The following is a 139,616-nucleotide window of genomic DNA, read 5'->3' as shown; positions in this document are numbered from 1 at the left end:
GTTGCAACATTATACTATTATTCTGTTATCTTTCTTCTGTATATTAGTCATAAAAATCAGATGAAAAAAATTAATAAGTAACTTGGGAGGGAAAATCTTCCAAATGGAATATCAGCAAATTTAACTTTGTTCTATTTCTTTCTCTCTTTCTTAGGATTCTTCTTGCAGTTCTCCATGACATCACAGTCAGCTGGAAATTATATCCTTGGTGTTTTAAATACAAGAGAAATGGAAATAAATATGAGAGAAAAATCCCTTATAAGCATGACAAAGTTAATAGAAAGCAAAAGTTACAACAACAAGGTATTTTCCAAAGAAAAGAGGCTAAGGAGAAGGGGAAGAAGTCATGCATTATCGCTGTGCAGCAAAATATAATGTGATCTCTGTACAGGGCATAGAGAAACTAATAGAGGCTACTCACGGAAAACGAGATTGAATATGACATTGTGTTCATAAGGAAGAATTGTTTGATATTCTTCATGATATGCATCTCAGTATTGGACATGGTGGGTGGACATGCATGTTCAAGGAGCTGCAAGAAAAATATGGGAATGTCACCAAAGAAGTCATTGTCTTACATGTGACTCTCTGTAAACAGTGCCATCAGAAGAACCCTGTACCCTAGAGAGGCCTTGAACTCAAGCCCATGACTTTCAAGGACATTGAAATACTTGGCATGCAGTCAAATTCAAGTTTATTTTATACTACCAGGACCACTTAACCAAGTTTATTATTTGATGGTCATTAAAAGCCAAATAGGTCCATAAGGTGGTCAGTGTTCTATTGGATATTTTCATGATTCTTGGTAAACCCAGCATATTGGAATCTGACAGTGGCATAGAGTTCACAAACCAGGTTGTTAATGAGCTCAGTGAGGTATGGTCATACCTAAAGATCGTCTCTGGTAAGTACCACCCTGGCCAAGATCAGGGCTACCTGGAGCAAGCACGCCATGATGTCAAGAACATGCTAAGTGCCTGGGTGTAAAGTAACTACTCGTATCACTGGGCCAAGGACTTGCACTTCATGCAGATGATGAGAAATCAGGCCTTTGATGTTTCCTTTCAACAAAGTTCTTATAAGGCAATGTTTGGTTGTAAAGCCAAACTTGGACTGTATTCCTCACACCCCAGGAAATTGGCCATTTTACAAACAGAGGAAGAGCCAGAAATTGCTGAAGAAGAGCTACAAAACAACCTTTGGCTAAGCCAGGAAGAAAGGGTTGAGATTGGAGCAGAGAGATCTGATATGGATAAAGACATTCATCCCACTCCTCCCAAAGCTACTGAGCCCAGCACCTCACAAGGCCCCAGGTCTCTTCTGCTGGTGAACAGGCACCTGCTTCAGGGACACTCATGGTGTCTCTGGGCCTCATACAGTCATTTGAGAACTATTGCCAAAGGCCCAGGGGAAAGGAATGAAGGCTGCACTCTCAGGTCAAGTTGCCCATGGTAGTCCTTGATCAAAGGGAAAAAGCGAATCATGTCTGTGATGTAAGGCCATAAACTTGGTGCCTTATAACAACAAATTTATTCTCTCACAGAAGCTCAAAATCAAGGTGTCAGCAGGGTTGATTTCCTTCTGGAGGCTCTGAGGGAGAATCTATTTCATGCCTTTCTCCCATGACAGCTGGCAATTCTTGACATTCCTAGGCTTATAGTATAAGTCCAGTTTCTACCTCGTCTTCATGAGGATCTTCACATGACCTTCTTCCCTCTTGCTGTGTGTGTTCTCCTTGTCTGTCTCTTATAAGGACACCAAGTCCATGTCATTGGATTTAGGGCCTACCCTAATTGAGGATAATCTCATCTTGAGAATCTTACCTAATTACCTCTGCTAAGGCCCTTTTTTCAAGTAAGGTCACGTTCATTCACAGGTACTTTGGGTTCAGACTTGAACATATCTTTTGGGGAGACAGTCTACCCACTTCAGTCAGTGGAAGAGTATGTTGGCCTGTAGAGCATGAACTGATGGGGGTCTGAAATAGGTAGAGCTAGTGGACTGCCCTACATATATCTAGTACATATTCCTTCCCCTGCTTATTCCTGCTCCTCAGACGCATTCCCCAAAGGATGGGGGCATCAGAGGAAAAGATGTAGGCGGACAAGTTTTGAGAAGAAAAGAGATTGAGGCCCTGGCCAGTGTGGCTTGGTTGGAGCATCGTCCCATGCACCGAAGGGTCATGGGTTCTATTCCCAGTCAGGGCACATGCCCAGGTTGCAGGTTCAATCCCCAGTCGGGGTACACATGGGAGACAACCGATCGATGTTTTTCACATCAATGTTTCTCTCTCCCTCTTCCTTCCTCTTGCTGGGGAATCAATGAAAAATACATCCTCGGTGAAGATTTTAAGAAAAGAGAAAGAGATTGATCCACAATGGCCTCACCAACTGAGCTCTATTTCCTGCGTCGAGAGAAATTGTATATGCCATTCCTGCTCTCAGGCATTGTGTGACCTGCCTAAAATTTAAAAAGTAGGTCAGAATTAAAATATGGCTGGAATTTGGTCTGAGTCTATCCACTGTCTATGCGTCAAGCATAGAAAAGCATGTTGTATTCCTGGAAAGGATCAGTGCATTCCAGGAAGTGACAAATAGCCAGGGAAACCACAAAGGACTCTGAAGCAAAATGCAAAAGCTGGCCTGTGGTCACTGCTACAACCAGAGAACAATAGAGCAAGGGCCAGTCTGAGTCATGGTTCAGAGTAAGTATAACCGACCCAGCCAAAGGGAACAGTAATGCCCAGGCTCCATGTATTGCTATAATCCCAAGGCCTAAAAGAAAGCCTTGCCCATTGGAGGTGTTCCGTAAAGATTTGTTGATGAGTAAATGATTCTGCAGAGAGGAGCAGACGGGAAGAGAAGGGGCCTGCAGTCCTTCATTTTCTCATATATCTTTCTGCATATCCCAGAGTCATCTTTTTTTAAAATATATTTTATTGATTTTTTACAGAAAGGAAGGGAGAGGGAGAGAGAGTTAGAAACATCAATCAGCTGCCTCCTGCACACCCCCTACTGGTGATGTGCCCACAACCAAGGTACATGCCCTTGACCGGAATCAAACCTGGGACCCTTGAGTCCGCAGGCCGGCGCTCTATCCACTGAGTCAAACCAGTTAGGGCTCCCAGAGTCATCTTAAAAAACATCCTAAAAATTTTTTTTTGCCTCTTCCCTGTGCCTAACTCAGGGTTGGAGAGACAGTAAGATAATGTATGACAAGAGGCTTTATCTGTAAACACTGAAGTTCTACCATGTGAATTGTCCTTGGTGCAAGCAAATCCTATCTTCCATTGAGAGTTGGAGTCTTCTGTCCATTTCCATTACACGATGTTAAGTTGGGTATCCAGGGAGACTACATTACTAGAAAGGAGATGACATCACTTTCCAGCTTGTTTTGGAGGAACAGAATCTTGCTTTATCTTTGGCAGCACCTTACTTTGTATTTCTCCTTTGTCACTCAGCCTACCAGGCTCTGGGAGGCCCAACTTGACGGATGCAACCATCCCTTCCCCCATGCTGACCTACTATCTCCTGGCTGCTGGACAAGGCAGGAACAAAAGCATCAACTCCTGTGGGTGAGAGGTGAAATGAGGTACAATACCACTGTCTCCCAAGGGGCGGCTACAAATAACCTTGGTTTCCGGAGCTGCTGCATCACTCTTCCTCTCTGGCTTCTTCATGGCAGTGGAAGAGAGTTGGAGTTGAATCCCTGAATCCATTCCTGCCTCACTCTTCGTTATCACATTGCAGCATCTGGAACAGAGGTTGCCAAGTGGTGCGTCACTGGCTGCCTTCAGCATGCAAATATATTTTGTCCAGGTAATTTTTTAAATTTAAAAAATGAATTGACAGCCCTTCCAAAACTGTAGATTTCATATAAAACTCTAATGTCTAGTAACTCTTGAAAACTTGAAAGGTCTGGTCACATTAGGCCCACATTTCTGCATGGTAACCCCAGAAGGCAGCCCATGCTTGCATTCTTTAGTTGGCCACTCAAAATATATGCATGTGTGTTTCTGTGGCCCATTGCTAAACAAAGGGCCTCAGGCATTGTGTGACCTGCCTAAAATTTAAAAAGTAGGTCAGAATTAAAATATGGCTGAAATTTAGTCTGAGTCTATCCACTGTCTATGCCTCAAGCATAGAAAAGCATGTTATGCCCTAACTGGTTTGGCTCAGTGGATAGAGCATTGGACTGTGGACTGAAAGGTCCCAGGTTCGATTCCGGTCAAGGGCATGTACCTTGGTTGCGGGCACATCCCAGTAGGAGGTGTGCAGGAGGCAGCTGATTGATGTTTCTCTCCCATCGATGTTTATAACTCTCTATCCCTCTTCCTTCCTCTCTGTAAAAAATAAATAAAAAATATTTTTAAAAAGAAAAAGAAAAGCATGTTGTATTCCTGGAAAGGATCAGTGCATTCCAAAATGTGAGTTACTTAATTTTTAAAAAGACCATTTACAAATACTGAAAAGAGCAATCAATAGAAAACAAGCAAAGAAGAAGAATAAATGGGTAAGTTATGTGTAGCTGTGGTGTGGGGGAACATATGTAATACTTCCAAGCAAGTGAAGTCAGAATATGAATAAAGGCCAGAAACAGACCCAAATATCTTTAGGAATTTATGATAAAAGTGGCATTTCCCATCAGTGGTGGGGGATGTATTCAGTTAATGATGCTGGATCAATTAGCTATCCAGCTGGAAAAAAATGAAGTCTGATCCCTAAACTTAAAAAATAAAAATGTAAAAATATTGGGGAAAAAATAGATTTTTGTGATCTTGAAAGTAATAACATGAAATTCAAAAGCCAAAAAATAAAAGGTTAGTATACTTAGTTACATAAAAGTTTAAAATATCTATTGAACATAATACCTCTAAAAATGTGAAAGGTAAATGACAGATTGGGAGAAAATATTTGCAACATTTAAAACGTGAGGTACTTAATTTTAAAAAAAGACCACTTACAAACAATGAAAAGAGCAATCAATAGAAAACAAGCAAAGAAGAAGAAGAAATGGGTAAGTTATGCTTTAGTGTTGTGATCATGTGTAGCCGTGGTGTGGTAGAAGAGCATTGGACTTGTAATCAGATCAGGGCTATCAATTTAAATGAAACACTCAAATTTTTTGAGAGTTTTATTTTTTCTATCGTGTGTGTGGGAGAAGAGAAAAGTACCCAGTAATCTGTTTTGATTTAGCAAGTCTTGCTTATCAGTAAGGAGATATTGTAATTGCTATATTATTTTCAGGGCAGCTGTATTAATTTCCTAGGGCTGCCAAAACAAACTGGGTGGTTTAAGCAACAGAAATTTATTGTCTCACAGTCCTGGAGGCCAGAGGCCTGAGCTCCAGGTGTGTGTCAGTAGGCTTGGTTCCTTCTGGGGGCTGTGAAGGAGAATATGTTTTATGCCTGTCTCCTAGCCTCTGATAGCCTCAGGTGCTGCTTGGCTTGTAGATGACATTCTCTGTGTCTTCACAGTGTCTTCCCGCTGTGCATGTCTGTCCTGTTTCCTAATGTCCCCTTCCCCAAAGGACCCCATCTTATTGGATTAGAGCCCACCTCCTTTTAACTTAATCATCTACAAAGGCCGGTGTTTATTGTTGGTTTGTTTTTAAAGGTCATATTCACAGGTACTAGGAGTTAAAACTTCAACACTTTTTTTTTTTTTTTTTTTTTTTTTACTTCAACACTTTGGGGAGCAACATTGTTCAACTCATAGCAGCGGCTAATCAGAATGACATTTTTTTAAAGAGGTAATTTTTATGAGGCATGGCAACAATTTTAAGGTCTTAGAAGACTTACACAGTCCCTCTGGTCAAATAACATTTGCAAGGGCAGGTTTATTTTAAGAGAAAATAGAAGACAGTAGTACCAGAAGAAAGCATATAAATCTCCATTTTGCACAAGAGAAGCAAGTTGATACTTTTTTGCTTTGTTAATCTTCATCCGAGGATATTTTTCCATTGATTCTTAGAGAAAGTGGAAGGGGGAGGGGGAGAGACAGAGCGAAACATCAATGTGAGAGAGGGACATTGATTGGTTGCCTTCCACATGAGCACTGACCAGAGCTGGGGCTGGAACCTGCAACCGAGGTACATGCCTTTGACTAGAATCGAACCCAGGACCCTTCAGTCTGCAGGCCAATGCTCTATCCACTGAGCCAAACCAGCTAGAGCATACTCTTTTTTTCTTTTCTTTTTTAATGTTTTTATTGATTTCAGAAAGAGGAAGGGAGTGAGAAATAGAAACATTGATGAGAGAGAAACATCAATTGCCTGCCTCCTGCACGTCCCCTACAGGGAATCAAGCCCACAACCCGTACATGTGCCCTGAAGGGAATCTAACTGTGACCTGGTACACTGGAAGACACTCAACCAACTGAGCCATACCTGCAGGGCATAAGTTGATATTATCGGGGCGAGGGGGGGAACACCTTGTCCAACTAAATTATTTGGCTTAGTTTTATGATACAAAAAGATGTCACCTTCCACATCTGCAGGAGATGAGGAATGTTGCCATATCTTTCTGAGACTCCTTTTGTTAATTTATGAAGACTTGTATTTTTTTTTTAAGGCTAACGCTGGAATTCTGTTATGATGCCCATGGAATTCAGCTTTACTAGGAAAAATAAATGGAGAGGAGGCTAAATAAGATTTTACTTCAGTGAAGTGAGGATCCTATAGGATTTTTCTTCCATGGAGTTCAAGCTCTGCCGCTGCCTATAAACTAGATACGTAACCTTAATTCCCCTGCACTCCAAGCTCGTCTGTGAGATGGGATGCTAATAATCCAAACTTCACAGAGCTGTGGGGAGATTTCTTAGAGAGGATGTGGGCATGGGGGGAGAGGCACTTTTCCCTCCAGTTCAGGGAGCTTTCACAGAGTTTAGTTTCTACCAAGAATGACCAGCCACACTAGGGCCAGCCCTTTCTTCCAGAAAACAGAGCTGGCAGCACAGTAGCCAAACTGGAAAAGTCTGATCTGGGTCCATGCTGGCCTGGGTCCACCATCCTGGCTTCTGCCATTGGCACCGTACTCACTGCAGTGCCCTCGGGCCACAGCCACTCTGCCTGTCCCCCTGCACAGCCCGTCCCCCTGCACAGCCCGTCCCCCTGCACAGCCTGTTCCCCTGCACAGCCTGTCCCCCTGCACAGCCCGTCCCCCTGCACAGCCCGTCCCCCTGCACAGCCCGTTCCCCTGCACAGCCCGTTCCCCTGCACAGCCTGTCCCCCTGCACAGCCTGTGCCCCTGCACAGCCTGTCCCCCTGCACAGCCCGTCCCCCTGCACAGCCCGTCCCCCTGCACAGCCCGTGCCCCTGCACAGCCCGTGCCCCTGCACAGCCTGTCCCCCTGCACAGCCTGTCCACCTGCACAGCCTGTCCCCCTGCACAGCCTGTCCCCCTGCACAGCCTGTGCCCCTGCACAGCCTGTCCCCCTGCACAGCCTGTCCCCTGCACAGCCTGTTCCCCTGCACAGCCTGTCCCCCTGCACAGCCTGTGCCCCTGCACAGCCTGTGCCCCTGCACAGCCTGTCCCCCTGCACAGCCTGTCCACCTGCACAGCCTGTCCCCCTGCACAGCCTGTCTCCCTGCACAGCCTGTCCCCCTGCACAGCCTGTGCCCCTGCACAGCCACATTCCAGCCCTGGAGGTGTCAGGCTGAGTGCACTGTTGCAGTTCTCCATCTGGGGGTGGAGTTCAGGAAAGCAGTGGAAAGAACTACTTCAAACACATTCCTGCTTTAAAAAAAAAAAATGTGGTATGAATATAGCATAACGACCACCCTCAACAGTTTTTTGGTTTTTCTTTTTAAATATATTTTATTGATTTTTTACAGAGAAGAAGGGAGAGGGATAGAGAGTTAGAAACATCGATGAGAGAGAAACATCGATCAGCTGCCTCCTGCACACCTCCTACTGGGGATGTGCCCGCAACCAAGGTACATGCCCTTGACCAGAATCGAACCTGGGACCTTTCAGTCCGCAGGCTGATGCTCTGTCCACTGAGCCAAACCGGTTAGGGCCTCAACAATTTTTTTTTAATATGTTTTTATTTTAGAGGAAGGGAGAGAGAGAGAAATATCGATAATGAGAGAACTATCGTTCGGCTGCCTCCAGCAGGCTCCCTACTGGGGATCGATCCCACAACCTGGGCCTGTGCCCCGACCAGGAATCAAACTGTGACCTCCTGGTTCTTGGGTCGATGCTCAACCACTGAGCCATACCAGCAGGGCTTAACAATTTTTAAGTGTGCAATACAATATCCTTAACTACTAGCAAAACGTTGTACAGTAGAGCTCTAGAATTTAAACATCTTGCATAACTGAAACTTTATACCCATTGAATTGCAGCTCCTTGTTTTGTTCCCGGCGAGATGACCGGACCTCGGTTCTTGTCTTCTTGAAGGAAATATTTAAATCAAGAGACAAAGTGCAGCAAAGTAAGAAAGAATTTATTGGCCACAGCAAAAAACACTCTCAGGACCGTGAAACAAGGAAGGGCATAGAAGAAGCAATAGGAGAGTCTAAGCTGGGCTGCTTGGGCTCACTGAGAAGTCAGAGAAAAGGGGGCCTTGGAGACAGGGTCAGGGGGTTAGCCTGGAATGAGCTGCCGCTGCCCATTGCTCCCCTGGTTGTAAATCTCTTGGAGTCCCTTAGAGGAAAGAAGGGGGGAAGGGAATGGCTCAGTCATGCTCCCCTGGGAGAGAGCTCATGCTGGGTCCTTTGTGTTGAGGGTATTTCTCTCTCTCTGGCAGGTGAGAGTCTTAGAGGAGGTCTCGGGAGGATCGCAATAGAGTATTGATTAGCTTTCCAGGTGTGCTCTTTCAGGGTCCTGGTCTCCACTGATTGGCAGAGTGTCATTAGTCAATGCAGCTGGTCCTGAGGCAGCTACAGCATCACTTGTCTGGTTTTACTGCTTTTCTAGGCCTGGAGCGGAATGAAATACAACTGAGACCTAGATGTTATCTTTAGAGAGGGAAACGTCATGGAGCTAAGCCGCATAATCAGCCGTGTGAAAGGTCAGGGGGTCCAAACTGCATGACCAGCAATATGTGGGGGAGGAAGGGTTACCGTGGGGGCTAGGTTCTTGTTTTCCTGGTGTTGCCCCTTGCTAGATATCCAGGGCTTCCTGCCCTGGTGAGTTTCTGTACCTGGCCCATCATCTTGCTCTGCTCATGTCTGTCTCACTGCCTATAATAAGTTCCCTTCCCCCAGCATCTGGCAACCAGCATTCTACTCTCTGCTTCTATGTGTTTGACTATTTTAGGTACCTCATATAAGTGGAATTGTGCAGTAACTTGTCCTAAAGTGAGTGACTGGCTTATTTCATTTAACAAAATGTCTTCAAGGTTCATCCAAATGGCAGGATTTCCTTTTTTAAGGCTGAATAATATTCCATTATCTCTCTATATAAAAGCCTAAGCAACTGTCCGATCGTTCAACCATCCGATCAGTAGCTATGACATGCAATGACCACCAGGGGGCAGACGCTCAATGCAGGAGCTGCCGAGCTGCAGGGACTTGGCAGCTGCGGTTCTCGCACCCAGAACCAGAGAGGAGGGATCCCAATTCCGGGGTGCGTCATCTGAGAACCGCCCTCTTGCAATCTGGGACCCCTCAGGGGATGTTGGAGAGCCGGTTTAGGCCCAATCCCCACAGGCCAGGCTAAGGGACCCCACCTGCCGGAGGGTCCCTGCTCGCTCCACAGACAAGATTCAAGCCCCAGCGACGCCCCAGGTGCAGCCGGCCTGGGAGGGACTGCGGAGGTTGGCTCCAGGGCATGTCCAGCCCCTCTCGCCCACTCCTGCCCCACCCACCACCACCTAATTAATTTCCTTTTAATGTGCACGAATCCGTGCACTGGGCCTCTAGTATGTATATAATACTTATCATTCATCCTTCAATGGACACTTAGGTTGTTTCCACATCTTGGCAATTGTGAATAATGCTGTAGGATATGCAAATATATTTCTAGATCCTGATTTCAATTTTTTGGGGTAAATATACAGAAGTAGGATTCCTGGATTATATAGTATTTCCATTTTTAATATTTTGAGGAACCTCCAGGCTGTTTTTAATTGCAGCTGCATCCCACCAACAGTATACCAGACTTCCAATTTCTCCACATCCTGGCCAACACTGTTATCTTTGTTTGTTCATTTGTTTTTGATAATACTATTCCTAACAAGTGTGAGGTGATATCTCATTGTGCTTTAATTTGCATTTCCCTGATGACTAGTAATGTTGAGAAATGTCCAAGTCCTTTGTCCATTTTTAAGTGGTCTGTTTGTTTTGCTATTGAGTTGAAGAAGTTCTTTATATATTTTGGATATTAACCCCTTGCCAGCTATATGGTTTGTAAATATTTTTCCCCATTCCATAGGTTGCTTTTTCTCTCTGTTTCCTTTTCTGTGAAGAAACTTTTTAGTTTGATGTAGTCCCACTTGTCTGTTTTTACTTTTGTTATCTGTGCTTTTGGTGTCATACACCAGAAATCATTGCCAATGTCATGAAGCTATTTTCCTCTGTTTTCTTCTAGGAGTTTTGTTGTTCCAGGTCTTACATCGTAAATGTTTAATCCTTCACTTCTGCTATTAACAGAGAAAAATAAATAAATTTATTTTCTAGCAGGGCATTCCACCCCATACGTAAAAGTGTTTTAAAAACAAACCGTAGATACAGACAATAGGGTGGTGAAGGCCTGGGGTGGGGGGTGGGGGTGGGCTAGAAGGGGCCAATGGGGTAAAGGAGGGACATATGTAATACTTTCAACAATAAAGATTTAATTAAAAAAAAAACAACTACCAACGGCCCTGCTGGTGTGGCTCAGTGGTTGTGTGTCCACCCAAGAACCTATAAATTTTGGTTCAATTCCCGGTCAGGGCACATGCCTGGGTTTTAGCTCTATCCCCAGAAGGGGGCATGCAAGAGGCAGCCAAGAGATGATTCTCCCCCATCACTGATGATTTTATCTCTCCCTCTCCCTTTCTTTCTCTCTAAAATAAATAAATAAATAAATAAATAAATAAATAAATAAATAAATAAATAAAAACTAACCGGTTTGGCTCAGTGGATAGAGTGATGGCCTGCAGACTGAATGGTCCCAGTTTCCATTCCCAGTAGGGGGTGTGCAGGAGGCAGCTGATCGATGTTTCTCTCTCATCAATGTTTCTAACTCTCTATCCCTCTCCCTGTCTGTAAAAAAAAAAAAAAAAAAATCAATAAAATATTTTAAAAATAAAATAAAAATAAAAACTACAAAGGGCTACACAAATGCTAGGTGGTACATTCTATGTACTGCTCTCTGAAAGGTCACCTGTGCACCCCATTTGCTAAACCCAATAGCCTTTTCTCAGTCCTAATCCACCTTGACTTATTTGTGATGTTAAATGCACTTCAACCCCCACCTCACCTTCTTTCTGGTTTCCATGAAACTGAACTTTAGGGTTTTCTTCTACTTATGGTCACTCATTCCTTCCTCTCTCACTGCGACTCTCTCCTCCCTCCATTGAGATACTGTTTTCAAAGAAAACATGTTTTTTCCCCCTCTTTCTCATCATTGACTATTTCTTTTAGTCTATTTCAACTGAAAGACTTTTTTGTTAAAAACTCCCTTACCACCAAAACCGGTTTGGCTCAGTGGATAGAGTGTTGGCCTGCAGACTCAAGGGTCCCAGGTTTGATTCCGGTCAAGGGCATGTACCTTGGTTGCGGGCACATCCCCAGTAGGGGGTGTGCAAGAGGCAGCTGATCGATGTTTTAAACTCTCTATCCCTCTCTTCCTCTCTGTGAAAAATCAATAAAATATATTTCAAAAACAAACAAAAAAAACTCCCTTACTTCTCTCCCAAGCTCCAGCCTTCTATTTATGGACTTCTCAGTGTCAATAATTACCCCAAACATACTGTTGAAAGGTAAACTGAAGCAGTACATTAAAGTTTTTAAAGAATTTATTTGAGGAAACATTGCTTTAGATTGGCAGAGCCAAACTGAAAGTGGTTAGGAGCACTCCACTGGCAGGAGCTAGGGGCAAGGTTTTATAGAGAAGCTGTGGAAGCAAAGCAAATAAATTATTTGATTGGAGCCCCAGCCGGTTATGCTCAGTGGAGAGTGTCGGCCTGTGGACTGAAGGGTCCCGGGTTTTGTTGTACCTCCAGTTGCAGGCTCAGTCCGCCCAGCCGTGGTCGGGGCGTGTGCAGGAGGCAACCAATTGATGTGTCTCTCTCACATCGGTGATTCTCTCTGTCTCTCCCTCTCCTTTCCACTCTAAAAATCAATGAGAAAATATCCTCAGGTGAGGATTAACACCCAAAAAAAATTATTTGCTTGGCAAGGCTAGTTAGCTATTTATGATTGGTTGTTCTTAAGTTTTACTTTCTCAGGTTCCAGTTCATTGACTTTGGCTTAGCTTGGGTTTGCTTATGTAATCTACCAAGGCATCAGGGCCACCTCAGTCTAATGGCCTGCTTGTTCAAATACGTTAACAATACCCTTACTTCTGTGTTTCCTAATCCTGTGCCACCTTGGATGGCAGAAACCTCAGTCAGAAACCTCAGAAACCCAGAAACCTCAGTCATCTTCCATGCCTCATTCTCCCTCACTGCCCATAGCCGATCACTTTCTAAATCACACCATCTCTACCAGTGACAGATTATATTTTTCAGACATGGATATGCCCTATATCTATACCACACGTTCTAGAACCTCATCAAGAGGTGCTTGTCCAATAGGGTCCAGAAGAAGTAATGATATTTATCTCCTGAGCCTAAATCATAAATATACCACCTCGCAGTCTTAGAATGCGCACTCTGGGGAGACCCAGCCACCATGCTATGAGGAAGCCCCCAGAGCGTGTGAAGAAGCCCACTTGGAGAGGAACCAAGGCCCCCAGGCCCCTGTAAGCTGTTAGCCAACAGCTAGAACCCACTTGCCAATCATGTTCGAGGACCCGCCAGCCCCCAGTTGATTTCCCCAGATGATGCTGTATGTGAGAGAAGTTAGCTTGACACGCAGGCAGGGCAGAGGTCCGGGAGTGGGGAGGGAGAGCGGGGGGGGGGACAAAGACAGGTGGAACATAAGCAGGAGCAGACGTGGCAGTTTGAGCAAGCCTAATCACAGGAACCAACCGAGCAGAAATAATGTTTCTGGACTCCAAGCGGGAGGCATGGGAAACCAAGGGCGGGCCTGACACAATAGGGTGTACTGACACTCAGACACAGAGAAAGTTCAGTGTAAGAACAGAGAAAGAACACACAGAAACGGAAAGTTCAGGTCCATTGCCGGGCAAAAACAATTGAGGGAATCAACCAGGTGACGACACGGGTAGATACAGAAGCAGGCTTGTAGCAAATATGTACCCCTGGACTACAAGGCTTCAACGGGCAGCCCATTATTGGGCTCCCCTCCCCGTGAGGAGAGTCTGAATCTGCTTGTAATAAATTTCCCACACTTTTGCTTAAATCTTCTGGTCCACAAAGCTCATTCTTCGGCGTCGAGAGACACGACCCCGGGAAAAACCCTCAGCTCATCGTTCTGGTTATCATATGGACTAGAGATAAGCCCTGGCCAAACTGCAGATTCATGTGAAAAATAAATGAATGTTGTTTTAAGGTACTAAGTTTGGGGTGATTTGTTATGCAGCAGTAGATAACTGGTACACTGACTCAGAAATGTCTCTTAAATCGATTATATTTCTTAATTCGCCCAGGTCAGGCCCTTGTCACCTTGTTTAACTGCCTATGAATCTTTTGGAAGTAAAACTCTGCTCAAACTAATAGTTAACACTATTGACTGCTGATTTATTTACAGTGCTAGGTGCTTTAAATTCATTATGCCATTTAATCCCTACAACTCTACTAAGTCATTTGAAGCTGAAGAAATGAATTTAAATAGATGAAGTAACTTAAGGACTTAATTTACCTTTTTTATAGAGGAGGAAATGATGGTCAGAAAGGTTACTAACTAGCCCCAGATTAAAATCTAAATCTCTCTAAATTCAAGGTCAGTGCTTGTAACCACCTTTTCTGCCATGAATTTCCAGTGACTCCCATTGCTCACAGTATAATGACTTAAACCTGACTCCAACCTGATATCCAGCTGGGACACAATTTGGTCCCAACTACCTTTGCAACTTTGGTATTGTGGCCTCAGGTCTAGGCACATGAAATTTTCGATTCCACTTGTTTTCTGTGGGTGGTAGAAAGAAACTCAGGCTATCAGTTAATCTAGGCCCTGCCATAGTCACTTATGCCTTTCAAGACTTGGTTTCCTTTTCAAAAAACTAGAGGCCCAGTGCACGAAATTCGTGCATGGGCGGGGAGGGTCCCCTCAGCCCAGCCTGCACTATCTCCAATCCAGGATACCTCTCACAATCCTGGACCGCTGGCTCCTAACCGCTCACCTGCCTGCCTGCCTGACCGCCCCTTACTGCCCCCCTTGCCGGCCTGGTCACCCCTAACTGCCCCCCTGCCAGCATGGTGGCCCCAGGCAGCCTGCTGCTCGGTCATTTGGTCGCCCCTCACAAACCCCCCTGCCAGCCTGGTCACCCCACCTGGCCTGTTTGCCCCACACAGCCTGTTCGGTCATCCGGTTGTGACGGTCGCTTAGGCTTTTATATAGATAGATGAGAGACAATTGAACCAACCCATATGAAAATTCTCTTCCAGCAATAACTGTGTAGCATGGAAACTGTCCTCTTGTGCTTTTGTTTTTCCTGCCTCTCCTGGAACCCCAGTGCCAGAGCTCCCCATCAGGACTCATGTCCCCTCTTCCAGGAAGGTGAGAGACAATGGGAGACTCACAGATCCATGCTTTAGTAAATGTCCTCCATGGATCACTTCATCAGAACTAGTTTTATGTTGTGGAATAGAATCTGCTTCTCTGCAGCTCTAAGAGAAGGAACATTTTCCTCTGACGTTTCTGAGATTCTGTTCCCAGTGGGGTTTTGAGGCTAAGCATTGGAATGCCCTTAGTTAGCATTGAGGGAGGAGGAGGAGGAGGCACCTGAGAAGCTAAGATTTACACTCTTGTTTTCCAAAATTCGTTGCATGCTTTCTGGGCATTGGTGCAACAGACCATTAAGTCGTGATATGCTAAGTGCCTGGGCCAATTTCCTGAACCTTTTCAGATTCAGTGGCTTTGGGTTGTATTCCCCCCCCCCTTTTTTTTTTATTATTGAATTTAAAGAGGGAGGAAGGGAGAGGGAGAGGGAGAGGGAGAGAACCATCATTCAGTTGCCTCCCATGCTCAGCCCAACCAGGGATTGAACCTGCAACCTGTGTATGTGCCATGACTGGAAATTGAACCCGAGACCTTTTGGTGTAAGGGACAACGCTCCAACTGACTGAGCCACCCTGGTCAAAGCTGGGTTGTAAAATTGAAAGGTCCGGAGCGGGCTTGGGTCACGCACCTATGACATGAGGCCATAATGTATCAAAATAGATTTTATTTCCGACACCTGGGTGCAGGTGGGCTGAGACCGAGAAAGGCATCAGCGAAGAGAGCAGGGAGAAAGAGGTTTTTATTAATCCTTGCTGGCTGCAAGCCGCTCTGCTGACATAAGGGTCAGGTCCGTCCTTGGTTCCTCCCATGCCAGGTGTCTTCTGGTTATCTGAGCTATGCTGTGCTCAAGGCTGCAAGCTTTCTGCAAGATAGCTGCTAAGCACAATAAGTCTTTCTCTGCCCCATTTTATTCTCTTTAACCCTTTCAAAAATTTTAAGGCAGAAGCTTTCGGGGGGTGTTTTAAAATATGTGATTTACACATCTTTCCGTTTATTTTGTGGAAGTTTTACAGAAATTGATTTGAAACCTGAGATACTTTTAAATAGAAAAGAGCAAGAGCCCTCCCAGGACGCTGTTGTTCAAAAAGTTAACTCATGGCAGAATAGTTTCCCCCTGGAATCGTCTTCTGAATTTTGTCCAGAATTCTATTCCTGTGAATTTATTGAAACTTGGTTTCTTTTTCAGTTCCTGGTTCCTCTTCATTATTGTTATTTTGTTGCTAATCTTTGTTTACCCAGGTTTGGACATTTTCACCCCAGAATTAATAACCCCAGATGGTCTGCTCTACTGTGTGTTCCAAGCAAACAAAGGAGACAGGAAATATGAACTTCCTGAGCAAACTGGCTTCTGTTTTAACACGAGACTGCTTTTTAGAAGGTTGTTTATGTCTACTTTTCTTATTTCTAATCGATTAAAGATTTATTTTTACAGTTTGGATATATTTAGATTTTACCTTTTTTTCCATTTAAAATTTGGTCCTGATATGATTTGATTTTCACTTCCCCAAGTCGCCTTTGTAGAATCTATTGTTCTATTTAATTTGAGCTGCTAAGTCCTTTCTGTTGGCTAGCTCCTTGCTCAGAGTAACTTCTCCACACATGGAACTTTGGCCTAAGATTTCTTTTCACTTTTAGGCACTTCCCTTGACATTACCATGTGAGTGATTAGCAGATGAGCCCTGGTGAGCCTTTCTTCTTTGGATTTGCTAACTTCAGTGAGTCCTTCAGTGACCAGATGTTTGTTTCTCTCCTCCCCTCCACTCCACCCCAGGACTGAGTGTGCTGTTCTTTGAAGGACATCACCTCTCTTTATGCCTTTCTCCTGGGAAATGGCTCCCTTAAAAATAGGAACCAGTAAGATCTTGCCTGAACACGTAACCAGATCACCAGTAATCACCCAACTGCTTTCCAGTCCTGAAACACTGCCTCTCTGCTTGAAATGAGGTGGAGCAAGTCCAAACAGTTAGCACTGAGGTGGGGGGAGGAGGCCCCTGAGAAGCCCCAGGTAGGATCTGTATGGGGAAGAGAGGCTCCTTCCTGAGATGTCTATTGTCAGTCTTGACTTTTCCTCTCCCATCTCTCCTCACCACCACCCCCCACTTCCCTAGCCTATACTGTCATTCATTCATTCATTCATTCATTCATTCAACATTTATAAACACCACCAATGTGCCAGGCATGGTGCTGGTTATTGGGAGTATCAACAAGTAAAATGCTGAAATAGGGCCCAAAGCCAAGACTTCTAAGTCTGTAGAGGGGTGCTCAGTGAGAACTCCACACAGGTCACTCAAACTGAGTTTTGAAGGGTTGTTTGCAGTTCACTGGTGATAACGATGTGGTCGATTATAACAAATAGTGCCAGATGTGGATGGTGGCGTTGGCTGTGTGTGCATGTAGTGGGGTGGGGGTGGGGGTACGTGCAACCTCTGTACTTCGTGCTCAATTTTGCTGTGAGCCTAAAACTGCTTTGGGTTTGACAAATGTAAAATGACATGTATCCATATAGAATAGTTTCGATGCCCTAAAAACCCCCTGTGCTCCACCTGTTCATCCCTCCCTCCCTACTCCCAAATGCCTGGCAACCACTGATCTTTCCACTGTCGCCATAGTTTTGCCTTCTCCAGAACGTTATCTGTTTGGAATGATAGAGTATGTAGCCTTTTCAGACTGGCTTCTTTCACTTAGCAATTTGCATTTAATGTTACTCCACATCTTTTTGAAGCTTGTGATAGTTAATTTCTTTTTTTTTTTATCTTCATCTGAGGATATGTTTTTATTGACTTTTTTTTTTTTCTTAGAGAGAGAAACATCAATGTGAGAGAGAAACATGGATCAGTTAGTTGCCTCCCGTATGTGCCCTGACCAGGAATCGAACCACAACCACTGAGCCAGGCTGGCTGGGCTCTTCCCATTCTCTTGAGGGACTAGTTTTACTCACCCTATTTATATTCCTCTGTTTCAGTGCTGGCTGCTAACCTTGCCTACAGCCAGAGACTACATCGTAACCAGCAGCCCCAGGGGCAGGAGAGGAGCTTTCTTAAGAGAAAAGTTAATTTACTCTGGTGCTGTGAGAATCAGCATGCTGACCAGTGAGTCAGTTTAGAAAACTGTAATAAAACTAAAACTGAAGCCTAACTGGTTTGGCTCAGTGGATAGAGCATTGGCCTGTGGACTGAAGGGTCCCAGGTTTGATTCCGGTCAAGGGCATGTACCTTGGTTGCCAGCACATCCCCAGTAGGGGGTGTGTAGGAGGCAGCTGATTGATGTTTCTAACTCTCTATCCCTCTCCCTTCCTCTCTGTTAAAAAAAAAAAAAATCAATAAAGTATATTTTTTAAAAAAAACCTAAAACTGAAGAGTGTTCTTTAAGACATTAGGTCAAAGTTATGAAGATTATAAATCCCAAGTTATATTGAAGAAAAGGGGTGCAAATGTCAAATGTATACTGATTTTTAGAGAGAAAGAAGGGAGGGAGAGAAACACTGATCTGATATTTATGCATTCATTGGTTGCTTCTTGTATGTGCCCTGACTAGGGATCAACCTTAGCATATTAGGATGACACTCTGTGCCTGATATTACAGTCTTTCCATTTCTTTTCTGTCAAGTTTATTTATAAGTTTCTTTAATTATTCACACTTCATAGTCCTAGTGGGTTTGGCTCAGTGGATAGAGTGTCAATCTGTGGACTGAAGGATCCTGGATCCGATTCTGGTCAAGGTTACATACCTCGGTTACAGGCTTTATCTGGGCACGTACAGGAGGCAACCAATCGATGTGTCTCTCTCACATCGATGTTTCTATGTTTCTCCCCCTCTCTTCCACTCTCTCTAAAAATCAATGGAAAAAATATCCTCAGGTGAGGATTAACACACAAAAAAATTATTTCTTATAAAATATTACCAGGTTCTTCAAGCCTTGCTGATTGTCATTCAAACCAAGGTCTGGCCGAAACCGGTTTGGCTCAGTGGATGGAGCGTCGGCCTGCAGACTCAAGGGTCCCTGGTTTGATTCCGGTCAAGGGCATGTACCTTGGTTGCGGGCACATCCCCGGTGGGGGTTGTGCAGGAGGCAGCTGATCGATGTTTCTCTCTCATCGATGTTTCTGGCTCTCTATCCCTCTCTCTTCCTCTCTGTAAGAAAATCAATAAAAAATATTTTTTTTTAAAAAAAGGTCTGTAAATCCCAGCTGTGCCAGTATTGGAGTTGTCTTTGTAAGACAACAACTTCAAGTCTTTCTCTTTTCCCTTTGGGGAATTCCCAAAGGAATTGTGTCAATCCGGATACTCTCAGTTATGCTAAGGTAATAAAGGACCCCAAAATCATAATAGCTTGTAACAGTGAGGCCAAGCTCTCACCTACACTACATGTCTTAGTTTGCTTGGGCTACCATAACAAATGTCCATAGACTGGATAGCTTAAACAACATAAATTTATTGTCTCACAATTCTGAAGGCTAGAAATCCAGGGTCACAGTGCCAGCCGATTAGGTTTTTGGTGAGAGTTGGCTTGCCGACAGCCACCTTCTCCCTGTGTCCTCACAGGGCTTTTCCTTGGCGCATGTGCATAGAGAGAATTAGTTCTCAGGTGTCTCTTCTTACAAGGACACTAACCCTTTTGGATCAGGGCCCCACTCTTATGACCTCGTTTAACCTTAATTACTTCCCAAAAGCCCCATCTCTAAATATAGCCACACAACAAGTAGGGCTTTAACATATGAATTGGTGGGTAGGTGTGTGTGGGGGGGTGTACTCAGGCCATAGCACTACGTGGTCAGCTATGGGCTCCATGTCTCCCATTCTGGCACCAGGGTGACAGGACAGCCACTATCTTGAATGCTGCCAGTAACTGTGGCAGAGGGAATACACTCTCTAGAGAAAGCATGTCAAACTCGTGGCCTACAGGCTGCATGCAGCCCACAATGAATATTTTTAAAAAATATATTGTTATTGATTTCAGAAAGGAAGGGTGAGGGAGAGAGAGATAGAAACATCAATGATGAGAGATAATCATTGACTGGGTGCCTCCTGCACACCCCCTACTGGGGATCAAGCCTGCAACCCAGGCATGTGCCTTTGACCAGAATCGAACCTGGGACCTTTCAGTCTGCAGGCAGACGCCCTATACATTGAGCCAAACCAGCTAGGGCCACAATGAATATTTTTGCGGCCCAGCCAATATAACGGTATGTCAGAAACATTTTAATAAAAATTTCATAACTTAATTTTTACAATATCCTGTTATACATCATTATTAATAATGAACTACAACGTTCGCTAATGACTGATTGCTATCATTGTGTTGCATTCCCTTATGCGCCTTACTCGAAGCGCACCATTTCTCTCCACTAATACCAGCAGCAAATATTTTAGCAGCCGATGGCCACGTCATTAGTCTTGGACTGACTTGTTTGGTATGCACAACAGGAAATATTTCGCTTTCGGAGAACAAGAAAAATAGGTTTATTTGCATTATGCTTATTAATTTGTGCAGTTATTCAGTGTCTGGTAAGTTAATATTCAAGAAAAAATATTAATCTTTATTAAAATGTTCTATTATGTTATGTTAATAACAGCCCTTTGTAGTCAGCATGTCTCTATCGAAATCAAGTGATAGTAAAAATAAATGAAAAATTGCTGATGAATGTCAAAATTTCCCAAGAAAAGTGGGAATTGGAGTATTTTTGCTGTGAAGTAAAAAATAAAATAATCTGCTTGATATGTAATAATGCTATTAGTGTACCAAAGTTATACAACATTAATCGTCACTATGAACAACATAAATCAAAATATGATAATTACGAGGGATTAATGAGACAAGAAAAGTTGAAAGAGCTCGAGTTGGGACTGAATAAACAACAGTTCATGGTTACTAAAGTATCTCAAGAAAGTGAAGCGGCGGTGCATGCAAGCTACATCTTGTCCGAGTTGATAGCTAAACACTCCAAACCTTTTACTGAAGGTGGTTTCATCAAGGAATGTCTCATTAAAGCTGCAGAAATTGTTAGTCCTGGAAATGGGAAGTCTTTTCAAACAATCTCTTTGTCTCGAAATATAGTTGCGGAAAGAGTTACTAATTTGGCTGCCAATTTAAGTTTTTAAGAAAAATTCAGATCAAAGCAAAATCATCTAGTTTCAAAGCTTTTTCCATTGCCTGTGATGAATGGACATTGGAGGCGTAGCTCAGTTAGCTGTATTTCTTCGCGCTTACGACACGGATTTCAACATTTTTAAGAAATTGTTGGAACTAGTACCGATGCATAACACTAGTACAGGACAAGATATATTTAATTGTGTTTTTAAACTTCTGCAAATATACAATCTACCTCTCTCAAAATTAACTTCTGTAGCTACAGATGGAGCTCCTTCGATGACGGGAAACAATGTTTTCGTGGAATTACTGCAAAAAAAAAAAAAAGTGAAATTTATAACGGACCCAAGATTCATCATACGCATTGCATTATACGTCAAGAAGTATTATGCGTGAAGGTAATAAACATGGACAGTGTGTTGACATCTATCAAAAAAATTATCAATTTCCTAAGATCTCGAAGTTTAAATCAGCGACAGTTCTCTGCTTTCTTAAGTGAATTAGACAGCGAATATTCCAGCTTGTCCTACTATACTGAGGTATGTTGGCTATCCTGCTCCAAGGTTCTTAAACAATTCTGGGACTTGAAAGAAGAAATATGTCAGTTCTTAATAACTAAAAATCAAGACTCAAGCCTGTTTTTTGACACAATATGGTTGCAAGATTTATCCTTCATGGTTGATATAACAAAACACTTATATGTTTTTTTTAAAATATATTTTATTGCTTTTTTTACAGCGAGGAAGGGAGAAGGATAGAGAGTTAGAAACATCCATGAGAGAGAAACATTGATCAGCTGCCTCCTGTACACCTCCTACTGGGGATGTGCCCGCAACTAAGGTACATGCCCTTGACCAGAATTGAACCCAGGACCCCCCAGTCCACAGGCCGACACTCTATCCACTGAGCCAAACCGGCTAGGGCATTGTGTGTTTTGTTATAACTTAAAACTGCAAGGAAGAGATCAGATTATTATAAACATGTGTAACCAAGTCAAAGCATTCAAATATAAGCTAGTTCTTTGGGAAAAGCAGTTGAAAAATGAAGATTTAACGCACTTTCCGGCATGCAACATGAACAAATCAAGTTTAGGTGAAACTGCATGGTATCAAAAATACACAGAAGAAAATTTAAGCCTTAGAACTGAATTTGAAACAAGGTTGCAGATTTTAAATTTTTGGAAGACAAGTTTTCTTCGATTTTTCAATAAATATAGAATCAGTACCTAATCAAATGCAAATGGAGGTAATTGAGATCCAGTGCGATTCAGATTTGAAGGCAAAATTCAGTGAAGTTGGCGTGCCTGAATTTTACAAATATTTACCTGCCAGGTTTGAAAATACTCAAAAATTCGCATATGAAATTATTTCCATGTTTGAAGTAGTTATCGGTGTGAGCAGTTATTTACAATTATGAAAGGAAATAAGTCTCCTGTCAGATCCAGAATTACTGACATTCACCTTGGGTCAGTTTTGAAAGTAATCACTGCGAACAAGATTTCCCCCGATGTAGGAAAGATAGTAGCAGAGAAGAGATGCCAATTGTCAGGAAGAAAACATTAATTTTATCATTGCTCTTGTTCTTTTTTTATACTATACTTTCAAAATAAACATATGTTTCTATGAAAATTGAAGCTTTTGTTTTGTTGCAGCCCACATAAACTTAAACCTTGTTTATTTGGCCCGTGTTAGCCTTTGCGTTTGGCATGCTTGCTCTAGAGCAGTGGTCGGCAAACTGCGACTCGTGAGCCACAGGCAGCTCGCGAGCCGCGGTTTGCTGCTCTGTTGACTAATGAGTTTGCCGACCACTGCTCTAGAGGATTTTACACTGGCAATTAAATGCTCTGGTCCAGAAGAGGAAGTATGTCTCACAATTCATTGGCCAGAACTAGTCACATGACTCTACCCGAACACAAGGGAGTCAGAAGGTGAAATCTTAGCATATTCCCAGAAGGCAGAAAGCTAAAAAGATTTGGTGAACAGCATTCACGACTACAATATGAAACTAAATGGCTACTACTGAATCTATCAGACTCTGGCTTAAAATTACACATATGAGATTTATACACCAATGTTCATAACAGCATTATTCACAATAACCAAAAGATGGAAACAACCCAAGTGTACATCAACTGCTGAATGAACAAGCAAAATGTGGCCTATACATACAATTGAATATTTTCAGCCTTAAGAAAAATTAAATTCTGATACATACTACAACGTGGATGAACCTTGATGATGTTATGCCAAGTGAAATAAGCAGACACAAAAGGACAGATATTGTATGATTCCACACTGGAATTCTCTAATAAAAATTTTAAAGCAGCCATCATAAATGTGCTGCAATGAGCAATTACAAACATGATTGAAACAAATGACAAAAAAATAGAAAGTCTCAGCAAAGAAATAGAAGATATATAGAACCACTAAATGGGAATTTTAGAACTGAAAAATACAATAACTGAAATAAAAAAAAACTCAAAGGCCCTGGCCGAGTTGGTTAGAGCATCATCCCCATGTGCCAAGATTGCAGGTTCGATCCCCCAAATTCTAGCAGGAAGTAGGCTGAGAAAACTACACAGTGCAAAAAACGGGCTGCCTTTCATAGAAAAGAGTGATTTAGAAAGTAAAACCAAAAGCATAGCAGGCAGAGCCATAGAGGGTGTACAGATTGTCAGTAAACGCATGAGATTACATCTTGAAGAAATGCATTAGGAAAATGCAAATCAAAACCACAGGGATAGAGGACTTCACGTTTATTAAGAAATATTGAATCAATAACATGTACAATAATGTGTGGCAAGGATGTAGAGAAATTGGAATCTTCTGTCATTACTAATGGGAGTGTAAAATGGTACAGTTGCTTTGAAAAACATTCTGGCAGTTCAGCCAGAAGTTAAACATAGAGTTACCATGTGAGTCAGTAATTCCACTCCTAGTTATATATACCCTAAAGAACTGAAAACTTTTGTATGAAAACTTGTTCATAGCAACATTATTCAGAATAGCCAAAAGGTGGAAACAACCAAAATGTCCATCGATTTACAAATAGATAAATAAAATATGGCATACCCATAAATGTAATATTATTCAGCCATAAGAAAGGAAATGGAGCCTAACCGGTTTGGCTCAGTGGATAGAGGATCAGTCTGTGGACTGAAAGGTCCCAGGTTCGATTCCGGTGGTGGTGATGGTTGCACAACATTGTAAATATACCCAAGTCACTGAACTGTATGCTTTAAAAATGGTAAATTTTATGGTATGTTAATTATATCTTTTTTTAAAAATATATTTTATTGATTTTTTACAGAGAGGAAGGGAGAGGGATAGAGAGAAACATTGATCAGCTGCCTCTTGCACACCTCCTACTGGGGATGTGCCCGCAACCAAGGTACATGCCCTTGACCGGAATCGAACCCGGGACCTTTCAGTCCACAGGCTGACGCTCTATCCACTGAGCCAAACCGGTTTCGGCTATATCTTTTTTTTTTTTTAAATAAATTTTTATTGATTTCAGAGAGGGAGAGGGAGAGAGAGAGAGAAACGTCAATGATGAGAGAGAATCATTGATTGGCTATCTCTGCATGTACCACACTGGGGGATCAAGCCTGCAACCTGGGCATGTGGCCTTGACTGGAATCGAACCCAAGACCCTTGAGTCCGCAGGCCGATGCTCTATGCACTGAGCCAAACCAGCTAGGGCTAATTATATCTTTTTTAAAAAGATCCATGGAGACACTCCTGGACAGAAATCAGACTGAGTTCTAATGAAGGAAATTTCAACATTTTCCCAGCTGGATTTGAGAATTGCTATGGACCCGTGACTCTTGTGTGCCTCTCAATTCCCTTTTTCTTTCTTTTCTTTTTTTTTTTTTTTTAAATATTTGTATTGATTTCAGAAAGGAAAGGAGGTGGTAAAGTTGATTGTGGTGTCAGTGGTGAAAGTGGAGGTGGAGGGGATGGAGGAGGTGGGGGTGGTGGTAGAAATGGAGGTGGTGATGGTGATGGTAGAGGTAGAATTGAGGTTGGTGCTGGTGTTATCTAGGCAGAGTGCTCGTGAGTTCTAGTCATTTGAGCTGGACAGAGGGTTGGACTGCTGTCCAGGGCACATGATACAACTCCCTATAGTGCTCTCACTGTTTAACCCGCCTCTTTCCAAATGCCATTTGCTCTTGAATTCTTCACTGTGAATAATTATGCCAATGAATTCATAAGTGATATCTCTCTCCTGATCATTCCCCCTATCTCTTAACTAACAAATTTTGAGATGGGGGTAAAAAAGTTTAAAGAAGCTTAACTCTTGAGAGGTATTTGCCCGTGTACATCGTGCTGCGGGAGAGGCTGGGCGGGTTTGGGGACCAAAGGCTGCCAAAAGGCTCCTAGGTAGAAAGAATTCGGAAACAAACTTGTTCTTTCTCTCTTCCTCTCCTTCTTCAGCAACTGCCAGAGATGATGAGTAAAAGACGAACAATTTATTCCACATTACCCAAACTGCAGGTAAAGCGGGAACAAAGAAGAGGCGTGCAAAGCTGGTCCAAAATCCTTGCTTTCTAATGATTTGCAGTGAGGAGGGTTGTGGGAAAGAAGGAGGAGGGTGATTCAGATGAAAGGACAGAGCTAGGTGCCAGGAGTTGAGAAAAGCTTACAGAGATTCCTTGCCTTGTTCAGATCCCGGGCTTCTTCCCAGTTGACAGAGATGTTTAAGACCCTATGATCAGAGAACCTGACCTGCTGCTGCCGTAGGATATGATGCTAGAGGTACTGCTGATAATCAGATTCCAGAATTTGTTATTGTTGAAGTAGCAGAGGAACGCTGGGAAAAGACAAGGGGATGGGGGAGAGGAGAGTCAGAGAGTGGAAGGAAAGTGGCAAGCAAGGTGAGCCCAAAAGGAAGTCCCTAAGAACCTGTCCCTGTGATGGTCAGCCACCTCTCCACACTTCCTCTGCCCTGACCCACACCCATGTCCCCTCCTTCCCAGGGCTCCCCCCCCCCCCCCAGGACACTCACCACAGAAGAGATATATGATAAACACCACCCAACCAATAAAATAGCTCCACCCGATGTGGATTGAAAAATTCTCCTTCACCTCGAAGAGCCAGATATCAATCGGAAACAACAGGAGGCTGGAGAAAAGTAAGGCAACTAGGAGACAGGAAGCAGAAAGGTCATTGCCGCCCACGTATCCCACAGGGACTCTTCCTCATCTGCTGTGCTGTAGCCACAAACCACGACTCCCATTAGTGCTCACAGAGTACAAGGCCCCAGAGGTTCCTGGGAATCGACCCCTCACTTCCACCTCTCTAGTGACCAGGAAATGATGGAAATCAATTTTCAGTCAACCACCACCAGTTCTACCTGTTCTGTTTTTCCACCGCCCACAAAGCCCCTACCCACCTGCTACAGAAAGGAAGAGGGAGAAGTGCCTGGGGAGATGGGCTTAGGAGACACTAAGGCTCTTTCCCAGGGCAAAGGGGCACCTTCACAGAAGCTTATGATACACCCAATCCAGCCAAAGAAGGGCACTCTCTGAAGACCAGGGATGTATGGCAGGTACAACCAGACGGTATAGAGGAAGCCCAGCGCCAGGGACAGGCTGAAGGTGATCTTGGCCACTCCAAAGAACGGGTGATCTGTCCACACATCCAAATTGTCTGGGAAAAAGGAGAAAACAGGATAAACTAAGGATTCACAAAAAGACAAAATATAATCAAAAGAGCAAATATGAGAAAATGTTCAGGCCCGTTAATAACCAAAGAAATGCACATTTGAGATAACAGTGCAATAGCACTTATTAAATAGGCAACAGTATTTAAAAATATATATTTTATTGATTTTTTATGGAAGGGAGAGGGAGAGAGAGTTAGAAACATCAATCAGCTGCCTCCTGCACACGTCCTACTGGGGATGTGCCCGTAACCAAGGTACATGTCCTTGACCGGAATCACACCTGGGACCCTTCCGTCCACAGGCCGAAGCTCTATCCACTGAACCAAACCGGTGAGGGCCAGGCAACAGTTTTTGATGGAGATTGTTTGATAATCCTAACCATAAAAAAATCAAATACCTCAATAGAAAAAATAGGCAGAAAACTTGAACTGCAATTATCAAAGAAGAAAGTCCAATAAACATATGAAGCTCAACACAAAGAAATGCAAATTAATGGTGATTGTTGCTGATAAGCCTCACCCAAGGCTATTTTTTTCCACTGATTTTTTTTTTTTTTTTTAAGAGTGAGTGGAAGGAAGGGAGGGAGAGAGAGAAACATAGACTCATCAATTGATTGCCTCCTGCACTCACCCCTACCTGGGTCAGGGATCAAACCTGCAACCCAGGTACATACTCTTGACCAGGAATCAAACCTGTAACCATTCTGTGGGCGGGCCATTGCTCTAACCACGGAGCACACCAGCCAGGGCAAAATGTGATTTTAAAAATCTATTAAATTAGAAAAGATCAAAACAAAAGTGATGATATCTAGTGTAGGAAAGGATTTAGAAGAAAGAAGTACTATTACATACTATTAGTAGGCAGCATTGCTAGTAAGTGATGTGGCATAAAATAAAATAAAAACCCTAAATTGTTAAGCCCTTTGACCCAGAATGTTTCTTTTCGGAATTTACATTAAGGAAATCATCCAAGATCGCACTATAAAGTATATATAGAGATCTTCTTTGCAGAGATATTTATATGTACAAGAGATTTGTTAAATAAATTAAAGTGTACCCACACATTGGATTATTATATGTTCATTAAACATGATGAGATGGCCCTAGCCGGTTTGGCTCAGTGGAAAGTGTCAGCCTGAGACTGAAGGGTTCTGGGTTGGATTCCTGTCAAGGGCATATACCTCAGTTGCAGGCTCTATCTCACGGCCCTGGTTGGGGAGTGTGCAAAGATAAGCAATCAATGTGTCTCTCTCACATTGATGTTTCTGTCTCTCCCTCCCTCCCTTCCATTCTCTCTAAAAATCAATGGGAAAAAAATCCTCAGGTGATGATTAACAAACAAAATGATGATAAGACAGCTGATTGTCTCTGAATAGTGTTTCTAGGAAGAAAGGAGAAACAGGAGGCTCACTTCACTATATAATCTCCTGTATGTTTTGAATTTTCACTCTGTTTATATGCTACCTAATCAGATAAATTGTAAACATAGGTGATGCTATAGAATAATTATTTAATGATATAAGTAAATGCTCACAACTGAAAAGTGGAGTTTGCAACACAGGGTCTGTAGAATGATTACAGTTTTTAAAAATAATATACATTTATTAAAATAAAAATAATACATATGAAACCTATATAATTTTATTAACTAATGTTGACCCAATAAATAGAATAAAAAGTAAAATAAAACAAAAATATATATATTTATCTGTATTTATTTTATGTATATATACACACAAAAGACTGGAATTACATCCATTGTAATGTCATTGTGATTATATCTGTGTGGGGAATTTTAGGTGATTCTTATTTTATTTTTTAAACTTTCTGTATTTCCCCCAATAACTATGCAATTTTTAAAAAATATATATTTTATTGATTTTTTACAGAGAGGAAGAGAGAAGGAATAGAGAGTCAGAAACATCGATGAGAGAGAAACATTGATCACCTGCCGCTTGCACACCCCTTACTGGGGATGTGCCCGCAATCAAGGTACATGCCCTTGACCGGAATTGAACCTGGGACCCTTGAGTCCGCAGGCCAACGCTCTATCCACTGAGCCAAACTGGTTTTGGCACTATGCATTTTTTTTAATTAAAAGTTACACATTTCAATTTAAATATATCTATATTTAAAGAATAGTTTATTGAAAAAAAAAGAATAGTTTATTGATTTTTAGAGAGAGAGGAAGGGAGAAAGACATAGAAACATTTATGTGAGCACAACATTAATCAACTGCCTCCTGCAGCACCCCAGGGTGATCTAGCCTAAAACCCAGGCATATGCCCTTGACCAGGAATCAAACCAGCAATGTCCAGGTACACAGGACAACACCCAATCAATTGAGCCACACCAGCCAGGGCTAAATATATATATATGTTTAAATATATATATATATATACACACACACACACATATATATATTTAAAGTTAATAGTCATTGCTGGCAAAGAAACAAGGAAACAAGCCTTCTCATAGATTATTAGTGGAAGTATAAATTGCTATCATACTTTTTGAAAACAACATGGAAAATATTATTCAGCGCCTTAAAATATTTATACTATTTGACCCAGTAAACCAACTTTGGGAAATCTATACCAAAGAATTAATATTAAACACAGAAAAATCTTTATTTTGTTGCTTCCATTTTCCTCAAGTATCAAGTTAGAAATGCATTTGCCAAGAATAAGAAAATAGTCAAGTAAGAGGTGATAAATTTATTAAGTTGAATACTATAGTTACTTATTATAAGAAAATGCTTATTATATTGCATAAAGATAAATTATAAAATAATATAAATTAAATAATAAAAAATAAAAGATATAAAATTATTTAGAAGAATAAATACATCTATGTAAGAGTCATTTAAAACGTGTTCAATTTTTTTTAAAAGCCTAGAAAAAATTGAGTGCTCAACACACTGCTACTAGTGGCTGCCTTTGAGCAGCACCAGAGAGCAAGTTGGCTGCTTACATGAGTTTTGGAGCCAGACACACCTGAGTTATAATTGTAAACATGCCATTATTAGGTTGATCCATATGAATTTGCTCTTTTTTGTAGGGGAAAAGCAGTCAAATATTGGCCATTACATGTGGTTCAACCTACTAGCTTTATGACCCTGAGCAAGGTACTTAATCTGAGTCTCAATTTTTTCATCCATAAAATAAGAATAATTGTCCCATCAGGGTTGAGGATTCAATTAACTAAATAAAATAAGTATATAATAATTAATAGCTTTTGTTTCCCCAAATGTATTGTAATAAGGGTGTATGTGTATTGCTTTCATAATGGAAGAAAATAATAGCAATGTGACTTTAAGATATGTATATATATTTTTTATTGACTTCAGAGAGGGAAAGGAGAGAGAGAGAGAGAGAGAGAGAGAGAGAGAGAGAGAGAGAGAGAGGAACAGCCATGGTGAGAGAGAATGATTGATTGGCTGCCTCCTGCATACCCTACAGTGGGGATCAAGCCAGAAACCCGGGCACGTGCCCTGACTGGGACCATGACCTGCTGGTTTGTGGGTTGACGCTCAACCACTGAGCCACACTAGCCGGGCTACATAACTTATTTTTGAAAATGTTAATGACAATGAAGAAATGGAAATGGGGAGGTCAAAGGTTCTCGTTTTCCACAAGATCTGAGAAAGGAGGTCCAAATCTGTAAGTGAGAGGACAGCATGATGTGAGATTAACAAGAACGAGGACTGAGGCACCTGCAAGAAGCCAGGAAGGAAAGGGCAGGAACACCGGATGTGGAGACCCAGAACTGGCCCAGACAAGCAAAGCCTGAGCCAAAGGCAAGAGCAGTTGCTGGGACCAGGGCCTGAGGGAGAGCGTTCTGGGGACTCCTCCCAAAACTCCGGGTATGCAAGCCTGGAGAAAGGAAATCGCACCTCGATGGGCTCTTCTCCCAGGATAATGGTGAATTCCGTGATGAATGAGTGACTCGCCCAGGCCCCTCACAACATGTTTATTGTAAGTACAGACTTGACTGCAAGCCTTATCAAAAGCAGGAACACTTTCCATTGAAGGGTCGCAAATCAGTGTGGCCAGGCTGAGGGAGGAAAAGTGATGCTTGGCAGTCTCGTACCAGAGGAGCCATCTTGTGGGCCAACTCAGTGAGGATGAGCAGGAGGAGGGGACCAGAATACCGGGGTGTAAACGGAGAGGCCAAGGCAGGCTGGAGGCCTGGAGTGGGGCTGGGGGGTGGAGGGTCTCACCTTCCTCCTCCTCTGAGTAGGAACAGGTCTGGAATATGCAGTTCTGCAGGAGCCCCAGGGACATGATTTGGGCAGAGGAGTAGATGCTCTGTCTGACGTCCTCAGGCCAGCGCTGGAAGAAGCGGATGGTGGAGAGGTACAGCCACGTCTTAGAGAAGGACATGATCAGCATCAGGGTGAAGGCAATCAGGCTGAGCACTGAGGCCAGCACCTGCGCCTTCCAGCGGGAAGTGTGTGCCACTTTCCATTTCAGGGGCAACAGAGAGTCCCGGCGGCGGTACACCGGCCTGTTTCTGTTGTTGGGGAAGATGAAGTCCCGCACCCCCTTTTCTTGTCCCGGGTTCACCTCTGGCCCATCCTCCTTTCCAACCGTCCCCTTCCTTTCCAGGTTTCTGAAGTTCATCACTTTCTCCTCCTGAACCAGGGAGCTCACCCCTAATGTCCCCTGTCCCCATCTTGAGCAGCCCCCCTCTCCCCTTCCATCCTCCACCCCATGTCGCCCCTTCCCTTCCTAGGCTCAGGTGTCCCTCGTGTTCAAAATATTTTCATCAAGCGGAGCAGTTGCCACCATAGGGCCCGGGATCTGGGAAAGAACCACCCATCCGGCAGGACAGGGCCCCTAACTGCCCTGGAATGTTCCTGGGGGTCAGTTAAATGGGGGAGGGGCCCACGGCTTCACCTCCAACTCCTCAAAACACTGCTCCTCCGGTCTCGGCTCAGACAGTGGTCGGCAAACTGCGGCTCGCGAGCCACATGCGGCTCAAGAGCTGCGGTTTGCCGCTCTGTTGACTAATGAGTTTGCCGACCACTGGCATATACTACCCTTTACCTCTTTGCACACAATATGCCACAATTGCCTAATCCTCACAGCTCCCAACTACACGGTAACATTTAGTCTAGTCCAGTGGTCCGCAAACTCATTAGTCAACAGAGCGGCAAACCTCGAGCTGCAGTTTGCCCACCACTGACCTAAGAGCAACGGTCTCTGAGGGTCTCCTTTCTCTTCCCATTTTGTCTGCCCTGACACCAACCCCAAATGCTCTCTGATGGGGCAGGAGGAGGGAGAAGTTTGTCCCCAGGAAAACATTTGGAAATGTCCTCCAGGGGTGTAATCAACCTCACTCCTTCCCCCTACCCCTCTCTCCCACTGCTCCTCACTCCCAGTCAACGGTTGCCATTCCCTCCCCTCTTCTTTCTTTTTACCTTTCTTTGCAGCCTCAGAAGGGGGAGGGTAGGATAAGGACAGGGTATGTCGGTGCCACGCAATCTGAGAAGATTTTTCTAATCTCCCTTTTAAGTTCTAGGAAAAGAAATCTGAGTCACCCATGGCGGCCCGGTTTATAGTGGCTTCCAGACCTCACGTAGCTCCTGGAATTCTCGTGAGGAGAGAGCCTTTCAAATGTGGTGTGACTTTGAATCCCGCCAGAGTTGGTTGGCTTTGTGGAGACAGTGACACATGTGGTGAAGCACACAGGCTGTATGTAGGGTGTGAATGATGGGCTTTCCTCTTAGCCTCGTGAACCTACATGAGTCAGAGCTTCTTTTTTTTCTTTATTGATTAAGGTATGACATGTGTGTCCTTATCCCCCCATTGCCCTCCCCACTCATGCCCTCACCCCCCTGGTGTCTGTGTCCATTGGTTAGGCTTATATGCATGCATACAAGTAAGTCCTTTGGTTGATCTCTCCACCTTACCTCTGCCCTCCCCTCCCCGGTCTGATCGATGCTTCTCTGTCTCTGGATCTGTTTTTGTTCATCAGTTTATGTTGTTCATTATATTCCACAAATGAGTGAGATCATGTGATATTTATCTTTCTCTGACTGGGAGTCAGAGCTTCTTTATGCCTCAGTTATCATCTGTAACACAGGACAATAATACTTGCCTCAGTCTTGGTTTGAGTGTTGAATGAGAGAATGAACAAAAAGCACTCATTGGTTCATAGTAAATTCCCAGAAGGTGGTAGTTATTGTGGTTAATTTATCATTTTAATTATTTTTGTGCTCTTTCATTAAGGAATGAAACAAAAACCCAGAGGTTTTGGGCAGACTTCCGTGCATATCAGTGGCTATAAATGATGGAGCGGAACCCCTAGTTTAAGTAAAAGGTGAGTTAATCATGAATCCTGAGGTCATGTGCATAGCGGCACCTTGGGGACGGCTGGAATCAGGAAATCATACACGGGCAGTCCACGAAAACTGTCTTGGTCTGTCATGTCGTCATGGTTGGGTGAGGTGAGGCCCCACTTCCAAGTCGCAGACTTTTTGCTGTGTCTTTACATGGGGACAGGGAGCTCTGAAGGGTCTCTTTTATAAGGGCACTAATTCCATTCATAAGGGCCCCACCCTTGTGACCTAATCACCTCTCAAAGGCTCACATCTTAATACTATAAACTTGGGGGGTAGTTTTCTAACATACGGATTTGGGGGTGCACAAACATTCAGACCATAGCACTCTGACTCTGGTCTTCCTTCTCCCTGAATATCTTGCTCTTCCTCTGCAGACCGACCTCCTCCTCTCCTCTGGTCCACGTATGAGGAATGTGGCCCTGACACCTAAGCTATCCTCCTTTGGTTGCCAGAGAGGAGACCTCTCAGTCTCGAGTCCAAACCTTCTTTGGCCCTGCCAGGAACAAGTGCCATTCCTAGAACAATCAGCCATGGTCAGGGGCACCCGGATGTGGAGGCTGACCCATGAACTACTGACAGATAGGGAGTTGGTGAACAAATTCCCTAGCTTCCCTGGCCATGGGTTGGGCTAACTCTGTTCTACACTAGGAGGGGGCAGTGATGGACGAAGCGGGTGCTGGGCTTACTGGGAATGTCATTCATATAGAGCTAGTGACCATCAGGATTGTGTTTCCTTCTTTGGCTCTGTTTTCATTTTTTCCTGGAGTTCCTAAGAGTTTCTAATCAGAATAAACGGTTCCAAGAGCAACACAAAACAACATGGAAGAATCTTGGAAATACAATGTTTCCTGAAAAACAGAACTCCCAGAAGACTATACTGTAAACATCTTTATAGAGCTCATAAACAAACACAACTAAACAAAACATTGTTTATGCATACATGCTATTATGATTGCATGCGTGTGCTTTTTTAAGCAGTGGAATGATAAACACAAAAAATAATATTGCCTATTTCTCAGGGGAAGCGGGGGAATGGGACAGGGAGGATTACATTGGCACATACACACTACTGGCAATAGGTTCCTGGTTCCTGATTTGGGTGAAAGGTACATGGTTTTCATGATATTCGAATCATTTATAACTAACATATATTTCATATAATCCTGTGAATCTATCAAATACTGTTTTTCAAAAGGTAATTAAAACAGTTCAAGAAAGGAAATGCAATCCTAGTGATTACTAGCTCTGCCTTGAAAGATATTTATAAGTCACAATACATAAACTAAACACTGTTAATTGAGTTTCAACTTTTAGAATCAACAGATGGACAAAGCACGGAAGACTTCACTATTGCTTCAGAAGTAAACATAGCTGTCATCAGCTTTGATGTTGCCCAAGTAAAAGCCTAGAAGAGGTGAAGGGAAGGTGGAAAGAGGAGAAGAGAGCTGAGGGGGAGGGTGGGGACCCGACAACAGGGTCTCTACATAAGGCTGTGTTACCTGTGCTCTGAGGGGGTGAGTGGGAGCTGAGCTCCAGGCTGCATTTTGCTTGACAAGCCATGCCCCTCTCCGTCAGAAGGCTCCACGGGCCTGAAGGAAGAGGCACCTTGTTCTCTATTTCATGAAGGCGCTGCTCCCACCACGCCATTTACCCCACATCTATTCCGAGGGGCTGTCTTTTGGCCACAAGGTGAAAGGCACAAAGGCGCCTTCCTGGCCAACTGTCTTATGAGGCTGTGTAACCAGTGAGAATTCTTTGGTTGCCAACACAAGGCCAAACTAAGTTAGGAAAAAAGGAACGTATCGGGGCAATACAGAATAAACACAGACTCAAAGAGGAAGCTGAACACCCAGGCCTAGAACTGAGCAGGAACCAGAGGAGCCTGGGCAGGTGGATGCTCTCACTGACAACCACCAGAACCACATGGACTTGGGGAGGAATAGTTTTCCAAAAGAAAGGAAGCCAAGCATTCAAAAAGTAATAACTTGCTCACACAGGTACAGAGTACAGCCAGATGGAGTGCAAGGCTAGGAGGTTTCTGGAAAGGAAACTGCACACATTCCGTCATTGAGGACAGTGGGCAGAGCTGACCTGGAGAACACGGCCTTGGGCTTACACAGCCACATCGATCACGCCTTGATGGTCCATGTGGACTTGCTTTGCTGCCTGCATGACACTCAGAAACAGTCCCACTCCAGGCCAGCTCACCCCTGTACATATCAGTGTGGCTCTCCTGGCAGCAAGTGCTGGAAACCAAGATCAACAGTAATTAATTTAAATGCGAGGTGTCTGGCAGAAGGCTGACCTGGACTCCTTTTGATATTCACAGGGTGAATATTTACCTTTTATTATCTACTGCTGGCTCAATGGCCTAAAGCAAACTCCCCCAAACCTGATAATCTTCCTATTTACTAAACATTACCATTGTTATGTCTGTTTGCGTTCCTAAAAGGCAATTGTGTATTCTAGTAAATAAAAGCAGTTGGGAAATGAGACTCAGTGGAACTTGACTACTACAGTTGAGCTTTTCCCTGGCCTCCCCCCATAATCAAATTAATATTTCTTGTGTGTCAATTTGTGCGTCAGCTCTTTCTCCAAGCCTTTGAACCCGAAAGCCACGCTGGCCATGGCTTTTCACAAGCAAGCTCCCAGGCCCCTGGCATTCTAGGACAGTGGTCGGCAAACTCATTAGTCAACAGAGCCAAATATCAACAGTACAACGATTGAAATTTCTTTTGAGAGCCGAAAACCGACTTCTGCGCATGGGCCACGAAGTTTCAATCACACTGTACGTGCGCGCCCGCACGTGGTATTTTGTGGAAGAGCCACACTCAAGGGGCCAAAGAGCCGCATGTGGCTCGCGAGCCACAGTCTGCTGACCACTGTTCTAGGATAATTCAGTGGCCAGAGTCCACACGCTGCAACGTTCCCTCTCTTTTGCACCTGTGAAAGCATGCATCCTTCTTTCGTGCGGGCCTGTTGGTGATGGTGTGTTCCACAAACTCTCAAGTGTGTGCTGATGATTTGGGTATCTCCTTACAAGGCAGATGCCTCGCCTGTAACAACGTCCCAGGTGATGCCCAGGCTGCTGGTCCGAGGCTCACACACCGAGTAGGGAAGCTGTAGAAGACCCCCACAATGTCTCATAACCCACAGGGTTTGGGCACACAGGGAAACAAACGATGGGCAGATCTACTTGTCAGTATGTGTCCTGCTGGCTTGGCTCTGCCTCTACCTCCGCGGGAAATTTCATTGCCTTTTATATACTAACTGAACAGAAGTGGGAAGAAAAACAAATTACTGCAGAAAAAATAAAAGCAAAAAGTGACTGCAAAATTAAGAATTCCTAAGCCAGCCAAAACCGGTTTGGCTCAGTGGATAGAGCGTCGGTCTGCAGACTGAAAGGTCCCAGGTTCCATTCCAGTCAAGGGCATGTGCCTTGGTTGCGGGCACATCCCCGGTGGGGGGTGTGCAGGAGGCAGCTGGTCGATGTTTCTAGCTCTCTATCCCTCTCCCTTCCTCTCTGTAAAAAATCAATAAAATATATTTTTTTAAAAAAAGAATTCCTGAGCCACCCGCTTGGGACCCCTCTCTGCTACAGAGAGCTTTGTTACTTTACCTTCTCTAATAAAACTCTGATTTTGCTAAAAATAAAAATAAGAATTTCTGCTCTGAAAAACACAGTTCAAAGGATGAAAATACAAGCCACACACTGGAAGAAAATGTTTTCAAATCACATATCTGCTACAGAAATTATCCAGACTATACTAGTATAAAGAACTCTCAAAAGACAATAAGAAAATAAACGACCCAGTTTTTAAAAGGCCAAAAGATTTGAACAGACACTTCACCAAAGAAGATATTAAAGTGGCTAATAAGCACATGAAAAGATACTAAGTACTATTAGTCATTAAGAAACACAAATTAGCCCTAGCCAGTAAAGCTCAGTGAATAGAGTGTCGGCCTGCAGACTGAAGGGTCCCAGGTTTGATTCCTGTCAAGGGCACACACACAGATTGCGGGCTCAATCCCCAATAGGGGGTATGCAGGAGACAGCCGATCAATGATTCTCTCTCATCATTGATGTTTCTATCTCTCTCTCTCCCTACCTCTCTGAAATCAATAAAAATATATTTTAAAAAAGAAAGGAAACACAGCTGAAACCGGTTTGGCTCAGTGGATAGAGCGTCGGCCTGTGGACTGAAGGGTCCCAGGTTTGATTCCAGTCAAGGGCATGTACCTTGGTTGCGGGCACATCCCCAGTGGGGGATGTGCAGGAGACAGCTGATCGATGTTTCTCTCTCATTGATGTTTCTGACTCTCTATCCCTCTCTCTTCCTCTCTGTAAAAAAATCAATAAAATATATTTTTTAAAAAAAGAAAGGAAACACAAATTAAAACCACAATGAGAAATCAGAAACATCAATTAAAAAGGATATATGCACACCTATGTTCATAGCAGCACAATTTACAATAGCTAAGATTTGGAAACAGCCTAAGTGCCCATCAGCAGATGAGTGGATTAAAAAACAGTGGTACATTTACACAATGGAATACTACACTACTGTAAAAACGAAGGAACTCTTACCATTTGCAACCATACGGATGGACCTGGAGAGCATTATGTTAAGTGAAATAAGCCAGTCGGAGAAAGATAAATACATAATCACATGATCACACTCATTTGTGGAATATAATGAACAACATAAACTGATGAACAAAAATAGATCCAGAGACATAGAAGTCCCTCAAACCTCAGAGGGAAAGCGGGGATTGGGGGGAAAGGGGGGGGGGGGCGTTAAGAGATCAACCAAAGAACTTGTGTGCATGCATATGAGCATAACGCATGGACACAGACAGTAGAAGGGTGAGGGTCTGTGCTGGGGGGCAGGAGCGGGCAGGGAGAGGTCAATGGGGGGAAAAGGAGACATATGTAATACTTTCAACAATAAAGAATTTAAATAAGGAATAAATAAAATAAATAAAACCACAATGAGATACCACTACACACCTAATAGAATGGCCAAAAAAAAAAAAGAAAGCAAAAAATTTTTTTCTGTGTTTTTACATTGTTCATGTTCGTCAACTTTTAAAAATAAGTGATTTATTATTTTTATCATTCTAAATAAAACTCACTTTTGTACCCAATTTTTAATTCATATTTTGTATTCTTTTTCTTTAGAAGAACCCCATAAAATCGGAATTCAGCCCAACCCCTTCCCACACAAGGGAGCTTCAGATTTCCCAAGGTGGATAGAGTGGGGAAAGATTTCAGAAGTGAAGGGAGGGTGCTTCCAGGGGCCTGGAGACCGGTGGGTAAGCGGACTAGTGGAAAGGAGAAAGGAGAAAAGTGGGGCAAGGAGTGAGATGCGACTCCAGGTCGACTGCGGAACAGCGTGGGCTTAAGCACTAAGGCCAGGCTGAGCTCCCAAAGACAGAAGTTCGTGCAGAGAACAATGGAAAACGTCTACCCCACCTCCGCTGCTGGGGCATTGGGATCAGCCAGCTAAACGCCGGCCCTGGACCTCGGGAAGTTCGGGGCCCCTTCGAGAGACCTGCGGGTGAGTGGGGCGCGGCGGCCGCAGTGGACTGCAGACGCAGGACTGGCGCCTCAACGTCTGACGGCTTTCTCGGTGGGGGCGGCCACCCCCAGGTCCTGCCTCGCGTGGGCCGCGAGCGCTGAGAACCAGTAGACTGAGCTCGGCCAGAAGACGTGCCAAGGCCGGGAGCTGGAAACCAGCGCCGCCAAGTAGGTCTGTGTGCACCGCGGACAGGGCCCAGGCGCGGCGGGGCGGGGCCTGGTCTGGGGGCGGGGCCAAGCCAGGAGGCGGGGCCACAAGGGGCGTCCCGGTTAGATCCACTGGGGAGTTGATTCCCTTTGCTCTCGTAGCTCTGGCCCGAGACTTTCTCGGGCCGCTGGAGGGTGGGGAGCCGCTGGTTTGGAGAGGGCGTGCTGGGGAGCAAGGTCGGGCGGCCTTCGGGGTTGGTCAGGCTGGTGGAGGGACTGTCGGAGGCGACGTACTCCGGCACCGGGTGGTTTGCCTGCCTGGTGACCTGGCCAACCCGAAAGCAGGAACCAGCAGACACCTCGGTAGCTGAAGAGAGAGGCGAGTCCTGCGAGGAAGGAGGGAGGAGAGAGAGAAGCTTTCAGGAGTGGACAGAACCAGGCTGAAGGGCCTGGGAAGGATCTCAGGAAGCAGGTGGAGGGTCTGTGCGGCTAGAAGGAGATGGCAGAGGCTAGTGAGCAGGCTGCAGGGAAAGGGGGACTCTCATCCACCTGTTGCTTGTGGTCATGATTGCAGCCCGCCTCAGCTCACCGGTAATAATGGCCACAACGATGCTGACCCAGAGCCATAGAAGGGCCAGTGCAGAGAGGTCAGTGCCCTGTCCTATCTGCATTCTCACTGAATCCCATAGATGGAGGCCACAAACATGAGGAGCAGGAGCAGGACTGGGGGATGAAGAGAGCACATACTGACAGAGAGAGAGAGAGAGAGAGAGAGAGAGAGAGAGAGAGAGAGAGAGAGAGAGAGAGAAACTCCCAATGGGGCCTGGCTTCCCCACCCTGTCCTCCCAGGCACCTCCCCCGGCCAGAGTCACACCTGTGCCTCCCTGGAGCCTATGAAAATATGACTTTCTTCCACCTCCCCAGCATGATAGAATGTGAAGGCATGGACTCCATGGAGTGATGGCAGCTTCAGGACCCACCCCCCCAAATGGGTCAATGAACCTCTCTACCACCTGGAACGTTTGTACTGACCCCTGTCACCCCCACCACCATGCCTGGAACACCAGACAGGGCAGCACTGGGAGACTTGTCCATGAACCCTCCTCCCACACCTACGCAGGAGCTGCAGAAGGTGACTCAGAGGGGCAGGAAGGGTGAGGAGGCCACAGGATGGAGAGGGTGCCGGACCAGCAGGAGTGGTACAGCTGTGTGACAGAGAGGTAGATCCCTGTGGAGGTGTGCAGGGGGTAGGGGGAGGGAATTCATGACTCGCCAAGTTACCTACAGCCCCGGTCCCACCTGTACCACCCCCATCATTCCCCACTCTGTCTTCCTTACCCCAGCCCCAGCCCTTCTCCCATCCACTTTCTCCACACTCATGGTGGTCTCGCTGCCCCACATCCACCCCTCTCCCACATAGCTGTCCTTCATGCCCCTCACCCTCTCCGACAGGTCTGCCGAATGCACACCCCTCCCAGACTGCACACACTCACTTGTCACCCCAAAATGGAAAGGGGCTCTAAGATAACAGAAACAGACAGGCCCCTTTCCTTCCTGTCTTTTCGGTCTCTTCTGGAACGTGTGGTTGTATTTTATGTGCCTTTACATCCCCAAAACAACTCTTATCGGGTCTTTGTCCTCTACTAGTAATCACCCCATTACTAGGACATCTGAAGTGGGGCATGGGGGCCTCCTCAGTGGCAGGGCTCAGGGAGGGGCTGAGGAGCTAGGAAGTACCATATATGGGTCATATGTGTAGCTTTGTGTGAGCCTCCAATATCTGTCTGTCTGTCTTTCTCTGAGTATCTCTGAGAAAGAGGGAGTTTGGTGGAGAGAGGCTCCCCAACGAGGAAATTTAAGGAGCACATGCACCTCCCCATGACCACTACCTTCATTTCCTGGACTTCAATCCCTTTGACGCCACATCTTCCCAGGGCTGCTTCCTTCTTGTCATTTGTGTCTCAGCTCAAATGTTACCTCCAGGATCTTCCCCAAAGCCCCCCTCCTCCCCCCCCACACACACACACGGAGTATTCTATATCACAGCCCTTGCTGTATTTTCTCCATAACTGCTACCTGGCTTTATCTTGCTTATTAAATTGTTCACAATTGGAAATTGTTCTTTCCACCTGGCCCCTAACCCAGAATGTAGGCTCCTTGAGGACAAGGCCCTTGTGTTTTTCATCTCTGTATCCCCAGATCTTAGAACAATGCCTGGCACATAAGAAGGCACTCAGGAAACAGGTGTAGAACTGATTGAATTAAACACAGGGATGCTTGGCTGGTCGGGAAAGACCTTTATTGCTGACTGCCCTCTTTGTCCTGCTCCCTGCATCTTCAGCCCCTGCTGGAGCCCCAGCCATACCTGGCGCTGCCCTATCTTCTCCCCAACCCTGCAGGAGCCTTCCACCCCAGCATCTGCAAATCCACCACCACCGCAGCCCTGGGTCCCTGGGCAGGGATGAGTGGGCCGACACCCTGGAGCTTGTGCCTAGTTCCCAGCAGAACTGACCTCTGCTCTGGAAGAATCCCTTTCCAGCCAGCCCCACCCACCTTATAAAGCCACATTGGGAAACCACTGCTCCTTTAAGCACACCGTCCCCCAAAGAACCTCAATACAGCTCCACCAACATTTATTGAAGGTTTCTCATATGCCAGGCACTGTGCTCGGTGAATCTCCAAAGTCATAGACATGCCAATGCCAGTGCCTTTCTCCCTCTGAGTCTGAGAGTCCCTGCGCCTCCTGTGGTCAGCGTGGCAGCTTCTGTCCTGGGCAAGTTTCTGTGCGTGAGTGAAGGGAAGGCGTGAAGGCCTAGCTCAGAGAAGGCCTTGTGCCAGGCCTGGGCCCCACTCGCCGGCAACTGTCTGCTCCACTCTGTCAGTCCCTCACCTCCTCGTGGCATCGCATGGGGGCAATTTCTCATCCAGAAGCAGACGCTCTCCATTCTCTGCCCACTGCTTGGCCCCACGTCTCTGTGAGAGGACCAGGATGAAGGCAGGAAAGCCCAGAAGCTCATCGGCTGGCCCATGATCCACAGCTTCCGTTTCTTGGGGTCCAAGGCCAAGGCTGGACGCTGATGACAGTTCAGTTGGGGGCTTTCCCAGCAAAGATTACAGACGCCAAGCCTTGGGGCAAGGAGAAGGGCCTGTGGGCTTCAGGGGCCCTCGGGCCCCAGCTACTGGCCATCTTCCGAAGTCCCCGGGGCTCCTCTGCCCGGCTGCTTGTCTGCTCCATAACATCACCCTCCAATTGTCAGGGAACTCTGGCCTCCGAGAGATCCAGATCCCAGGGCTCTCACCCCAGCTCTGGCCTCTGGCTGCCAAGCCACATCCAGCTCATTCTCCTCTGGCACTCAGACCTGTGGTCTTTCTCAGAGAGAATAATAGTTAAAATGGGGGCTGAGGGAAGAACTGGGGCAGTCAATCATCTGGGAGAAGGCAAGATCATACACATACCACACTCAGCAGATACACACACACACACACACATTCTCCAAGAAACACACTCTGGATTCTTCTAGAAGAGAAAACGTGGCTTGAGAGGACACAGAAACACCCTGAGAATGAAATCTAATACTTCTTAGATTCAAAGGGCAGGACTGGTTGTTGCTATAGAACCAAGGAGAGTCACTACTGATCTCTTGGGTCCAGATGAGCCAGCTCAGCACCCATTAGCCGCTCTGCACTAAGCCTCTGTCTCCATTGGCAACACACTCAAACCAGCCTCATTCTCCCTGTTTTCATTGGCTGCCTTGTCCTGAAGCTTGGTCCCTATTGGTTGCCACTAGAGGTAGTATTTCCACTGACAGCGAATCCAATAGATAGATGAGCTCTGTCCTCTCTGTGCCACGCTGCCAGCTGTCCTGCCAGCCTGTGCCCCCTCCCCAGCATGCATTAGGATTGGGGGGCGCTGGGGGTTCCTGAAGAGGGTCCAACAGCCTCAAGGAGCCTCTGGTGCTGGCGAAGGTGCCTCCTCCTTTCATGTTCCCCTGTGACTTCACACACCAGTTGGGCAGGGAAGGCCCCAGGAAGCCCCTTCAGCCAGCCTAGGGAAAGAGAGAAAGGGGCCCCAGTGGAGCCAGGGAAAGGGGCAGGTCAGGAGGGAAAGGAGGCACCATGGGGTCTAGGGTCTGAGGGTCCTGGCGAGAACCGGGAGCATCGGTAGAAAGGCCATTGGAGGTGGAGGTGACAATATCACCAAAGAGGGTCAGGGTCACTCCTTTGTCAAGCCCTGCAGTGGCTGCTCATCCCACTCAGAGTGGAAGCCAGAATCCCTGCAGGGATCTCCGAGGACCCACATGATCTGGTCCCTGTTATCTCTATGACCTCACCTGCTTCTCTCCCTTCTCCTCGCTCCCCCTAGCCACACATGCCTCCTAACTGTTTCCTAAACACACCAACCACAGTGCCTTCCACTGACTCCTGTCTCTGACCGGAACAGTCTTCCTCTGGATGCCACGTGCCTGAGTTCCTCAGCTCCATCCAGTCATTGCCGACACGGTGCCTCCTCCTTGAGGTCCACCTCAACGTCCCTGTTTAAACTGGTAACCCACCCAACCCGGCCACTCCTGCCCTCCTTGACTCTGCTGCACTTTTCTTTTGGCATAGACTCATCACCTTCGGGCGCACTGTATACAATTTACTTTTTATCTTGTTTATTCTTTCTTGTTTCTCCTCCCCTAGAATGCATGCTCTGCACACAGGAACATCTGTGTGCTCAGTTCACAGTGCCTAGAAGAGAGAGCGGCACCTTCCAGGTGCTTAATAAGCACTTACTGAATGAAGAAATAAAAAGAATCTCACCTTCAGGGCTCTTGTGTAGGTGCTTGGGGGGAGCCCTGGACTCCAGACTCTGTCCCTCAGTCTTGGCTGGTGTAGAAGGCTCTGAACACATATCCTGGGAACATTCTGGTGGGGGTGGGGTGACATTACAGCAGGATCAAGACTATTTTTAGCTTCTCCCCCACATTCCCCTTAAGATTCACTTTTCCTTCCCTCTCCCTCTAGGGGTTACTCACCACAGTCCTCATAGATGGTGTCTGGCGAGCAGGGAAGGGGGCCGGGGGTGGGGAAGGCTCCCAGCCAGCGCTGCATGTCTGATCTGGTGGGACAAGGGAGGGTCCCAATTGGCCCAGGAGATCCTACTGGGGGTTAGGCAGGGGCCATAGAGGAGAGAGATTGGGGAGGAGGTGGTAGGCTCTGAGAGGTCAGGTCAAGGTCCCTTTAGGAGACACAACTCACAGGGAGGAAGCTTGGAGTAGCCGTTGGGTGGGGCGGCCCTGGTGGTTGCTGAGAAGGGAGAGGCGGAAAGTAGGGGGTCCAGATGGGTCCGGAACCTGCTGGGCCTGGACCAGGGAGCGATGGGCATAGTCCAGCACCTGTAGCCGCTGCCCACTGCCCAGGGAAGAGGACATTCAGAAGGAGAGCAGAAGTCCAGCTGGGCTCCTCCTCCTCCTCACCCCTGCCTGAGCTCCCACCCTCCCTGGCACCCACCTCTTAGGCTGCGTGATGAGCAGCAGGTCACTAAAGAGCAGCAGGCAGAGGGGAGTGAAGCGGGGGCGCGAGGTGAAGAGCATGCCCCCTCTCCGGCACCCTAACTCCGTCAGCTCCCCCTGCAACTCCAGGCGCCTCGACCAGGAGACCAGGGGCAGGGCCTGGGAGGAAGCAGGGAGGAGGTTCTGGCTTCTTCATAGCACACCATGGGGAAAGGGACGGTGGGGAGTCTAGACGGGGGCTAACCTTGACTTTGTGGAAGCGCAGCCTCTGGGTGAGCCGGATCAGCTCCTCAGTCTGCTTCATGCGCCCCACCTCAGCACTGCAACGCTCAATGATCTGGGTAAGGGGAGCTCAGTCACTCACCCCTACTCCCTTCCACCCTTCCTTCTCCCTGACCCCCTCCTCACCTCCCCCGCCTCCGCATCCCCCGCAGCGCACCTTGCTGATAGCACCCAGGGCCTTCTGGGCATTCTCCTGGCGGCTGGACCCCTCCTCTGTCTGGTGGAGGATGTTCTGAAGACAAGGAGGAAGGGTGACTGGGCCCCTGCTCTGCGGCCCTGGGGTTCAGAGGGGCTGCAGCTCCGGGGCCCCTTGCCTGGCTTGGCAGAATGCTCACGGGGCTCACAGGGGTTTGGGGTTCACAGGGCTGAGGAACCAGCCTCAACAAAGCTGAGAGACCTCACCGCTCACTGTCTGCCTAACCCTGAGCAAGCCACGTTACCTCTCTGAGCCTCAGTTTCTGCATCTGTAAATTGGGGACAATACCCACCTAGCCTACCAATAGAGGATTCAGCAACGTAATATATGTAAAGTACTTAGCATACTCCTTGGCACATAGTAAGTGCTGAAAGAAGGTTGCTGTTATTTTAATAATTACTAACCACAACTATTAGTAAAAACAATAAAGCACAGTGGTTAGAGTGCCTGGAATTAAACTTTGTCTCCATCAGTGATTATCCGGATGACCTGGACAAGTTATTTAACCTCTCTGTGCCTCAGTTTCCTCATCTGTAAAGTGGATCAATCATAGTTTCTACCCTCATACAGTCATTGGTAGGTTAAGTGGGTATATAGCACTTAGAACCATGCCAAGAACAGAGCACTCAACAGCTGTTTAACTGCTATGATGACATATGATTATTTTGCCTACATTGGGGTATATTTAACTAAGGAAGACCCCAGTAAACTGGGGATATATAAAAATGCTGCTCATCTAGTTGGGAACGCTTCTCATTGACATCCCCACACTGAGGGACCTGGTTTAGGGAGAAGTTTCTATTCTGCCATAGAGTGTTTCTCAACCTTTTTTTTAAAAAAAAAAATATTGATTTCGGAGAGGGAGAGATAGAAACATCAATGATGAGAGAGAATCATTGATTGGCCTACTCCTGCACGCCCCCTACTGGGGATTGAGCCCACAACCTAGGCATGTGCTCTTGACCAGAATCGAACCTGGGACCCTTCAGTCCACAGGCCGATGCTCTATCCACTGAACCAAACCAGCTAGGGCTCAACCTTTTATTTTTTAACTCAGTATCACCCTGCTAAGGAGCCTTTTTAGAAATTTAATACCACAGATATGCTGTATATCTTTTATGTACCAGGGCCCTTTGAAGTACCACAACCATTTGAATATTTAAGATATTTTTTATCTCCCAAGGAATGAATTTTGCCTCCTTGGGCGTGATATCACCCCCACTGGGAGGTATGCAGTGAGAGGTACAGCTGAGGGGACCACCACATTCCCTCTGAGGCCCAGAGAGAGAAAGGGACTTGTCCAAGGTCAGTCAGCCAGTTCGTGGCAGAGCAAGTTGAGAACTCCTGCCTCTAGCCAGAGGTTCGTTTCCTGCACCCGGCATGCTCCCTGAGACATGTGAGTAGCTCAAGGCAGAGTTTGGTGGGTCCTGGACTGAGAGGCCCCGATTGGGTCTGATTTAGGGAAGCCCTGCGTTCATGGTTGGGGGGGTGGGGGGGGGAGATGGTGATGGCGGGGCAGGAGGCCCCGGGAGTTGGTGGGGCAGGAAAGCCCCCCCCCCCCCCCCCCCCCCTGTACCTGCAGCAGCATGCGGAGCCGCGTGATGCGCTGAAAGGGCAGCAGCAGGAAGGATGGCAGCGGGAGCCGCTCACACTTGGGGAGGCTCTGCAGCCGGCGCAGCTCCGCGGAGAAGCGCACGTTTGTGTCCCTGCGGAAGCAGCCCAGGCCGCTGGAGTGGCCTGGAGGCCCTGGTCCCCCAGCCTGCCCTGGCCTGGACCCCACCTGCACCCCGGCCTTCCCCCACAGGTGTGACCTGGCCCCTGCCCTGGAACTCACATAAGGCGGCTGTAGGTCTCCTCCTGATACTGCTGGTTGCGCACATAATCCACGTACACCGAGAAAGGGCCCACAGCGTGGGCATGCACCACGTCGCAAAGGTCGTTGATGTGGGGGGAAGAGCGTACACGGGACAGTAATGCCTCGAGAAACCTGAAGGGGTGGGGAGCAGTCAGTAACGAGGGGTGGGGGTGGGGGGGCAGAGAGCCCGGGGCCCTGGGACAGGCCGAAAGTTAAGAGGCGCTCAGTTCGCTGAGAGGGCAGGACCCCACTGACCACTCGCTGACTTCCTGGACTCTCTGCACATTGGAGAAGAGGGTGTGGTGATCCCGGGGGGTGAGCGTGTCCCGGAGAGCCTGGCTCAGCACAAAGGTGTCCGTCAGCAGCTGCAGGGAGCGCAGGTAGGAGGCCTCGGAGGTCACCACCTCAAACAGGCTCTGCGGAGGGGGGCAGGGCGGACGTGGAACCCAGTTCCCAGCCAGCCCAGGGCCCAGCCACACTCCCGCCCGGCCAGCCCCCAGGTATGCCACCTCCTGCATGCGCCTCTCCTGGGGGCTGAGCGTGTCCAGGAGGCCACTGGCTCGCACGGCCGGGAGCTCCTGCCACAGCGTGTTTCGAGGGCCAGGGAGCCGGGCGAAGGTGGGAGCTTCTCCAGGGTTTGTTGGAGAGGGACTCCCCTCCGCACTGACCCCCCACAGCTCCTCTGACAGCACGGCTGCGCGGTAGGTCTGGTACAGAGGTTCTGGAGAGCAGACAGCACATCAGGGAAGTCCAGTGCCCCAGAGCCCTTCTCCCAGCCCGATGGCCACAGCAGGGACCCCCAGGCCCAGAGGCCTCACCATCCTGCAGGGGCACCTCCCAGTTCTGCTCCTTCAGCTCCTTCAGGCCCTCATCCCTGTGGAGAGAAAAAGGGATGGAGTCTCCCAGAGCCAACCCTGCTGCACACCTCCAGGGGCGCTGTTCACATGCTAGTGTGAGGTTGAGTGCGGGAGACCCTGGTGGCTCCCCAGACCAAACCCCAGATATCTTTATGTGCCTGTTGTATGGGAGGCCCTGACTCAGCGGGCTCCATCTACTCCTGTTACCTCAACACTGTGTACCAGAGACTTCCAAGTCTTTATCTCTCCAGCCCTCTCACGTAGCAATCACCATCTGAAATGTCCTCCGCGTCTCCGTGAGACTCAGCCTGGTAAACCCAAACTCACACCTCCCCTTCACCCGCAGCTCTGTCCCTCCTGTTCTGGTTACCACATACCCATTCCCCCAAGCTAAAACCCCAGGAGAACAAACACCAGTAAATGCTTGTTGAATAAATGAATGGGCTCAGATGAACTCTGAGAGTGGTGGGGAATCTAAGGTCATTAACAAGCCCAGACGAGGTGTTTGAGGTGTTCGTGGTTGCCAAATAGACTTGCAGACAATAATTACAATAGAGGCTTAAGGTGGGGGAACTAAAATGGAGCACTTACTAGGGACCGGTTCTTCACCAATGTTATAGTCTATGAAGTAGTTGGTATGCTTACCCCCATTTCACAGATGAGGAGACTGAGACCTGGAAAGGTTAAGTGACTTACAGAAGGTCACAGATAGGGGACAGCGCTGGGATTGGAAACCAGGGCTGCTTGTCTCTAGAGCCCCAGGCCGCCTTCACTCCACCTTTGTGGAGGTGGGACTTAGCAGGACATGCAGAGTCTGCCCTCAGGTAGGAGTAAGGCGGGGAGGGTTGTTGGTACCTGCCCTCCAAGGTTGCTGGAGCATCATTCTGAGGGGCTTCATCTGGACTGTTCCCTAGAGAGAGAGCCCAGAGTGAAGAGAATAAATCCCCAGAATCCCCACCCGACTCCTGACTCCTGCCCCAGCAGAGACTGTTACCATAAAAACTACAACTCCCATCAGCCCTAGAGCTGCAGGTGGCAGAGAAACAAAACAAGCTCAGGGCCTATTGGGGGTTGTAGTTTGTTCATCTGTAGAACGCTACCTCTCCACCCCTTCCCCTCCCAGCCAAAGGACCCACTCTCCCAGGCCCTGTACCTGTTTGGTTTCCATCTTCAGAGGGCGGATGGAGATCTGGCTGTGGGGGGTCCACAGAGATGGTGGTGTCCTGCCTGACCCGAGTTGGTTTTGGGGGTTTGAGAGGTGGCAGGAGTTTGCGCTCAGCAGTGGAGCGGTAAGACGTGAGGACCACTGAGGGGTGACTGTTGCTGGGAGGGTTGGGGCGGGAGCGGGAGGTCCGCAGTGGGGAGGCTCGGCAGACGGCCTTGGGACCATCCTCATAGCCCCCCACAGGGACCCACCGGAGCTCCAGGCCAGGCCGGGCTACATGGCAGACACAGGGGCAGCAGGGAGGGCAGGCCTGGGCAGCATCTGTGGGAGACGAGGTGTCCTAAGGAAAAGACCCTTGGCCCCACGCTGCCCAGGGTCCTTCCCCTTAACCTGCCCGGCAGCTGAAACATGGTCCAGCCCCAGGCATCGACTCTTCAACACCGTCTCCCTTCAAACTCCCAGAAATATGGAAATCCAGTTTTTAAAAGGTAGCCCCTGAAAGGACCCAGCCTTAAACCACTGAAAACAAAAAAATATGAGCTGGATTGAGCCCACCCTCGCCCCATGAAATGCTTACCCGGCGCGCCATTCTCCTGGGATCCCCTTCTCCTGAGGCTGCCCCGCGGAGTCTCTCTCTCCCCATTCACATCCATGCCCCCCTGGGGAGCTGGCTCCACGGTGTGTGCAGCCTGGACCCGGTCCTCAGCCCCCCATTCGAATTTGCCAGCCAGTCTCCGCACAGTGCCTGGGGCAGAGGCAGGGCCATCCTGGGCTTGGCCCCGGGGGGCTGTGTGGGGCAGGGTCAGAGGCGTGCGGGGTGACCCGGAGGGTTTGGGTGGGGGTACTGGAGACCTGGGTGCAGGTTCTGGGGAGATGGAGCGCCGGGACACTGGGCTGGGGGTGCTGGAAGGGGAGTCTGGGGAGGCCTGAGAGTCGAGGCTGGTTTTAGAAGCTGAAGGGGGCAGAAGGGCAGGGGGCTTGAGGGAAGAGGCGGGGGGTTCCCAGAAGATGGGGGAGCACATTGGAGTTGGTGCATCATTGGAGATGCCAGAAGGTTCTTGAGGAGAAGAGCCGTTGTGGGGGGGCCCAGGGGACTGGGCAGCCCGAGGTCGAGAGGGGGGGCGCGGGCGGATGATCCGAGGGGGCTTCTGGGTAGGGGGTGTTGCTATAGGAAGAGACTGGTCTGACATCTTCCTTTGAGCTTTTCAAAGGAGTGGGGGGCTCTGCTGGAGTCATCCCCTGAGGAAGAGGGAGGGAGGAGAGAGAGAGACCCTCATTGGCACCCCCTGGCCTGCCTTGGGTAGACGAAGCTTCTAAGCAGAACTTGTTTGCCAGCAAATCAGCCTTGATTTTGGAGTCAGGAGGGAAGGCTGCTGTACTTCCTCTCCTTCCTTCTCATTTCCAGTCTTCTCTCCTCACCTCTCACCCCTCTCATTCCCGAGGTCCCTCCCAGGCAGACTTCCTTGGCCCTCCCAGCCTCCCTTTCTCTCTGGCCTTGAGCTTCTGCAGCCTCAGTCTGGATGGAGGAGACAGTGAGGCTAGGGTGGGGGTGTCCCAGTAGAGACCCAAGGCAGGGGAGGGGGTACAAGAGAAGGGGACCGGGAAGGGGAATTCAGCTTGCCAGTACAGCCACAACGCATCTGCTTGATGAATTGTGTGTGTGTCCATAGGGTGTGTGTGTGAAGGTTTGTGAGTGTAGTTTAAGTGTGGGTGTGCTGTTTCCAGTGCAATATGAAAGGGGTGTTGTGTGGCGTGTGTCGGGAGTGTACTTGTTATGTGCTTACCGGTGGTATGCAGTGGGAGAGCGGAAGGCGTGTACGGAGTGTGGGGGGAGAGGGTGCGAGGGTGAATGTGTTCCGTGCTGTCTGTGTGGGGATGTTCGCAGTGTGTGAGTGTGGGATGTTCGCAGTGTGAGTGTGGGATGTTCGCAGTGTGAGTGTGGGATGTTCGCAGTGTGAGTGTGGGATGTTCGCAGTGTGTGAGTGTGGGATGTTCGCAGTGTGTGAGTGTGGGATGTTCGCAGTGTGTGAGTGTGGGATGTTCGCAGTGTGTGAGTGTGGGATGTTCGCAGTGTGTGAGTGTGGGATGTTCGCAGTGTGTGAGTGTGGGATGTTCTCAGTGTGTGAGTGTGGGGATATTCGCAGTGTGTGAGTGTGGGATGTTCTCAGTGTGTGAGTGTGGGGATATTCGCAGTGTGTGAGTGTGGGATGTTCGCAGTGTGTGAGTGTGGGATGTTCGCAGTGTGTGAGTGTGGGATATTTGCAGTGTGTGAGTGTGGGGATGTTCGCAGTGTGTGAGTGTGGGATATTTGCAGTGTGTGAGTGTGGGGATGTTCGCAGTGTGTGAGTGTGGGATGTTTGCAGTGTGTGAGTGTGGGATATTTGCAGTGTGTGAGTGTGGGGATGTTCGCAGTGTGTGAGTGAGTGTGGGATGTTCGCAGTGTGTGAGTGTGGGGATGTTCGCAGTGTGTGAGTGTGGAATGTTCGCAGTGTGTGAGTGTGGGGATGTTCTCAGTGTGTGAGTGTGGGATGTTCGCAGTGTGTGAGTGGGGATGTTCGCAGTGTGTGAGTGTGGGATGTTCGCAGTGTGTGAGTGTGGGATGTTCGCAGTGTGTGAGTGTGGGATGTTCGCAGTGTGTGAGTGTGGGATGTTCGCAGTGTGTGAGTGTGGGATGTTCGCAGTGTGTGAGTGTGGGATGTTCGCAGTGTGTGAGTGTGGGATGTTCGCAGTGTGAGAGTGTGGGATGTTCGCAGTGTGAGTGTGGGATGTTCGCAGTGTGTGAGTGTGGGATGTTCGCAGTGTGTGAGTGTGGGATGTTCGCAGTGTGTGAGTGTGGGATGTTCGCAGTGTGAGTGTGGGATGTTCGCAGTGTGTGAGTGGGGATGTTCGCAGTGTGTGAGTGTGGGATGTTCGCAGTGTGTGAGTGTGGGATGTTCGCAGTGTGTGAGTGGGGATGTTCGCAGTGTGTGAGTGTGGGATGTTCGCAGTGTGAGTGTGGGATGTTCGCAGTGTGAGAGTGTGGGATGTTCGCAGTGTGAGTGTGGGATGTTCGCAGTGTGTGAGTGTGGGATGTTCGCAGTGTGTGAGTGTGGGATGTTCGCAGTGTGTGAGTGTGGGATGTTCGCAGTGTGAGTGTGGGATGTTCGCAGTGTGTGAGTGGGGATGTTCGCAGTGTGTGAGTGTGGGATGTTCGCAGTGTGTGAGTGTGGGATGTTCGCAGTGTGTGAGTGGGGATGTTCGCAGTGTGTGAGTGTGGGATGTTCGCAGTGTGAGTGTGGGATGTTCGCAGTGTGTGAGTGTGGGATGTTCGCAGTGTGAGTGTGGGATGTTCGCAGTGTGAGTGTGGGATGTTCGCAGTGTGAGTGTGGGATGTTCGCAGTGTGTGAGTGTGGGATGTTCGCAGTGTGTGAGTGTGGGATGTTCGCAGTGTGTGAGTGTGGGATGTTCGCAGTGTGAGTGGGGATGTTCGCAGTGTGTGAGTGTGGGATGTTCGCAGTGTGTGAGTGTGGGATGTTCGCAGTGTGTGAGTGTGGGATGTTCGCAGTGTGTGAGTGTGGGATGTTCGCAGTGTGTGAGTGGGGATGTTCGCAGTGTGTGAGTGTGGGATGTTCGCAGTGTGTGAGTGGGGATGTTCGCAGTGTGAGTGTGGGATGTTCGCAGTGTGTGTGTGTCTGCGCACAGGCACGCTCATGCTGGCGGTGGGGACGCATCACTATTTCCCTGCTCCAACTGGCCCTCCGCCCCCCATTTCCCAGTTCCTCTCTCCGGACTCTCCCTTTCCGGATTATTTTTAGTCTCCTTTTCCTGCCGTAAAGATTCCTGGAGCCTCTGACCCCAAGAGACCAGGAGGCCCCGGACATGGTCTCTCCTGCCCCATCCTCTTACCCCTGCCTGCCCCATCCCGCCATCGGGTCACAGAGAAAGGCCCCAGTGGGAGCCTGGGTCCTGCCCCACGCCTGAGGGTGGTGAGGAGACCAGACTGAAGGCAAGAGCGTGGGGACCTGGGCTCCACTTCCTCCCTCCGGGAAGGAGGCTGTAATCCTGAGAGGACTGCAGGGTCCCGGCTGGGAGACGGGGGTGACCCCCAACTCCCTTCAGGAGTCAGCTAGAGAGTCAGACCCCACCCCCACCCCCACCCCAGGCTCCAGATTGGGTTCTTGAGAAACGAGGCAGGGTGGGGGCCTGGGCTGTAGACTGTGAGTCTTGCAGCTCAATGGCCTCTGTATCCTGGCAGGAAGCCCCTTATCAAAATGACCCAGGCAGTGGCCTCGCTGGCTGGCCAGCTCCTCCCCAGCTTTGCCCCCCTCGGGGATCCCGCCCCTTCTCAGGTACCTTTGTTTACTGTTTACTTCCTTTCCCACCCCCCACACAGCCTCTCTCAGGGACCCAGGTATTGGGCCCAAGCACTTACCCTTGAGTCCACTCCACTCAGTCACCTCCTAGGGCTGAGTGAGTAGGAGCAGGAAACAGGAATCAAATCCTCCTCCCACCGGACACCCCCCCAAACCACACCGCACTCCACATGCGCACATCGGGGCTCTGGAAGATGTGATGGACCCGTGGCCTGGGGTTCTGAGGTTAACAGGGTCTGGGGAAATGCTGAAACCGGGGTGTGGACAGCAGGCTATTCTGTATGTGCACGTCCTGTCGGCATGGCTGTGCGGATGGGGGCTCACGGGCTGGAGGTGAACAGGGGTGGGTGAGGATGCGTGAAAACGGCACAGGGCTGGGCGGACACCTCTGGCTCAGCTGAGGGACGGTGTGTGTGCTCCTCACCGCATGTCTGACCACCTCTCCCACACCTCACCCGGCTGCCTGTCACCTTAGCTTCCAGCCTGCTCCCCGGGTGTGAGCCAGCCCAGTTTCACACCAAGGGGCCCCTCCCCCGGTTCCCCCTCCCTGGCTCTGCAATAGCTCCCCCTGAATTTACCTTTATCTTTTTGGAAGTGGTTTCTATTTTCAGCCTGTCCTGCCTGCCCCTTGGAGCAAGGAGTGTGGGGCCAGGTCTCCGAGTGTCTGTTCCTGTGTTTCTGGGGCGGGAACTGAGGGCCCAGATTGAGATCTCAGCAGAGGAAGCCAGTTCCTCAGCCCCACCCGGCCATTGTGTCAGGCGTGAGTGAGTGTGTGAGTGTGAGTGTGTGAGTGTGTGAGTGAGTGAGTGTGTGTGTGTGTGTGTGTGTTTGTGTGTGTGTGTGTGGAGAAGGGATAGGGGCGAAGGGGGAGGTGGGGAGGAAGATCTGAGATCTGTCTCAGGAGGATATGACTGTGCTGGGCCCCCTGCCTGCTCACCGTTGCCAATCACCGTCTCTCTGGTCCCAGCCTCCGACTCTCTCGGTCCCACTGGGAGGCTTTGATTGGCTGGCAGTGAGTACCCCTGGGGGCAGTGGGGGTGGGAAGAGTAGGGTCTCTCTCACCTCTAATTTGCTCTATGATTGAGCAGCCCAGTTGCACAGCTGGGGTGTGTCGTAAAAACAACTGAGGGCTTGGAATGAGCCACACCCCGGTCTGAGAAGTAGGGTAATGGGAGGAAGATTGGAAGGGCAGTTATGAACTGCCGTGCCTTTGCCCACACCCAGGTGCCTGCCTTTGCCAGACCTTCACTCACATACACACACACTAAACAAGACCCTAGGAAGAAAAGCCAGAAAGCTGGGAAAAAAACATGTTTTAACCCCTTTTTCATCAGAGTAAAAGCCAAAGTCCTTACAATGACCAACAAGTCCCTGGACTATTTTCCCTCTTGCCTAAACTCTCCTCTCAAGCACACTGCTGCCTCAGGGACTTTGCACTGGCTGTGTTTTCTGCATGGAATCCTCCTTCCCAAGACATCCACGTGGATGAGTCAGTCCCTCACCTCCTGTAAGGCATTGCTCAAAGATCACTTCCTCAATGAGGCCTGCTGCACCATTCTTTACAATTGCAGCCCACAACCTCACACCACATTTTGGACCTCCCTTCCCCGACATAGCACCATTCATCATAACATACCATATAGTTTAGTATTAAATTGTCACGTATATAGTTAATTGCCTTTTACATTAGAAATTGAGCTTCCTAGAGGTAGGATCTTTATCTGTTTTATTCACTAATACACCCCAAAGTTCTGGAACAGGGTCAGGTTATAATAGTGCTTAATATTTGATGAATTGAGCCAAATTGAACCCCACAGTCTACTACTCCCCCGACTCCCCTTTCGTACAGATCATTTCCATAATTCTGTTAATTCCACCAGTTTCCCATCACACACACACACACACACACACACACACACACACACACACACACTCCAGGACCAGGCACCTAACCTTCCAGCCCTTATGTCTAGATCCTTTTGGGTTTCCAGGGAAAGTAAGTCTCTCTCCAAAAGTGCCTCAGAGACCCTATCAAGAAAGCTAGATACACATGTGTAGCCAAACAAATCCTGCTTTGTATTGTTTTTACTGAAATGGAAATACCTTTATTAGTTTTGCTACTTACAGAAATATCATTGAAAAAGATAACTGGCCCAACTGGCATGGCTCAGTGATTGAGTGTTGACCTATGACCCATGAGGTCATAGTTCGATTCCTGGTCAGGGCACATACCCAGGTTGTAGGCTCCATCCCCAGTGAGGGGCGTGCAGGAGACAACCATTCAATGAGTCTCTCTCATCATTGATGTTTCTCTCTCTCCCTCTCCCTTCCTCTCTGAAATCAATAAAAATATTTTTTAAAAAACAAAAAAGATAAAACACACACACACAAAAGATAACTAACCAGAAGGGGCGGTTGTCAGCTACGAACCTGAGTGGCACTCGGTCCCGCATGCACCAGCCCAGGTTTGAGCGGTGATGTGCGCAGAAGCGGAATTGGATGAGTTGGGCTGCCCTGACCTTTACATGCCCTCCCTGGCGGATCTGAGCTCATTTCATTTTCTTCTTTCCCCAGACAGACCCACCTGGAGGCTTTTTACCTGTCAGGGCAGCATGTTTGGAGGAACAGAAGCTCCTTGGAGCTACACTGAGAACATTCTAACACGCCTGGCAAAAAGTTCCCATCGGGCCCACTTCTCAAAGCAACCACAAAGATGAAAGAACCATGACTTTTCAAATCTATACAAACCACCATCTATTTATTTACGCCCCATCCAATTCCAAAACAAAACTGAGCTCCGTAGACGGCACTGGGTTGTCATTGCTGCTGCTGCCGCCGCATCGTGCCAGCCTCTCGAAGACCTAAGGGTCAGAGAAGGCTGGTGCTCAGTGGGCGAGTGGTCATCAAGGTCATTTCTCCTCCGGGAGGAGCCTGGCCTCAGCCAACCTGCAGACTGTTGAGGTGAAGCAGGAGATGGCGTGGTCAGCGGCCCTCTCGTTAGAGCTGCAGGAGAAGCCATCATGAAGGTCTCAACGAGGCCCGGTGACGCTCCAGAGTGGGAGGCAAGCCAACTGGGAGCAGATTAGACCCAGCTCCATTCGATGTTGCTACCTTTCCCTGGAATGTAACACCGCAGCAGCTAGATTTTGCCATCCTGGTAACTGCAGCAAACGTCTTCTAGGAGATTCTCCATCCCCGACCCTACTCCATATGGTTCTAGTGGACGGCCAACCACAACAGCCTCCTCCTGGCCACCTGGCCAGGTTTGGTCAATCACGGTATTCCATTGCTCTGGCCACCGACACTGGCCCCGGAATGAGCAAGTCACCCAAGCCAGGACAGCCTCCTGCCCTGAGCCTCTGGGAAAGATCAGCTTTCTCCTTCCTCCAAGGTCACAAAGCAGGAATAATGTAAGTCTGGAGCAATCTGTGTCTGGCCTCTCTTCCCCCACAATGGAGGAAACAGGTCGATAGTGGGAGAAAATGTGCCCCACACCCAAAGGAAGCTGAGCCAAGAGAGGGTGGGAGCCTGACTTCATTTGAGTCCCTTGGACTGTCCAGGTTCCTAAGCCACTGAATCCATTTTGTGCAGTGGTTCTCAACCTTCCTAATGCCACAACCCTTTAATACAGTTCCTCATGTTGTGGTGACCCCCAACCATAAAAAATTATTTTCGTTGCTACTACATAACTGTAATTTTGCTACTGTTATGAATCATAATGTAAATATCTGTGTTTTCTGATGATCTTAGGCTCTACAGCAGCGGTTCTTAACCTGTGGGTCGCGGTTCTCAACCGCTAGCAGGGTTACCTAAAACCATCGGAAAACAGATATTTACATTACGATTCGTAACAGTAGCAAAATTACAGTTATGAAGTAGCAACGAAAATAATTTTATGGTTGGGGGTCACCACAACATGAGGAACTGTATTAAAGGGTCGCAGCATTAGAAAGGTTGAGAACCACTGCTTTTGTGCATAAACTAGTTTGAGCTGGCTTTGTCACTTACTGATGAAAGAATCTTCATCATTGCAATTCATTCCCTAGTGCAGGACATTTGGGTAGCTTCTCATTTCTGCTATTATAGTTAATGCTGCAATGAACATCTTTGTGCAAAACAAAACGCCTCCAATTTGAACTATGACTGCAGAATGAATAACCCTAGAAGGTTCACTGTGATGGATTTTGATTGTGCTTGAATATTTTCTGGAAGAATGGAGGAGTCCTCAGGTCTTTCTCATCTCTTTACCTCCACATCAGGTGGTCTTCATCCTTTTTTCAGTCTTCCTTATGTTGCTCTCCGGGTTGTTAGGAAGAGGTTCATGGAGGAGAGGCACTTAGAGTTTTCCTTGAAAATCGGGTAGAGTTTGGACATGCTGACGGGCAAGGCATGGGTGACCATTTGGGGAGACCACCCAAGCGCAGGCACATTGAAGAAGAAAGTAGGCCTATCTGGAGAACTGTGGAAGGGAAGCTTAGATAAAAGACAGAGGGGTATGAATGAGGCTGGAGGAACAAGTATAGTCCACACTGTAGGCCACCTGACAGGGCAGAACAGGCATGAAGGTTTCTGAGCAGGGGTTGGGGAGTGGATAGCAATTGTTTTAACCTGTTTTATGCCCCATTTCCCCTCTTCTGGTATCAGCACCTGGTGTATTTTTTTTTTAATATATTTCATTGATTTTTCACAGAGAGGAAGGGAGAGGGACAGAGAGCCAGAAACATCGATGAGAGAGAAACATCGATCAGCCGCCTCTTGCACACCCCCCACTGGGGATGCGCCCGCAACCAAGGTACATGCCCCTGACCGGAATCGAACCCGGGACCCCTGAGTCCAAAGGCCGACGGTCTATCCACTGAGCCAAACCGGTCCCGGCACCTGGTGTATTTTTATTTTTTTGTGGGGGGAGCGCCCCGCCATCATTCTAGGTCCACATGACCCATTCTGGGAGAATACATAGCCCAGAAGCAGCCAGTCAACACGTTCTTTCTTCCCTAGGTACTGAGATTAATTCAGGAATAAGCATGTGACACAAACAGGGCCAAAGCATAATCCACCACGCCTTACTCAAATTATTGGAAAAGAAACTCTACTCTCTGGTGGATTATTTTCCTTTTTTTTAAATATATATACAGTATTTTTTATTGATTTCAGAAAGGAGGGGAGAGAGAGAGAGAGAGATAGAAACATCAATGATGAGAGAGAATCATTGATAGGCTGCCTCCTGCACACCCCCTGATGGGGATCAAGCCCGAAACCTGGGCATGTAGAATCGAACCAGGGACCCTTCAGTCCGCAGGCCTACACTCTATCCACTGAGCAAACCAGGTAGGGCTCTGGTGGATTATTTTCAGAGATGGCTGCAATAATCCCTCCCATACAAATGCCCTTTTGCAATGTGGCTTTACCACTCCTCCCATTAAGAGGCAGAATCTATTTCCCCTCCAATTCAATCTGGGCCGGGCCTGTGACTTGCTTTGATCAAGAAAATGCAAAAGAAATGACACTGCCTACTTGGGGCCTCGGCCTTAAGAAAACTGGCAGCTTCCACTTTGTTCTCTTAGAAGCTTTCCACCATGTACAGCAGTGTGGGTTAGACTTCTGAATGGTGAGAGGCCAGGTGAAGAAAAAAGCCACTTGGAGAACCAGGATGCCCCAGACATCAGCTAGGACTGAGGTCTTAAGACATGTGAGCAAGGACATCTTGGATCCTCCAGTCTTAGCCAAGCACCCATCCAACACCACGCGAAGCAGTCCTACTGAGCCCTGATTCTTGATCCACAAACTCATGAGCAATGATATGGTTTGTGTTTTGGGTTGGTTCATTATGTAGCAATACGTAACCATAACACACTCTTTCCACTGGGGATGCTAAACTGGTGGACTATAGACTTGGAGCTGCTGGTGGCCAACAATGAGGTGGCTTGAAAAGAAAACCAACAAAGGAGAAAGGCTGAGAGAGACAGATTTGAGTCCCTGATCCCATTGGCCTAAAGTCCTATCTGTTTTTGTACCTTTCAGTAATGGAAGTCAATAAATTCCCTTTTCGTAGCTAGTATGAGTTGGGTTTCTGTCACAGCAACAACAACAAGCCCTTGCAAGGGGAGAGGAGCGGTGAGTGCAACTGGCCTCTGGTAGGGCCAGGACCTTGGATTTCAATAGAATCCTTCATGGAACACCTGGGACCTCTTTTCTGTCTAGAAAGCCATTAGTAGTAGGTAGTCTGCACATGGTGTAGGATAAATAAGGAATAGGCAGTAAGGAGAAGCTGTCCCACTCTGGGAATCAATACAGGTCATACGCCCCGGCTGGTGTGCTCAGTGGTTGAGTGTCAACTTATGAACCAGGAGATCACGGTTCAATTCCTGGTCAGGGCATATGCCTGGTTTGTAGGCTTAATCCCCAGTGTGGGGCATGCAGGAGGCAGCCAATAGATTCTCTCTCATCACTGATGTTTCTACCTCTCCCTCTCCCTTCCTCCCTAAAATTAATAAAAATTATTTTTTAAAAACAGGTAATGCAGGTTCTCATCTAGGTGAGGATAGAGGAAGCTGTCCAAGTGTCAGCAGGTAGTCATAGCACTTCAGGTATAGGGCTGGCAGCCAAAAAGGCACAGAAGAGGCAGAGCCTTGTCCCCACCGAGCCTCTGCCTCAACTTCCCTCCACTTGCTGTGGTTCCAAACCTTCACTCAGACACCTGGGACCCACCTTTGTGTTCCCCCTCCACTCCTCTCACATTTGTTTCAGGGCATTCATACCCAGGGAAAAAAGGGTAACAGCTTACAGTAATCAGGACATGGTGGTACTAGCGAAAGAATAAACACATAGGTCAATGGGAGAGAGTAAAGGGTCCAGAAATAGCCCTACACAAATATAGCCAACGGATTTTTGACAGAGGAGCAAAGGCAATGCAATGAAGAGAGGACAGTCTTTTCAACAAAAGTTGCTGGAACAATTGGATATCATATGTAAAAATAATGAATCTAGACACAGACTTTATATCATTCACATTCAAAAAAGACCAGAGACCTAACCGTAAAATGTAAAAGTATAAAATTTCTATAAGAAAATATAGGAGATAACCTAGGTCACCTTGAGTTTGGCAATAAGTTTTTAGATATAATACTAAAGGCACAGCCCTAACCGGTTTGGCTCAGTGGATAGAGCGTCAGCCTGCGGACTCAAGGGTCCCAAGTTGGATTCTAGTCAAGGGCATGTACCTTGGTTGCCGGCAGATCCCCCGTAGGGGCAATGTAGGAGGCAGCTGATCAATGTTTCTCTCTCATGGATGTTTCTAACTCTCTATCCCTCTCCCTTCCTCTCTGTAAAAAAATCAATAAAATATATTTTTTAAAATACTAAAGGCACAATCCATGAAAGAAAAAAAATGATGTTAAACTTTACTATAATTTTAAAATTCCGCTCTGCAAAAGACATTGTTAAGAGAATGAAAAGTCAAACATTTGCAAAACACATTATTTGGTAAAGGACTGTTATCTAAAATACACAAATAATTTTTAAACTCAATAATAAGAGAACAATCCAGTTTTTTAAAATATATATTTTTTTATTGATTTTTTACAGAGAGGAAGGGAGAGGGATAGAGAGCTAGAAACATTGATGAGAGAGAAACATCGACCAGCTGCCTCCTGCACACCCCCTACTGGGGAAGTGCCCGCAACCAATGTACCCAGGACCCTTGAGTCCGCAGACCAATGCCCTATCCACTGAGCCAAACTGGTTTCAGCAACAACCCAGTTTTATAATGGGGAAAAGATTGGAGCAGACACCTCAATAAAGAAGATACACAAGAGTATAAATTTTCAGCTATCCGGTGAATAAATTCTGGGGATCTAATGTAGAGAATGACAATAATAATTAACAATACTATATTATATACTTGAAAGTTATTGAGAGTAGATCTTAAAAGTTATCACCATCTCAACAGCTGTGGCTCAGTGGTTGAGATCACCTATGAACTGGAAGGTCATGGTTCCATTCCTGGTCAGGGCACATGCCCAGGTGGGAAGTGAGCAGGAGGCAGCTGATCAATTATTCTCTCGCATCATTGATGTTTCTCTCTCTCTTCCTCTCTGTAGTCAATAAAAATATTTTTTAAAAATTAATTAATTAATAATAAATAGCTGTGGTACTTTTACACAATGGAATTCTACTCAGCCATAAAAAAGAAGGAAACCTTACCTTTTGTGGCAGCATGAATGGACCTGGAGAGTGAAATAAACTAGTCAGAGGAAAAAAATACCATATGATTTCACTTATGTGTGGAGTCTAATGAACAAAATAAATAAGTAAACAAAATAGAAACAGACTCAGATACAGAGAGCAGACTGACAGCTGTCAGAGGGGAATGGGGTTGGAGGACTAGGTGAAAAAGATGAAAGAATTAAACAAAAAAAGAAAAAGAAGCAATTCATAGATACAGACAACGGTATGGTGATTATCAGAGGAAAAGGGGGGCGGAGATAGAAGAGGATAAGGAGGGATAAATGGTGATGGAAGGAGACGACTTTGGCTGTTGAACACACAATACAATATACAGATGATGTATTATAGAAATGTCACTTGAAATCTATATAATCTTCTTAACCAATGTCATCCCAAATAAATTCAATTAAAAAAACTGAATGAGCTATCAAGCCACAAAAGACCTGGATGAAACTTACATGCATTTTGGTAAGTCAAAGGAGCCAGTCTGATAAGGGTATATGCCTTATGACTTCAATTATCTAATATTCTAGAAAAGGCAAAAAAATAGAGACAGTAGAAAGATCAGTGGTTGCCAGGGAGGGTTGAATAGGTGAAATACAGAAGATTATTTTTTAGGGCAGTGAGATTATTTTGTATAGAACTATAATGCAACTATTTTCAACCTTTTTTTATCTCATGGCACACATAAACTGATTATTAAAATTCTGTGACATACCAAAAAAAATGTTTTTGCCAATCTGACAAAATATAGTTATAATTTTCATTGATTAACTACTACTAATAATAACAATAATAATTACCTACCCTTTTTGCTCCAAAGTGACTTTTTTAAAAACCAGGTGCCTATACTTGTATATAAGGGTTTCTGGTACCAAGAACTAAGCAATCAGACACAACCTTATTATGTGATGTGACCAATAAGATGCAACTCTATTATATGAACTATCTATTTATGGTTCTAGACAGAGCATTCACACTGGAGGGCTACTGTTGTCATTTTTTTTAACTTGATAACTAAGGAAAAAGAAGTCAGTGTCCCTGACTAAATAATCAGATATTACATGTTTTAAAAATTCTTGCAGCACAAAAGTTGAAAGTCACTGCTATAACGCATTTGTCAAAACCCTTCGAACTTTACAGCACAAAGAGTGAACCTTAATATATGTAAGTTTTAAAAAATAATTTAGGAGGTCAAGGGATCCCAAGAAAGAATGCAGAATGTGACTAAATGTAACTGCATTATAAATGTATGAAATCGCTTTACTAAAGGGAGTGAGGATCGGGGAGTGCTGGCCTAAATAACTTCGGAAATGAGTGGAGTCTCTAAGACTAAAAGCAAAAGGAACTGCACATAAGCACTGTGCTCTATTTCATAACGTAATTTCCCATGGAGATATGGGTTAATTATCCTGAGACTCCTATGTATGTATACTGGAATTAAACAATTAAGCAAACAGATGACAGATGGTAGGAGCCAAGTTTCTCATTGTTAGAGAGTTTACAGAGAAGTATAGAGAGGTGGCTACAATGATCCATGTAGTAATAGACATCTAGTAATAGCTATACATCAGTATGAACTCATGTTTAACTTAATACACAGATGCTTACATATAGAAATATCTATAAACTAGAGGCCCAGTGCACAAAATTCATGCAGTCGGTGGGGGTCTCTCAGCCCAGCCTGCCCTCGCCAGCCATGAACCTGGCTTCTGGCAAAGTGGAGCTCTTCCTGTGGGAGCGCACTGACCACCAGGGGGCAGCTCCTGCGTTGAGCGTCTGCCCTCGATCATTCCATCATTGGGCCAAAACCAGCTCTCCGACATCCCCTGAGGGGTCCCAGATTGCGAGAGGGCACAGGCCAGGCTGAGGGACCCCATTGGTGCACAATCAGGGCTGGGGAGGGACCGCGAGAGGGCTCCAGGGCGTGTCCTGCCCATCTCTCTCAGTCCCGATCAGCCAGACCCCAGCAGCAAGCTAACCTATGGGTCGGAGCGACTGCCCCCCTGGTGGTCAGTGCACATGATTCCAAGCAGTTGAGAGGCCTTAGCATATTACGCTTTGATTGGTTGAACAGCCAACTGGATGACCGGACACTTAGCATATTAGGTTTTTATTATATAGGATATGTATACATACATGTGTAAGTATACACAAATATATTTACTTGCTCTTCCAGCCAAGAGGGTCTAAAAGCAATGGCAATCCAATAGCAACAAACACACCCAGTGCCCAGATTTTTGTTTCAATAAAAGGAACTAGGGCTCCTTGGAGAAATGACTGGGGAAGCAAATATACAACATGAGCCTAGAGTGTCTTATATTGCCAGAAAGTAAGAAAATGCTTTAAATTTTTTTACTTAAAATATGATGGACAGGAATGTGCCAAAGAAACACAGGAATCAAGTAAGAGAGCTCCCAGCCCAGCTCAATGGTTGAGCATCAACCTATGAACCAGGAGGTTACTGTACAGGTCCCAGTCAGGGCACATGCCCAGGTTTCGGGCTCAATCCCCATTGTGGGGAGTGCAGGAGGCAACCGATCAATGATTCTCTCATCATTGATGTTTCTATCTCTCTTTCCCTCTCCCTTCCTCTCTGAAATCAATAAAAATATATTTTTTATTGCTTCCAAAAGGCCAAAGCTAGAACAATTTGAGAACAAAATAAAGTATATCTGATTATAATCTAAAGTATAAAATAAATATCCATTTGTTCATACTAATAGAAATGGTTGGATAAATAAACAAACGAGGGAGACAAACCTCCCATGCAGAATTCCAAATAATTTAGATACTTCTCCACTCCTAAAATGTGGGCTGTGCATAGTGACTTCCTTCCAAAGAATACAATATGGCATGGAGGAAAGAAAAACAACTTTACAGTGGAGAAACCTGGCAAACTACCTTAGGTGATCCAAGTCAACATCAACAGTGACAAGTCATTTTGATAGTATGTGTCTGGTAATAGTACCCTTCACATGACGTGATAAGTGGCAGTTACTTCCATGGTCTTCCTCCCCAAAACCCATAACTTCACTCCAATCATGAGAAAAAAACACACAAAACAAGAGAGGCATTCCATAAAATACTCGACCAGTACTCCTCAAAACTGTCAAGATTATAAAAAACAAGGAAATTCTGAGAAACAGTGAGAGGAGCCTGAGGAACTATAACATTAAATGTAATGTAGTATCCTGGATGGGATCCTGGAACAGAAAAAGAACTTTAAGCAAAAAATGAAGAAAATCTGCATAAAACATGGACTTTAGTTTAAAATAATGTATCAATATTGGTTCATAATTCTAACAAAATATCATATTAATACAAGATGTTAATAACAAGGGAACTGGATTGGGGTACATGGAAACTCTCATAGTATCTGTACAAATTTTCTGTAAATCTCAAACTTCTAGAAATTAAGCTTTTTTTAAAATTTACAAGGTCAATTTTTAAAAAATATGTTTTTATTGATTTCAGAGAAGAAGGGAGAGAGAAACATCAATGATGAGAGAGAATCATTGTTTGGCTGCCTCCTGAATGCCCCCTACTGGGGATTGGGCCCGCAACCCGGGTATGGGCCCTTGACCGGAATCGAACCTGGGACCCTTTGGTCTGCAGGCCGGTGCTCTATCCACTGAGCCAAACCAGCTAGGGCGAGAGAGAATTCTTGATTGGCTGCCTCCTGATGCCCCCGACTGGGGATTGAACTTGCACCAAAGCATATGCCCTTGACCAGAATGGAATCCAGGACCCTTCAGTCCGAAGGCCAATGCTCTATCCACTGAGCCAAACCAGCCAGGGCAATTAAGCTTATTTTTTTTAAAATAACACTTTAAAAACTATCTCTAAGCCATCTGGATGTTAAAATAAAACGTTAACATACATCAGAATAACCTAGAGAATTTGTTGAAGCATATGGTCAGGCTTCACCTCCAGAGTTTCTGGTGTAGGAGGTCTAGAGTGGGACTAGAAAATGTTCATTTCTAATAAAGAACCAGGTGCAGCTGCTGCTTCTGTTCCAGGGATCACACCTGAAGAACCACTGGTGTAAATTCAAGGATTAAAACTATGAGGAACTCCCATCCTATCCAGCAGGTGGAGGCATTTGGGGAGCACTCCTTGGAAATTTTTCAGGGACCCTTCCAGAGCCCAGGGGAAGCCCCATTTTCTACTCTACCTTCCACCCCATTATCTACTCTACCTTCCACCCCTCCTGCTTCATCCTAAGGCTCAATGGCTTAGCAGTACACTGGTGAGGTAGAAATGCTTCAGACCAAGTCAGCAAGGTATCCAAGAACTTCCAATGTAGTGAGGGACTCTGAGAGTAAACAATTGCTAAACAAAATGAGAAATAGGGATAAATGCTTGAGGAACAAAGCAGGATTGGAAGTGGCTTGAATGTGGAGAATTTGAAGTGTCAAGCAAGGGTCAGGAGATAAGGAATGATTTGAATGATTTGGAGGTCACCAAAAGAAGGTGGCAAGGATATTCTAATCTGGCTGTGGAGCAGGACACACTAGGGCACAGGGGTCTAACAGCTCTTGACTTTTCAGGAAATCTGTAAACTGAACACCAGGTGCAAGTCCAACAACAGTTCCACTCAGGTATGTGCAATAGAGAATTATCATTCCCGTTTTACAAAAACAAACAAACAAACAAAACTCTGAAATGTTAGAAATGTTAAGCAATTTGCCCAAGGCCATCCAACTAGTAAGCAAGAAGAACCAAACTGGAATTTAGAAGGCTCGCTCAGTCTAAGTCTGGTGATGGCCTCGCACACAGCTGTGCCCCAGGGACAGGTCTTGTCCTCCGGCCTTTTCCCAGCTAGTTTCCCCCCTCATCTCTTCCCTGCTAGCTTCCCTAGTCTCTTCTCTCAGAACTTTTTCCGTGACTCATGAGCAAGGGCAGGAGGCCAAAATCTCAGGATCTCTCCCACCACTTGCTGGCACTGTGTAACCTAAGCCCAGAGATCTCTGCTTTGGCATGTCCGGCTTTCTCCAGGTTGCTGAGGGCAAAAAAGCCTAGCCATGAGACTACGCTCCCTCGGCCTCCATCAGGCGCCCCCTCCCTCCGCGCCGGTAGCCACACCCCGGAGCTAGAACCCACGAGTTCCATCTTGTAGGTGAGTCTCAGATGCCCCGAGGACACAGCCTTAGCTTCCAGGCTGTGCTGGCACCAGCACCCATCAGGGCGTGGATCTACAGTCGGGCAATTCCTCTGGGCCCAGACCCGGGAATCAAGGGAAGAGGGGCAGCCCCGAACACCCCAAAGCTGGACTGCGGCCTCGCGCTCCGTCTCTGCGCCCGTCCAGTAACCCGCGGTCCAACCTCTCCTCCCCACCAGAGATTAAACCTCGGCTCCGCAGACTCCCCTCCGAGACCCGAGGCCCTGACCCCGGCCCTGCCACCGGCCCTGGCACCGGCCCTGGCACCGGCCCTGGGGCAGAACCGGGAGAGTTAATCCCAACTGCCTCCCCGCCGTCCCGGGGGTCAGGTCGCCGGGAGCGCCTCCCATTGGCCGCGGAGCCGGCACGGCGCTGATTGGCTGAGGCTCTCCCGGGCTCCCCATTGGACGTGGCGCGCCGTGACTGGAGGTGGCGGTCCCGCCTCTGCAGGTTACCGGGCGAAGCCGCTGCGACTCCCGCAGCTCCCGGGGGACGCTCAGCCCTGGCCTGAGTCCCGACTTACTTCCTCGATCCAGATCTCGTGGCTATCCCGGGGACGTCAGCGGATCTTCTCCCGGATCCTTTTCCTCCATAACCTGCTGGGGTTATTTTTTTTCCTCCCCGGCTTCCAGTTCCCAGCCCCGCGTTTCCCTTCCCTACTCCCGGGCCCCCAGCAACCTGCCATTCTCGGCATCCCACCTGCCATCCTCCTGGCTTCTGCCCCTTCTTGATCTCAACTCCTTTGACCAACAGAGCCCTATCATTACCTTCTCGCCAAACTCTCCTAAACTCCTCTTTCTTCTCTCTTTGCCAGCTCCTGACTTCCAAATTCCAGCTAACTTTTGACCTGACATTTGACCCTGACACTTGACTCCAGAACGCTACATTCCTACCTCCTGCAGCCTGTTGAAACTGAGGTCTTTCCTGATTTCTGACCCCGTTTCTGAAGCTCGTTTTGACTTTCTTACTCCTGGGCCAGTTCTTGCTACCACTACCCCACCATGGACTTCTTGATGAGTGGCCTGGCAGCCTGTGGGGCCTGTTTGTTCACCAACCCCCTGGAGGTGGTGAAGACGAGGATGCAGTTACAGGGAGAACTACAGGCTCCCGGCACCTACCAGCGGCACTACCGAAACGTCTTCCATGCCTTCATCACCATCGGCAAGGTGGACGGCCTGGCTGCCCTGCAGAAGGGCCTGGCCCCTGCCCTCCTATACCAGTTCCTGATGAATGGCATCCGGCTGGGCACCTATGGGCTGGCTGAGGCTAAGGGCTACCTGCACACAGCTGAAGGCACCCACAGTCCTATCCGAAGCGCAGCAGCTGGGGCGTTGGCTGGGGTCCTGGGAGCCTACTTGGGGAGTCCTATCTACATGGTGAGAAGAAGGGTCTTGCCTGGGGCCTTCAAGGCAGACATTTGGTGTAGGGTGGGGACCTGGGTCTTCCTTCATAATCTGATACTGAGGTTGGAAGTGGACTTGTGTAAGGGAGGGTGAGGAACTTGAGTAACATACTTCAGTAAGTGTAAGGACCAGGGGAAGTCCTGGATATCACAGAATTACAATCTCACGTTCGGCCCCTTCAAGTCATCTCGTATAGGTGAAGGGTCTGTAGCCTGAGGCCCAGAGAAGGGAAGTGGCCAGCTCAAGGTCACACAGCTGCTTATTGCTAGGACTAGGCCCTGCTTTGTGCTCCTCCTGAAAGACTGAGAGGGAGGGTATGAGATTCAGGACAGTAGCCTCTCCAAAGTAAGCTGAGCACATGCCCCCATGAGGCTTTGGGGTCAGAGAGCAAGTTTTGTTCATGATCTCCCAACCTACCCCAGAGTCTGATGGGGAAGCCTGATCGTGCTGGTAGCTGGAGATCCCATTTGGGAATAGGAGCTGGCATGAGAGACTAGACACCCGGGTCTTGCCCAAGATGAATAATCTTAGGAAATGTTGCCATTCTTCAACCTCTCCATTCCCCCACCCCTGACCCACAAGGGAAGGAGGAAGTAGAGGGGGTGGAGTGTCTGTGGTGCTAGGAGATCCACCATCCCCAGGGGACTGGAGCCAAGAGACAGAATCTCATGACCAATTTGTTAAAGGGGAACAACAATAATTATCAGGTCAAAAGGATATTCATTGTTGAACACCCTAGAGGAAGTGTGAGGGGTTCAGGCACTTGGGTCTCGGAGGTGAAAGAATGGTCACTGGGCCATAGGTTGTGATACTCTCTCGTCCCCAGGTGAAGACACACCTACAAGCACAGGCAGCCTCAGAAATTGCTGTAGGGCACCAGTATAAGCATCAGGTAAGATGTTCCCAACCCCAAGGGAGTCTCTGCCATTCTCTCCCATTGGCCCCCAGCTTTCTGTCTGCACCCAACAACTCCAATCCAGCCAAGGCTCTGCTCAGCCAATCAATTCAGCCTCACTCTGCCCCTGAAGTCCACCAGGCCCTCTTTCCCACACGTTCCCCAGTTCCTCTAGTCCTCTGCACCTGTTTCTCCTGCCCTGTTCTCCTGGTCTGCTAATGTCCTCACTCCCGTACTCCCTAGTCTGGGATGGCAAGGGAGGGAACAACGAGGTGGTAAACAACTGAAGGGCCACATTCTGGTGTTAAGCTCACACACAACTGGTTGCCCGGACATCGATGCCTGTTAAGGACCCATCCTTAGCAGTGTTAGGAGATGGCAGCCCCTGATGCCAGGGTGACTAAACCCCACCTCATGGTCTTCCCCTACCAGGGCATGTTTCAGGCGCTAGCCAGGATTGGCCAGAAACATGGTCTGGTGGGGTTGTGGCGTGGGGCCGTGGGCGGCCTACCCCGAGTTATCGTCGGTTCCTCCACCCAGCTGTGCACCTTCTCATCCACCAAGGACCTTATGACCCAGTGGGAGGTACTGCCCGGGAAATGGGTGGGGCCGCCCTGGGAAATGTGGGCAGGGGGGAGTACAAACTGAACTGAGTCCTAGAGGGGTGAGGAAGTGGCAGGATGGCTTGGGGGTCAGCTGCTACACCAAGCATGTCAAACTCAAAGGCTAACACGGGCCAAATAAACAAGATTTAAGTTTATGTGGGCCACAAAAAAACAAAAGCTTCAATTTTCATAGAAACGTAGGTTTATTTCGATAGAGACATGCTGAATACAAAGGGCTGAAATAAATGAGTAATTGTTAGCATAAAATAATAGAACATTTTAATAAAAATTAGTATTTTTTCTTGAACGTTAACTTACCAGACACTGAATAACTGCACAAATTAATAAGCGTAACTCAAATTAACCTATTTTTCTTGTTTTCCGAAAGCGAAATATGTCCCGTTGCGCACACCAAACAAGTCAGTCCAAGACTAATGACGTGGCAATTGGCTGCTAAAATATTCGCTGCCAGTATTAGTGGAGAGAAATGGTGCGCCGCGCATAAGGGAGATGAATGCAACACGATGATAGTAATCAGTCATTAGCGAATGTTGTTCGTTATTAATAATTATGTATACCAGGATATTGTAAAAAATAAGTTACAATTTTTTTATTAAAACGTTTCTTACATACCATTATATTGGCTGGGCCACAAAAATATTCATTGTGGGCCACGAGTTTGACATTCTTGTGCTACACCCTTCCCACTGCTCTTGTCACTCCCTCTCAGAAGGTGTACCTGAGCCTTCAGTGTTATCACACTGTATTAACTGATAGAGTGGAAGCTCCCAGAGTTACCAGCTCTACTGTATTCCCAGAGCAGGGCCTGTCCTTTCCTAGGAGTTGAATGATTGACTAACGGAGCTCTTCCTCCCTCCCTTTAGATATTTCCTCCCCAGAGCTGGAAGGTGGCTCTGGCAGCTGCCATGGTGAGTGGCGTTGCGGTGGTCCTGGCCATGACACCCTTTGATGTGGTTAGCACAAGGCTCTACAACCAGCCCACAGACACTCAGGGCAAGGTAAGGGAGTGCTCTGTGGTTCAGGCAGGCAGGGAAAACGAGGGGGGAGGAGCAGATTGCAGATGCAAGTGGGACAGGCTAAAAGGTAGCCTGCAGGGGTGAGACCCCTGATGGGCTCTGACAAACTCCTTCCCTATTCTCTCCCTCCTTCTCCAACCTGCTCTCAGGGCCTCATGTACCGAGGGGTGCTGGACGCTCTGCTGCAGACGGCTCGGACAGAGGGCATTTTTGGCATGTACAAGGGTATAGGAGCCTCCTACTTCCGCCTCGGCCCTCACACCATCCTCTCCCTCTTCTTCTGGGACCAGCTTCGCTCCCTCTACTACACGTACACCAAATAACAGCCACTCTCCCACACTCCACCAAGTTGGCACTCCTTGGACACTTCTGCCTCCATTACTATGTCCTGGTGACTTCTTACCAGGTGACCTCTCACCCATCAGAGGGGGACAGCCAATCCCACTCCCTATCTGTTTTCTCAGGGTTGAATCACTACAAGAGATAGTTTCCCTCCCCTCCTGGGTATCACTTTAAACTCTCTCTACCCGCTCCCCAGTACATTTCACTCATTTCACTCCAAAGTATATGCCCCCGCTTTCTTCACTGCCAGTCTTGGGTCCCTTCTGATCACATGTACAACTTTAAAATCCCCCTCCAAGACCAAAGGGAATTGGGGGGACCCAGGTGTCCTGTTAGATTCAAAGGCACAGAGATTATATTGGTTATAAAGCAAGTTTATTTCTGCAGAGAGGTGTCTTATGTTTATACACAGGGAAGGAATTTGGGGAATATATCCAACCCTTTGTTCCCCTTGCAGAATGGGGTCCCCAAGTCTTCAGCAGCATCGTGTAGCATTTCAGCATCTTTACTGGGGACCAAAGATGTTGGGATCATGAAGAGTCAGACTGGTCACCAGCTGTTCAAAGTCACCCAGGCTCCAGGGTGGAAGTGACAGATTTTCAGGGTCAAGAGATAACCTATTGTCAGGGCTTGGGAGTGGGGGAACAGATGGGAAGAGAACATCATCCAGGCCTCATGTTTGGAAGTTACCCTTTCCTGTTCCTTGGACGACCTGGGTATCTGTGACCCCAAACCTCTGGCCCACTCCCACTTCCTTGGAGGACCCCACCAGCCTGCTTCCCTGCTCTGCCTCTCCCAGCCGATTCTCCTGGGGACCCCACCCTTGAGCCACGTGCCCTTTCTGTCCTCCTTACGGGGGCTGATTGAAGGTGAGCAGGAGATCAGTCTGGTACTGAGTCAGCCTCAGCAAGGCCTGGTGCAGTGTCACGTCCTTTGCCACCTAAAAGGATCAGTGTCAGGATGTTCTGGGGCCACCCTCTTCACCCCTCCAGGCCATCTCACAGCCACCGGCCCTTACCTGCTGGTTCTCTTTAGCTACCTGCTGCTTGCCTGAGAGGACCCAGGCTTCTTCACAGCAGCCCCTCAGGGCCAGGTTCTCCAAAAGGAGGGGCTGCACAGCCTCCACTTGAACAGACCTAGCCCCCTGCACCCCACCAACGTCCTCAAAGTGGTACCTGGAGTGGGGAGGAGCAGGGTCAGGAAGGGGCATCCCTCACCGTTGCCCCACAAGCATCTTTAAGTCTGGGCTTCGCTCACTTTGGGTGATACTTGCTGCCCTTGGGGTTCTCATTTGATAAACCATCCAGCACAGGCCCCGCCCACCCCGGGTCCGGCCCTCCCATTGGTCAGCCACGGTCTGCCCCGCTCACCGCGCGGCCTCCTCTCCCCGCACGTGGGCCTGCAGCTCTAGAAGTTCCACGATCAGGCTCTGGTCCGTCACGCGGTGGCAAAAAACTTCTTGGTTGTCCGGGACCGGTCGGAGGTCGCTGGAGAGAGGCGAGGCAGGCACGGGTTGACCCCGGCCCCTCTCCGCAGCCCCACCCGGTCGGCCTCCTTCCGTGTGGGGGCTTTCTCACCTTACGTCAATGGCCCCGGGAGGGAGCGTGGCGGAGAAGGCGCCCCCAAACAGTGGATAGTCTTGCGTGGGCTCCATGGGCCAGGGACTAGAGAGATTTAAAAGAAATCTACACGGGGCCACGTGGCATCACCACCCTGCGTTTCGCCACAGCCCCCGCCCTCACCGGCCTTCCTCGGCTCCGGCCCTTTAAGATGTGGCCCCGCCCTGCGATCGCGCCGGCCAGTGGGCGCCCGCGCCTCCGCCGCGGCCCGCGGGGCCGCTCCCAGAAGCCTGGTCCCGCGGAGGGCGCGGGCGGGCCGCGGGGTCGCCTGGGAGCTGAAGCCGGTTCTGGGTTTGTGACGTCCTGTGGCGGCTAACTCGCGCCCGCCCGTCTCCTCCTCTTAAAGGGGTCGCACGTTCTAAGAATGTCGCTGAGACCCTCCTTAGGGGTCGTTGCTCGTCCAAGTGGCCGGTGTCTGAGTCCGGGGAGACTATTCTCCGTCTCCAATAGGCTTCTGGACAGCGAATGAGCTGCCAGGTCGCTAATTCCCGGATCGGTTGATCGGTTGCAGGGAAGGAAGGGAACAATGGGGCCAGGTGTGGGGCCGGGTTAGGATTCAGGCCTCACTCCTTCCTGAAAGCGAGCCCCAACCCGGAGATTATATAGCTAATCCTTCTCAAATCTTCGCCTGGGGAACGCGGTGAGGGAGTGGGGAGGAGGGCCCATACCGCCCCCCACACACCTGGACCAAAACACAGATTAAACCCCCTGTTGTTTTCCTTGCTCAGATTTTTAGTGTACTTAAATTTCTGCTCAGTTCTATCCTCCCAGCTAATCTCCCCATTCATCTTTGATTCCCAGCACCTGGCAGAGTGTTTAGAGCATAACAGTCCCATTATGCACTGAGTGATTAAATACATGGTTCTGGAACCCAGGGGACCACTCCGGCCCTCAGCCAAGAACTGAGCGAGAGGATCCTCATCCTAAGGCCATCCCACCCACGGGATTCCAAGTACTGACCATACCTCTGGACCCTAATAATTTTGTAACACCTTACTTTGCCAGGCCCTGTGTGAAGGGCTGGAGACACAAAGGCAGTTAGGACACAACCTCTGCCTCACCAGAGGTATACAGGGAACTGTGGAGGAGTACACTTGGAGTCTTACAGGTTGACTCAGAAATCAGGGTAGCCTAGTGTGGAGAGCGGCTACAGCATTTGGACAGGTTCAAGCCTGGGACTAATGAGAGGGCCCGATCCTCTCATGGCAAAGCCATGTGCAAGCCCTCCCAGCACAATTATAGCCAAAGGCTATAGTTGTAAGCTTGACCTTATGGTCCATACCTGTGGTCCCACGTGGCTAAGTGATAAGGGCTACGGGAGGTGCAGCAAGTAAACAAAGCTTGATCAGGTGCTTGTAATTGAGTAGATTCGAAACCTGCAAGAACTAGTAACCACGCCCTTACTTTGCCTCATGGAATCTGGCTATAAAATAAAGACTCGCCTTACAGGCCGTGGCGCTGTCTCTCCATCAGAGAAGCAGCGTCCCACCGAGACCCAGCTTTATTCTCTTGTCTGTCTTTTCTAAATCCTTCACCGCCCCCTCTCAGGTTCACCCATGGCGGTGCTGGCTCGGCACAGCCTAGCGGTACTTTAGCCAGGGAAACATCAGGAGCAAAGACTTAGAGATGAAAGGGGAAGTCCAAGTACAGACATGAGAATGGTTAGGGATGCTCTTCCAGATGGTAAGAAGCAGACCTCCATGAAGTGATGGAGGTGAAGGGCCAGACCTCCTCTGAGAGAGTGGGGTTGAAGGCCACACTAACTTAGCAAATTCCCACTCTTAACTTCTCTCTCTCTCACCCTTCACCTCTTTCTTTGTGTCTGTCCCTTCTTCTGGACCTCCCAAGTGCTTTTCTTCCATGCATCCCCTTAGCAGTTTGGTGAATCCCGTGGACCACTACTGGGAGAAATGTTTTTAAATTCATAAAATAAAAAATGTAGAAGTACAAAGGAATGAAAATATTTAAATACAATTATCAAAATTAAAACCCCAGATTTTTTATATAGTAAAAAATGTGCTCTTTTGTTATTACATTAACAAGATCTGGCAGTGGGTCTAATAAGTGTAATGCAAGCCAGTGATGCACATAAATCATAGTTCAGATGATCTCTCACCTGAGAGAGACTATCTGATCACTGTTGTGACAATCTCTGTTACTGTGCTTTGTTATCTACAGCCACCATGTAAGGAAATGCTAAATTTCAGTTAAGAGGTCGTTGAAAATAAACGTAGTTTTTTTCCATCCAAGTTGATTGTCTGGAGCTTAGGAAACCCAGCTATGAACTTTGTGCCCCAACCATGCACTAGGCTCTCGTAGTGGGGGAGGGGGGAGAGATACAAAAACATGTGAAACATGGGACCTCTTTCTGAACCTCCAGCCTGAAGGGAGCAAGGGCACATGGCTCACATTCTGAAATTTGATAGACATTCGTACCCCTCACTTTACATCTGAGTAAACTGCCTCAGAGAGATGCCAGGGGTCCTGTGGCAGTTAGTGATAGCCACAGGAGGTTTCTAGGAAAGAACCTGATATCATGAAGACAGTGTTTGAGGGGGACAAACACGTTCTAAGTGTGTCCTCTGATTTGGGATGATTCTATAGCTGTCACCCACAGCCATCCTCCTCCAGCCATCCTCCTCCCCCTCATACTCTATATGCAAGGCGCTTTGAACTTCCATCAGCCTCTTGATTGATTCAACCCCTTTCATGCCGCTGGGCTTTTGCACATGTGTCCTCTGCCTAGAACTTACTTTCCCCCTTTCCTGGCTAGCTGCTCCTGAGGGTTCCTGTGGCTCTTGGCCTTTCTGTTCCCACTGCAGGCACTGTATTATAACGCTAATACTCAGGAAATTCTAAGCATCAGGAGGGCAGGGACCATATCTGTCTTTATGTATTGAGTGGATGTTGCTTAAGAGACAGGAGGTTATTTACTAGTTAACACCAGTTAAGGAACAGAATAGAGAGCCAGAAATAAACCCACCCATACCTTAATGGTCAAATAACATTTGACAAAGGAGGCAATAACATACAATGGGGTAAAGATAGTCTAGTAAACAAATGGTGTTGGGAAAATTGGACAGATATGTGCAAAAAAAAAAATGAAACTAGGCCACCTTCTGACACCATATACAGAAATAAACTCAAAATGGACTAAAGACTTAAATGCTAGACTCTAAACCAGAAAACATAGGCAGTAAAATCTCGGACATTCATTGTAACAACATTTTTTTCTGATACATCTCCTCAGGCAAGGGAAACAAAAGAAAAAATAAATGAGACTACATCAAATTAAAAAGTTTTTGCAAAAAAATATATAAAAAATAGTTTTTTCATAACAAAGGAAACCATCAACAAAATGAAGACAACCCACTGAATGGGAGAACATATTCACAATGATACATCTGATAAGGGGTTAGTATTCAAAATGTATAAGGAACTTATAAAACTCAACACCATGCTCTGGCCGGTTTGGCTCAATGGATAGAGCACTGGCCCTGTCAACCAAAGGGTCCTGAGTTCAATTCCAGTCAAGGGCATACGTAAAACTTAAACACTAAAAAAAAAACCCTACACAATTTTAAAAATGGGCAAAGGGCCCCAGACTGGAGTGGCTCAGAGGTCACAGTTCTATTGCTGCTCAGGGCACATGCCCAGATTGAGAGCTCAATCCCCAGTGTGAGGTGTGCAGGAAGCAGTCAGTCAATGATTCTCTCTCATCATTGATGTTTCTATCTCTCTCCCTCTCCCTTCCTCTCTGAAATCAATAACAAAAAATATTTTAGCCCTATTCAGTTTGGCTCAGTGGATAGAGCGTCGGCCTATCCACTGAGCCAAACTGAATAGGGCTAAAATATTGAAAGGTCCCAGGTTCGATTCCAGTCAAGGGAACATGCCCAGATTGTGGGCTGGATCCCCAGTGGGGGGCTTGCAGGAGGCAGCTGATCAATGATTCTCTCCCATCATTGATGTTTCTATCTCTCCCTCTTCCTTCCTCTCTGAAATCAAAAATATGTTTTTAAAAATATTTTTTAAAAAGCAATCAATGAATACATATATAAGTGGAACAACAAATCAGTTCTCTCTCTCTCTCTCAAAAAAATCAATAAATAAAAATAAAAGTTAAGAAATGTTGTACAATAAAGAACTTGAGCCCTGACCGGTTTGGCTCAGTGGATAGAGCGTCGGCCTGCGGACTGAAGGGTCCCAGGTTCGATTCCAGTCAAGGGCATGTACCTTGGTTGCGGGCACATCCCCAGTGGGGAGTGTGCAGGAGGCAGCTGATCGATGTTTCTCTCTCATCGATGTTTCTAACTCTCTATCCCTCTCTCTCTTCCTCTCTGTAAAACATCAATAAAAAAATATATATATTTAAAAAAAAATAAATAAAGAACTTGACTGTCTATGGTTCCTAGGAAATTCTAAGGATTCTAAATCCTTAGAATTTCCCTAGCAATATAAGTCCTTTGTTATTCATAATGGGTCCTGATAGTTCATACTAATGAGATGATTAGATAGTTTATGCAAAGGAAAGAATCAGGATGGGGGAGGCCACATCAGAAAAAACAACCATGTGATTAGAAGGTTAGCACTTTGAGCCACTTGTTAACAGACCAATAAAAATTCTGGACACTGAAGCTCAGGGAAACTTCTTGGTTGGTAAACACATTAATGTGCCAGGAGGGTGGTGCACCCTTACTCCCGGGGAAAAGGGCATGGAAGATGTGCTTCGGGGACCCTTCAGACCTTGCCGATGTATATTCTGACAATGGAATGGCAATCATAAGTACAGCAGTTCCCTGAGTTCTGAGAGTTATTCTTGTAATGACTGAACCTGTGAGGATGGCAGGAACCCCTGAATATGTGGACAGCCTGGGAACCCATGAGATTTATGGCTGGCATCTGAAATTAGGGCAGTCTTATAGAAAACTGAGTCCTTAACTTGTGAGATCTGATGCTAAATCTTGATGGTCAGCACCAGAATTGTATAGTAGTAGTATGTCTAGTTAGTGTTAGACCAGTTGGGGGTGAAATAGAGTAAGAACCCATTATACTATCCAAGTTCAAGGTGGTGAGGGTCTGCATTAAGCTTATAGAGGACGAGTTCCCAATACAGCTCTTCAAAATCGGATGGATCCTCATGGAGAGAAGGGAGGCAGGTCATATTCTCAAGGGTAAGGCGGGGTTTTCTTGGGCTGCAACCCCAACTAGGATCCATGTCTCCAACCCAGGGGAATGTCCCGTCCCTTTCCCTGGAACCTCCGAGAAGGTGCCACTGGGAGTCTGAGGGATCTGACTCCAAAATGCCTCTTAATTTGGCTCTTTTCACCTGCTTTACTTAGTCAAGTCCATTTCCTTGTATAGGTGAGGTATTTGGGAGTGGGGGGAGCTGTCTGTACTATGTTGGAAAAGGATCTAGGGAAGAGAGGTTGGGTGAAGACAAGGTCAGCAGAGCTAGGATTCAGTGGTCAAGGAGAACAGGCTGGCCTCTCTAGTGTCTTCTGTTGCCCTGGATACCTTCCTAGGGGCATCCCAGGATACTCCAGTGACTCATGCAGTGGGAAGCTAAGCCAGTCAACTGGTTAGACTGTCGTTAGCAGTGCCATTTCTTCTCAGTCTCCCCCTTTTCTGCTAACCCCTTAAATGTTGCGTTACCAGGCCCTACACACTCCTCCTAGATAACCTTACCCATGCATATACAAGTGCCTCCCACACCCAAGATCTCTTTATTTTAATTTTTTAAAAATATATTTTATTGATTTTTTTACAGAGAGGAAGGGAGAGGGAGAGTTAGAACATCGATCAGCTGCCTCCTGCACACCCCCTACTGGGGATGTGCTTGCAACCAAGGTACATGCCCTTGACCGGAATCGAACCTGGGACCCTTCAGTCCCCAGGCTGACGCTCTATCCACTGAGCCAAACCGGTTAGGGCTCTTTATTTTATATATATATAAATTATATATATAAATTATATATAATATATATAATATATATATTACATATATATTTATATATATATGTTATATTTATATATATTTTATATATATTTATATATATAATTGATTTCAGAGAGGAAGGAAGGAGAGATAGAAACATCAATGATGAGAGAGAATTATTAATCGGCTGCCTCCTGCACACCCACTACTGGGGGTCAAGCGGGCAACCCTGGCATGTGCCCGGGATCCTTCTGTCTGAAAGCTGGTGCTTTATCCACTGAGCACTGAGCCAAACCAGCTAGGGCCCCAAGACCTCTTCTGACTGCCTCCTGGATACCCCTAATTCATGCCCCACCAATGCCTCAAACTTAACACATCCTAAGCAAAGCACATCTTTCTCTCAACATGTGCCATTGTGCTATTACAGCTGATGGAATTACCACCCACCAATGAACCCAGCAAGTAGTCTGGGCATTGGCTCTTCTCTTTCTTTCTCTCCTCACATCCAGATCCTAAAGATTCTACCTCCAAATGTCTCTCAAATCCTTCCATTTCTTTCCATATCCACTGCCATAACCCCAGTCCTGGCCAGCATTATTTCTACCTGGATACTGCAAAGCCTTCTTATTGAATTCCCCACAGGCTCTCCTTTCTCCTCTGTAGCTGGAGTGATCTTTCAAAAATGCAAACCAAGCATGGCTGGCGTGGCTCAGTGGTTGAGTGTCGACCTATGAATTAGGTCATGGTTTGATTCCCGGTCAGGGCAGATGCCCAGGTTGCAGGCTCCATCCCTGGTGTGGGGTAAGCAGGAGGCAGCTGACCAGTGATTCTCTCATCATTGATGTTCCTACCGCTCTCCCTTCCTCTCTGAAATCAATAAAAAAATATTTTTAAAAAAATGCAAACCTAAGTGTTTATCCTATATAATAAAAGGCCAATATGCAAATTGACCGAATGGCAGAATGACTATGATGGGAACTGACCACCAGGGGGAAGATGCTCAATGCAGGAGCTGCCCCCTGGTGGTCACAGGGGGAGCACCGCACAGCCAGAAGCCCTGAGCTGGGCTCACAGCTGGGGAGCACAGTAGCAGCAGCAGTGCTAAGGATGTCTGACTGACGGCTTAGGCCCACTCCCCATGGGCCTGACACCTAAGCCATCAGTCAGACATCCCCCCACCCCACACACACACACAGAGCTCCTGTACTGCGAGAGGGTGCAGGCCAGGCTGAGGGGCCTCCCACCCCCTGCCGAGTGCACAAATGTCATGCACTGGGCATTTAGTCCTCTATGTAAACCCCTTCAAATGGTTTCCCATTGCTCTTAGGATAAAGTCCAGATTCCTTAACATGCTCTGTTAGTGCCTGTCTCATTTATCTTTAGTGTTCCAGACATACCCACATTTGTTCAATTTCTTAACTCACTATTGCTCACTTCTGAGGCTTTGCAAATATTCTTCCTTAGAGTACCCTCCCTTCCCTTTCTTGTAATAAGCTGCTACTCATTCCTCAGGTCTCAGCTAATTCCAGGAATCCTTCCTTGAACCTAAAAGTTTGGGCTGCATTTCCTGCTATGGGGTCCCAGGGGCCTTGAGCTTCCCCTAAGATACTTTATTGAAATTGCTTGTTCCAGCCCATGTGGCTCAGTGGTTGAGCATTGAGCTATGAAGCAGGAGGTCATGGTTCGATTCCCAGTCAGGGCCCATGCCTGGGGTTGTGGGCTGGATCCCTAGTAGGGGTCGTGTAGGAGGCAGCTGGTCAATGATCTCTCTCATCATTGATGTTTCTATCTCTCTCTCCCTTCCTTTCCGAAATCAATAATAATAATTATATATATATATATATATATATAAAAAGATGTTGAACTATTTAGGGGCAAATGAACTTGAGTTGTATAACAGAAGTCACAGGAAGTGACTTCTACACACAGTCCTGTGAGCAAAGGAAGCAAAGGGTAGCTGTCAGCAGGAACTCTTGATAATGCTGCTGCCAAGAAATGTGACTGCAGGACAGTGGGCCGAGGATGCAGCACGAGCGAGCATGGGCCTGGCTCTGCTGCTTACAGCTGTGTGACCTCTAGGCAATTTAACCTCAATTCTTTCTTCTTCTTTTTTTTAAGAAATAGGGCTAGTACCTTGCTAAATTCTGAGAGAAATAATTTAGATACATATAAACTGCCTGGCACATGCTTGGCTCATGGTAAATGCCACATTCAGCTACTGTTTTGAAATCCATTAGACATAAATTCCCTGGGGCAATGACAGTGCTTGGCACTGTAACTAATCACCCGATATTAATAGAATGGTGAAGGCTCAGTTGTAGGGATGGAAGTGCTGACCACTTCTGCCAGGAAGGAAGCTGTTAAATTAGAAGCAAAATTAGGAATACTGAGTTCAGAGGCCAGAGACCCTGTCAGAGAAACTCTGCCAACAACTGCTTACATGTACACAAAGGTGCATTTTTAACGAGGAATCCAGAAAGCTGCTGCTGTTTTTCAGATAAGAATGCAGACATCCGGACTTGCATGCTTTTGTATGGCTCCACCCTCTAAACCTCAGCGATGAGGAAGGGGCCGGAAAACATCCCTCCGAGCCCAGGTGAGTGCCATGAAGCACCACGTGGTGAAGGGAAGTACGTCAATGGAATCTCCCCGCCCCCCTGCCCCGCGAATTCTAATTTTCTACTGCAGATTCTTTTCTCTGAACCACATGTTGCTTCCTGGGCTCATGAAGGATAAAATATATTACAGCAGAAAAAATAAAAACAGACCCAACAACATAAGGCAAAAGTGAGCAGACTAATAAAATTAGCAGAGGGTGTTTTTTTTTACATTTTGGTCCTTATCTGTCCAAGACACATTTGAAAATAATGTGGGGTGCTTCTGAAAGTGACGAGGTAGAGAGCAGCAGCACCCCAGGGACAAACCATGAGGCCAGAGGAGTCTCCTGGCAGCTCAGCAGCCTCCTTCCCGGGTCCAGTTCCAGGCATTGATGAAGAGCTGGAGCCAGGGGGAGGTGGTGAGAGTGTCGAACGGAGGGGGCTGCCATGCCCACTGCCAGGGCCTCACAGCCCGCTCAGGGTGAGGCATGAGGGCCAGGTGGCGGCCATCAAGAGAGCAGACACCAGCCACGCCCCCCGGGGACCCGTTGGGATTGAGGGGGTACTGTTCCGTGGGGTTCCCGTCATCGTCTGCCCAGTGCAGTGGAGCCAAGCCCTTGGCCTCGATCTGGGCTTGGAGTTCCGGAGAAGAAAATGCCATGTAACCTGGGAGGGAAGAAGGGGAGCAAGAGCAAAGCTGCTTCATGCCCTCTCCCCACCCGGGCCCTCAGACACTCCCCCCTCCTTCCAGTCGCCTCACCTTCACCATGGGCGCTCCACACAGGCAGCACGGCACCCTCCATCCCTCGGAGCATCAGGGCTGGCCCGGGCCCCACACGCACACTGGCCCAGCGAGACTCAAAACGCCCAGACAGGTTGTGGCGAAGCAGGAGGCCGGGCTGGGCTGCCCGGGAGTCGTGGCCCATCTCCTCTTCCTCCTCGGTGGGGTTGCCTCCCACCCAGCCCAGCAGAGCCAGCAGCTGACAGCCGTTACACACGCCCAGGCTGAAGGTGTCTGGCCGCTTCCGGAAGCGCCTCAGCTCAGCCCCGGCCTGTGGATTAAAGGTCACGGCAGCTGCCCACCCTAGGAGGGAACAGGACGGGGGGCGGAGGGGGGTAAGACTTGGAATGAAGGGAGAGGGCTGCTTTTCCCTGCTAACATGCACTGTTACCTGCCCTCAGGCCCGCCCCCTCTGCAGAGCTCAGGGCAAGTGTAGGGGAAGAAATGGGTTTATCTGCTTAACTCATATTGCCAATTGCTGGGCCAGACATGGCCCATGAGAAGCTTTTTGCTAGACCAGCAGAGCATTTTCAAAACTTTTTATTTAGTTGCTTAACATTTAAAAATAAGATTTCATATGAAAATCTGGATGTCTGGCTTCTCTTAAAACACAGAAGGCTTGAACCATGCTGAGCCAGCTCTCCCACAGCACAGTGTCCTGGAGGTTAGACAGGGCACGTGCCCTCCAGCCGAGGTGGCACCGCCCCACCTGGCCACCTCATTTAAGTGAGGCATCTGGCCCAGAATGAGTGCCCTCTCCCTGGCCTTTGTGGAGGAGAGGCCCAGGCCCAGCCTAGGAAGAGGGGAGCCGAGGCACCTCCTCAGGAGCGTGAGGGAAGGAAGTGGGCAGCCTGCGCGCTGACCTTTGGCAGAGCCCAGGACATCTGCGTAGCTGAAGCCGCCCACGAAGGCCAGACCGCGGAACGTGTCCAGCTTGATTGCCCTCCGGCAGAGGTCTTGCATGGTCACATCCCACACCTGGCAGGATGGGGAGGGGAAGTGTCAGAGGACACAGTCGGAGGCCCCTCCCCAGCTCTGCCAGGCTCACTGCTCACCTCGAACCCAGCCAAGTGGAAGGCATCGGCCATCTCCCGGTCTCCGTTACTGCCCTCCTCTCGCAAGATGGCGACTCGGGGGGTGGGACCACCTGGGGGGGAGAAGTGTCTCTTCTAGAGGGCCACTTCCCACCCAACCCCCAGACACCTTTTTATCCCTAAATTTTTACTTATTGATTTTAGAGAGAGGAAGGTAGAGTGAGAGAGAGAGAGAGAGAGAGAGAGAGAGAGAGAAAGAGAGATTTTTCCCCCACTTATTTATACATTCACTGGTATGTGCTCTGACCAGGTATCAAACCCGAAACCTTGGTGGGTCGGGACGATGCTCTAACTGAGCCACCTGGCCAAGGCCCCCAGACACCTTTTGCAGAGCAGGCCTGGGCCTCCAGGCCCAAGGTGCCCAGGAAGCCAAGGCTCTGCACACACTTCCTCACCAGGCTCGTAGGGCACGGACGTTTTGGGAAAGCTGGGGGGCAGGCAGTAGCGGGGCCCCGTCCGCTCCCTCAGCCCTTGCTCCTCCTCTGCCACACAGCTCGGCTCTGCCTGCAGCCGGTCCAGCTGGAAACTCGTCTCCTCCCAGAGGGCTCGCAGCTGCCCAACAGGCTCCTCCAGAGCCACAGCCCCGTTCACTGACACCCGGACCTAGAGAGGGGCGAATCTATCAGAGGCCAAGGGCAAAGACGCCCAACCCGGGCCCCCCTGAGGCTGGAGGTGAGCCACACCCCCTCCACACCCCGCTCTTCCTCACCATGGCATGGGGCCCGAGGTGACCCGTGTGGCCCAGCTCCAGGCAGTGGAGGCCAGCACCCTGGTAGCGCTTTAGCACCTGGGCCAGGTCTGTCTCCTGCACCTCCAGTACCAGGCCTGGCTCCTCAGCGAACAGCACAGGCAGCACTGGGAGAGCAACGGTGGCGTCAGGGGGACTCAAGTACTGACATGACTCAGGTAGTCAGGGGTACGACTGAGGATTGTGGGAGTGGAGGCAGGGACTGGGGTGGGTGGGGTGAGGTCCATGAGATTGGGATACAGTCAGAACAGTGGGTGCCACCTGGCTCAGTGGTCAGAGAAGACAGCACGGGACTCAGGGGAAAAGGAGTTGGGGACCCTATATTCTTTAAAAGGACACGGGGTCTGCAGGGTGGGGCAGGCAGCTCACGCCTGAGTCTGGACACTGTGCTCCTCACCATCGACCTCAGAGGCAGGCACGTCCACCTCTATCCCACAATTCCCAGCAAAGGCCATCTCTAGCAGGCATGTGATGAGACCCCCATCACTGACATCATGGCCTGAGCAGAGGAGGCGGTCTGGAGGAAGAGGAAAAAAGCTCAGCAACCTCAGAGGCCAAACCACGCCCCTGCTCATGGGCAGAGAGTATGTGTGAGAAGGTGAGCACACACAGAGAGCCAGAGAGGAGAGCGACTGCTCCCTCTTGCCCACCTTCACATGCTCAGCTGGGGAATGCGGCCACTGCTGGCCATACCCACCACCTGCACCAGAGCCTCACTCACCTCTCAGCAGCCCCTGGGTGACGCTGAAGGCATGCACCAAGTTCTCAGGAAGGTCCAGGTTGGGAGGGTGCTCACCAAGCTGGGAGAAGCACTGGGCCAGGGCTGTGCCCCCCAGCCGGTGCTGCCCAGGACTCAGGGGCACATACAGCAGACAGCCTGGAGAGACAGGGAAGGGGTGAGGGGAGATGGATGGCTCAGGGGAACCCCTCCCTGCGGTGCTCATGAGCACCCAAGTTCCAACAGGTGCTGGGACACTCAGACCCAGTCCCAGACAGCACCGCAGCCCCTGTGCGGAGATGGGGCAGGACGTGGCAAGGGTTGGTTAGCATTCACCATAGAGACCCAAACAAAGAACGGGGCTCTGAATACACAATGCAGTGAGGAGGGGAAGAACCCATATACCTCTCCCTCCAGGACACTTGAGGTCTGGGGTCACAGTGGCTGTAATGTCTGGACAGACAGCATAGGCTGAGATGACCAGTGACCCTATAGAACAAGGAGTAAGAGAGTAAGATGCCTGCCCGGACCCACAAGGAAGTTCCCATCCCTCTCCCAGTGGCCCCCAGACCTCACCAGGAGCCAACACAGTCTCAGAGCCAACCCGGGCTGCCATGCTGAGGGAGTCCTTGCCGCCGTCCACTGCCACCCCCAGGGCCGCCATCACTGCCACCATAGCCTCACAGGCATCGGCCAGAGCCGCCCCCTCCCCTGGAAGCTTGGCTGCCCACATCCAGTTCGCACTGCACTTCACATCCTGGGAAGTGGCAGAGACTTGGCATTAGAGGGGAAGGGAGATGGGGAGTCTGGGCTGGGAGGCCACAGCATGAAGGGCAGCAGGGTAACTGAATGGTGGATGTGGATGTGTCCCAAAGGCCAGGGCTCCAGGCAGAAGCCGTGGGGGACTCACCCGGAGGTCAGTGACTAGAGCAAACACCAGGTTGGTGAGGGCCTCGGCCACAGCCAGCCGGGCAGCAGCCTTGGGGTCCAGCAGGCTCTTGACCGGCTGCTCTCCCAGGGCTGTGGCAGCCCCTACGAGCTCCTGGTGACTCAGTGCCACAACTGCCACGTCTGCTAGAGGAGTCTGCAGGGGCCCGACACACTGCTGCTGGGCCACCAGGCCACCCACGGAGCGGTCCACCTGTGGAACCAGGTGGGGTTGGCAAGAGCACAAGGGACAAGGACACAGAGGTGGTGGGAGGCCTGACTGGCCTTGACCATGCAGACCAGAGGCCATGAGGGTGGCTGCCCTGCCCCTTCTCCCTTGGGTCTGGTGAACCCCACAGCAGCCCCCAAGGATGGGAGGCTAGGGGTAGGTGAGCTGGGGGAAGAGTGCAGAGGGCTGAGTGCCAGGGCAGGAGTGCAGGGAGGACCTTGTTGGTGAGGTAGCGCTTGCTGGCCACAGCAGGCAACCTCAGGACCCGCTCCAGGGCCTGGTGCACGCTCAGCCCCGGAGGCAGGACCAGAGGCTGCAGCAAAGGGAGAGTCCTCTGGAGGAAGAACTCCTGCAACACAGATGGCAATCGGGGTGTAAGCACCTGGGGGGAGGCTGGCACACAGGTGACTAAGCACAGGTAGGGCGAAAGGGCCAGGAGAGGGGAAACTCAGCCTCCTCCCCAACCCCGCGTACCTTCCGAGGCATCTTGCCCAGCACCCAGTCCAGCTCCAGGTCCACAGGGGTTGTGCTAGGCATCAAGGGGGCATCTCCCTGGCCATTTCTTCCCACAGGACACGGCCGATCATCCACCAGCACTATCTGCAGACCACAGGCACAGTGCCAGAGGGAATGAGGCGATGACCACCGCAGGGAGTACTTCCGAAAGCAGGGCAGAAAGCTCTTCCACCCTGTTTGGTTTCCCCTCGTGAGTTCCTAGCCCTTTCTGCCTCCCACATCCTGCTCCCCATAACGTTTGCCACCAGCTGTACCTAAGCAGCTCAAGCCCACCCACAGTGTCTGCTACGGGGGCCAACTCACTCTCCTGTCTCCAGTGATGATGCCCACAAAGCAAGCTGGGCAGCGTTCTCGGGCACTGACACGACACAGGAATTCCCCATCTGAGTGCCTCAGCAGAAGCGCATTAGACTCCTGGTACTCAGCCCCCCAGATTTCCAGGGCGTTCAGGGTTGGGTCCCCGAGCTGCACACCATGGAGGAGGAGGAAAGAGAAGGGTCAGTGGGTACTCCCAAGTTTCATGTGGGCAGGCTGGGCTGGAGAGACTTTGACGGCCAGACTTCCGGGATGAGACTCGCCTGGAAGGAGCTGGTGTAAATAATGGCTCCAGCCGGGTCGCTCAGCTCCTTTAGGACGTTGCCTGGTGAGAGGGTTGCAGGAAGAGGTGGTGATCTGGGTCTGGTCCGCACCAGGCACACAAAGGGCAGTCCCTGGCCTCCAAGTTGTGTGTGTCCCTGTGTGAGTCACTGCTACACCTGCACCACCCACTGTCCCATGGCAGCAGGCTTTCGTGCCCCAACCCTCAGCCTGTCCACACAGTGTAGGGGGTGGGGACCAGAGCTGGGTGGTTCATTGCAGATTCTTGATGCCTCTTCCTAAACCAAACCTGGCAGGAGACCAGGTAGGCCAACCCCTTCTCTCACCATTGCCACCAGCACCCTGGTCATGGAGGCTGCAGATGGGGTTTCCCTTGGGGGCCTCCACACAAGCCCGGATCACACGGTTCATCTTCTGTTCCATCTCCGGGTCTCCCCGCTGCACAGCCCCGAAGTCCAGGTCACTGGCGTTGTCTCCCTGCACCTGCAGAAACATATGGCACAGCTCAGCTCAGGGGGCTTAGGAGCTCCCACCGTCTGCACACGGGGCCTGGAGATATCATGGAGTCTGCATCTGCAGCTATTCCTACTTACCTGGACGGACGAAGCAGCTCCGCCCCCCATTCCAATCCTGTACACAGGACCCCCAACCTTTACGACATCCATGCCTGCAAGGAGGGAGGGAAGACTCAGAACACTGAGGAAGCGATTAAAAGAAGTATGAGTATGAAGAAGTGTGAGGACAAAGGAAAGCTGATTATTAGGATAGAGCAATCAAAATTACAAACACACATATCCTTTGATTGGATAAATACACTTAGAGGAATTTAGCCTCCAGATTTATTTGCACAGGTACAGAATCACCTATGTCCAAAATTAAACACTGCAGCATTATTTGTATTACCAAATTTAGGAAATAATTTAAAGGGTAACAATAGAGAACTGATTAAATAAAATTTTGGTATATCCACACAATGAAACACTAAGCCACTAAAGAAAAGAATTACATATGAATATAATGAAACAATATGACTGCATCAGTATGAAATGATCTCCAAAATATACTGCTATGTGAAAAAAAGCCAAGTACAGCAGTATGCACACCCATTAACAACAGCATCAAAAAGAATAAATTACTTAGAAATAAATTTAACAATAGAAATGTAAAACTTACTCTGAAAATTATAAGATAGATTTAAATGAATTGAAAGAGATCTTGTGTTCATAGACTGAAAGAATTAATATTGCTTTGATAGCAATACTCCCCCAAAAGATCTGTAGAATCAACACAATCAGTCACCTTTTTCACAGAAAGTGATCAGCTGATGCTAAAATGTCTCAGCCAAACAACACTTCTGCTTTTAAAATTCACTACAAAGCTACAATAATCAAGATTGTGGTACTAACGTAAGGATAGAGATCTATAGAATATATAGGTCAATGCACTAGAACTGTTGAGTCCACAAACAAACCCATACATTTATGGCCAACTGATTTTTTAAAAATATATTTTTATTGATTTCAGTGAGGAAGGAAGAGCGGGAGAGAGATAGAAATATCAATGATGAGAGAGAATCATTGATCGGCTGCCTCCTGCACGCCACCACTGGGGATTGAGCCCACAACCTGGGCATCTGCTCTTGACCAGAATCAAATCTGGGACCTGTCGGTTTGCAGGCTGACGCTCTATCCACTGAGCCAAACCAGCTAAAGCTGACCAAGTGATTTTTGACAAGAGTCCCAAGACAATTCAATGGGATAAGAAAAGTCTTTTCAAAAGGTAGTGTTGGGACAACTGGATAGCCACATATGAGAGAATGAAGTTTTATAAATTAATATAAAAATTAATTTAAAATGTCAGAGACCTCAATGTAAGAGATAAAAGCTATAAAAATATTACAAGAAAACATACAAGTAAATCTTCATGACCTTGGCTTAGGCAATGGTTTCTTGGTCATGACACTAAAACAAGTAGCAAAAGAAAAATTAAATTATATTTTACCAAAATTAAAAACATTTGTGCTTCAGAGGATACCATATAGAAAGTAAAAAGACAACCCACAAAATGGGAGAAAGTATTTGCAAACCATGTATCTATCTGATAAGGGTCTAGTATCCAGAATATATAATGAACTCTTACAACTCTATAAAAAAAAGACAAATAACCTAATTTAAAAATGGGCAAAGGACCTAACTAAATAGACATTTCTCCAAAGGAGATATACAAATGGTCAACAAACATGAAATGTAAATCAAAACCACAATAAGATACCACTTTATGCACACTATGATGACTATAATCAAATAGAAAGCTAATAACAAGTGTTGGTGAGGATTTGAAGAAATTGGGACCCTCCTAAGGGGGATGTAAAATGCTGCACTGCTTTGGCCATTTTTTATTTTTAAAATTTATTTCAGAGAAGAAGGGAGAGGGAGAGATAGAAACATCAATGATGAGAGAGAATCATTGATCAATTGCTTCTTGCATGCCCCACACTGGGGATCAAGCCCACAAACTGATCAGGAATTGAACCATGACCTCCTGGTTCAACCTCTGAGACACAGCGGCTGGGCACTCTGGATATTTTTTAAAAAAGTTGAATATAGTTATCGTGTGACCCAGCAATTCACTCCTGTCACGGGTACAGGGTTTCTTTCTGGAGTGATGAAAATGCTCTGGAATTAGTGGTGGTCAATGTACAACTTTGTGAATATACTAAAAATGAGTACATTTTAAGAGGGTAAGCTTTTTGGTACATCTCAATAAAATAGGTAGTAAAAGAAAAAGAAGTGTATGCACATACGCTATTTATTCTTTTTAAAGGAGGCAAATACACATATGGTTCTGTTTACATATGCAGGAAGCACCTCTGGTAAGGTACAAAAGTTACTAATTAATACTGGTTATCTCCAGGGAGGGAAACTGGGTGGCTGGAGGTCAGGGAAGGAGCGTTTTCACTGCATATCCTCTTGTGCCTTTGCAATTCTGAACCACGTGACTGGGTCACCTAATCAATAAATGGGACCTGGTCTTTATCTTGATTCTATTACAGCACTAGCACAGACCTAGCATGTTTGCTCGACTAAACTGAGCTAGCAGATAAAAGTCCGTGGCATGTAACAGGTACTGAATAAACACTGGCTGCCTTGACCTAGCAGCGTGGGGCCCCTGCCATGAAGAAGTAAACTGGGCAGCAGACAGAGGCAACACAGACTGAAATGGCCCATTGCCTAAAGCCCTGATCTGACTTGACCATCTATACTGTGAAGAAGAGGCATGGGCTGGGAAATTAAAAACTAACCACTGAAGTGTCCTTTAAATTCCCCTCTGCATCTGCCACAGGCTGGAGAGAAAGCTAGCTGGATCTGGAAAACGTTGGTGGGCCCTTACCTGGCTCTGGGGGCTCCTTGCTCACGTGCTCAGCTTCCATGGAACCAATGCCCCCACTAAACATGATGGGCTTGATCCACTCACGCCGCTGGCTGTCTGGGAGCTGGAGGCCAAAGGAGCGGGCAAAGCCTGGAGTGTGGACATCACAGGGAGAGAGACAGGATCACCACCCAGGCTCCTCAGCACTCACTCAGTCACACACCCCGTCCCACCTCCAGTACTAGGTATCTATTATCCCCCACGCCCCGCAAGCCTCACCGGCCAGCACTGGTTCCCCAAACTTGTTGCCATAGTCAGAAGCCCCATTACTGGCCTCAATGGCAACCTCGAGGGGTCGGGCAAAGTTCCCAGGATACTGGAAGCTCGGATCCTCCCAGGGCAGACTGTAACCTGGGAGGAAAGAGTAAGTTGGGTGGACTGTAAAAATGAAAAACGGAGGAGCCAGTCCTCTGGGAAGAATCTAAGCCACCAAGGACTACCTGTACCCGTAGACTGTTCCATTTTAGGAAGCCCTATTTTAGGAAGGTGCAGAGTTTTCCATAAAGCATTGGTCTTATTTCTCCCCGCCCACACCAGCCTTCCCTGACTCTTGGGACCAGAGTTAAGCCTTTCTAAGTACCGTAACTGGATTTGGGAGCAGGTGATGGTCATAAGTCTGACCCAGTACCATACTTTCTTGATGAGTGGATACTAGTTTACAAACTGTGTTTCTACAAAGCCAGAATGGTGACCTGAGTCTCTCCTGGCACACAGTCCTCACAACCATAGTCGATGAAAAGCTAATTACTCTAGAGCCCTCCATGTCCAAATGACCCAAGATGACCTTTGACTTAAGAGATATAAGCGCTCGGCACCTGCCAGGACAAGGAATCTGGAAGCAGAGATGTTAGAAAGGAAAGAGATGGGACCTGGGATGTGCAGATTTCCAAAGCAATAGCCAGCAGTGCCAGCCACCACATGGGCCCCACGTCCCGTGCACTGGACATCTCGGATCCGGCCCCCTGTGCCTGTGGTTGCGCCACTGAAGGGGGCTACTCCTGTGGGGAGAGAGGGCAGAGGTCTAAGTACTGAAGAGACAAACCCAAAGCTCTGACCACCCCATTGAAAATAAAAACAACCATCCTGTCCTCTTGTTTTTCCCAGGCCCAGCCCAGGGACCTGGGAGCTGAGCACTCCCCAGCATTCTCTGCTCTACCCCTCCCAGGACCCAGCTCACCTGTGGGGAAGTTGTGGGTCTCTGCTGTGAAGACAACATGTCTCAGCCCCTGCTGCTGCCGGAAGCAGCTTGGATGTATGGGGTCCTCAGGCCGCAGGAATCGGACTTCCTTCCCCTGGATTGCACTGTGGACACATCCGCTCTGGACTTTGCTTCCTTCTTGGGATCTGTCCTCACCCCACCAGGGTCTAGGGCCTCCCCTCCCCTAGGCCCAAGGTTACCCCAGCCTTGGGCACTACCCACCTGCTGTTATCACAGAACTTGAGGACGTTGTTGGGATTCGAGAATGCCTGGGTGCCCATGATGGACTCAAAGAGCGACTGTGCCAGCTCCTGCCCATCCACGTGGAGTCGGCCCTTGAAGAACCAGTGTCGGCTGTGCTCGCTGTAGGGGATGACATGGGGAGGGGAAGGCAGGGTGGAAACCTGAGGTCATTTCTCAGGCCTTGCCATGCTTCTCACCAGCATTAACAGCAGAGTTACAGCCAACTCAGACTTAGATAAAATCAAAATATATTCCCATAATCTTCAAACATTGTCATGTGGACTGTCCAGATCCAAAGCGAAGAGAAAAACCAAGATTTGAATGTAGACTACTGGGTGGGTGGGGAGCCAGACTTCAAACAGACTCAGGGAGGCCCCATAAAGCAAGAGGAAGCCATGAAAGCCAGTCTCTGTGGTCTTCCCTTCAACCTCCACAGGCTCAGACATCAGGACATCCCCATTCCTCCCTACCTATTGGACTGAGCCAAGTCAAAGGCCTCCACAGTGCTAGGGTTCCGCTGCAGCTCCTGGAAGCGCTTGGTGTAGAAATCCAGGTCCCAGGAGTCTAGGGCCAGACCTAGGAGACAAGCCCAATCAGAGTTGACTGTTGGTCTCAAGCTGCCATTTCCCAGGTCTCAGCACCCCTACTAGCCTAACCTGGGCCTTCTTCCCTGCTTACCCAGCTCCTGGTTGGCTTTCTCCAAGGCAGGCCGGCCCTCAGCCAGTATGTTGATTCGGTCATCGAGGGGTGGTGGGATACACCCGACGGAGAAGCTCTGGATGGGACTGGGGAAGTGCTGCTCCGTCATCCGGTCATACAGAGTTGCCAGAGCAATGGCCTCCATCTCAGCTGAAGGGGGGTGGGCAAACTAGGGGGTGGAGACACACAGAGTTCAAAGGGTAGAGAGCAGAAGAATTGACAAAATGGTCTACTTTCCATCTTCCAAGCCAGGCAGGGTCAGCCCACTGCTAGCCTATATGGCACCTCTGTTCAGAATAGAAAAGTACTCCCCTTCCCAGCATGATGTAAGGATGCACAGGTTAGTGAGGGGAGCAGAGGCTGGAATTTCTGTCCCATTTACTCTTCAACCAGGTGCCCTCAAGCAGTGAATAACCTGCAAACAGGAGAGGCCTAAAGCCAGGAGCTTCTCCCCCTGTCTCTGCCACTATTTCCCTAGGGTTTAGAACCCAATCTCTTATCCCTGACCCATCTCCTCCTCCTGATCCCCCATCCTGATGGCCTACCACCTCACCGAGAGCAGGTAGCGCCGGGTAATCTCCACGCGGTCCCCAGCCTCCAGCCCAGTGGCCCGGCACACTGACACGATGTTGGTGGATGTCGGAGTGGAGAAGTTCAGCCTGAGGAGTGGGCCACGGTTAGGACCTGAGAGCCCCAGCTGAGAAGATAGGCCCTACCCACTGCTGTCCAGCAAATCTCCCATCTCTACTACCCCCACCCATGGCCTCCAGCTTCAGACCAGGGCACTAATAAAATTGTTTTCAAAGGTCACTCAAAGCAAACCATAATTGTCTTTTTTGGATCAAAATGCTTTGATTTCGATTTCTCGGAACTCAATCTGTTTTATTTCCAGAACATGCCTGAGAGCTAGCTCAGTCTTCGAAGACATCTTCCCATATGAGAAGGCATACTACTACTAAGCATGGTTTTCTAGGCAGGGAGTAGGATGGAGCAAAGGAAAAACAAATCTCCTGAGGATCACAAGAGGAGGAAGCAAAGGAATGGAAGTGGAAGGGGTGGGCAGTATGTTTAAAAGAAATCATGTGCCTGAACATGGAAGGAGTTGCCCCAGGGGAGACACCTGCCTGGGCCCAACCTCCAGCAGCAGGTCACTAGAGCCAGGACGGAGCCAGGACTCCTGAGAGACATCATCTAGTAACAGGGGGCAGCCAAACAGCCATATCAGCTTCTTCATCTCCTCAGCACTTGGGAGGGACTCAGCTGCAGAGAGACAGGGTAAGGATCCTTGAGCCACTGCCTGGGCACTGGGGTACCTCCCTCAAGAATCCAATACTTGGTCCAACCTGTCCAGTTCACATTGTAGCACAGCTCGGTCTTTACACTCTGCAGCTCTGGCAGTTTCCCTTGCAGCTTCCTTCGAGTGTGGCCGGCCGCTGCATCTTCATGGCCAGAGGGACGGACATAGAAGTGAAGGACTGAGGACATCTCTGCAGATGTCCCTTGCTGGAGAGATGAGTTAGGTTCCTAAAAAAATATATAACATTAACTGTAGCCTAACTGCTGAACCTATTTTCCAGTTTTAAGGACAGCTGAGGCTTTGGAGGCATTAAGGATTGATGGGGAAAGTAATAGGGGCATTCAGAGAAACAAGGTAACCTGAAAATGTAACCTTGGGGGTTCTAATTCTGCAAAATGCGGGCTTTAGTGATCTGACACCTGGGTGTAGATACATCCTTGACACTTGGTCCCTGTGCACCTGCCCTTTGCTGGGTCCCAGGTAAGTTCTTAGGAACTCTCCTTCTCACCCACAATGTATCAACACTGGCTTCTCTTCTATTCCTCTAACTCTCCAAGTTCAGTTCTGGCAGGCATTTTTCTCACCCTGATATGTATTTGCATGGCCAGCTCCTTACTATGTAGACTTCAGGAGAAATTCACTTTCTTGGAATGGATGTCTTTGACAAACCGTGCTGAAGTTGTCACTATCAGATGGCCCTATTTTAATTTCCTATATAGCACTTATGAGAAGGTTAACCCCTATTTTGTAAAACTGTTTGAAATTCTCTATTTTTTTAGACAGTCTCTTATTCTAAAAAAAAACCCAAAACTTTGCTTTCTAGCCTGCTTGAATAAGGAAGATAAACTTAGCTGTCTGACCTTGTAGGCCAGAGACTAGATACGCCCATACTCTCATGCCATGCCAGATGTATTTTTTAATTGGATAGAACTGTGTTGTTTTCAAGGTCACCAGCAAGATAACCACTAAGCACACATAGGGCTGTTTCTTTAATAAAAAGGAAAGTTCTGCTGTAGCTTTGCTTAGAATTTGAATTCATTTTTTTTCTGAGCCCACCGGTGAATAAAGTGTGACTCCAAACGCTCCGAGCATTGCTTGATTTATTCCGGTTTTCTGTAACACTATGGCTGACATTTTTTTTTAGCTCTACCTTCCCCATTAGAACAAAATCTCCATGTGGGCACGGACTGTAGCTGTTTTTTCTTCATTGGTAAACACACTGGATTACCAAGGCTTAGAACAATACTTGGGGCTTAAAAAGAAAATAAATAAATAAATAAATAAATAATCAATCAATCATCCTGGCTGGTTTCTCAGTGGTTAGAGCATTAGCCCATGAACCCAGGTTCTCAGGTACGCTTCCCAATCAAGGGCACAAACCTCAGTTCAATACCTGGCCCTGATCAGGGCCCATACGGAGGGAACCAATGTGTCTCTCACATATTTCTCTCTCCTCCTCCCTTCCACTCCCTATTTAAAAAAATCAACGGGATTCGGTGAGGATTAAAAAAAAAGAAAAAGAAAAAAATCGAAAACTTGTAGCCTTGGCCCGTGTGGTCAAATGGTTCAGCGTGGGGCTGCGCGAAGGGACTCGGGTTCCATTTCCAGTCAAGAACAAGTAGCTGATTTGCAAGTATGATTCCGTCCTGGGGTCGCGTGGGAAGGCAACCGATTGATATTTCTCTTTCCCCCTCCCTGCCTCCCTTCCGCTCTCTCTAAAAATCAAGTGAGGACAAATTTAAAAATTTTTTAAATAAAACTTGTCGACGGACTGAACTCGATTTCCATCACTCACCAATATCTCCCTCCGTCCCCCTCTTTCAGGCCTCATTTCGGTAAAGGGTGCGTCTGCCAAATCAGTACTGATTCCCCCTTCCACCCCGTGCTGATCACCCTTTCTGATGTTGGGCCCCTCACCATTGTCCTCCATACCATAATTCCCCCACAGGAATTTTATTGTACCACTTGACTGTCGTCCTAGTGAAACAGAAGCCAAGGACAGAGCTGCCTACATCAGGGATGTACCCCCCAACAGCTAGCATAGTGCCTGACACAAAGTAGGGGGTCGGCAGATGTGTGTTCCTGTTGTAGGGAGAGGGCATGAGTTCACGTGGAGTTCCTTCAGCCCGGCGTCCAATAGACGCCTGTGTCGGAGCCAGCTGGCGGGCCCCAGACAGACGCAGCTCGGCTTGGTGGGGATAATCAGGCCTGGGGAGGGTCGTGATGGGGTGCAGCAAGCAGGGGTATCCCTACGGGGCGCGCGAGCCGTACGCACGTGGAAGCGGTTCTCCCCGCAGCAGAGCTCCTCGAGTGCTGGCGCGCTGAGACGTCATCGGCGTGCGCGGGCGGAGGCGGGACCTCAGGGTGCCCCGCCCCCCGACTCCGCCCCCGGCGAAGCCTCCGCCCTGCGCTCCTAGGGAAAGGCCTCTCTCCCAGGTACTTTACCCCACAAATCTGTCTTGAGTTGCCGTGGTGAACATCCAGTCAGCCCCACACCTCGCCTCTCTTATTCCTGTGCAAACTGTGACGGAGACAGATGCTTTGCAGGAAACGGAATGAGAAGCATCATCCATGCCAGGACTGTTTCCCTACCCTTACTTCCCTTGGTTTTCTGTCTCTTGATTCCTAACAGAGTGGGAGGCATAAATTTTTATTTATTTATGCATTTTTAGATGAACGCTACTTTATTGAATGATTGAGCCACGTATACTAATATAAGGCCAGTATACTAGTATAGAGGTAAGAGGTGGAGCTTTATGTCTTGGTCTCTTCCTCCTTGGACAGAATATTGGTGATTTCCTCCATCTTGCCTGGAGCCGCTCTTCACGGCGCTTGTGAGCTTCCTTGGTCTTAGACCTGCGGGCCTCAGCCTGGTCCGCCAGAAGCTTCTTGCGGGTCTTATCTGCCTTCAGCTTGTGGATATGTCCCATTTTTTTTTTTTTTAATATATTTTATTGATTTTTTACAGAGAGGAAGAGAGAGGGATAGAGAGTTAGAAACATCGATCAGCTGCCTCCTGCACACTCCCTACTGGGGATGTGCCCGCAACCAAGGTACATGCCCCCGACCGGAATCGAACCTGGAACCCTTGAGTCCGCAGGCCGACGCTCTATCCCCTGAGCCAAACCGGTTTCGGCAATCTGCTCGTTTCTTAACATGTTACTCTTCACTTTCAGGTACAGGCTGTGGTACATGTGGCGGTCAATCTTAGATTCACGGTTATCTTCTGAGTAACCCGCGAGGAATTCTCATCCCCCTCATCCAGGTTAGTTTCTCAGGCATTCGAGCATTGGCTGTACCCTTTCACGTACCTATGCCCATATGCCTGCCCTTCCTGCGGGCCAAGGTGTTTTTCCGGCATCGAGCCCGGGAATGGACAGTCACAGGTTTCCGGATGCTCAGCCCATCTTTGGCCAAATGTGCTGAAGGAGTTGGCACTGGCAATTTCATTGGTTTCATTGGTATCCAGCCAGATTTGCCACAGCGGAGGACACTGGAGGAGAGCCACTTCTGAAGCCTGAGCATACCCATGGCGTGGCTCCAGGGGGAAAGGAAAGAAGGCATGTATTTTTAATTGCCATATTCTTGCTCTCTATAATAACAATAGAAAAAACTTACTGAGCAATTTACATGATCTTCACACACACACACACACACACACACACACACACACACACACAACCCTATTTTACTGATACAGAAGCTAAGGCTCATTACAATGTCTTGCTCCTTAGTTTTGTACCTCAAACACAGCACTTTCTACCTATGTACATTTTTAAACCCTTGTAATACATAAATGTATGGTTGTACAGGCAGGATGGCACACTGGAAAGAGTTTAATCAATAAGAATTTAATCGTCTACTTACAGAGATAAGGTCAGGATTAAGGGAATCAGAAATGTACAGTGGGGCACCCTGAGCAGAAAGTGGTGACCACCTGTAGGCTTAAAGGCACAGAGGGAGAATGGTGTTATCGGCTGAGAGAGATGTGGAGCCATGAAAGAAGGGCATCCAACAGGACAAATGAAGCCATTGCCACAAGCACACTGTTGAGGGATAAAAGGAATACACACTGGGTTCTCTCCCCGTCTGACCTTGTTTCTCTGTACAAACTTTTTTTAAAAAAATATATTTATTGATTTTTTACAGAGAGGAAAGGAGAGTGATAGAGAGTTAGAAACATCAATGAGAGAGAAACATCGATCAGCTGCCTCCTGCACACCCCCCACTGGGGATGTGCCCGCAACCAAGGTTCTGTACAAACGCTTGTTCCCTACCAGCCAAAGCTAGCTGGAAGCCTGAGGGCAGGGAAGATGGAGTGGTGCACCACGTCAAGCACAACACCCAGCCCAATGGTCTTTTTAATGAGTCAAGCAACACAGAAATGTTCAGAGTAAAAAGTGAAAGTCTTTATCCTCATCTCTCCCCCCCATTTCAGTCCTCTCTTCAGTACAGGGCCAAGCCTAGAGTAAGGCAAGTGAGGCACCTTGGGTGCAAAATTTAATAAATTGTAGGTGCCTCCCCCTAATTCCAGCCCTGCTGCAGATGTAATTACCTGTTTGGTGTGTGAGAGTCCAGGCTGTTGAAATAAGTACTCTCTGGCTCCCTTCTGACAGAGGCCACATGTTCATCCTTGGCATCTGCTCACTCCTGGGTTTCTTTCACTCCAGGTACTTCCTGACTCCATCTCTTCCCTGCCTTCCAGCTCCTTCGGAGGACCCTAGTTTGTTCAGCCCTCTGTCTGGTTCTGACTCCTCCACATTTTAGCACTCCCAGTGCACCATAACCATTTCAGCTTTCACTTCCATATAGTGACTTCCAGATTCATCCATTTGGCCCTGATCGTTCCTCTGACATTGGTCCCGTATCTCCAGCTGTCCTTTGGACAAGCGTAGCCTGTTTTAAAAATCACCAGGTCTGAGACAATTCCCAATCCTCCCACTTCCCTCCCTCTGTGACAGATTAACTAGTCTTCTCCATGCTTCCCTAACACCTTCCCACCACCACTTTCCTTTAAGACACTTATTAAATCAAGCCTTATTTATTAAGCGGCCTCCTGTTCTCTTGTGCCCCTCTCATTTGGTGCTGCATGCTGCCACCAGATTAAGCTCCTAACCTGACAGTTAAATCACACCAATGGAGGTGTCTAGTACCACTCTCTCTGATTATTATAGCCTAAACTGAACTCCATCTTCTATAAACTACCAAAAGTAAATCCCAGGATATAGGACACATCTTCATGGATTTAACAAGAAGGGGGAGTCTTCCAGCTGAGAAATACTAAAAGCAAAAGGAATAATTCAGTTTGGGAGTTTAAGTAGGCTTTGACTAATCCTTCTATATAATAAAGGGCTAATATGTAAATGGTCGTCACGCCCTCGCACCCTCTTGCCCTTGCGCAGGGGCCGGGGGACCTGAGGCTACGCCCCCCAACCCCAGCAGGGCTTGATGGGGGTGGGGCCGGCCGGCTCTGGGTCTCTCGGGATTCTGAGGCACACGCAGGTGGGCGGGACTTGACTCTGGGTCCTGCAGCGAGCCCCAGACTCTGACAGGAGGGAGATTTTCATATACATTTTACTAATTCTCTTTCACATCTGACACTTGTATTATAGAGAAAGGGCAAACAGCCATATTAAAATATTTCCTCTAGCCGAAACCGGTTTGGCTCCATGGATAGAGCATCCGCCTGCAGACTGAAAGGTCCCAGGTTCGATTCCAGTCAAGGTTATGTACCTTGGTTGCGGGCACATCCCCAGTAGGGGGTGTGCAGGAGGCAGCTGATCGATGTTTCTCTCTCATCAATGTTTCTAACTCTCTATCCCTCTCCCTTCCTCTCTGTAAAAATCAATAAAATATATTAAAAATTTTTTCCTCTAATTAATCCCCTTTTAATGTAAACGAATTTCATGCACCAGGCCACTAGTGTTCTAATAAGAGGGTCAGTGAGGCTGGAATGGAGTGAGAGGAGCTTTCAGCTTCTGGGGGGGGGGGGGTTGTTGTTCTGGAGGAAAGGCAAGGAACACAAACCTGACATAATGATGGAACATAATTGCAAACAAAGATTCACTTTAAAAAGAACTTGGCATCAGAGTGTATAACTAGTTTATGCAGTAAGCAGTAGAAATGAAAAAGAGTGAAGATGGGAAATATATGAAATAGAGTCACTTTAACCAAGCTGCTAAAATTATTAACATTACGAAGTTCGAGGCATGAGTTAAGACTCTATTCTTGTTCTAACTAGCTTGTGAACCTTTTGAACTTTCCAGTCCTGTGTCAATGCCTGGATATATCTGGACACACACCAGACCTCCAGGTAACCCTCTGACTACCCCACTGAAGGACTCACATATCCAGACTAGCTAATATCCATTCTCTAGACCACTGGACATGACCAGACCTCCTAGCACCCATCTTCCAGACCACCTGACATCTGACTGATAACCATCCTGACAATCCTAGGGTTTAAAATGCAAAACTGATAATTCTCAAGAATGTTCTTTTTACTGTAAAAACTCTTAACTTTTTTTCTTCTTTGGAACACTTCTAAGTTTTTGCCTAATTGTGTTTAGAGTTTGCAAACACTGAAGTCCTTGAATAAATCTTTGTCATTTATTTCCAGACAAAGCCTCCTGACTTTTTGAGTACTTTTGACAGAGGTCTTGCATCAAAAGTGAAGTTGAATTAGGGGATACCATAATTTGTATAATTACAGTCTTTATTTTCCTGTTACATGACTAGAGGATTCGTATTGTCTACAGTGTTTATACTTACTATCTCTTAATCAGTGTTTATCCTATCTTGTTCCAAAAATGTTTTGAAGCAACTCTAATTGCACAATGGCCTTAAATGCCCCTCTCTCACTTTACCTCTTTTTAAAAAATTGATTTCAAAGAGGAAAGAAGAGGGGGAGAGAGAGAGAAACATCAATGATGAGAGAGAATCATCTATCAGCTGCCTCCTGCATCCTCCCTACTGGGGATGGAACCCGAAATCCATGGATGTGCCCTGACCCGAATTCCAACCAGAACTCCTGGTGCATAGGTCCACCCTCAACCACTGAGCCACCCCAGCTGGGCTATTTTAAACAAATTTTAGCAAATAGGCCATGTGTTGGAAAAAACACTGGTAATTTCACCGATATAAATACTACAAAAGTCTACAACTATAGTCTACATATTTAAATCCAAAACTCGCTGCTCCTAAACAATGTTCAGGAATGATTAGCATGTGAACATAGCACATCATGCACAGTGATTGGTTCTGCTGTCACCTGAGATGACTTTCTGCAGCAGTTTTTATTTATTTTATTGATTTTAGAGAGGAAGGGAGAGGGATAGATAGAAACATTGATGAGAGAGGAGCATTGATCAGCTGTCTCCTGCACTAGGGATGAAGCCCGCAACCCAGGCATGTGCCCTGACTGGGAATTGAACCAATGAACTTTTGGTTCAGGGATCCACGCTCAACCATTGATCCACGCCAGCTGGGCTCTGAAGCCGTTTTAACCGCTGTGGCCTGTCAGTCCTTGTTCCGAGTGAGTTAAGACACGCCCCAACCATGTGCATTTGTTTACTCTCAGTGAATAGTGAATACATGTATTTACTAGATCTATTCAGTATACATTTAAAATTACAGTAATACATATAAAAATATTTCTGTGAAGTTAAACTTTTCATACAGACTTAATTTTTTTCAGACTTAATTTTAATTACACAAATGTGTCAACGTAAGTAAAAACAGGTAATTAGCTAATTTAGTTAACATACGCATTCAGAAAACCTACTTTATTATATAACGGACTCTGGGCTTTAAGGGACATTGCTCCCCCACCCCCCGAATTAGTCCGTTATAGCGAGGCTTTGCTGTACTCTGGCTGCATTACGGAGGAAACACTCATCTCTGCTTGGTAAGACCAGGGAAACCTAAAGATGCTAAGAGTTACCGACCAGGCCGCTGTGTTTCGGGCCCTGAGCTCCCCTATCCCACCCGGGGAAGCCAGACGGGATGAAACGGTGGGACTTCCGGCGCCCGAGGGCGGGGCAGAGGTGGGAGTGGCACTCTCAGGTCGCTGAGTGGGGAGGAGCCAAAGGTGGAGCGTAGAACGCGCCCGCCGATGACGTCACGGACCGGCTCTCCCGTGAGCACTCGCGCTAACGCCGGTTGCTCAGCTCTCGGGGCAACGCCTGGGTCGTATCATGGCGGCTCGCCGCGCTCAGGCTGTTGGCTCCGTGAGTGCTTTTCCCTTACCCTCGTCCTTTTTTTCTTGTCTGTCCTGGATTTTCTTTCTTTTCCTGTTGCCCCCACCTTGCCTCTTTGCCTCCCTGACTTCACTGGCCGTGCCTAGCGAGGGGGAACCTGTGAGGCTGCCTGTCCTACCCCTCTCACTGGTTCTGCGAATGTATTTATTCCTTCACTCCTGTGGCGCCCGCTGTGATCCCTAAACACGTTTCGGTCCATTCTCTAGACTTCAAGCCCAGTGGGAAGCTGGGAGCAGACGGATGGCGAACTGTGCACTGTGGGTTTCTTGGGGGAGACCCCTGACCAGGCATTGATGTTGAGATACCAGAGGTGAAGGCAGAGTGAAAAAGGGAGGGGGATAAGGACATCCAGGTTTCAGGGTGGAACTGTTTGCTTGAGGGTGCTATCTGCAAAGTTAGCACTAGGAAGAGGAGTGGTTTTTGTGAAAAGTTCTGTGTTGAGCATTTGGGGTGTCTGCAGGTTGGCCAGGTGGAGAGTCTTGATAGGCGCATGGATATAACTTGAGCTAAAGTAGAGGTTTAGGAACAATCAGCATCAACCAATGGCATCCGGTGGATGAAGTCATTGAGAGGAAAATACCTAGTGTTCTCAAACTTCAGCCTATATCATTATCAATCTGGGGAGCTTATTTAAAATACTATCCCCCTCCCATTCTGATTCAGTAGGTGAGGTCATCTAAAAAGTCGCCTGCATTGTTAGTAAAACTGATGATTCTGAGGTACCACCTTGAGAGAAACAGTAGTGTTCAATGAGCCAAGCAATGGACAGGCTCTCTGAGAAACAGGGGCTTAAAAAAGCAACCAAGAGAGGAAGATGCAAAAAGTGAGAGTCTGGGCTTTGATTATGTTGATGGGGAGTTCTCAATGAAGACCTGGTCCAGTTTTGACAACCCTGACCATGCATGAGAATGGCTGAGGTGGAGTGAAGGTGAAAGTCAATAGTAGGGCTGTCCACAAGGACACTGATGTGGAGGCTTGGCCAGAAAGCTAATAAAGGCCCATTGGAGGGACAGGGATAGAACTGTAATGGTTTAGAATTATCACTGGGGATCAAAAAGGATAAAGGTCCTTCCCTTAAGTGTTGTTGAACTCTGTTGGAATTCTATCCTATATAATAATCCTATATAATAAAAGGGTAATATGCAAATTGACTCTAAGGGCGCAAGACCTGGAACCACTGGGAATGACTGGTCGCTAATGATGCGCACTGACCACCAGAGGGCAGACGCTCAACACGGGAGCTGCCTCCTGGTGGTCAGTGTGCTTCCACATGGGGACCACCGCTCAGCCAGAAGCTGGCTCATGGCTGGCCAGCACAGCTGCGGTGGCAGGAGCCTCTCCCAGTGGGCCTAAGTCTTTAGTTGGACATCCCCCGAGGGCTTCCAGGCTGCCAGAGGGATGTCTGACTGATAGTTTAGGCCTAATCCCCCAGGGAGTGGGCCTAAGCCGGCAGGTGGACATCCCCCAAGGGCTCCCGGACTGCGAGAGGGCACAGGCCGGACTGAGGGAACTCCCCCCCCCCAAGTGCATGAATTTTCATGCACCAGGCCTGTAGTTATAAAATAAAGCTGCCTAGCACTGGCAATAGGCCAAGCTGGCCCCATGCCCTAGAATTATCTACATACAGAGGCAACTTTGTGTTCAGAATGTATGACAAGTATACAAAAATAGTTCATGTCCTCCTTAGGAAGCCCACATCTTATTTTTTTTTCTTTTTTCTTTTTTTTTTTTTTTTGGAAGCCCACATCTTAGATGAAAAGATAGTATAAGAAACAAATGCAATGGGATTGTATTATATATGTATTTAGCTTATGGGAACTCAAATGTATAGATGACTAAACAATGGAATAATAAAAATTATACTCATGTCCTTTTTTATGTACTGTTCATTATTAGGCACATTTTCATTTATATCACTATAAAGTACTATGTCCTTTTTTTTTTTTTTTTTTTTTTTTTTTTTTTTGGTACTCTTCATCTGAGGATATTTTCCCATTGATATTTTAGAGAGAGTGGAAGGGGAGAGAGAGAGGGAGAGGGAGAGATAGAGAGCAAGAAGCATAGATGTGTGAGAGAGAGACGTCAATTGTTTGCCTCTTGCATGCGCCCCGGTTACGTGCCCTTGACCTGAATCAAACCCAGGACCCTTCATTCCTTGGCCTGATACTCTATCCACTGAGCCAAACAGGCTAGGACCTATGTCCTATTGTTTATGAGCAATATAAAAGATTATTTTCAAGGGTGATTTTGAACAATCTTTTTTTCAACCTGCTGGCTTTATAGTTAGACTCTATATAAAATGGGATTCTGCTATCTTTAGTGATCATTGCTCTTAATAGAGATATGTGCAAGGTGCTATGGGAGCTCCAAGGAGGGAGCAGCATTCTACCTGGGATGGTTCACAGAGGAATATAGATTCCAGTTGAGCACTTTAAGGATTGTGCAGGTTTGTTAGAGAAAGATGCAAGACCAAAGCTGGATGGCCAGCTGTCTGGGTTGATTGTATAGCTGGACTAAAAGACTTCTAAGGTTTCTTTAAGCTCTCAACTCCTTTACATTTCCTCTTCATTTACATGCCCCCTGATTTTTTTTTTCCTGTTCCTTTATTCTTCCCCAAATTTCTTGGTGGGCAGGATTGTCATGAAGTTGTTTTAACTAGATTCACTTTTCTCAGGAGCAAACCTGGCTTGAGGCTGCCCAGGCCTTCATCCAAGAGACCCTGTGTCCAGCTGGCAAGGAGCCTACTATCCAGTTCACTCAGTTGGTGATTGACTGTGTGAAGACTACCTGGTTGTCTCAGGGAAAGAACCAGGGTTTTACACTGCCCCTCAGCTACAGGTAAGGAGAGGTGGGGTTCAGGGGAAGTTCGATGTGGAGTTGAAAAGGAAGGACCTGGGAAAAGTGAGGGGAAACTTGGTAAGGGGAGGGAAAGGAGTAAACACACCGCCTTCTGCCAAACATCACTCCTCATCAAGCTGCTTTGCTTTTCCCATAGTTCTTCAAAGTAGGCTTAAGTTATCTTTAGAGAAGAAAAGGAAGGGAGAGGTTGAGGAGAAGAACTCGCAAAGATTTGGAAAAGAACTCGCAAAGATTTGGAGAAAGAACTCGCAAAGTGGGGAGGAAAGCTGATACTATTTCATTTTGTGTGTTAGGAAACTAAGATTCAACAAGTGCAGACAGTGTGTTTAAGAACTAAGTGTAAGGTCTCCTGAAGGTATTTTGTTGTTATTGTTGTTTTGCTTAATACTATTTCCTACACTGTTCTAGGCAATATTAATAAAATAACACAAGATCCTATAAGTGTATTCCTAGTATCACATGAGCTCACTCATCTAGGGGAAAAGATGAAAAACATAGACTGAAGAACAAGAACAGCATTGATCAGACTGTCAGACCTCAGAGGGAAGGTAGGGGAGGGTGGGGACAAGGGAGATAGATCAACCAAAGGACTTGTGTGCTTGCATATGAGCCTAACCAGTGATCACGGACAACAGGGGGAGGGGGGCTTGCGTGTGAGGGGGTTTGGGAAGGGAACGGGGGAGGGAGTTGATGACAAATATGTGATACCTTAATCAATAAAGTAATTAAAAATAAAATAAATAAAATAAAATAACACAAGAAAAGGGCTCCATGGCTAAATAAATTTGAGAGACATTGGATATGATAAACTATTCTAGGAGAGTCATAAGACTCATTAACATATTGAAAGCTCTGAAATATCCTGCAAAAAGACCTCATAGAGCCGAAACCGGTTTGGTTCAGTGGATAGAGCATCGGTCTGCGGACTGAAAGGTCCCAGGTTTGATTCCGGTCAAGGGCATGTACATTGGTTGTGGGCACATCCCCAGTGCGGGGTGTGCAGGAGGCAGCTGGTCGATGTTTCTCTCTCATTGATGTTTCTGGCTCTCTGTCCCTCTCCCTCTCTGTGAAAAATCAATAAAATATATTTTTTAAAAAATAAAAAAATAAAAAAGACTTCATAGAAGTACATGCTGTTTTGAAAATAAGGTATGTTATTCATGTGAGTATTTTTATAGATATGCAGCTATCCATAATCAATATACAGTAGAGTTCTGCATACCTTTAGACTTCATATAAATAGTATCATTTATATATATATAAATGATACTATATAAATGATACTATATATATATATCTTTTGCAATTTGCTTTTTGTACTTGACATTATGTTTCTGAGATTTATTCATATTGATAGCTCTAACTCATTTATTTTAGATACTTTTACGGTATTCTATTATGTGAGTATACATATCACTGTATATTTATCTTTTAAAAAATAAAAAATGGTAGAAATCTGTTCAGCTTTGTTTAAGTTGTCATTTACCAAACTTATTTGAGAACAGGATATATTTTCCCTGACACTCCCTTAACCTGCATGTAATTTGGGAAACACTTCAATAAGCTTGGCAATCTGTCTCAATCAGTGAAGGCAGAGGATCTTTGGTGAGAAGACGGTGTAATTGTACTCTGTGTTATCCAAAATACCATTTTCAAAATTCTGTGTAATTTCTCATCCATGGACTTTATTATACACCAGTGGTAAATAACAGTATTGCAGAAGATATGGAGAAAAGGGAACCGTTGTACACTATTGGTGGGAATGTAAAGTAGTGCAGCCACTATGGAAACACTATGGTGGTTTCTCAAAAATCTAAAGAGTAGAACTCCCATATGATCCAGCAATTCCTCTTCTGGGTATTTACCTGAAAAATATGAAAACATTTATATGTAAAGATATACAGCCGAAGCCGATTTGGCTCGGTGGATAGAGCGTCAGCCTGCGGACTGAAGAGTTCCGGGTTCGATTCAGGTCAGGGGCATGTATCTTGGTTGCGAGCACATCCCCAGTGGGCGGGGGGGGGGGAGGGGTGCAGGAGGCAACTGATCGATGTTTCTCTCTCATCGATGTTTCTAATTCTCTATCTCTCTCCCTTTCTCTCTGTAAAAAATCAAAATATTAAAAAAAAAAAGATATAAGTATGTACCCTATTGCAGTATTATTTACAATAATCACGTCATGGAAGCATCCTAGCCGGTTTCGCTCAGTGGATAGAGCTGTGGACTGAAGGGTCCTGAGATTCTGGTCAAGGGCACATGCCCAGGTTGGGGGCTTGACTCCCCAAGCAGCCAATCAGTGATTTTCTCTCATCATTGATGTTTCTATCTTTCTCCCTTCCTCTCTGAAATCAATAAAAATATTAAAAATGAATAAAATAAAATCAGTGATCATGACCTTCTAAGTATATGGAACATCTGAAAAACTTAAAAAAAAAGACATGGAAGCAACCTAAGTGTCCACTGATGGATGATTAAATAAAGAAGATGTGGTACATATATGTACATACACAGTGGAATACAATTCAGCCATAAATTGCCATTTGTAACAACATGAATGGATCTTGAAAGTATTATGCTAAGTGAAATAAGTCAGAAAAGGACAAAATGATTATTTCACTCATGTGGAATATAAAACAAAAAGTAACAAATAAAACAAAAACTCATAGATATAGACAACAGAATGGTAATTGCCAGAGGAGAAACAGGGAGGGGGGAGGGTGAAATGGGTAAAGGGGTCACATATATGGGATTGGAAGGAAATTAGACTTTGTGTGGAAAGCACTTCAGAAGAGTACACAGATGTTGACTTATAATCTTGTACACCTGAAAATTTTTTAATGTTATTAACCACCGTTACCCCAATAAATGTAATATAAAAAAAATTAACATCAACAAGGATGGGGGGAAATTTTCTAAACTGGAATACTAAGAGAAATATCTGTATTAAAATGTTTTTCAGCCCTAGCCGGTTTGGCTTAGTGGATGGAGCCTCGGCCTGCGGACTGAAGGGTCCCAGGTTCGATTCTGGTCAAGAGCAATAAAAATAAATAAATAAATAAAATGGTATTCATAGCCCTGATCGAGTGGCTCAGTTGGTTAGCATCATCCCAATATGCCAAGGTTGCAGGTTCGATCTTTGGTTAGGGTACACCAAAGAAGAAGCAACCAATAAATAAATAAATAGAAGAACAAATTGATTTTTTTTCTCTCTCCCTTCCTCTCTCAAATCATTAAAAAATGTTATTCATAACTACACAGAAAGGGAAAATATATACTTCAACTGATTAGCTTCAAAATAAAAAAGGGTCGCAGATAAATAAATAAACCAGTGATAACTAAAATTGCTGGTCCACAAGAATATAGATCAGCACCCTACTGTCTTCATTGAGAAAGTCTTGCCTGCAAAAAAGAGCTGAACTAAATAGTGTGCTTATTGACATTGTGGTTAGCCAGGTACTTAAGGCTCAATTTTTAAAACCTTAAAATTTGCCATATTTGATTCAGTTCTTTTTTTATAAGAAGTAAAAAGTTACAAATTTAGTGAAGTCCCCTAAGTGCTCTATCCTGATCCAGTTCTCCTCTATCCCTTCTCCTTAAGCAGTCTCTCTCTCTCTACTCCCTTCATCTTTCCCCCCTTCAATCAATTAAACTTTTCCCTTAGTCCATTTTCCCCATTGACCTTTCCTTGGGATATTGGGAGATTTGTCAGGGTTGAGTGTAACTTTCTAGGTTTGGACACAACTTTGCTCCCTTCCTTCTGCAGCTTTGTCTCAGTACAGGACCTCAAGAGCCACCAGCACCTTCCATGCTGCAGCCACCTGTCCTGGAGCAGCACTGCATATCAGGCCTGGGCCCAAGAGGCTGGACTCAGTGGGACTGCCCTCCCCCGGGAGCGGCTGTTACTTTTAGGGACACTAACAGACTTACCAGAGGACTTGGAACAAGGGTGCAGAAATGGAAGCCTCTATGTGAAAGATAACACTGGTATCCTGGGCTGTGAGGTGAGTAGGAAGGGGGACGTCAGATGCCTCAGATCCTACCTAACAAGAATGGTGTCGAGGGAGTGAGGCAATTAAGTGTCGGGGAACTAAGGTGGAGGGAGGTAAAAGGGATGCTGATTAACCCTTGATTTCGGTCTTTCCTAGCTCATAGATCTGGATCTTTCTTGGTTGGGCCATCTCTTTCTGTTCCCCAGCTGGAGTTACCTTCCTCCTGCCAAGTGGAATTCCTCAGGAGAAGGGCACTTGGAGCTCTGGGGTGTCCCTGTGCCAGTGTTTCCCTTGACCATCAGTACTGGCCCTCCGACCCCTATTCCTGTTCTCTACCCGGAGGCTGCTTCCCGCCTCCTCAGGCACAGGTAATTCTTCCCTCTCCAGGGGAGGAGGATGGTGAGTCAATGGAAAGAAGGAGAGAAAGGTATTGAGAGTAATATTGATGAGATGCTCCAAATAAAGGGAATAATATGAATACCTATGGAAAAATGGAAATTTTTAATCACAATTGGAAGGGGAGGAATTTGCAGGGGAATAGAAGAGAAATAATGACTTTTTCCTCTCTTCTTCCTACCTTCTTTAGAAGCAAGCTTAGAGTTATGCGGCCAAACCTGGCTGGGAAGCTGGTTCGATTGAGTGCTCTGGTGAAAAGTAAAAAGAAAGCTTACTTCATCGTGTCTCTCGGTGAATTATCCCCACCTGGCAGCCAAGCTGGCGGCCATGTATCCATCATTGTGCAGGTGAGGATTAGGGTCAATCCAAGGTGTTTACTTTTACTAGCATTCTCCTACTTTGATATTTCTCATTTTCCTATGCAACTGCCAAGAACATTCCTTTTTCATCCTGACCTGGGACCCTTCAGTCCACAAGCCGACGCTCTATCCACTGAGCCAAACCAGCCAGGGCTGTTGCCTCTTATTGAATTACTCTTCTCTCTCTTCCCACTTCAAGATGTCCTTCAAGTTCCTCTTCTTTCACTTGGCCTTTCTAATCATCCCAACCCATCCTTAGTAAATGTGTATTCTATGTGCCTCTTGATCATACATGGCTCCATGTTATTACTTGGGTTTGTGTCTGTGTTCCCCAGTGGTTTGAAATATGTTGGAGAAGAGGGAACAGTCTATTATACTTCCCATTACATTTGTCCTAATACTGGATACATATGTACCCAGTGCATATTGATTAAATAAATAGAAATGGTTTATACGTTATAGGATGAGAGAGGGAAAATGCAAAAAGGATATAAGTTTCTGAATGGACTATTTATGTATTTGGAAGGAAGTTTTAGGGATGGTTTGTCTCTTGGGGAAGGGATTTGGCATCTCCTAAGAGAGAGGAGAAATCCTAAAAGTTCTATGACTTAAGATTTAATTGGCAAACAAGGAAGATGAGGGAAGGAAAGCTCATGAGGGCAGGTTTTTGAGGTTAAATTATGATGGAAAGGGACAGAAGGATAGCTTGTGAGAAGCGTCTCGTGTACCATGTTGCCTGCCTCTGCACAAGCCAGGTCCCCGCCCAGCTGGTTTGGCACCAAGCCCTTTGGCCTGGTAGGGCCTATGTGCTGACAGAGCTGCGCGCATCCAAGATTCATGGTCACCGTTACCGTGTTTGGACGACCAACCCCTCCTCTCATCTGTTGCCGCTGAAACCAGAATGTGTGCGAGAGCTGGACCTGGACCTGGAGTTGGGCAGAACTCTCTTGGAGGCTGACCCCAAGCCACTCCCCAGGACAAGCAACATCCAAGACAGGCAGGAGCAAAAAGGTCTTTCCCGGGACTCCAGACTCCTGTCATATACGGTAAGCATAAGGGAGAGGTCCTAGAGCTTGAGGGGCAGGAAATGTGGGTCTCCAAAGAGGAAGGAAATGGGGATCAACTGGCCCTTTGACCTCTTTGCAGGGAACGGTCACTGGCGTGCTGAATCAGCCTGCTGGCCTCTATGAGCTGGATGGGCAGCTGGGACTCTGCCTTTCCTACCAGCAGTTCCATGGCCTCAGGCGGGTGGTGCGGCCAGGAGTCTGTCTGGAGGTATGTGAGGGATCGGGGCTGCTGACAAAAAGAGGCTTCGCAGCAGCTTCTGCATTTATAGGCTGGTCTTGTTTGGCAGCAGGGTGGGAACCTTTACAACAAAAATATAAAAATAGTAAGTGTGTATTGGGGGGTGGGCATGTGCGTTTGTTAAGAATGATTTGGATGAGAGCTCAGATCAGAAAGTAGAGTCTGGGGCAAAAGGAGGAGGGCTTGGGACCAGAGCATCTCCTTCCCAGAAGGGCCCTCTAACTGGAGGAGGAGATGTTGGAGCTGAAACGCAGGGGTAGCGAGGGCCAGAATGATGTCAGGTAGCCTGGTGAGTAGGGAAGCCACGCCAGCCGGGAGCCCCCTGGCCCAGGGAAGGACTGAGTGGAGCTGATGAGAGATGAAGGCTTACCCCGGGACAGTGGGTTGTGATGGAAGGTGAGGCGTGGAGGATGAAAGGATATGACCTGTATGGGAGAAATTGGGTTTCTCCTGGAACCCAGGCAGTGGAAAACTGCAGTCAACTCTGCGTGGGGTCATTGAGTTACCTTCACCGCTGCTGCTTCACCTTTTCTGCTTCCCCAGCTCCAGGATGTTCACCTCCTCCAGTCCGTGGGTGGAGGGACAAGAAGGCCAGTGCTAGCCGCTTGTCTCCGTGGTGCTGTTCTACTTCGGGGCTTCTCTCGTCAGAAGCCGGAGACTCAGTCTTCCCTCCAAGTCTGGGGGGCCTCCCTGTATGAGCAGCTGGTATGGGAACGTCAGTTAGGACTTCCCCTCTACCTGTGGGTTACCAAGGCCCTGGAGGAGCTGGCCTGCAAGTGAGGAGGATGAGGGTCCGGGCTCGGGTGGCACTGGGGGTAGGACCCCACCTCTGTGAGGGAAGCAGGATCCTGGAAGAGGAAGGGTCCTGGGAAAGTGACTCAGCTTCTTTCCCAAGGCTGTGCCCCCATGTGCTGAGACACCACCAGTTCCTGCAGTGCGCCTCTCCTGGGAGCCCCAGCCTGGGCCTGCAGCTCCTGGCTCCCACCCTGGATGTTCTGGCTCCACCATGCGTCCCCAGTCGGAACGCACACAAGGAGATCCTTGAAGAGCCACATTGCTGTCCACTCCAGAAGGTGTGAGGATGTGGGGGAGACGGGGTGGCGGGGGGTACGTGGGATGCCCCATCTGATTTCTCTTCTCTTCTGACAGTACACTCGGCTGCAGACTCCTTGCTCCTTCCCCACTCTGGCCGCCCTGAAAGAGGAAGGGCAGTGCAGGGCCTGGACTTCCTTTGACCCCAAGACCCTCCTGTCCGCCCCAGAAGTTTCTCACCTGACCAGTTGCCAACTCAATCAGCGCCTGGCCTGGTCCTGGCTCTGTCTGTTGCCCTCCACCTTCCATCCAGCCCAGGTAAGTGGGGCTCCAGCAGGACTCAGGGCACTTCCTCTTCTTGCCATTCTCACTGTCACTGTCGTAGTCATTTCTCATCATGTTACTGGCTAGCCTTCTAACTAGACCACCCCCTCCCTGCAGCAACTAGAAAGAGTGAGGTAAAATGTAACTTGGATTACAAAAGTCTCTTGCTTTAAATCCTTTTGTTGTTTTTCCCAGTGCACGTAAAATAAAATGCCAACTTCTTCTTATGTCTGCTGAGGTTCTCTAACTTTGATTTGAACACTTTCTCTCCTACTACCAAGTGTGTGAACGCATGTGTGTGTGTTTTCACATCTGTTTTCCCCACTCAGATATAAGTTCTTTTAGGTTAGAGGCCATGTCTCTTTTGTTTACTTTGTAGCTAACCTTTAACACAGTACCTGGCATATAATAGATGCTCAATATTTGCTTAATAAATACTTGATACCTTGGCTTTCATCTCTCCGCAGGTTTTACTTGGGGTTCTGGTGGCTTCATCTCATAAAGGTTGTCTGCAGCTTCGGGACCAAAGTGGTTCCCTCCCCTGCCTACTCCTGAACAAGCACTCGCAGCCCGTGACTGACCCCCGGCTCATAGGTGTGGAGGCCAGAAGTAGAGAGAAGGTGGTCGTGGAGTAGAGGGTCTCAGAACAGGGGTTGAGAGGAAGCACCTGCTGGGATTTTCTAGAGATGCCAAGGTGGCATGCGTTAATCACGTTTGGGAGACTGGTATGAGCAAGTAGAGAAAAGGAGCAAGGGCTTCCCTAGCCAGACCTCCAGTTCCCTACCTTGTGCCTATCGTGCACACCAGATGGCAGCTCCCACTTCCCACATTCTTGTTTGGAAGAATAATGGTCTTACTGGACCCACCGAGATTTGTAGGCAAGGAAATTGGGGAAAGCAAAGTTTTCTTAGATCTGGGCACAGGCAGGCTGGTATGGATTTGTGAGAAAGGCGATCGATGCCTTTCAGCCTCGGAGGCCAGGGGTGGGACTGGACATGCGGGCGGAATGGCTTCCCTTGGAGTGTCGTCCCTCTGAGGTGGGGTCAGGCCAGGTCTAGGTTGGGCAGCAAGACCGGCAGGATGGTCTGCTTTGCTTCCCATTCCACGGTTCTCTCCTCTTGCCAAACAGAAACTTCTTCCCTCTAGGCTGCTTGGTGCGGGCAGAGCGGTTCCAGTTGGTCATAGAGAGGAATGTCAGGAGCAACTTTCCATCCTGGAAGGAGCTGAGCATGGCAGGCTTCATCCAGGAGCAGCGGGCCAGGTTGGCCTCTTGGGGGAGTGGCTATCCTCCAAGTCTCTAAGGGAAAGGGGAAGGCCTGGAGCAGGTGTTGGAATGCTGGGGCCGCAACACCCAATGCCCGTCTCACTAAGAAACCTGTTCCTTTCTCCCAACAGAGTCTATGTCCAGTTCTTTCTGGCTGATGCCCTGATCTGGCCTATGCCCAGACCTTCCCTTCACTCAGCCACCTCCTCAACACCTCCTCAGACAGAGCCCACCCTCCCCGAGGGTGCCCACATAGGACAGAGCCGGCTGTTCTTGCTGTCCCACAAGGAGGCACTGATGAAGAGGAACTTTTGTGTCCCCCCAGGAGCCAGTCCAGAGGTGGCCAAGCCCACCCTCAGTTTCCACATATCAGGGAGCTGGCTCGGGGGTACCCAGAGGAAGGAGGGAACTGGTTGGGGCCCACCTGAGCTCAAGGGAGATGAGAACAAGGATCAGAAGGTAAGCTGGGACTTCAAAGATCTAGGGCTTGACCTGTGTGCCCCTGGCTCCTGTCTGGAACCCAAGGACCCTGCTGTCCTTCCTCACAGGTTCTCCTCATCTTTATTGGCCCCTCAGTCCGCTGGTTCGAGTTCTTGCACCCCGGGCAAGTGTACCGACTCGTGGCTCCTGGCCCTCCCGTGAGTGCCCTACTTCATCAGGCCCTTCCCCAGAAAGCTTTTTTTGGCGTGGGATCTGGAGAGGAAGTGCCGGTGCCTGGTCACTCTCTAGGTCTCCTAGCAGAAAGGTAGATCTTGATCAAATCGAAAGATTGTCTGTGTCTAAGTCCCTTCCTTCATCCGGCTCCAGAGAGAAAACAAAATTGGGTCAGAGTATTTTGTGAGCCTTCCTCAGGACCAGGACACACTCAGAGTCCACTGTCTTCCCATTTCCTGGCAGACACCAGCATTGTTTGAGGAGGGTGGTTCATCCTGCATATCGCAGCGTCCTCTGGAGTTGGCCGGCTGTACATCCTGCCTCACTGTCCAGGATGCATGGACCCTGGAACTTGAGCGCTCCCAGGACATCCCAGATATGCCGAGTATCAACAAGGCACTGCCTGAATCCTCGCTGACGGACCTGCTCAGTGACAAGTAAATGTCTGCCAGCTTCTCCAGCTCATTGGGCTGCTCTCTCCTCCTCTGCCGTGGTTAGAGATGCTGAATGGTCCGTTCTCTGCTACAGCGTGTTTCTTTCCTGTGGTTTAGCTCCTACAGGAAGATGTCGGTGTAAGATGGAAATTGTGTTTCATACCTGATTTCCCCCCAGCATGTTAATGTTTTAAAGTGATAAAGTGATCATGAGCAGGCTTTCTCACAAGTCAGAAAAAGCCTTGGAATAAGAGGAAATGTAAGAAACATTAAAAAAAAAAGTAAGGACAAACGCTGAGGATCTAGAGAAGAGCCTTCCTTTAGTACAAGAAGTGGCTTATGGCTTCAGGAACAACTATACGTCCCTCATGTAAGCTTTTTGGGGTAGCTGCAAGTGCAAATGAAGAGGCTGCAGAGAGCCGGAGCCAGTTTGGCTCAGTGGATAGAAGATCAGCCCATGGGTCCCCGGTTCCATTCCGGTCAAGAGTACGTATCTCGGTTGCAGGATGCGTGCAGGAGGCAACCAATTGATGTGTCTCTCTCACATTTCTCTCACATCGATGTTTCTCTTTCTCCCATCTCCTCCTTCCTTCCACTCTGTCTAAAAATCAATGGAGCCCGCCTGGCTGCATGGCTGAGTGGTTGAATGTCAACCTATGGACCAAGAGGTCACTATTTGATTCCCGGTTGGGGCACATGCCCAGGTTGCAGGCTGATCTCTAGTGTGGGGCGTGCAGGAGGCAGCTGATCAATGATTCTCTCTCATCATTGATGTTTCTCTTTCTCTCCCTCTCCCTTCCTCTCTGAAATCAATACAAATATATATTATTTTTTCATTAAATCAATGGAAAAATATCCTTGGGTAAGGATTAACAATGAAAATAAATTTAAAATAAGAAGCTGCAGAGATATTTCCTCTATATTAAACAAACAAACAAAATCCTACTGAATTCTAGGTGTAATTTTTATGAAACTGGTCTCTACTAGAAGTGAATTTTTTTTCCTTTAATATGTTTTTTATTGATTTTAGAGAGGAAGGAAGAGGGGGAGAGAGAGAAACATCAATGATGAAGAGAATCATTGATTGGCTGCCTCCTGCAAGCCCCCCACTGGGGATAGAGCCTGCAACCCTGGCATGTGCCCTTGATCTGAATCAAACCCAGGACCCTTCAGTCCACAGGCTGATGCTCTATCCACTGAGCCAAACCAGTTAGGGCAGAAGTGAATGTTTTTAAGGATCTATGATTTGAAGGTCTATGTAGATAATGGGATGACTGAAATGGAAGTGGAGACTTAATTCTGCTGGTGTACTTCTTGGTAAGACCTCTGGTTACTAAGTTGTATAGGTTTTGAGTTATCTGCCACAACCTTATTTTTGCCATAAGCCCTGTTACTTTTAGTGTGTGATTCAACACAGCATAAGATTTTTCTGAACTTTATAGATGACTTTCTAGCAGAGACTCTGGCTACGTTTTCTGTCCTTGGACCTGACTCTCCATTCTCTGCTTTCTTATGCCTCCATTCTCACTCTATTTTTTTTGACCCTTCAGCGTCACCGATTCCTTGGTGTCTTTCTCAGCTGAGATTCTGTCACGGACTCTGTGTGAACCACTTCCTGCTGCTACCTGGACAAAGCCTGGTAATGACACCTCCTTTGGGGGAAGGTATAAAATGGAGTGATGGGACCTTGTGATCCAGACAGATACCACTGACCCCTCCCTTTCCTTCCGTAGGGAGCACTGAAGCCAGGAGAGGGTGTGTGAAGATAACTGTAGCTGTGGAGACTGCTGATTGTGAATTCCCCCCTCACTTGGACATATATATCGAAGGCCCACACTTGCCTCCCCCACTAGGACTCCTTCCAGGAGCCCGAGTCTACTTTAACCAGCTGGAGAAAAGGGTTTCCAGGTAAAGATCTACGCAGCTGGCCTTGCCTCCTCTTCGTACTGATGTGGTCTTCTTGAATGTTCACCCCTACCTAACTATGCTACAACGACACCTCCTTTTTGATATTACGTTCGATATGTTATGCCCTCCACCCTCACGAGATGTTCCAGCCCAGTCCTTCCCTCAGCTTCCCTCCTTTAATAGAGCCTGGGCTAGGGTGCATTCCTCAGGGGAGTGGCCAAGCCTGTTCCCAGTTCCAACCTCGAATTGACTTCTTTCTCCTCCTCTTCTACTTGCAGATCCCACAATGTTTACTGTTGTTTCCAGTCATCCACTTATATGCAGGTCCTGAGTTTCCCCCCGGAAACCCCAGTCAGGTCAGTGCCCCAGGTCCTGATCTCCAAACTTCACAGCCTCACATCTACGTCCCACACATGTTCCTGGTTCTGGGATTTTTGCCATAACTACAGTCATTCCCAAGCCTAGCAGAATGTGTTGAGTCAGAGTCCCAAATAAAAAATGCCCAATACTTGTCATTTTACCCAGAAAGATGTGGTGTTCTAAGCTCTTTTCAGGCTAAAATGCAACTATCTTTTCTGGGCTAACATCTTGGTTGGTCAAGCCTGAGAAATAATTGATGACGATTTGATATCAGAAATCAAAATGGGGACCATGGGGCTCCAGGAGAGCATGGACACCACTGTTATCTCCATCCCTAAGCCTGCTGAGTCCTCCCAGACATACCCAGCCTTCAGAACCCCTTTGACGATTTCTTGACACCTGTCTCTCTGGCTCTTTTAGTGTTCCTCTGCCCCACGTCTACCTGGCGAGACTGCTACAGGGTGGCCAGACCCCATTCCAGGCCGTTGCCTCTTGCCATATCGTTTCTGTCTTCAGCCTTCAGCTCCTCTGGGTGTGTGCTCACTGTACCAGCCTCTCCATCCAGGTATGGGCGGGGCAGGCTGAGCTGGGTGCTTTGGTGCAGAGGGATGTGATGGGACCAAGAGGATTTTTCCAACCACTTTCTTCATCCCAGGGAAGGTGTACTCATCAGGGCTCCACTTGCCCCACTCAGACATCTGTAAGCCAGGCCAGCATCAGGTGAGAGCACAAAGTGGGCACCTATCACCCCATTGATTTCCCTATTACATGACTTTGCCTGTGTGCTGTTTCTGTGTTAACATAATTCTTGGCTTGTGGGAATTGCTTTGATAAATATTTTTGAATGAATAAGGGTAAGTAAGTTAAAGATGACTCAGTGGAGAGGGAGGCATGTTGGGTTCAGGTGACTGGCCCCTGGGTTTGCTCTGGGAGTCTCTATTTCTACCCCAGGCTCCTGGTGGAGGATGGGACTGCTGAAGCTGTGGTGACCTGTCGGAACCATCATGTGGCAGCAGCACTAGGGCTGTGTCCTAGTGAGTGGGTCTCCCTCCTGGAGCTTGTCAGAGGGCCAGGGAAAGTGGCCTTGCAGTTTATAGGGCCTGGAGCCCAACCTGAGGTGAGATGTGGCTGGGAGGTGGGGCTCAGATACCCAGGTTCCTGAGGGTTTTGTAAAGAGTTTTGGAATTTTGAGTTCTGATTAATCCTGAGCTTCCCTTTCTAGTCCTCAGCGAAGACTGATGAGCCCTTGACCCTCTTCCTCCGGACACTTTGTACCAGCCTCTCTGTCCTCCGCCCTATTGTACTTTCTTTTGAGCTTGAGAGGAAACCCTCCAAGATCATCCCTTTAGGTAAGGAGTAAGGATGGAAGGGTGGGGGTATAGACAGATGGGTCCCAGGAGGAAGAGTAATGAGGGATTGATAAGGGATTTCTGGGGTTGGGGAGGGGAATGGTGGATGGGACTAACAACCACATGCATAGGACATACATTTTCTTCTCTTCCTATTTCAGAACCTCCTAGGCTACAGCAATTCCAGTGTGGGAAGCTTCCTCTCCTGACTCATGTGAATCCCAGGATCCAGTTGTCATGTCTGTCTATCCAGGAGCCTGAGCACTCCAGCTCCCTGGGGGCATTTGCTTCCTCCTGCTCCGAAACTGCAACAGTGGCCTGAAAGGTCTCCTGCCCTGCTGGAACACTGGGCCCCTGCTTCTCCCACTAGTTGTGGCCCTCACCTTCGTGGTGATTGAACTAGGACTCCAGATCCCTGTATTCACTAACTGCTACCCTACTGTAATTTCTCCTCCATATTCTTTCTGTTGCCAGCCTGCCTTGGAGAAATAGTGGAAATAGGCAACTCATGGCACTGTTGATACTTCCTCTCTGGTTGGGCTAAAGCCACCTGCACTCATAGGTGGCCCTGAGCACCTGGGTTCTGTCTTTGTGGCAGGGGCTAGAGGAACAAGACACTTGCCCCTTGTGGGGGTACTTGTGACAGGCCCCTTGGCCTGCAATAAAGCTCTAGTGATGTTTTACATTTGTGCTATCTGTGAGGTCCCAGGTCTCCTGACCTGGCAACCGCCCATTGTTCACCATCATTTCCGTCCTTGTTTTCCACCAATGCCAAAACTGGTTTTAAGAGCTCTGGTCCAGCAGAAGAAATTATACCAAAAGTCAGGCCCAAAGGGAGTACATTGGGGAGTTGGAGGCAGGTTAGACACCATTGCTGATGGTGTCAGTCAGCAAGAATGGAAGTAGTCATGTATGCAAGCCTAGAGTTGTTGGGAAGTACAAATGGGTTAAGAGGGTGGAGTTGAGGGAGCGCCAACATTAGAAGAGTCATGTGAGGAACCTATACTATGGAACCTCAGTAAAGGGGTCAGTGCTGTGGGTTTCCCATGGGTCAGGCCTAAGGCAAATTCTTGATCCACACCAGTAGGAATGAAACCAGTAGGAATTCCTAAGTCAGAACCCAGACTTAGGGTTGCAGGATCAATTAGTTGGGGTACGCATACATTTGGCCCAAATTCTCCCATTTCTTCCCTGGGAGCTGCTTACTCAATGAAAAAGAACCTGACCACACCTCTTAAAGCCATTCAGAGGGCATTTCTTTGTTTTTTTAAAGATCATTTCTAATCAGCATTTGGGAAGCTTTTAGAGCAAAACTAGTTTTGCACAAAAATTCTCTATTAAACTGTGTTGGCTACATATTTTAAAGTTGTAGATATGTATATTCAAGTTCACGAGCTGGTACTACTGGCCGGTTAGCTCAGTTGGTTAGAGCGTGGTGCTAATAACGCCAAGGTCGCGGGTTCGATCCCCGTACGGGCCAGCGGACTGGGTCTTTTTTCTTCTTACTCATGCTACTACAAGGAAGCTCTTTCCCAGAGCCAGTTGCTTTCTGACTGCAAACAACACAGGCCCCACTGCCTTTCAAAACCCGAATTGTTAGCGCATTTAAACCTTTTGAAGGGTGCTCCCTCAACTAGGGCGCAGAGAGCGTTCCCCGGAAGCTTCCGCGTCTTCATTCCCCTGGGAGCGCGTTGTTGGAGGCGGGTGGGGGAAAGGGGAAGATCTGGGACAAGGATTCCAGAAAGGCGGTGCCGCGAGCGAAGGGGCTGGTGTTCGCTCTCGCCGCTCTCCTAGTCCTGCAACCATACAAGTGATGTTTGTTGGGCATAGGAACTAACAAAGGTTTCAGACAACGAAGTGTTTACCCATGTGTAGTCGTGGCCGAGTGGTTAAGGCGATGGACTAGAAATCCATTGGGGTCTCCCCGCGCAGGTTCGAATCCTGCCGACTACGTGCCCTCTTTTTTTCTTCCCTGCCACATTTCTCCTGCCCAAATACACGTTCCTGTTTCCCAAAGTCAAACTTTGGATCTGAGTTTCAGAAATCCTCCCATTACATGAATCCTCTATTCTGGGAAGCTCCCCAACAGCGCATTTTTGGCGTAAATCTTTCAACATTAGGGAGATTCCATGGATGGATGTTTGATGCCAAACCTAGTTGAAATATCAAGATTAATTTTAGGCCTGAAATTGATGTGGCCAGGCTGCAAGCAATATTTTCCTATAGTGTAGTATCAGAGGCGTTTTAAGCGACTTCGGCGCCGTGGCTTAGTTGGTTAAAGCGCCTGTCTAGTAAACAGGAGATCCTGGGTTCGAATCCCAGCGGTGCCTTTGGCTCTCAATCTGAAGACAGTCCCGTTTTTTCGCTGAATCCACCGATTGTTTTTATTTTCGAGGACTCAAGGGTTATACATTTTCACACTCGCAGCATCCAGATTTCCTTTTGAGTCGAGCTGTCAGTCCCGTGAATTCCTACACCTTCCTTTGCTCAGCTGATGCTACACTCCGCGGGCGCTGGGGTGGGTGGGGGGCGGGGCGCTAGCCAGGCCGTCCCCTCCAAACACCGCGGGAGGGTGCATCTTCTTTGTGCAGCTCCTGTACCAAGCCCTTCACATATAGTTACCTCCATTCTCCACAAGCTGGCATTCTGTAGTAGGAGTGAGCAGAGGTCTAGTTTCCTGCAAGAGGGCGCTGAAGAGCTGGGACCCTGTGGACACGGTGGGAGTAGAGAAGAGTCTCCAGAGCCTGAGGAAGGGCAGGGCCCATTTGTGGAGCACTAAAGCGAGGCTGGAGACGGTAGAAGTAAACGCTATGGAGAAGGAGGCAAGAAGTAGGTCGTTGGCAGGGCCTAAACCTCCTTGGGAGATAGGCAGAAAGGTCTGGACACCATCCCTTGGCCCAAAGCACCGGGGAAAGAAAAAGCAAAAAGCTGAACCCTTCATTGAAGTCGGGGCCCACCAACGTATCTGTGGGTTGGTAACTAGGAAGGGCCTGGCCGTCACACGGCTGGGGCGGTAGCTCAGAGGTGCTACCCCAGGGTGTCCAGTGTCCAACAGATCAGAACCCTGCTGGGAATACTCCCCAGAGCTGGTACTGAGCTGAGGGAAGGCAGAACGCATGGCCTGCAGCTGAGTCATCAGGTGCTACCAGAACACTTGGCAGTCCCCAGGTGAGAGCATAGCCAGTGTAAACAGTCCGTCCGGGCCTGCTGGCTTTGGGCCATACCAAGCAGGCCCTTACCTTCTGGGGGTCTTAGGCGGCAGGTAAGAGGGAATCCTTCTCGGTCACCCTAGGAGAAAACTGGAGAGTGGAGCCTGCACGGGAGGGTAGGAGTGACCTGATCTTACAGGCGGGGAAGTGCTGGTATGGGTGTTAGAAGTCCTCAAGGCCTGACGCCCCGCCCGACTCATGCAGGTTGGAAAGCCGATTTTCCCTACCTCACCCCGTCATCTCAATGATGCCTCTTCCACAGGTCTTCTTGGCCCCAGAAATTATTCCACTACCACACCGTCTGGGAAGACAGTGGGTTACTAAACAAAGGGTTTAGCTTGGGGCTGGTCCGGCCCAGATACACAGATGCAGGGACAGAATAAGGGACTGGTGTTCATCTAGGGATTTCGGGACTCGTTAATTGTCCCCAACCAGGCAACTCCACCTTCAAAGTTCTGCGCGGGGGCTCTGGATTCGAGGACGGCGGGCGGAAGCGGGAAAACTCGAGACTCCAACTTATGGAATTGCGGCGAGAGAGTGACTGGTGGGAACGGCAAGTGGGGTGCTCAAGGCAGTCCTGGAGGGCTGCGCCGGAGTGAGACCGAAACCATTCTCTTCCACTTCCCCTATGTTATTTCCTGGGAAGAGTCGGAGCTCGCGGACCCGGAGCGGAGAGGGATACCTAGACCCTTGTATCTGAGTATTCAGTGTCCCGGTGAAGGGTCCTGAGCGCACCCCAGGGCCGTTCCACCGAGAGTTGTGGCCCTAGAATTGAAGCAAGCCTGATACAACTTCTACAGACGTCTGCTGCCAGTATTTGGCGTGGGCTCGTTGGTCTAGGGGTATGATTCTCGCTTCGGGTGCGAGAGGTCCCGGGTTCAAATCCCGGACGAGCCCTTCCTTGAGTTTTGCGGAGACTTGAGCATCCCAAAGTATTTGATATTTGAACACCACTGAGGTGGCTTTGGAGCGGAGCGGATGTGCAGAGACCACTTTTGAAAGTGGACACCCCGGTGGCAAGAAGCAGCCCTCGGTATGAAGTCCTTGACGTGCTAGGAAGAGAGCAGACACTTCTGGACTTGATTAGGCAATACATAGGACCTGCTCCCTCCTTCCCGCTTGGTACCTCTCCAGGGCCGCGAGAGCCAGCTTTTGGCTTGATTGATGCCGGCCAACCTTTATCTGTGGATGACAATGAAAAGGGGTAGGACTTATTCAGGGATGTTTTTGCTTAGAACTCAGGTCTCTGCAGCCTTGGAGGCCTCTGTATCGGTTCCTCCTGTTCATTCTGCCTTTCTGGGGATTGGCGCTCAGTTGTGGTTTAGAGTGTGCATAGGTTTCAGGTCAGTGTTTCTCAGTCGGAAGGACAGAATCCTCAGGAACCTCACCTTACCGTGCTGAGTTCGGTGAAATAATCATATCAAGGCTTTGGAAAGTCCAGCCTCTGTCTTCTTCCTCGTTAGTATAGTGGTGAGTATCCCCGCCTGTCACGCGGGAGACCGGGGTTCGATTCCCCGACGGGGAGAAGTAATGTAATTTTCTTATTCCTTTCGATTGTTCTGTTTTAAATCCTACTTATTTAAGAAATACCCATCCTGAGCCCTGGGGTGGAGATAAAAGGAAAGGGGGCAAAAATACAGAAGGATCCGCGGCGGTCCTTGGTACGGTGGCCGCAGGGGTTGGAGGTTGTTGGGACCAAGTTGCGCTTGGTGCTACTCCATGGAGGAGAAGGCGCGCATGGCTGCAGCCCCCAGATGCTCGCACCTTTCACTGGACCGCGACGAAGTTGCTGGAGAGAGCGGCGCATGTGGCCTGTGTGAGGGTGTGTGCGGAGGTGACCAGAGCGGAATAGCGGAGGGGAAGCCGCTCCCTGGGCCTGAATGGGGATTTGAAGAAAGCTTCATCTCGCCTCCAGCACCAGCATTATCTCTCCTGTGATCAATTGGGAGCGGGTGAGGTGGCCAACTTTGCTGAGTATGCCTATGCATCAGCCACCCTAGAGACAACTCGTCCTCTCGATAAAAAGAGGTCACAGAGAGTTGGTGACCTTAAACAACTCTCTTGTGTGTGGCACTGGGGCCAGATTCGAGGAACGTAGGGGGGGAAAAAATGTTTAAAAGAACACTGCGTTGGCCGGGAATCGAACCCGGGTCAACTGCTTGGAAGGCAGCTATGCTCACCACTATACCACCAACGCCGACGGTGTTTGCTCCTTTTCCAGTGTTACTTAAGACGCAGATACCTCGGTACGGTTGTGGCTGGTGGGAAATAATTACGGACCTGAACTGGGGTGCAGCCAAGGGTCGACAGGAACGAGGCCAAAATAAAAGTAATGTCTGTTATTTTCGGAGCACGCACGTGTGAGAGGCTCGGCTCCCATCACCGCTAGTGCTCTCCCGTTACCCCACGAGAGACTGTGGTTATACTCAGTCTACAGACGATAAACCTAGGCAAAGGGAGTCTAGATAACGGGACTTTCAGTAACTGGCAGGCCGGAATTAAGTCTAAAATCCGTCTAGGGTGCCAGAACTGCAGGAACACCGTAATGGCTTTATGATCCCCAGAAATAAATCTCAAAGACATATAAAATCGCTTCTATATTGCGTGAGCTCAGTGTGTCTCAAAGTTAAAGAATTGGCCTTAAGTCAAATGTGCTTAAGCACAATTTGTCCGGGGGAGGTTTAACTCCAAAATGCGCGCTCATCTATTGCGGCTCGGAGAATCAAACTGAGAAAATCTTAGGGGCGGGGCTTCCGTGTAAACTCCGCCCCTTACTGCTTACATTGTTTCTGTTCTCCAAGCCCGTCTAAACTCCTCACTCTGTGCCTCTCGGCGCAGTGGCAACGCCTCTGGCCGCAGGTCGGGTCTGCAGTGTTCGCATCAAGTCGAGTGGAGGTCACAAAAGTCAGATGTTTACAATATCTAATACGTTTTCAGTAACCATTTTCCGGAAAGGGAGGAAAATGGTTTTATTAGATAAGAAAAATATAAACCTCATTGTAAAACTGGTTCTATTAAATAAGTAAAATATAAACCTCCTTGTTCCTGTCACTTTCTTTCCTAAAGTATCTGAATTTTCTCCTAAATATAAATTTTGGAACTTTCATTTTCATCTTAACTGTTTCAAGCAATTACAATAGTAATACCTTTAATCTCATAGATATTTTAGGAATTCTAACACAGAAATTGTTCATGAATAGGTCCCAATTCTTGTTCACAAAATATAGTTGGAGTAATAAATGTTCTATATTGAAAATAAATGACCTATATTGGAAAGAACATAACAATAATGAATAATTTTAAAGTAATAGTAATTTATACACATTATGCTAAACCAGGTTTAAAATTTGGCGATTTAACTTCCACTATTATCCATAATCTTACAGTCCAGTATTTTTAATTATCATTGTAATAGAAATATGATTCCATAGTCCTTATAATTTTAATGACCACCTAATATTCTATGAACTCTGTAAACTACAGTCGTTCCCCTTCTCCGCAGTTTTGCTTTCTGAGGAAGGTTATAGATACAGTCAACTGTGGTCTGAAAATATTAAATGGAAAATTACAGAAAAAATTCATGTTTTAAATTGCCCACAGTTCTGAGTAGCTTAATGAAATCTGGGGCCACCCACTTTATCCCCTGGGGATGTGAATCATACTTTGTTCTCCCTTGGTGTCTGAGGGGGATTGGTTCCAGGACCCCCTGGGAAACCAAAATCTTCAGATGCTCAAGAGTATATAAAATGATGTAGTATTTGCATATAACTTATGTACATTCTCCCATATACTTTAGACCCGTGGTCGGCAAACTGCGGCTCGCAAGCCACATGCGGCTCTTTGGCCCCTTGAGTGTGGTTCTTCCACAAAATACCACCGCCTGGGTGAGTCTATTTTGAAGAAGTGGTGTTAGAAGAAGTTTAAGTTTAAAAAATTTGGCTCTCAAAAGAAATTTCAATCGTTGTACTGTTGATATTTGGCTCTGTTGACTAATGAGTTTGCCGACCACTGCTTTAGACCATCTCTAGATTACTTATAATACCAAATATAACGGAAATGTTTTGTAAATAGTTGTCATACTGTATTGCTTAGGGAATAATGACAAGAAAAAAAAAGTCTGTACATGTTCAGTACAGAAACAGCCATACAACCATCTTGGGCCTAACTACATAGTACATGTCAGCAACAACATAACTTTTTTAAAAAATATTTTCGGTTTGCCCTAACTGGTTTGGCTCAGTGGATAGAGTGTCGGCCTGCAGACTGAAGGGTCCCAGGTTCGATTCCAGTCAAGGGCATGTACCTTGGTTGCGGGCACATCCCCAGTAGGGAGTGTACAAGAGGCAGCTGATGGATGTTTCTCTTTCATCGATGTTTCTAACCCTCTATCCCTCTCCCTTTCTCTCTGTAAAAAATCAATAAAATGTATTTAAAAAAATAAATAAAATCACATAGCCCCTTGGCAACAGAGTTGTACGCATGCTCTTAAAAAAAAATATTTTCGGTTTGCAGTTGGTTGAATCATGGAAGTGAAGCCTATGGATATGGAGGGCTGACTGTATATACTATGCTTTTTTCTATACATACATTTATACATCTCTTTTTCACTTAAAGGAAGTACTTGTAGCTTCTCTTTGGCATATTTGAATGGATGGCATTGCTACTTTTATGCTTTGGGGCCATTATTAAGTACAATAAGGATTATTTGAGCACAAACTCTGTGATACTGCAACAGTCGATCTGATAACCAAGACAGCTATTAAGTGACTAACTGGTGCATAGCATATACAGTTGGCCTTCTATCCAAGGGTTTCACATCACAGATTAAACCAACTGCAGATTGAAAATATTTGGAGGGAAAGAAAGCTATAATTTTGCTGACGTATACTATAGATTAGGCCTACAATGGTTGCATGGTTGTGTCTGTATTGGACATTTACAAATCTTTTTCTTGTCATTATAGCCTACTGTATAGGATTCAGTACTACCTGCGGTTACAGGCATCCTGGTGAACAAGGGGGACTACTGTATTAAACAATCTTCATATCAAACAATCTTCTAAAGGTAGACATTTTGGTTGTCCAATTGTCTGCACTTTCATCCTTATTACTATCTAAAATGTGACCATGAACATCTTTGTACGTTCTTATTTCTTTGCCTCTTCTGAATTAGGTCCATGACATAAATTCCTGAAACCCCAGCTCCAGGGTTAAAGATTCTCCATAGCTGTACTGCTGTCCAAAAAGCTACGTTACTTTTTCAAGCAAAAACAATCTTTCTGTTGTTTTCTTTTAAAATTAATTATTGTTTCTATTATTGCCTTCTTGTTTTCACGATTTTGGTACAAAATTTCTTTTTATGTTTTAATCACCGCTGATGTTCTCTCCATGCGAACTTGAAGTAGAACAAAATGATATTAAACACAAATGCTACAAGACTTCTCAGTAGTCACTAGAAGCCCAGAGCCACGTGCATTTTTGCTGCTTCCAGTAAACTGGAAAAACAAAACCAAAATGATCCAGTCCAGCCACTCCATCGACCTTGTCTTTCCCAGTGGGAAATTTCTTCCTTGCCATCTCTTTCCTTAACTCACAGTGCCTTTGTTAGTGTAAAAGGCTTGAACTGCTGGAGAGGAATTTGGGTCACCTGCACCAGCAGACACCCACCTGACCAGGCTAGAATCTGTGCCTCACCCTCCTCTCTGCTCAGCTCCCTGGCTCATGCCCCACTTTCTGCCAGAGTGGTCTCTGTGTCACGTGTGCCCAGATGGAGACAGACAATCACCTAGCCATTTTTTTTTTTACAGTAAAGTGTTTATTCACAGAAGACAGTATGACTCAGCAATAAAAAAATAATTAACTATTCACATAAGCATTCATATTGAATCTCAAAATAAATGTGGAGCATGAAAGAAAGCAATATTTGTTGAAGAGTATACCCCTTGTAGTACTTATGAAATTATGAAAAATATGAACTAATCTTGTAAAGGAAGGAAAATCAATGACTGCATTTAGGGCTGAGGAGGCAGAAAGAGAGATAAAAGGGCAGGAGGTAAATATAGGGTATGGCAAAAGTAGGTTTAGAATGTTGGTAGGGAAATTACTTCACCTAGCCATTTTTGAAGAAGTTATGTGCTAGAATTGAGAACTGTTTTTTGACTTAGCCAGGCGACAGCCCAGGATTTCTGCAACCTAAAGAGGAAGGCGTGTGAGGCATGCAGTTGGCAGGCAGTCCTGCACCCTCTTGCTGCCCACCCAAACTAGAGCACCTTGCCTGAATCAATCTATATATATAAAAGGCTAATATGCTAATTGTCTGACCATCTGACCGGTCGCTATGATGTGCACTGACCAACAGGGGGCAGATACTCAATGCAGGAGCTCCCGTAACGCGCACTGGCCATTTACAGAGAAACAGTGCCCAGAAAGCAACACTCAGCTTCCCCCAAGTGGGACACAGGCCCCGCCACCACCCTGGCGTGACACCCACTAAATTGCAGCCGGTGCTGCTGAGAACCCATGGCACAAAATGCAGCCCACAGCCCAGCCCAGCCCAGAAATGGTGGCTGTGGGTGCTAGGTAATGATGTCACATAGCAACACCCAGCTTTCTCTCCCTAGCAACTAGCCTCCTTGGAGTTTCTTCAGCCCAGGAACACGACTTGCTTTATAGCCAGGTGGAAACATTTTACACTTTAACCAAATGTCTGTGAAGCATTTTCCCATGCCTCATCTCGTTTGATTCGCACAGAAGTCCTGGAGTAGGTAGATAGAAGACTCTTTTCATTAGCTGGAAAATGGAGATTTAGAAAGCTTAGAAACTTACTCGGCTGGAAAGAAGCAAAAAATGGTGGACCTTGAAAATGACTTCAGGTTTTGTCACTGTGCAGAATATAGTCAAACACTGCTACAATTAAATATTTTACCCTTTGTTCTCTCTACGTAATCTACAATAATAATTTGCTTCATGTTGATATTTACTGCTGTGTTGCTGACAATTACCTGAAAGAGAAATTGGGGTGCTTCACTGGGCTGGAAAAAGTTTAGTTAAATCAGAAAGCAGGTCTAATTAAGCAAGTTTATTCTACATATATAAGAGGCTAAGTTACTCGTGCAGGCACAATACATATAAAGCTTTCACTGGCGCCAATCACACACGTGTGTTTCCATCTGTCATTGTGGATTGTGAATTTGGTTGACACTTCTATTATAGAGAAAGGGCAAATAGCGATATTAAAATATTCCTTCTAATTAATTTCCTTTCAATGTGCACAAATTCATGCACCAGGCCACTAGTTATTTTATAAGGAGATAAAAAACAGTAAGTTTCTAACTCTGTCTTTCCTTCTACATTTATTGGTTGACATTAACTCACAAAGAAGATCCTTTTCTCATCCACTGAGGCCAGCTGATTTATTAATAACTAGAGGCCTAGTGCACGGATCTATGCACCGGTGGGGTCCCTCAGCCTGGCCTGTGGGGATCGGGCCAAAATTGGCTCTGCGACATCCCCCAAGGGGTCCTGGTTTGCGAGAGGAAAGTTCTCGGTTGATGCACCCCAGAATCAGGCTCCCTCCTCTCTGGTTCCAGGTGCATTACCTGAGAACTGCAGCTGCCAAATCACCGCAGCTTGGCAGCTCTTGCGTTGAGCATCTGCCCTCTGGTGGTCATTGTGCATCATAACTACCAGCCTGTTGGCTGGTCACTTAGGCTTTTATATATATAGATAGAAAATCATAATAAATCATCATAATAATAATAAACACTGAGGGCTTACTGTGGTAGGCCCTGTGCTGAGTGCTTTAGTGACCTTACTTCATGAAATGCTGACAGCAACCCTGCAAGGTACTATAACTATGCCCATGTTAGAGCTGACAGGCAAAAGAATTGAGCATTTTGCCAAGCAATGCAGATTGTAAATGGCAAGGCCAGAGGCACCCACGCCCATAGTCTTTCTGCTACATCCTGCTGCATGCTGTCTCCTAATAGCTCATCTGATGAGTGACTACGGAAGGTCAGGGGCCCTGGGAGAGAAGCGTGAGAACCACACTTTACAGTGTGGTTTACGGTCTAGGACAGTGGTTGGCAAACTCATTAGTCAACAGAGCCAAATATCAACAGGACAACGATTGAAATTTTTGAGAGCTGAAAACCGACTTCTGCGCATGGGCCACAAAGTTTCAATCGCACTGTACATGCGCTCCCGCATGTGGTATTTTGTGGAAGAGCCACACTCAAGGGGCCAAAGAGCCGCATGTGGCTCGTGAGCCGCAGTTTGCCGACCACTGGTCTAGGAGAGCTCTGGATGTTATTAGTGATTGACCAAATCCAGCCCACAGACTTGTTTGGTGTCTTATTTGCCAACATTTACAATTCAGTAAAGTTCACGTGTAAATCTAGATTTCTAGCTTCTCGTTGGAAACGGAAAGTTCTGTCCACACTTAGGTTACACTTTCATATAGTAACAATCAACTAGTGCCACGTATTCCCTTCACCATTCAGGTTGTACTTTGCCGCACTCCCCACCACTCCCTGTTGCTTTCCCAACACTAAGAACCTATTGTGAGGCATTGTGCCTGGGAAGAATATGCTTGATAAATCCAATACAGTAGCTCTGTCCCCTGTCTTTAAATTACTGCCTGCACATTATATCAGAAGATGTTGGGCCTTTTGATGGGCCAGCATAAAGTCTGGATTTGCGTTATTCATAAAAACGAAACAAAAATTATTTTATCAGCTAGGCAACTATCAGCTGCCTGTTCCAGTTAGTGAACAAAATCTGTTATTTACCCCAAAGCTCTTCAAATGACCTGTGGGGAAGAACTAGTCTTGATTATTTTCAATCTATTAAGATGATACTTTATAAAATACAATAAAAGGGAATTATTTGAAAAATGCTAAATTACAAGTTCACTTTTATGTAATAATTAACATATATAAAAGTACTCTGACAAATGCCATTTGAGTTTTTAATTTATTGACGAGAGAGAGAGAGAAAGAGAGAGAGAGAGAGAGAGAGAGAGAGAGAGAGAGAGAGAGAAACATCAATTTGTTGTTCCACTTATTTGTGCATTCATTGGTTGATTCTTGTACCAGGTATGTGCCCTGACTCAGGATCAAACCCACAACCTTGGTGTATTGGGACTCTCTAAACAACTGAGCTACCTGGCCAGGACTGCTTTTAAATACTTACTCTCAAATTCTATACTCATCTATTCACTAGGTCCTGATGAATAAAATACACTGCAAGTGATAGCATTTTTATAAAGCTTTTCATTAGGAGCCTCTCTATGCCAAGTATGTTGATAAAGGCGTTACAATTGAAATGGGCTCCCTGATCTTGGGATGTGGGGTTGGGCTCATCCTTTACGAAAACCTCCAGAAGTATAATGATTTTTCACAAATGGCAGCAGGGTGGCCATGATCCTCAAATCTCTACAGATACCTCATCATGCACAGATCTTTGACTTTTTAAATTAATCATGCGCTCCCCAGAATGAAACTGTAAATAACTGTCACACACCTATTTTTACCACCACGCCCCCTTGCTGCTTTAACTGTTGTGGTCAGAAGAGATAAATATTAACGTTACCAGCCTCCTTTTCAGTAGTCATGTGACACAGCTCTGGCCAAGGAGAAATCTATTGGGTACTTCTAGAAAGGCTTCAACTTTTCCTGATAAAAGAGATAGAGATAGTTAGCAGCCACCTTGCAACCATAAAGGAGATGTTGAGAGGACGATCCAGATCTCTAACATTGTTTGGTTCCTGAACCAACTACCTACATTTTTATTTCTTGTTATGAAAGAGAACATAGAGCCCTGTTATTTATGTCATTGTTAATTTAGTTTTCTGTCACTTGCAGCCAAAAACATTGTGAACTGATCAAGAAACCCATAAGGATTTATTTGGTTGAATCATATGAAACTGGTATTTTTATAGGTCAAAATGATTAACTGGCGGCAGTTTTGCATCATTCAACCTGTAGGTGTGTGTCTGTTAGTATGCTTTTGAAAGCAAATAACAGAAATTTTAATTCAGTGCGTTAGGGAAGGAGACCCTGATTCGCTTAAGGAAAGTGGTGAAATAGGCATCCAGAGACTCAGCAATATCATCAAGGCCTTAGTTCATCCCAGGTCTCTCTTCTGCCTTCTGCAACCTCAGCTTCAATGCAGGCGGCGTGGTTTCTTGTCCACATCTAGCAGGAGAAAAGGAGTTTCTGCTCAGCATTCTGGAAAATTCTAAAATTCCCACTAAATGGCCCCCTAGGTCACATGCTTATGCCTGAATCAGTGACCATGATCCTGGATGATCTCGGATGAAAAGGTGTTGACTAGTATAAATGAAACAGAGTCCACTCTTGGGATAGGGTCAACATCTTTCTCCCAGAACTCTAAGCACTTTCAGGAAGTGGAAATCATTCAGAGAATGGGGGCTGGTTAGATAAGCACAATGTCCACTCCAACAGGTCATCATCAGTTTAAGGATTTGGAGTTGGCAGCACAGAAACAGACAACAGAATGGGAGGCAGGCAAAATTAGGGTGTTATTATTTGAAAAAGAGGAAGGGTGCTGGACAGGCAACACTACTTACAAATATCCACTAGTTATTTCATAGGCGGACCCAAAATGAATTTATTTAACCCACGTGAGGTCGTAAAGAGCAGAGAAAAAGGGAGTGTGACAGGAAGGTGAGAAGTGAGAGTGGGTCCAAACAATGTGGCCTTCATCAGGTCTGCTGGTGGGAAATTCTTATTAGGAATGTGAGCGAAGACTTTAAGGAACAAAATAGTAATGACACAAGAATAAACACACAAGCAAACGATATAATAATAGAGTCCAGAAGTAGATCCAAGTGTCTATGATGACTTCATATATCAAGGGTAGCATTTACTTAATTATTTTAATTATTTATGTATTCATTCATTCATATATTCATTCATTCATTCCAAGGGTAGCATTTAAATTCCACTGGGAACAGTGTAGTTTATTTAACAAGTGGTGCTGCATAACTGGCTCTCCATCTGGCAGAAAACAAAGTTAGACTCTAGTTCATACACACACAAGGCTACGTTCCAGCAATATTAAAGGTTTAAATTAAGAAGAAGAAAAAAGGACATGAGAATATTTGGTTGGGGAATGAGGGAAACCTTTCTAACCCAGAACCCGAGCGTGCAGCCGCTCTCATTCCGCTGCTTCCATTGGTCCCTCGTGAGCAACGTCCCTGGACATCCAGCCAATGAGAATTGAGCATGGGCGGCGCACTCGGCCAATAGGGCCAAAGCGGGAGATTTGAAAGGGCCTCGGCCGGAGCGCGGCTGGGGCGATTCAGTCGTTTGCCAGCGGCCAGGAGGTTGGCTGTGCCACGGGCCTCAGGTGAGTTGACCTCTTGCGCCGGGAGAGGGCTGGCGAGCAGGAGGATCTGGGTCCGTTGGGCGGGCCCGCGCGCCTCCGACCGGCTACTGTGCGCTCCGGGGCAGAGAGAGGGTCCTGGAAAGGGGTGGGGCGTGTAGCAGGGCCGGGCCGACGGGGCCTGCGTCCGGGTGCGCCCTGAGCAGTCTGCGTGTGGACCTGCTCCCTTTCTCCAGCCCCAGGCAATCGCTTCCGGCTAGATCAATCCGACCCCTCCCTTTCTCGCTCCCTCTTTTTTCTGCTTCTCACGGCTCTGTTTCCCTTTCCCTCCTCCCCCTTTCCCTCTAAGGATGTCTCAGAAGGAGAACGCCTGCCCGTGGCCCTACGGCCGGCAAACGGTAAGGGCTTTTCCTACTTACCCTCCCCCAACCCGCATGGTGAGTTCCTGCTTGGAGATTTGAGGTCCTGCAGAAGGCGATCTCCTAAGCACTTTCTTTGCCATTATGCTCCAAGAGTTTGCTGGTGGCACTTGGTCTGGTTATTTGCAGCCACGTCCCGTCAAGTGTTGCCAGCTTTGAATCGGAGGACCTCTGGGCTTAACCTACTTGTTATACACAAATGATAACTGAGACTGAGCAGCCAGGGTCGGCCCTTTAGGCCAGGATTACCAACCCTTGTCCTGAAAGAAACAGGCTCAATAGTTTGGAATTTATTTTTAAAGACTGGTGTGAGATAAGGATCTAAATAGATTTATTTTCCAGTTGTTCCAACACCTTTCATTGAAGAGTCTACCTTCTGATTTGAAATGCCACCTTTATTATTATATTCAGTTCCCACATCTGTGGGAGTCTGTTTCTCGACTCTATTTTGTTCAACTTGCTTATTTGTAAATTCTAGACTCATATCACTGGGAACAGGTTTTTAGGGCCACTGAGACTTTCTTCCTCTCTTGGCTAAAGAAGGAAGGAAGGAAGGCATCACACAAGCTTTGCTCAATGTGTGGGGCTTGGGTATCCTGGAGGGTCCATCTGTCCCCTGGCCCACCAGCTCCCTCCCTCGTGGAGTACTGAATGAGTCTGTCAAGAGTAGAGGCTGAATGAGAAACCATTGTCACTTCTACAATGGTCACTCCCAAAAGGAAGTTGTGTATATTACCCACAATTTGAAAGTGAGTAGTGGTCCAAGGTCATCAGAGTATTCCCTCAGTGTCCCTAAAGTCTGTTGTTGCAAAGGGGTGAAAACTGGTATTTGCTGAATATTCAAGGCATCCAGGACCTTATCCAAACCTTAATAGACTGAGATTTTTTTAATAAATGGTACAGTGTATATATTTTTGTGTCTTTAAAATTCATGTTATTACATATATCAGAAGTTTATTCTTTTCCATAATAGTTTATTCTTCTCCAGTGTAGTGGTTTGTTAATGTGAATATACCATAGTTTATTCACACATTGGGAGACATTTGGGTCGCTTCCAGGTGTTGACTATTATGAATTAAGCTGTTGTGACATTTTTTGTGCATCTCATTATTGATTTAGAGAGAAAGATCTATGTGAGAAATGTCTCTTGGTTGCCTCCCACACATGCCCTGACCAGGGATCAAACCCACAACTTGGGTATGTGCCCTGACCAGGAATTGAACCTGTCACCTTTTGGTGTACAGGATGACGCTCCAACCAGCTGAGCCACACTGGCCAGGGTTAAACTGAGATTTTTAGGGGACTGAGAATGTCTCTGTGCGAAAACGCCTTGAATTCTGGATGTTCATCACCCTAGCCTTCTACTGCCCCCATGGCCCCGTGGGGTGGAGAGCTGGGTGAATCGGTCAAGTTATGCGAGTTATGAATAGGACCATAGAGGCTGGACAACTTCATGCTTGAGAATGTGGTGTGGGCCAGGCCAAAGAGGTGAAATGTTAGGTATTGGGGTAAGTCCTTTGCTCCTTATCTTAAGCTGACTTGGCTTGTTAATTAAAAACCCATTCATATGGGGTTCTGAGCAGATTATTGGAGCTGAATAGCAATATTGAGGTTTCATTGTTCCTCTCTGAACTGGGGTTGGGTGGGTGGGGGGTAGCTCCATAGCAAGTATGACATGCTGCTTGCAGCACATTCCAAACTGGTCACTGGGACAAAGGCATCCTCAGAGCTCCCTGTGCTCCTCCTCAGGCTCAATCTGGCCTGAACACCCTGCCACAGAGAGTCCTCCAGAGGGACCCTACCACCCCATCTTCGCTTGTCCTCATGAGCCGCTCCAATGCCCAGCCCACAGGTAACCGGGACTAGGAGAGGAGGATTGCCTGAGGGGACTGGAGTCTGGGAGGGTACAGGGATGGAAATGTTCAAGGACAGCCTCCATTTACCCGTTCTTTTCTTAGCTGCCCCTGGCCAGAACAGCAATGGGACACCCAACTTAATGTAAGTGCCCAAGCCGTGGGGTGGCAAGAGTGAGGGTGGGACAGGGAACAGGTGGGAAATGAAGGAGGTGGAAGCTAAGGTCAGGAGGAACAGGGAGGCAGCAGGAAGGCCTGATCTATCGTCAAGTCCCTTGGAAGAGAAGCGGGCTGAGGAGCAGAGAGAAGGCAGACACCTCAGGTGGCCCCCAAACCCTTGCTCAGGTGCCCTCCCCCCACTCTCTACTCAGGCGGTCCTTCACAATCGATGACTTTGAGATTGGGCGTCCTCTGGGCAAAGGCAAGTTTGGAAATGTGTACTTGGCTCGGGAGAAGAAAAGCCGTTTCATCGTGGCGCTCAAGGTCCTCTTCAAGTCTCAGATAGAGAAGGAGGGTGTGGAGCACCAGCTTCGCAGGGAGATCGAAATCCAGGCCCATCTACAGTATGGTCACTGCCCTCTGAGCCAGAGCCCCTCTGCTCCCTCCCCCAGCTCCTCTCTCAGCCCCGCCTCATCCAGACTGTTTTCCCTGCTGCTGTGGCCACTGAGCCCCACTGAGCTCTCAATTGCAGCCAGAGCCTTGAATCCAGAGACCTGTCTCCAGTTCTCCCTTACCGCTTCCAGCCCTGGTGTCCCCCGCCTGCTCCAACTCTGACCTATACGGGACCTGTCATCTTTCCCATTTCCTTATGCCCGCATGTGGCCTGAGGCCTCTATGTCTCTTCTCCCAGGCATCCCAACATCTTGCGTCTCTACAACTATTTCTATGACCGTCGAAGGATCTACTTGATTCTGGAGTATGCGCCCCGCGGGGAGCTCTACAAGGAGCTGCAGAAGAGCCGCACTTTTGACCAGCAGCGAACAGCCACGGTTGGGAAGGGGTGGGCACCTGGGACGCCCACAGTGGGCCCGAGGCTCGGGGGATGCTGCTGGCAGCTGGAGGTCCGCCCTTGTCTGACCGCCTGTCATTGGCCTTCCCAGATCATGGAGGAACTGGCAGATGCTTTGACGTACTGCCACAAGAAGAAGGTGATTCACAGAGACATAAAGCCAGAGAATCTGCTCTTGGGGCTCCAGGGAGAGCTGAAGATTGCGGACTTTGGTTGGTCCGTACATGCCCCCTCCCTGAGGTATGGTGTGCCAGGAGGCCAGCCCTGGGTGAGGCTGGGATGTTCAGCTCTTGCTACCTAGAAACATTTGGGTTTGTCCTCGTGTAAATATATAGACAGACATAGCAATGTCTTTACAAAAATAGGAGACTCGGTTTTGTTGCCCAGATTTCTTATTCAGTCTATTGGGACCCTCTTGCCATATTGAGAATACTCCCACATCATTTTTAATGGCTTCCTAGTGTTGCACAGTAGAGCTATAATGTGATTTATTTAAGCAGGACATGCTTGATGGACATTAAAGTTGTCTCCAATTTTTCCTTTAATTCTAAGGGGAGTGTTGCCCTCTCATCTGATTATTTTAAGACACATCCCTCAGTTTGGAAATGCTGGGGCAGTGTATAACCCCACCTCTGGGGCACTGGTTTATAGCTTCACCCCACTGCTACCCCACCAGCCCTGTCGGACCAGGGTTTGTTGCATCCCTGTGCGTCCTGGGGTCTTGGCTCACCGTTGTCAGGCAACTAGGAAAGGAGAGGCCATTTGTCTCTGGGATCCCTGCCCACTGCCCCGCCCCACCCAGGAGGAAGACAATGTGTGGCACCCTGGACTACCTGCCTCCAGAGATGATTGAGGGGCGCACGCACAATGAGAAGGTGGATCTGTGGTGCATCGGAGTACTCTGCTACGAGCTGCTGGTGGGAAACCCCCCCTTTGAGAGTGCTTCACACAATGAAACTTATCGGCGCATCGTCAAGGTGCGAGGGCTGACCCAGGTGTCTGGCTGGGGCTTTGTGCTGGCTGCAGGGCTCAGGGGCCGGGAGTGTGAAGAACATAGCTGTGGGGCCTAGCTCTCCCAATAGAATGAGCGGTCAAGGAAAAAGCAGCCAGGATGAAACTAATGGGTCCTTTCTTCTCTCTCTACCTCTGCAGGTAGACCTGAAGTTCCCCCCTTCTGTGCCCGTGGGAGCCCAGGACCTCATCTCCAAGCTGCTCAGACATAACCCCTCAGAACGTCTGCCTCTGGCCCAGGTCTCAGCCCACCCTTGGGTCCGGGCCCACTCTCGGAGGGTATTGCCACCCTCGGCCCTTCAGTCCGTCCCCTGAATCATCCGTCATTTTACTCAGTCTCGTCTGTATGTCTGTATATGTGTAGCTGGAAGGAGGGGTCTCTGGCTGTTCCCTTATCTGTCTCCTACCTCCTTTTTATTTAATAAAGGCTGTAGCTTTTTGTAATGATGAGTGCAGGTGTTAGAGGTGGAGACTGTGCTGGGGATGAAGCTGTCCCCGATGGGAAGAGTTGCCCAGGGATGCCCAGGATGGGCACTGGATTCCTGCACCCTGCCCTCAGCTCTGACACCAACCTGGTCAGCTCCCAGCCACCTTGTCCCCACTGCCTTTTCTTTCCTCTGCTCTAACTCCCAGGGTCTCGGGGTGCTGGGACCTCGGCTGTACTCTCCTAAGCCTGACGTCTGCCCACCTCTTACTTTTCACTCTCAATTGTCTGACCTCTAGTCTTTCTCCTGGTTCAGCCCCTGCCAACCTGGGAGCCACTGAACAGAGCTGCTGCCTAGCAGTGGTGTTTTCTGTTTGTTTTACGGCTCTGGTCAGGCTCTAGCACAAGAGTGAGTAGAAGCAGCACTGATGGTGTCTCATTCCTGACTAAGGTTTCACTGTTCAGGATGATGTTTACGGTAGGTTTACCCTCATTTTGCAGTTAAGGCAACTGAGACACTTGATCTGTACAAAGTCACACAACTAGTAAGTGGGGTAGCCCAATTTTAAAACTCCGCATTTAATGGAGTAATGGTGTAATGCTGCCTTTTCACAGCAAACACATTTATTATGTATATATAATATATATTGAAATATATATGTATACGTATACATGGGTATACATATACATATATATATTTCACGGAAGTGGAGCAAGAATTTGTTTCTGCTGTTACTAAGTATAGCTTAAAAACCTTTATCAGGTTAAGGTAGGACTAGTCTCTCTCTACTATGCAAAGGGTTTGGTTTTTTTGTATCAGGTGTTGACTTTCATCAAATGTTTTTTCTGTATTGATTATTTGCTCTTTCAATCAATGTGGTGAAATACATCAATAAATGTTCTAATCTTTACTTTATCTCAGTTTTTTGTGCTGTATTCTATTCCCAGAGCTAGAGTACCAAAATGCCACCAACTTGGTGTTCTAAAACAACAGGAATTTACCTTGGCAGCTCTGAGGTCCAAGATCAAGGCACCCATAGTACCATCCTCCCTTTGAAGGCTCGAGCGGAAAATCCTTGCGGCTTCAGGTGGTTCCAGGCATTTCTTTTTTAATCCTCACCCAAGGAAATTTTTTATCCCATTGATTTTTTCTTTTCTCTCTTTTTTTTTTTTTAATATGTTTTATTGATCAGCTGCCTCCTGCACACTCCCTACTGGTTATGTGCCCGCAACCAAGGTACATGCCCTTGACCGGAATCGAACCTGGGACCCGTGAGCCCGCAGGCGGTTGCTCTATCCACTGAGCCAAATCAGTTAGGGCTGATTTTTTATTTTCAGAGAGAAGGAAAGATAGAGAAAAATATCCAAGTGAGATTGGTTGCCTCCTGCACGTGCCCCGAGGGCTCTGGTGGGGGAGGAGCCTACAACTGAGGTAGCTAACGTGATCTGAATCAAACCTGGAACCCTTCAGTCCGCAGACCAATGCTCTATCCACTGAGCCAAACCAGCTAGGGACTCCAGGCATTTCTTGGCTGTGGTTACGTAACTCCAATCTCTGCTCCCATCTTCACATGGCCTTCCCCTCCTCTGTCTCTGTCTCTCTCCTGTGTCAAAAGCACACTACTCATTTGATCTGTAGCCCACCCAGATAACCCAGGATGATCTCAAGGTCCTTAATTACATCTGCAAAGGCACTTTTCAAAAAAACTGCACATTCATAGGTTCATTAGGATATAGACATATCTTCTTGGGGGCCACCATGCAATCTGCTACACATGCCCATAGAGAAACAACTGAATGATGTTATAAGGCTCTTTTTCTTTTTTTTTTAAAGCAGCCTGTTCACCCTATCCGGTTTGGCTCAGTGGATAGAGCATTGGCCTGCAGACTCAAGGGTCCCAGGTTTGATTCTAGTCAAGGGCATGTACCTTGGTTGTGGGCACATCCCCAGTACGGAGTGTGCAGGAGGCAGCTGATTGATGTTTCTCTCTCATCCATGTTTCTAGCTCTCTGTCCCTCTCCCTCTCGTAAAAAAATCAATAAAATATGTTTAAAAATAAAGCAGCCTGCTCATTTCTCTTTTCCCTGAGATAGCCAATTCCAACTCTTTTTGCTATTTTTTGTTTTATTTTGCTCTTAGTATTTACTATCTATTTCCAAACCACAGGCTTCTGTTGCTATTTCATAAATCTTCAGTTTTTGGTATTTATTACCTATTATTTACCAGCTATAAAATTTACGGATTGAACTCTTTTACCCCTCTGCCACTATGTATTTGTTCACAGGTTCTGTCCTTGCATCCTTCTGATGTAGTTACATCATACTTTTGATTAGATTTATTCATTTGACAATAGTTATTGAGTGTTTCAACATTCCAGGCTCTCTTTTAGAGGCTGGAGGTCAAGCAGTGAATAAAAGAGGAAGAAATCCTCTAAGGCCCTGGGCTTTGCAAATCTAGAGGATCAATGTCCAGTGTTTGTATTATCATGAGATGCTAGCCAAGATGACTCATGTGGCATTCTAGTATTTTTCTTGCTTGTACAGCTTTTGACAGTCCTTTATTTGCTCATTTTCCTATGTATAGATCACTAATCCATCTCCAAGTTCTCCTTCAGTGTGAGCACTTTAAAGCTATCAACATCCATCAAAGTGTCATTTTATTGCATCACACAGGCCTGATATGGAGTACAGTATTTTGTATTTTTCAGGTCTCAATATTCTCTAATTACCATTATGATTTCTT

At 47.4% G+C, this 139,616-nt stretch overlaps 7 protein-coding genes and 1 pseudogene across 13 annotated transcripts; 3 read left to right on the top strand and 5 right to left on the bottom strand.

Moving 5' to 3' along the window:
• Positions 1-25,561: 25,561 nt before the first annotated feature.
• On the bottom strand, positions 25,562-31,153 carry ODF4 (outer dense fiber of sperm tails 4; the record flags this gene model as incomplete). The annotated part of the gene is made up of 4 exons (XM_079798687.1): positions 25,562-25,674; positions 25,870-26,004; positions 26,340-26,513; positions 30,514-31,153. The coding sequence occupies 4 exons, from the start codon at positions 31,151-31,153 to the stop codon at positions 25,562-25,564; spliced, it is 1,062 nt and encodes a 353-aa protein (XP_079654813.1).
• A 9,814-nt stretch (positions 31,154-40,967) lies between these two features.
• ARHGEF15 (Rho guanine nucleotide exchange factor 15) lies at positions 40,968-53,507 on the bottom strand. Its single transcript, XM_079798132.1, has 16 exons — positions 53,386-53,507; positions 49,033-49,694; positions 48,444-48,776; positions 48,146-48,200; positions 47,252-47,307; positions 46,943-47,154; positions 46,689-46,849; positions 46,413-46,565; positions 46,155-46,284; positions 44,540-44,614; positions 44,345-44,437; positions 44,099-44,259; positions 43,847-43,999; positions 43,624-43,706; positions 43,409-43,513; positions 40,968-42,651 (listed from the first exon to the last, which is right to left on the bottom strand). Exons 2-16 carry the CDS (start codon positions 49,643-49,645, stop codon positions 42,500-42,502), a joined length of 2,535 nt encoding a protein of 844 aa, XP_079654258.1. The 5' UTR covers positions 49,646-49,694; positions 53,386-53,507; the 3' UTR covers positions 40,968-42,499.
• A 12,503-nt stretch (positions 53,508-66,010) lies between these two features.
• On the top strand, positions 66,011-70,746 carry SLC25A35 (solute carrier family 25 member 35). 3 transcript variants are annotated; one of them, XM_079798009.1, is made up of 6 exons: positions 66,011-66,155; positions 67,012-67,573; positions 68,427-68,492; positions 68,928-69,080; positions 69,985-70,119; positions 70,287-70,746. In XM_079798009.1, the coding sequence occupies exons 2-6, from the start codon at positions 67,199-67,201 to the stop codon at positions 70,458-70,460; spliced, it is 903 nt and encodes a 300-aa protein (XP_079654135.1). In that variant the 5' UTR covers positions 66,011-66,155; positions 67,012-67,198; the 3' UTR covers positions 70,461-70,746. The 3 variants fall into 3 exon arrangements, with proteins under 3 accessions (XP_079654135.1, XP_079654136.1, XP_079654134.1); XM_079798008.1 differs by lacking the exon at positions 66,011-66,155 and having other exon boundaries at positions 66,545-67,573; XM_079798010.1 differs by lacking the exons at positions 66,011-66,155; positions 68,928-69,080 and having other exon boundaries at positions 66,544-67,573.
• Positions 70,747-70,844: 98 nt separating this feature from the next.
• Positions 70,845-74,410, bottom strand: RANGRF (RAN guanine nucleotide release factor). The gene is made up of 6 exons (XM_079798011.1): positions 72,222-74,410; positions 72,057-72,143; positions 71,850-71,966; positions 71,498-71,654; positions 71,334-71,419; positions 70,845-71,108 (listed from the first exon to the last, which is right to left on the bottom strand). The coding sequence occupies exons 2-6, from the start codon at positions 72,131-72,133 to the stop codon at positions 70,985-70,987; spliced, it is 561 nt and encodes a 186-aa protein (XP_079654137.1). The 5' UTR covers positions 72,134-72,143; positions 72,222-74,410; the 3' UTR covers positions 70,845-70,984.
• Positions 74,411-79,914: 5,504 nt separating this feature from the next.
• PFAS (phosphoribosylformylglycinamidine synthase) lies at positions 79,915-95,436 on the bottom strand. 3 transcript variants are annotated; one of them, XM_079796942.1, is made up of 28 exons: positions 95,385-95,436; positions 93,156-93,336; positions 92,937-93,072; positions 92,366-92,471; positions 91,792-91,981; positions 91,584-91,689; positions 91,093-91,233; positions 90,850-90,974; positions 90,542-90,670; positions 89,892-90,023; positions 89,634-89,762; positions 86,837-86,910; positions 86,570-86,726; positions 86,225-86,286; positions 85,950-86,111; positions 85,605-85,730; positions 85,348-85,479; positions 84,885-85,115; positions 84,551-84,731; positions 84,380-84,463; positions 83,978-84,133; positions 83,654-83,773; positions 83,218-83,363; positions 82,904-83,111; positions 82,470-82,561; positions 82,278-82,392; positions 81,394-81,717; positions 79,915-81,299 (listed from the first exon to the last, which is right to left on the bottom strand). In XM_079796942.1, the coding sequence occupies exons 2-28, from the start codon at positions 93,295-93,297 to the stop codon at positions 80,989-80,991; spliced, it is 4,017 nt and encodes a 1,338-aa protein (XP_079653068.1). In that variant the 5' UTR covers positions 93,298-93,336; positions 95,385-95,436; the 3' UTR covers positions 79,915-80,988. The 3 variants fall into 3 exon arrangements, with proteins under 3 accessions (XP_079653068.1, XP_079653069.1, XP_079653070.1); XM_079796943.1 differs by lacking the exon at positions 95,385-95,436 and having other exon boundaries at positions 92,948-93,072; positions 93,156-93,295; XM_079796944.1 differs by lacking the exon at positions 79,915-81,299 and having other exon boundaries at positions 81,542-81,685.
• A 427-nt stretch (positions 95,437-95,863) lies between these two features.
• Positions 95,864-96,831, bottom strand: LOC307115486 (large ribosomal subunit protein eL19-like; annotated as a pseudogene). The gene is made up of 2 exons: positions 96,237-96,831; positions 95,864-96,032 (listed from the first exon to the last, which is right to left on the bottom strand). The product of its transcript is annotated as a large ribosomal subunit protein eL19-like (transcript).
• Positions 96,832-101,223: 4,392 nt separating this feature from the next.
• On the top strand, positions 101,224-118,283 carry CTC1 (CST telomere replication complex component 1). The gene is made up of 23 exons (XM_079797948.1): positions 101,224-101,337; positions 104,042-104,205; positions 107,990-108,227; positions 108,372-108,583; positions 108,802-108,958; positions 109,726-110,016; positions 110,117-110,245; positions 110,819-111,051; positions 111,171-111,348; positions 111,425-111,625; positions 112,099-112,225; positions 112,778-112,892; positions 113,027-113,354; positions 113,444-113,533; positions 113,793-113,986; positions 115,534-115,622; positions 115,717-115,891; positions 116,170-116,247; positions 116,672-116,816; positions 116,907-116,971; positions 117,203-117,368; positions 117,474-117,600; positions 117,762-118,283. The coding sequence occupies exons 1-23, from the start codon at positions 101,305-101,307 to the stop codon at positions 117,920-117,922; spliced, it is 3,696 nt and encodes a 1,231-aa protein (XP_079654074.1). The 5' UTR covers positions 101,224-101,304; the 3' UTR covers positions 117,923-118,283.
• A 13,794-nt stretch (positions 118,284-132,077) lies between these two features.
• AURKB (aurora kinase B) lies at positions 132,078-137,963 on the top strand. Of its 2 annotated transcripts, XM_079797538.1 has the most exons (9): positions 132,078-132,181; positions 132,507-132,555; positions 134,326-134,428; positions 134,535-134,574; positions 134,801-134,992; positions 135,280-135,418; positions 135,530-135,678; positions 136,241-136,415; positions 136,591-137,960. In XM_079797538.1, the coding sequence occupies exons 2-9, from the start codon at positions 132,508-132,510 to the stop codon at positions 136,762-136,764; spliced, it is 1,020 nt and encodes a 339-aa protein (XP_079653664.1). In that variant the 5' UTR covers positions 132,078-132,181; position 132,507; the 3' UTR covers positions 136,765-137,960. The 2 variants fall into 2 exon arrangements, with proteins under 2 accessions (XP_079653664.1, XP_079653665.1); XM_079797539.1 differs by lacking the exon at positions 132,507-132,555 and having other exon boundaries at positions 136,591-137,963.
• The last annotated feature ends 1,653 nt before the right edge of the window (positions 137,964-139,616 follow it).

The sequence above is a fragment of the Cnephaeus nilssonii genome (genome assembly GCF_951640355.1).
Source record: "Cnephaeus nilssonii genome assembly, chromosome: 19".
NCBI lineage: Eukaryota > Metazoa > Chordata > Mammalia > Chiroptera > Vespertilionidae > Cnephaeus > Cnephaeus nilssonii.
This window is presented reverse-complemented; position numbering and strand designations above follow the sequence as displayed.

Bases quoted from the DNA above. Each gene is read 5' to 3' on its own strand.
- AURKB (XM_079797538.1), top strand. From the start codon at position 132,508: ATGTCTCAGAAGGAGAACGCCTGCCCGTGGCCCTACGGCCGGCAAACG. The intron at 134,575-134,800 runs GTAAGTGCCCAA...CTCTCTACTCAG, and splicing joins AATGGGACACCCAACTTAAT to GCGGTCCTTCACAATCGATG. The intron at 135,679-136,240 runs GTATGGTGTGCC...CGCCCCACCCAG, and splicing joins GTACATGCCCCCTCCCTGAG to GAGGAAGACAATGTGTGGCA.
- ARHGEF15 (XM_079798132.1), bottom strand. From the start codon at position 49,645: ATGTCAGACCAGTCTCTTCCTATAGCAACACCCCCTACCCAGAAGCCC. The intron at 44,000-44,098 runs GTGGGTGCCAGG...TTCCCTGGGCAG, and splicing joins CTCATCACGCAGCCTAAGAG to TGGGCAGCGGCTACAGGTGC. The intron at 43,514-43,623 runs GTGAGTAACCCC...CACCCCCACCAG, and splicing joins CACCATCTATGAGGACTGTG to AATGTTCCCAGGATATGTGT.
- SLC25A35 (XM_079798009.1), top strand. From the start codon at position 67,199: ATGGACTTCTTGATGAGTGGCCTGGCAGCCTGTGGGGCCTGTTTGTTC. The intron at 68,493-68,927 runs GTAAGATGTTCC...TTCCCCTACCAG, and splicing joins GGCACCAGTATAAGCATCAG to GGCATGTTTCAGGCGCTAGC. The intron at 70,120-70,286 runs GTAAGGGAGTGC...ACCTGCTCTCAG, and splicing joins CCACAGACACTCAGGGCAAG to GGCCTCATGTACCGAGGGGT.
- RANGRF (XM_079798011.1), bottom strand. From the start codon at position 72,133: ATGGAGCCCACGCAAGACTATCCACTGTTTGGGGGCGCCTTCTCCGCC. The intron at 71,655-71,849 runs GTGAGCGGGGCA...TCCCCACTCCAG, and splicing joins CGGGGAGAGGAGGCCGCGCG to GTACCACTTTGAGGACGTTG. The intron at 71,109-71,333 runs GTAAGGAGGACA...CCCACTCCCAAG, and splicing joins CTCACCTTCAATCAGCCCCC to CCCTGACAATAGGTTATCTC.
- PFAS (XM_079796942.1), bottom strand. From the start codon at position 93,297: ATGTCCTCAGTCCTTCACTTCTATGTCCGTCCCTCTGGCCATGAAGAT. The intron at 91,982-92,365 runs GTGAGGTGGTAG...TCCACCCCCTAG, and splicing joins CCCGGCGCTACCTGCTCTCG to TTTGCCCACCCCCCTTCAGC. The intron at 86,112-86,224 runs GCGAGTCTCATC...CATGGTGTGCAG, and splicing joins TTTACACCAGCTCCTTCCAG to CTCGGGGACCCAACCCTGAA.
- CTC1 (XM_079797948.1), top strand. From the start codon at position 101,305: ATGGCGGCTCGCCGCGCTCAGGCTGTTGGCTCC. The intron at 111,349-111,424 runs GTGTGAGGATGT...CTCTTCTGACAG, and splicing joins ATTGCTGTCCACTCCAGAAG to TACACTCGGCTGCAGACTCC. The intron at 115,623-115,716 runs GTAATGACACCT...TTCCTTCCGTAG, and splicing joins TGCTACCTGGACAAAGCCTG to GGAGCACTGAAGCCAGGAGA.